The following is a 140482-nucleotide window of genomic DNA, read 5'->3' on the forward strand; positions in this document are numbered from 1 at the left end:
GGTAGGCTTCCCTGGTGGCGCAGTGGTTAAGAATCCGCCTGCCGATGCAGGGGACATGGGTTTGAGCCCTGGTCCAGGAAGATGCCACGTGCCGCGGAGCCACTAAGCCCGTGCACCACAACTACTGAGGCTGCACTCTAGAGCCTGTGAGCCACAACTACTGAGCCCATGTGCCACAACTACTGAAGCCTGGATGCCTAGAGCTGGTGCTCCACAGCAAGAGAAGCCACCGCAATGAGAAGCACACGCACCGCAACGAAGAATAGCCCCCGCTCGCCGCAACTAGAGAAAGCCTTCACGCCGCAATGAAGACCCAACACAGCCTAAAATAAATATATTTTTAAAAAGTGAATGTTTAAAAAAGGAAAAGAGAAGAAAATCTAACTGATGCACCAAGCCACAACTTCACAGCTGTCCTTGCTCAGAAGTGTTTATTTCCTCATTCTATCTAACAAACATTTACACGGAGCTTTCCATGAGCCACAGGCGCTCTTCCAGCTGCTTCACAAACACTAACTCATTTAGTCCTCACGATAACCCATGAGATAAGTACTATCGTTATCCCCATTTCACAGGTAAGGAAACAAACGCAGAGAGATCAAGGGACTTGCCCAAATCACACAGCTAGGAAGGAAGTGGTGGAGAAGCTAAGTTTAAAAAGTGGGTTGGGGCTTCCCTGGTGGCGCAGTGGTTGAGAGTCCGCCTGCCGATGCAGGGGACATGGGTTCGTGCCCCGGTCTGGGAAGATCCCACGTGCCACGGAGCGGCTGGGCCCGTGAGCCATGGCCGCTGAGCCTGCGTGTCCGGAGCCTGTGCTCCGCAACGGGAGAGGCCAGGGCAGTGAGAGGCCCACGTACAGGGTTGATATCAAATCAGTCAACTTCAAAGTTCTCACTGCAGAAATCGGGCCAGTGGCGTTCCCACAGCCAAAGTGTGGGAAGCACTGAATTCAAGGGACATAATTGGAATTTTATGTCCAATTACTTATCTGTTTAATTGTTTGTGAAGATTAATTTAAAAATAAAAGCACGTTTTTATTCGTATCTCCACCCACTTCCCGTGCTTCCCTCTGCCCAGTCCCAGCTGATGAGAAAAGACCCTGGGCAAGCGATTCATTTTTGCTGGGTCTCAAGCCGGAGTTCACTCCTACATCTGCGCCCCAGACCCGTCACAAGCTCCATCCCCATTCCTGTCCCGACTTCCTCAGGGCCCAAGGAACTGGATCCTGGCATTAGGTCATCAGCAGAAACCATAGAATTCACACCCTTAGCTCTACTTATGAATTCAAATAATTACTGAATGTCTACTACGGGTCAGGCACTATACTCAGAGCTAGAAAAAGAACACATGGGGGGCTTCTCTGGTGGCGCAGTGGTTGAGAGTCCGCCTGCCGATGCAGGGGACACAGGTTCGTGCCCCAGTCGGGAAGATCCCACATGCCGCAGAGCAGCTGGGCCCGTGAGCCATGGCCGCTGAGCCTGCGCGTCCGGAGCCTGTGCTCCGCAAGGGGAGAGGCCACAGCAGTGAGAGGCCCGCGTACCGCAAAAAAAAAAAAAAAAAAAGCCCTTCACCTACAAAATCAAGCTGAGGCTTCTCATCGAAGTAGTCAAAGCCCCTCCCAAGCTCCAAGCTCCCTCTGCAGCATTTCTTCCACCTACACCCTCCGTGGAGCTTGACAGACTGAATCCCACCTCTGCCAGCAACCTAGCTGTGTGACCTTGGGTGAGTCACGCTACCTTCTTGGGCCTCAGCTCCTCATCCCTAAACTGGGAGCTAATGATACCTCTTCTCCGGCAGAGTTAATGAGATCACCTGGGGTGAAGTACCTACTAGGTACCAGGCACTGGTAGCAGCTCGGTACAGAGCAGGAAGGGAGAAGGAGGAAGGAGAGCTCTGAGGTGGAGAGTTGAGGTGGCTGGGTTGCTGGGTGGGCCTGAAGAGGAGGGGTCTCTTGCCAGGGGCAGGGAGGGAAGGAGGCTGTCGTCACCCAGAGAAAAATGTGCTCTGCAGTGGCCTGGCCAGTCACCAGCAGGGGGCAACACTGGGACTCAGCCTCCAGAGGAAGATGGCACCCGATCCCGTCTCCCACTCACCCATGGAGGGGCAGCCCACCCAGTCTGGGGCCAGACCCAGACCCCATGCCTCCCACCAGCCCCAGCAAGCCCCAGAGCCAGGATGCAGCCCACAAGATGCTGGCCGGGGCCACCAGGCCCTGTCCCTGGAGGAGAGAGGGCAGCGACCATGCAGAACTTCCTCAGCAGGGGTCCTGAGTCCTGAGACTCCCGTGGCCCCAGCCCTGAGGGGCTAACGGCTGTGCTGGAATGGGAAGGGGTCTGCGCTCAGCCGAGGTGAGCCCATCCGCTCTTCCCTGGCCCTGTCCCCCTGGTCTAAACCAGACACACAGGCCACCCACGAGGGACCCAGGGCCTTCCTGGCTCCGAGGACCAAACCGAATTATTTCCCGAATGTGGTAAATAATAAGAGAGTGGGGAAGAGGGGGCCTGAGATCCCAGAACCTGGCACGCTTCCTGAACGAGAAGGGCTCTCCTCCTCCATTTCCTCACCTGCAGATGGGGGCACGGCCCCACTCCTGCCTGAGTCTCAGGATTGCCAGGGGCTCAAAATGAGGTCGGGGGTGTGAATGTGCAAACTGTGAAGTGATCACAAACTGAAGTAGTTCCTACTTGAGATGTGTTGCGTCAATCAATTGCAAATATAGCTGTTGGAGCTACTGCTCTACAAGCTGGTTTGGGTCCGACGAGCTTTCAACACCTAGCAAAGGGGCAGCCTATGCTCAGCCCTCCAGAACCTTGATCTTCTACTAAGAAGGGAATGGGCTGATCTACCACCAGGGTTTAATTCTAGATCCGCCTATCCTTGGTTACACACGCCTCCTCTTCCTGGAACCAGTCAGAGCGGGGCACACATTCCCTGCTTCCAGAGCTTCTCAGCTGATTGGGGAAGACCAGCCTCAGGTCTCAGGACCCGCTCCCACCATCTGGAGACAAGGCCCCGGGCATAGAGCAGGGCACAGGGAGGCAAAGCAGGTCCACGTGGGGGTTGGGACGGTCCGGGGGCCGGGGAGTGGCCTGGAATCTGCTTTCCACCCACCCACTCCCCTCTGGCGTTCTCTGAGCCTGGTTTCGAGGCTGCACCCAAGCAGGCTACCTGGGATGAGTGGGCGCCGGACACCCCCAGGGGCCCCTGTCCTCCTGAGCTCCCCAACAGGACCCCTACAGGGATGACCCAGGGGCCCTTTCCACTGGCATTCATCCCCTTGCCTCCCTGGCTGGACCCGCTGGACAGTGCCAGGGAGGAGGTGCCTGCCCCAAGACTTCCTGGGTCTGGGAGGGAGGGAGGGAGTGGGACCAGGGGAGGGAGTGGCTGTTGAGAAGGTAGGAAACCCAGGCTGGCCCCACCACCCCCTGCTGAGGACACTGCTTCCTCTCCTAGGAGGGGCAGAAAGGGGACCCTTTACAGTCCTCTGGGCTTCCAGGAGGGGGTCTCCCCAAAATATGAGTGGGAGACTGAGGCAGAAAGAGAAACGAACTAAGCAGGGCTCCAGGGGCCTGGAGAGGCCTCGATGCTCCAAATAAATGCCAGCGGCCTCAAACATCCAGAGTTTCAGGGTGAAGACTCAGCGGTCCCTGCATCCCAGCTGCCTCCAGGGAGCTGCCCAGGGCCGCCCAGCTCACGTCCGTGTGTCCCCTCCGTCCCTTCCCGCTCCGATGTCCTCCCTCTACCCTTCCCTCCTCCCGCCCTCCCTCCTTTCTTTCCTTTTTTTCCTTTCATTTATTCAAAGAATTGAGTAGATGTCTTCAGCCCAGCCCTCGGTAAGTACTGTGGATCTTGTGGTTCTGGCTGGCTGGGAACTGTGTCCTTATTTTACTGTGTGGATCCAGCTCTCTGGGTATCCAGTGTGGCGCATCACTCCCATCAAACTGAGGGGTTCCCCGGGCCACGGCTGCTCCCCCGCCTTCAGACTGGGGCTCCACAGAACCAGAGCTGCAATGTCTCCCTCAGACAGCCACCCCGGGGAGCCATCCCCCGCTGCAGCAGAGGTGTGCTAGGACACGTCCATCTGGGGAGAGCACGCCCACCCCAGCCCAAATCTCCAGTTTCTAAAGGCAAAGAAAGCCCTCCCTCACTCCTCCATGCTTCTCCCCTGCCAAGGACCTCAGACTGGGGGCCCTGCCAAGTTGGCAGCTGGGGGAGAGGCTGAGACCCAGGCAGCAGGAGGAGAAGCTTCACAGGTGAGGGGCTGAGGCCCAGAGAGGCAGGGGCCGGTGAGGCTCAGGCAGAGGCTGCCAGGGCAGAGGCTGGAGCCAGCGCCCGGGCCTGGGAGCCGCCTCCTTGACCAATGGGACCCAGACACTGACGCTGGACAATCACTGTCATCCCACTCCCACCCTGGGCCTCAGGATGGTGAGGGGAGGAAGAGGCCAGGAGGCACTTCTCCACTCCTCCTCTGACCCAGGCCTCAGGGACAGGGGCCGCCACGTCCTGCGTCCCGAACCAACCCCCCCGACCCCGGCTCTGAGGACCCCTTCCTGCCGGCAAAGGGAGAAAAAAGTGTCCCCAGGGTGCCTCTGGAATTGGGGACTGGTCCTGGCACTTGATCCCCAAAGGGGGGCTGAGCAGGGAAGGGAGAAAGAAGGGGACAGGGAGGCAAGACAGAGGAGGGAGGGAGGAGGGGATGCTGCTGACCCTAACGATGAGGAGAAAGCCTGGGTGGCATGCTGCTCACACAGCAGCACACACATGCACACACACGTGCACACGGACCCACACCTGTCTGTTCCCTCCTGCTCTTGCTCGCGTTTATATCTAAACCTGTGTACATAGATCCTCCTGCATCAGAGACCCATGTCAATTCACAGACACACACACACACACACACACACATCACACACACTCAGGACTCACACCGACACAACCCTCTCACTCATTCACATTTGAACTGACCTCACGGGATTGCAGGCACTCACGAACCACAGCCTCTCACACCCTTATCTATGGAGTCACGAACCCTCGCTCCCAGGCACACAGCGTGTGCACGCACACGCACAGTCACTCATGCTCGTGTACACACTCCCACAAACGCGCCCGGAATCACACACTCCCTCACAGCCATGCACACACACACACACACTCACACACACGGTCACGCATGCTTGGGCTGCCAGTTCAGAGGGGGTGTCCCCCCAGCCTCTCGAGCTCCTCATCACCTGAGCATGCCCCACGCATGGCATCTCCTGGGTCCTGTCCAGAAATGCCCCAAATCGGGGTCCCTGCTGAAGCCCCTGGACTCATGAGTTCGCAGCCACCCAGTGGGCGCCCATCTTTGCCTAGAACCTAGAACTGGCCAGAACTACCGAGGCCTGAGGGACGTGAGGCCCTAGCCAGGGCCATGTGTCCTGCCTGGCCCCCACTGTCTGGAGCCTGGACTCCCACAGGGCCCTGAGCCCCCAGCCCAGCCAGCTTGCCTTCCCCCTGAGGAGGGGTCCTGGATAAGGCCCGTGGCATCCCTGTGCCTCAGTGTCCTCATCTGTAGAAAGATGGGGTCACCTCATTCCACACCCCTGTCACGGGTCACGAGGCTTCCACACGACCAGGAAAGGGCACTGTCAGCTGGAAAACATGGAGTCCAACCTACGGGTTAGTCATGTCTTTCTTAGTATCACCCTTCCTCACGGCATCCTTGCGAAACAGGCTCAGGGAGGCCCCAGGGCTGGTCCAGAACTGCAGCGTCAGGGGAGGGCTCTGTCAGCCCTGGGGGTCTATCCACACCAAGACCACTCACTGCCCAAGCCTTGCCCCTCAAGGCCCGTCTCTCCAAGAGGACCTGGGTCTGTGGCACCAGGTGCCCTGGGGGTAACAGTGAGAGGAGTGTGAGCCTCTTCTCTGATGGGGATGAAGCCCTTACACCTGATGGGCAGATGCTGCTAGAGATACCTGGGCCCCGGCAGGGGTCAAGGTGCAGCCCAAGCCCCAGTGCCTTGGAGGGGAGGGGATTTGTAGGGTTCTTAGTCCCCTATTTCCCATATTAAGCCATGGAGAGGCTCCTAGCAAGCCCCGCCCTCTCCAGGGAAAGAGAATGGACATGGCACTGCCTGCCACAGGGCGGCAAAGGGGGCCCGCTGGGTGGGAGGTCAGCCTGGCCAGGAAAACCAGACGCGGGAAGGGCCTGAAAGAAGTCCAGGGAGGGGCAGGAGTCACGGGGGCTGTGCTGGCAGCTGAGGGCACCAACCAGGGAGGAGGTGGACAGCCTGGAGCTGGCCCAGCTCACGGCCCTGCGGGCTTGCACTGAGGCAGCCTCCACCAGGGAGGGGGTGGGGCCTGAGCCCCAGGTTCCGGGTAGGAGAGGCACGGATGGGGACAACCTTCAATGTGGCGAGGGGATGCAGATCACATTAGAAATAAGGGAGACCTTTCCGACGGTGACGACCTCCCCACGAGAACATGCCTCTCGCAAAGGATCCCCTTCATCCCTCTCCAGAAGAGGAGAAGAGGAAGCACAAGAAGAAGCGCCTGGTCAGAGCCCCAGTTCCTATTTCATGGATGTGAAATGCTCAGGATGCTATAACATCACCACTGTCTTTGGCCATGCACCAACAGTAGTTCTGTGTGTTGGCGGCTCTACCGTCCTCTGCCAGCCTACAGGAGGAAAAGCAAGGCTTACGGAAGGATGCTTCTCCAGACGGAAGCAGCTCTAAAAGCCCCCAGAATCAAGATGAATGCGAAACCATCCCAATAAACACATTTTGGATTTTAAAAAAAAGAAAGGAAGAAAGAAGGGAGAAAGGAAAGGAGAGAGGTGGAGACAGAGCTTGGTAGAGATGGAGGAGGTTCGGCAATAAAGACGGAGAAGTCAAGTCTCCAGTCAAAGTGAGAGCGCACAGGAGGAGGGGAGGCTGCAGGGGAGAGAGCGTGCGTCCGTGGGAACTGCAGCCTGGCGCCCAGCCTAGAGCTGGTCCCGGATCTAGACAGAGGATCAGAGACACAGAGAGCCAGAGAACCAGGAAGAGAGGGAAAGAGAGAGGTGGAGAAAGAGAGAGACAGTCGAGAGATAGAGGCAAGACAGAGAGCCCGAGCCAGATCAACAGCAGGGAAGGGAGTGAGGGTGAGAGGCAGCCTGAGTCAGGCTCTAATTATGGGCAGGCGGGCGGGCAGAAGCAGAGGGCAGCCTGTTTGAAGTCTGTGGTGAGAAGCATCAAAGGGAGAAGGGGGAGGCCAGCAGGCGAGGGGAGACACAGGAGGGGCCGCCCTCTGCCACGGCCCACCTGGACCTCCCAGCCTCCACCCTTCCCTGCCCCAGCCGCCAGCTTCCCTCCACCCAGTTGCTCGGGACTGGCCAGAGGTCTGGCCACCTGGTCACCAGCCTGGAGCTCAAGCTGCCACGAATCCCTGCTGCCTTCTCAGCATCCCCAGGGGCAGGGCAGGCTTCTGGCCTCAGGGACTGCCTGGCTTGGGGAGGGGCAGGCTTCCCTTCCGGTTCCTGCAGCTACCCGCTTCCTGTCGCCCCCAGAAATATGTCCTGGCCTCTCCCAGCCCCCACTTTTGGGATCCTGAGGGGGGCTCCGAACTGCTCCAGCTTCAGCAGCCCAGCACCAGCCCCCATGACTGGTCTTTCCTTGGATCCAGAAAGTTCCAGCTCTCAAGACTCCCAACTCCCACCCAGGCCATTTTGGCCTCTTATGGCTGCAAGAGGATGTCCCAAGATGACTTCTGGCCACCCTTGTCTCAGGTCAGCAAATCAGCTGCGCTGGAGCCACCGTAGGTCACCTTCTCCAAAGAGTGTATTTTTCTGCGCTTCCTCTTCTGCCCTTTTCAGAGTTCTACAGCCCTCCAGGCCAGAAAGTCCTGCTGGTAGTCTCACCCAAATCCTTCATGCTGCCTCTTATTTCAACTAGAGGCCAGCAGGTCTCTGTACAAGAGCCCTAGAAACACTTAAAGGTCCTTGGCTATAGCCCGTCTCCTTGGTCTCGAGCCTTCTCATTCTCTGGGGGCCTCACCTACATCCCTCAGGTGTGTCCTTCCAACGGCTGCTCCTTGAACCCCTTCTAACCAGCTGGACCAGACTGCAGGGAGGGGGTGGTGGGCTCAGACATGAGAGATGGCATGTGGCAGAGAAGTCAGGTCGACTTGAATAGGAATCCTGATTTTATGACCTCCTTGATGGGTAATACCAGGCACATTCTTTAATCATTCTGGGCCTCAGTTTCCTCATCTGTAAAATGGGTGAAATACTCCCTCCCTTGAAAGGATACTGTGAGAATTAAACATGATGATGTATGTAAAGTGCCTGGCATCCAGCAGGTTCTCAATGCGTGAGGCTCCTATAATTGTCATGGAAGCCAGGCCATCCAGAGTCCCCAAGGGAAGATTTTCCCCAAGAGAAGGGCAAAAGAGAATCCTCTTGAAGCCAAGAATAGGCCTGATACCTGGGAAGGGAGAGAGAAATGATTCCACAGCCCCCCCTCAATCCCCCCGCCAAGCACACCACCTCCTGGCATTTAACCTCCACGTGTCTTTTTTTTTTTTTTTGCGGTACACGGGCCTCTCACTGTTGTGGCCTCTCCCGTTGCGGAGCACAGGCTCCAGACGCACAGGCTCAGCGGCCATGGCTCACGGGCCTAGCCGCTCCGCGGCATGTGGGATCTTCCCGGACCGGGGCACGAACCCGTGTCCCCTGCATCGGCAGGTGGACTCTCAACCACTGCACCACCAGGGAAGCCCCCTCCATGTGTCCTGTTACAGCTTCCGTTTGCCTCCTCTCATTCGGGAAAGCAGGTCAGTGTCCACCTTCTGTTGTCAGGGCAGCAGTGCCGCTATCAAGTTCACGTCAGCATCCCACCACCTGGCAGATGCCAGGCTAATCTCTGTGGTCCTGGGCTCCTCCAGTGCTGACTAAGCATCAGAGAAACCTGAAGGAACCGCCTTAGACCCTCAGGAAGTCCAGCCACTGTCCCTGACCCTAGAGAAGGAGTGAGCCCACCAGAGAGCTACAGGAGAATCACAGCACACTGACTGCACTCTGTAACTGTCTGAGAGGAGATGCCGTTCTGCCCAGGATGGGAGGGAGAAAGATGATGGCGGGCTGAGAGGAAAGCAGGAGCTGGACTCCCAAGATGAGCCGTACCGATGCGTATGACTGACACGTTATAGGCAATGCTCAGACCCTCAGACTTCATAGGGGAGAGCCAAAATCCACCCCAGAGTGTGATAGAAATCAGGTTGCAACCAACCAGCATCTTCTAGATTTTTCCATAACATGGTTTCTCTCCATCAGTTCAGATGAATTGAAGGCTGACCAAAACCAAGATACTTGTGAAAAATTCATTCCCTGTGTATAGCCTGTCTTTCAAAGTCTCCTCCAGGCTCCCAAATCTCTACCACAAATCCACTCACACACCTATCTACCCACTTTCCCATCTCTACCCTTCCATACATCCATCTATCCATCTGTCCATCCATCCATTCACTCTTCCATCCGTTTATCCATCCTTCCATGCATCCATCCATTCACCTACTCTTCCATCCATCTATCCGTCCAACATCCTCCACACACCTAATAATCCATCCGTTCAACCATTCACTCATACATCCATTGATCTAAATACCCACCCACCCATCCATCCTAACACCACCCACTCACGCATCCACACATTCCACCTGCTCACGTAACCGTCCATCCATTCACCCGCCAGCTGACACATGCATCCCCCACCCAACCCACCTGTGCATTCACCCTCTTCTATATATTCATCCACCCACTCACCACTACATGTCCATCCTCATGTATTAATCATCTCTTATACTGAAGGCACGGAGCCAGATCCCTAACCTCCAGGCCCTTTCCCAGTCGTTGGGAAAGCCCAGCTTCCTCCTTGGCACACTTGGCAGCTTCCCTTCAATGGAAGGAATGGGGCTGGTGCCTCATTGCCTCCACTGAAGACCAAATAAAAGGAGACAGGAGGGGACTACACCTCAGAATAATATGTTGATAGAGCATCCATAAATACCTGCAAAAGCACAGGATGGATGCAAGGACTGGACACGCCATGGGGCCCTGATTGCTTCAGGATGGGGTGTGACTCAAGGCGGGGCCAGGTCATCTCACCCAGCTCCCACTGGCCTATCTCCATTCCATAGTTTCCTGAAACAGCAGACTCTTCGAGGGCGGCAGGGACAGGGCACTGAGGAGGCAGAAGCCCAGCCATGGGGATCAGGAGGGGCCCAAAGGGTCTCCCTTGACACGTACAGAGCAAGACCCTGGGCTCCGTCCTGGCTCTGTGGCTCACCAGTTGTGTGATTTCGAGTAAATCCTTTAACTTCTCAGAGCCTTGATCTAAACACCTCTGAAAGAGGAATCATAGTAATACCTGCCCCACCTGTTGAGAAAATCCACGGGAGTAAACGTGAGAGAACTTTGAAAATCACTTCTGGTTTTGCACAATACAAAGAAAAGGCTAGACTTAAAGCCCCAGCGTCAGGACTTAAAGCCTCAACGTCAGGAGGCACGACCAACAGACTAGTCACTCTCCCGATGGAGAAGCCACAGAAACACGAGACCCAATGTCATTCCCAAGTCTCCTGCATCGAGCTCCTTTGACCCCACACCGAAACAGACAGCTTCACCTCGCTAGGGTGGGCCGAGCCCTCACCAGAGGGGCAGCCACTGCCTTCCCACTCTTGCTCTCAGCGCTCACTGGCCGGATCACGCCTTCCCCCAGGAATGCAAGGGGAAGGAATGGGAGGTCGGAGCAGCAGTCAACTGTGGGGGAGGGGTGCGAGGGCCAGGAATGAGAGGTTCAAAGACAGAGGGGTGAGGGCACACATGTAGGCCTGCCCAGCACGTGCTGAGTGACAGAGAAGTAGAAACCCCGGGGAGACGTGGCCCCGCCAGCAGTGTGTGTACCTCAGGACCCACTTCACATGGGGGCACCAAGGTGTGGGGGCAGGGGACACACCCCCACACCCTCCGGGGCTGGAGAGGCTGCGGTGAGGGCACCGCCCCTGGGCTCAGGGGTGTCGGTACCAGCCGGGTGGGCTGGCGTGAGGTGGGGAGAGGGCGGCGCGGGCAGCTAATCCCCCCAGCGTCTCCCAGACGCCCACAGAGACCAGGGTGAGCTCTTTGTCTGAATGCAGAGACGACAGAGGGGCGGCGGGCAGGCGGGCAGGCTCCTCTCTCTCTCCTGCCTCACGCCCGGGGGCAGGTAGGAGCCTGCCGTCTGTGGGGATGGTCGGAGGGAGTGGGGGTGAGAGGATTAGGGGAGAGACAGGCGCTTACGACTTGCAGGGTTCCCTCCCTCAGGCCCAGAGGGCCTGTGGCTTTGGGGTAGGGGTCCCCAGAAGGGCAGTGGGGCATGACCCTCAGTGGGAGCAGGACTCATCTGCAGTGGGAAGCTGGTGGGTGACTGACTGGTAGCCCCGCTGCACATTCACATACCCAGTCACACCCAGAATAACAATACACACACACACACACACACACACACACACACAGAGCCTGAGTCCTAAACTCTGCATCCACACATGCGTTTACTCCCAGGCTCACACACGGAGACCAGCATCCAGGGGGATAAGTGCGCAGCACCACAGGGTCAGAGCCGGACAGTGTAAAACAGCCCCGGTCCCTCATCTACCGCCACGCCCCAGGCTGCCGCACAGAAACACCACGATGGGGTCACATGCTGTCCTAGCCACCTACAGCGGAGCAATGCCATAGCCACCGGTGGGCCATCTCACACCCGCGTGCCACCAGAGCCCAGCCATGCAGTCACCCACACCACACGGGTCCCAGCCCACCGGCCCCAGCACACAGTGAGTGCCCACCAGCCCGAAACCCGCGGCAACGAGGCAAACGCCTGTGTGCTTCCGCACCCCCAGCACCCAGCACCACTCGGCACCAGGACGCTGCCTCTCTGTGCGCCACTCCTTCCCTCTTGCACGGTATCCCTGCCGCCCCCCCACCTTCTCCAAACACTGACGCCCAAACATGTCAGTCTCCTTAGAGAGGATGGAAAGGCCACTGCCTTCCTGTCCCTGGAACTCTGCCCCCTGCCCACCTCCCTCATTAAGAACAAGCCCCCAGACTCCCAGGCCCAGCTAAGCCCCGTGCCACAGACACGTTAGGCCTCGGCTGGGCCTGGGCTCACCGGGGCAGGCAGCAGGTCTTCCCCCAGGCCTGCCCTCCAATGCCTGCAGGAGCCTTCAAACCTACAGACACATCCTGAGCGTGGCATTCAGAACTGAGTGGTCCTGACTGGCGTTGACACTCCCCCGACCCCAGCCCCAAAGATGGGCATGGCCACATTTGCCCCTTCTCCCCCCTGACCCCACTCCCTGCCCGAAGCCTGTCTGCCCTGCAGCTCAGGAGCCCAGCGTTGGCAAGCTGAGTCCGGCTGTGGCCAGTGCCTCCAACGATGAAAGACCTCTGGCTCCTCCAGAAACCAGGGCTAAATATACCCCTCGCCAGCTTTCTTGTGCCTAACTGGAACCAGCTGGGCAAGACCCACCCTTCCGCCTGCAGGACAGGCCATGGGCCATCAGACCAGGGACAGGCAGATTGACAGGCTGCTGCCCGGAGCCGCGCTGGATAGTGTTGGGATCCAAGGAGTGGAGCCTGGAAGTAGATGAAGAAGAAAGCCCTGTTTCTCGGCACCCCGCCCCCAAACCACCATCCAAAAAGATCAGGATGCTCCCTGAGCCTGGCACACAAAAAATGGGCTCCTTCCAAGCCTCGGTTTTTCTATTTGTCAAATAGGGATAAAACAGCACGGACCTCGTAGTGTCGCTGTACACAGTAAATGAATTAATACAGGTAAAGTGCTGGGTCGGTACCTGGCACAGTAAGCACTTAATAAATGGTTATAAACACTCTGGGCACCCCTCTGGGACGACACCGTCCTGAAGGTGCTCTGGCCGCACCTTCTTGGACACACACGGATGCAGGCCCAGGGTTAACTGCCTGAAATCAGCAGCGCTACAGGGAGGGGTCAGATGAGCCAAGGACACGCCCCCACCGGGCCCTGCCCCAGGCCTGGCCACGTCCCGTTCCCCTCCCCCTGCCAGGACTCCGCCCCAGGCTGTGGTCTGTGCTGTGGCTGCAGCTCCCACGCTGAGGCCCAGTTTAGCGGCTCCAGCCCTCGGCCCCAGGACAGCCCACTCTCCGGCCCCGTCCAGAGGCCTGAAATAGGAAGGAAGAGGGGGCTAAAAATAGCCCTAATTACAGAGGGGCCCAAGGGGGTGGGGGGCGGCGGCTCCTCTCTGGCTCCTGGGCACTGCCACAGCCGGCCCAGGATCCTGCTCCGGCCCTGGGGAAGGGACCCCACCCTGGGCCTCCTGTCCCAGCCCACAGCAGGCCTCCCAGTGGGACAGGGGGTGAGGGGTGGGGCGGGGGGATGGGCCAGTCGGGGAGTTTAGCCCAAGTTAGGGCCAGCGTGCACCCTTCCCCTGACTCCAGGGCTGTGACAGACCACCCCCCTGCTCCCCATACATGAGGATCACTCAGCAGCTGCCATGGAGGGCATTGCCCTCACTCAGCCTAACTTTCCCTAGTCCTGGCCCCTGCCTCTTCCAGGAAGCCTCCCTTGAATACCTTCACCTGGCTCTGGCTCTATACCAGTAGGGGCTCCCAGAAAGCTACACCTCTGTGTCCCCCTTTCAATAGGCTTCTGGGGCAGGGTTGCATTTCCCACTATCCTGGGGGCTCCCCAGAAGGCAGAGAGGGGCTGCCTCTTCTACATTTCAGCCTTATTAGAAAAGACAGAGCATGAATATACATAGAGAGACCAAAAGGAAAAGGAGAACCTGGTTAGTGTAAAGATGCCTCAATTCTGAGAAGACCCAGAGGCTAAGATAATAGCAGGCACTTCCCTGGGTAAGGATCATTCTGTGTCAGGTTTGAAAGAAACAAACCAAGAGACACCAGAGGGACAGTCACGGGCCTTAGCATGGGAGAAAGTGCTCAAGGGCCTCACCTGCTCTGGGGACCCTCGCACCATCCATTTCCACCCACTCCTGCCAGCCCAAGAGCCCCAAGTTTTGGGAACCTGCAAAGCTGGGGTTCAAGTTCCCTCCCACTACACATTTGATGTCCCACCCTGGGCGACTGACTGACTTCATTCCTTTGGGTTTCACTCTCTTCATGTGCCCAGTGCACACTACCCAGGACCTCACGGGTTTGAGGTAGAAATGCTGTGATGTGTGCAAACACCCTTTGTGAGGTAGGTGTTACCCTGAGGGGCATTAGAGCCTCTCCAGCTCCGGGCCCCCACCCTGGCCCTGCTCATATTTTGTTGCATCTGTTTTCCTCCACGTTTAAAGTCCCAGGAAGGCGTTGGGCAGGGTGTGGATGTTGTGAAGGGTTAAGGGTGGCTAATCACCCTGGGCTGGGGGGAGGGGGGAGCGGTACTCTCATCTAGGATGGGACACATGGTGCACTCGTGCCATCTGGTGGCTACAAATAGCAATGCTAGTTACTGGGTTGAGAGAAGAGAGGGAGGAGGGACGGGAGGGCAGAAAAGTGGGTGTAAAAGGAAAGGGGGGAGACAGAGACAGGCATCAGGGAGACAGAGGGCAGGAGGGACTGAGATGGAAGGAGGGAAGATGCGGCCAGGGGCCCACAGCAAGAGGGGGGATGCCAAGGACTGTGCCTCTCAGATGTTGCCGCGGGCTTCGGCAGCCCAGAATAGCAGCCCAAGATTTGCAGTCTCTCAGAGGCTCCCAGGGGCCATAGGGCCCCAGCTCCACCCCCAGCACCTGAGTCTGATCCATGAGACCTGAAAGTCAAGAGGCTGAGAACCAGCAGGTCAAACGAGGTGTTACTCCACAGGGACCCCCAGTTCTAAGGGCCAGCCTCATGAGCCTTCAGCTGTTGGCCCCAGACACCAGGGATGGGGTGAAAGGTCCCTTGCTCCGTGGCCAACTTGGTCCCTGGAAAAGGCTGGCCACAGCTCCCCCAAGGACGCATGTGAAAGCAAACACGCTTCTGTACATGTCACCCACATGCAAGAGCCCAGCACACATCTTACAGGCCCCGTGGACACCCATGACACGCACCTGTGTTATGCAGATGGCCTGGGCCTGGGGGAGTGCTTGTGGGCCCCCACCTCACCCTCTTCCTTGCTTCCTCTCAGGGGTGGGAGGCAGAGGGCAAACTTGTTTACCACTTCTGCTCCAGGCAGTGGTGATGAGCTCAGACTGGCCCATTGCCCTCCAAGCGCAGGGCCAGGCCTGAGTCATGGGGGCCAGATGACTGCGGAGGCTAAACGGGTCCGATCCTGCAGCCCCCAGGAGCTGCTGGAAGCCGGCGGTGGGCTGTCCTTCCAAAGCAGTCAGGCACTCCCAGGCAAACAGGATCGGGGGGTGTGGTGGATCCTGAGGTTCAGGCCCCAACCGGCCCCTCCCCTGACCAGAGGACAACAGGGCAGATGGCCCTCTCCATCTCTGCCTAGCCAGGCCCAGTCCTCTGAGCACCCATCCAGGAGCAGTGCCTGCCCTCTGGGGCATCCTGGTTCAGGCCAACTCCCTCCCAGAAGGCCAAGCGCTCCCAAACACATCTCAGAAATAAATGGAATGTTGCAAAATGGTGGCGCTGGAGGATATGGTACTTCGTCCTGGACCTCAGTCTGCTCCACTGTGGAAGGAGAGGGGGGGATCAGTGTCGCCCAGGGGCGCTTCCCAACGGACCTCAGCCTTGGCCTGCAGTACGTGTTCCTGGGCCTCCAGCTAATGACAGAGCCCTCATCTCTGTCCCCCAGCAGACCTGCAGGCCTTGGGATTATCTGCCAATAGGAGGGACCCACAGCCTGACCCCCCTGGACAGCAGAGTAACCAAGGTCAGCTCCAGGTACTTAGCACTCACCTTCATGATGTATTTTTGTCTTGTAAAATCCTTTCTAGTACTGTGGGATATTTGAGTTCCATTGAAAATAAAGTCCTAATGGTTTTAAATACCTCCCTATTTTTTGGAGTTCCACCAAAACTACAATTTCCATGGAATTCCTCCCAAAGGTCCCAGCTCAAAGGAGGTGCGCTCCACTACTGACCCAGAACATTTCCCCAGGGGCGCACATGGCCTTCCTCTGCTGCCTGGGTTTGGATGTGTTTGGCCTCATCTCCCCAAGGACCACCGGTCTCCTTGGTCAAGACTGGAGCCCTTCACTCTCGGCACCCCTCACCTTCCAGCTCCCCACCCTACACCACACAGGTGTGGCACAGACTTGGACACACAGGCAGGTTCCGTCCAGTTCATGTCTCTCGACTCACCGGGTAGTCCTAGAAAGGCCAGTGCCCCACTGTGGGCATCGCTGTCCCCGTCTGTACAAAGAACGAATTGGAAAAGACGACCCCAGAGGCCCCTCTGAACCCTGAACTCTAGGGTTTATAACTCACCAGTAAAGGCCTCTGTTTTTATTGCAAGGTGAATGAGACCTGGGGAAAGAATAAGTTTGAGGGCTCCCTCCCCCTGCCCCCCAGCCCCAAGTTGGCACTGACTCTTTCTCATTGCTCCTTTGGCACTGCCCACTTCCTCCCAGTGACCCTCTGTCTTCACTGATCTCCACACTCCACCCACCACCACCCTGCCCCTGGCGGCCTCCTGCTTCAAGCCCTGACAGTGCCCCGGCCCTCCCCCATCTGCTCCTCTGATCTCCAACCCTGGCAGCCCCTAGCCTCAGCTTGGCATGGCATCTTTCAGCCTGCTGTCTGCCAAGCCTGGGCATCGCCCGCTCTCCATGCCTGGGCACCAGGATTTGGCTTTTGCCTCCCCAAACCTTCAGGCCTCAACACTATCCTCGCCCCCCCACCCCCTGGGCACCAGAGACTTGCTGACTCCTGCCAAAGGCAGCATGGTCATCCCCCTGCCTCGGGGCCAACCTACACCTCCAGCAGCACTGCCTGGCCTGGCCACTGTCACCCCTTTGGGTCCTCAAACAAATCTCTCCCAGAGTGATGACTCCATTTACTCTTGGGTAAGAGACGAGGACAGCTTCACTGTATCGTCAGCAGCAACATCAAAGGCTCCTCGCGTGTCCCAGTGGCGGCAGGGCTGAGACCACGGTGGGAAGGTCCCCAGGTGGGCCACCGGCTGATGATGGGCTTCAGCGCCCTCTTGTCAGGACTCTTAACAGGAAAACCAAAAGCAGACCCTGAGCCTAGGGGCCCAAAACACTGGTGGGAGCTCACCTACCTCAGGCCAGTCCAGGCTCTGCCCCCAACTCTTTCACTGCAGGACTTGCTCTGCATTTCATACTGTTGACCCTTCCCTCTTTCTTATAACCCCTCTCCCCATATTTTTATATTTCTCTTCTAATCTTCCGTTTTCAAAATGTGTTAATTATATCAGGAACATAAAAACGTATACATAATACTACAGCAAACCTGCGCTCATTACCTAGTTTTTTTGTTTGTTTGGCCGCGTGGCTTGTGGGATCTTAGTTCCCCGACCAGGGATTAAACCCGGCCCTCGGCAGTGAGAGCGCAGAGTCCTAACCACTGGACTACCAGGGAATTCCCTCACTACCTAGTTTAAGAGAGGAATCATTACAGAGAAAATTGAAGCCACCTGTGTTCTCTCCCCAACCTCCTCCCCATGTATATTTTCACTACATGTGTATATATCCATTTATAATATGGATATATGTTTTTCATGTTTTTCAATTCTACATAGATGGACTCATACTCTAGGAATCCTGCTGCAACTTGCTGTTATGAGCTCAACATTCTATGAGTTTTATCCACGTTGATAGACACACTCTAATTCATTCGTTTTCACTGCTGTGTAGTATTCCACAGCCACAAGGGCCTTACCCATTTTCCTGTTAACGGACATTTATATTATTTCTCATCTTGTTTTTGAGTGTAAAGGTGTATTCTTATTGTAAAATATTCAAATCCTACAGGGTACTGAGTAGATGATGGACACCTCCCTTTACTTACTTGTCCATCTCAAAAGTTAGCACCACAACCACCTATGAGTATTCTGCCAGCCCTTTTTCTAGGTGTTAACATACACATGTTTGAGGGGAGGAGGATTTGGGAACCCTTGAAGGGAAAAAAACAGAATCCCACATAACATCTTTGTTCTAAAACCTTCAGTGGCTCGCTAGTGTCTGCCAGATAAAAGCCACACTCCCTAGCCTGGCATTCAAGGCCTCATCTCTTTGTTCTCCAGTCCCCAGCCAGCCTGTACAGAGTCTCACTGAACTCAGCAATCCTCTGAGAGCCCAGGTGTTCCAGACCACGGTCAGGGACAGCAGGACAGGAGTCAATGCTGAGTCTCGTGCCCCGCCCCCACCAGCCAAGTTACCCCACCCATGGGTACCATCTCCATCTCTGAGTGGCCGGCTCTGGCGTCCTCCCTGACTTGAGAAACAAACTATTCTTCAGACAGTGGGGTCTGGAGGCACCATTTGGTAGACAAAGGACAGTGCGTTATAACTTTATTTTCAATTAGTCGTTCACTTTTCTGCCACACTCGCTAACCAAGATCCAGGAAGAAAAGGCTGATTGGAATCATGAGCTTCACCTCTCCCACTAATGGGGTCAGTCTCTGGCGGCCTTTATTGCACAGAGGCTCTGGGAGACACAGGCACACAGGCGAGACTTCACCGCCACACATGAGGCAAGGGCCGGGCAGAACCCACATCCCCTTAACTAGGGGGGCTCCACAGGCCTCCCTCAGCACCCAGGCCTGAAGCTTATGAACCCTAACTTTAAGCATGGGCTCATTGAACCTTGTCTGAGAGACCTGGCTGCAGGGAGCTCCTAGTCTGATGGGAGAGACCCAGTTCCTGTCCTTAGGAAACTCCACCTGATAACAAAATATCAGGGAACACCAAAAATGGTTTTTCTTAATCTGGCTTTCCTATAAAATAGGGATGAGTGTTATTGTTCAATTATATTATTAATAGCAATAATAATTGCTACCATTTACTAAGACCTACAATGTGCCTGATGCCGCATGAAGTTCTTTTATGCATTATCTCATTTAAACGTCTCAACAACCTTTTTAAGAAAGTATATTATTGGGGCTTCCCTGGTGGCGCAGTGGTTGAGAGTCCGCCTGCAGATGCAGGGGACACAGGTTCGTGCCCTGGTCCGGGAAGATCCCACATGCCGCGGAGCGGCTGGGCCCGTGAGCCATGGCCACTGAGCCTGCGTGTCCGGCCTGTGCTCCGCAACGGGAGAGGCCACAACAGTGAGAGGCCCGCCATACTGGGAAAAAAAAAAAAAAAAAAGAAAGAAAGAAAGTATATTATTATCCCTATCTTATGGTGAAAATCAGAAAGGTTAGGTGCCTGAGGTCACACACTGGTAAGTGGTGGGGTCAGAATTCAAACCCAGAGTCTTATCCTTAGACACTACACTTTGTTTCTACTCTTGACTTAAATCCTTCTTATGGACAAACAACCCCCCACCATGCACGTTTGTCTTTCCTTATAGAATCTAACTGCAAAAAGGAGGTAGGTAGGTGGGGGCCAGGGCCCTGGGAAAAAAGGTGATGGAGAAGGAAGGGAGATGGCGTGAGAACCTCCTAGGGCCATAGGCCTGGGCCAAGATGCACCTTTGGTGGGGGGAGAGGGGCCTGATGAAAAGGGCAAGGACAGGGACTGTTTGGAATCATCCTCAGGACTCTGAGAATTTCTGAAACTGGGCTACCTATATCTTCAGGCCCTCCCAGAGATACCTGGGATATTATTAAGAGGCTAGAAATGCTGAAAGCAAGGCAGCCTTGAGCCAAATTGTCTGCCATACCTACACAACCTGTGGGTACAGAGGATTATGGCTCCGTTTGCTCCATCTGCAATCTGTGTGTAGAGACCCACCTTTCCAACCCAAAGTCTTCTGTCTAGGACAAGTGTCTGAAGTGTACCCACACTGTAAATGTGGGTAAAGGGGGTCCAGGATTCTTCTTCTCTCCCCAGATACCCCCACCATGGCACTTTCCACACTGTTAAAAGTGTTATAATGCTTGTCTGTTTCTTTCACCTGTGTTCTGGGGCAACTCCCATGTTGTAAGGTCTCAGCAAATCCAGAATCAATGAATGAATGCATGAATGTAACCTCAAAGATTCGCAGTAGAATTAAGCCATTGCCACCGAAAGGGTCCTAGCACAGGGTGCAAAGACTATTGCCCCAGTTACACACTCCGAGCTACTTTCACCCACCACCCTGCCCCCTCCGTTGGAAGCACCGCGCTGCCCACCCGAAGGAGACTCACCTCCTCTGGGGGCCCAGCCTCCCCTTTACCTCCCGTCCTCTATCCAAGGGGCAGCCCGTGAGACCGGACCCAGCTCTTCCCCTCCCGGGTCAGTCAACTCCGAGTTCTAGGAAGGGGCGCGCAGAGGAGGGGAGGGCGGGGTAGATCGGGCTTCAGAAGGAGCCTCCACACGGGGGCGCTGGAAGGGCGCGGGGAAGACGGACGCAGGGTCCCTGCGGCGTCACCTGGGGCGGGGAAACCCAGAAGGCCAGCGCCCCCCGGCTCCCCCTCCCGCTCCGGCCCGCCCCGCCCTTCCCCCGCTCGCGTTTGCGTTCTCAGTCGTGGGGAAAGAGGCTGATCAGGCTCCCGACTCTGCTACTTCACAGCTGGACGCCTCGTCCGAGGCACCCAGCCTCCCCGAGCGGGCCGGTAAAGTGGGGCCAGTCATCCCACCTCCTTCGGACGCAGTCGGCGCTCAGGAAACGTCAGCTTCCCGCCCTCATCCCTCCCTCGGCTTGTGTTTCCCTCTTCCCCGCTCTCCTCCCTCCTGCGCCCTTTCTCCTCTCGGCTCCGCAATCTTAGCCAAACCGCAGCCTTTAGCAATCGTGCGCGCCCACCCGGCGCCCGGGCAGCCTCGCCGCGGCCGCGACTCACCCTGCGGCCTGCCCGCCGCCCGCGCCCCAGCCCCGCGCGCCGTCCGCTCCCGCGGCCTTGTCACCGCTCGGCTGCGGTGTCCCGACCCCACGCCGGGCCTCGAGGACAGGGCGAGGCCGGACCCGCCGGCCAGGGCCGAGCCCGGGTGGCCGAGGGCACAGGGCGGGGCGGCGGGCTCGGCAGCCGGGCCCGCGAGCGCCGGCCCGACCTCAGCCCAAGGGCAAAGCTGCAAATAGCCGCGGTTTCCAGCCCGTGCCCGGCCTCCCTCCCGGCCTTCCGGGCCTTGGGGATTTTCTCTCCCTTCTTCCCGCCGCCCTCTCCTCTGCCCCGTGGCCCTGCCCCCTCCCCGCTGTGCACCCCCAACACCTTGTCCCGCGCAGCTGGGGCCAGGAGACCAGCGCTGAGGTCCAGGGTTCCAGAGGTCGAATAATCACAAAACTTAAGTTCGGATTAATTGAGCACATACTATGTGCCAGGCACTCTGCTGAGCTCTTTAAGGGTGGGCATTTATGAAACCTTTACCACCACCAGATAAGGGGTGGCTCCAACTTCCAGATGGAGAAACTGAGGCTCAGAGAGGGTCCTTGGCTCCGAAGGTCGCCTGGTTTGGATCTGCAGAATGGGAAGGCATCACCCCTATCCAGAGGGCCACGCTGGTACTCTGTCTCCACCCATGTGCTGCTTGCCCTTGTGGGAAGCAGCTGCCTGGGGACCCGGGAGGCTAGTCCGCCACAAATTCTCAGTGTAACCTAGAGCAAGCCCAACCTGCTGGCTTGTGAAACCCAGTGCCAGTTTCCACATCTGTAAAGTGAAGGGGCCGTTCATCCCTGTAAGGAAGAACTTGTTAACAACAGTGGAAAAACAAAGTGGATTGTGAGCTATTAAGTGCCCTGCCCTTGGGAAAGTTCAGCCAGGGGCTGTGTAGATTCAGACCCACAGACTAGAGTTGGCTGTGTCAAAAAGGGCTGAGCTGGGGAACCTGCATTTTAGCAAATGCAGGGATTCTGAAACCATCAGTTTGGGATTCACCAAGAGATTCCTGGAAGCGGGTGGACGTGGTGTGTATGAAGCTGTCCTCCCCCAAACCTCCACACTTGTCCTTATTCATCTCTGCCTTCACTGGCCTGGACTCAAGAGTAATTGCACGTTTCTTAAGGACGCACTGTGTGCTAAGCACACATATATCACAGCCCTGCTCTCAGAGCATTCGTGACATAATACGGCAGCCTAGCAGGGCTGTCCTCAGCCCAGCTGGCCCCTCTGGGAGAAATGGAGCCAGGCACCTTCTTGCAGGGGGTGAAGCCTCTCGCCAGGCTGTGTGGCGCAGTGAGCAGAGCGAGGGCGGGTTTCCACCTTCACTCCCCCGTCGGCAGCCTCCTCTGTGCAGGACACAACCTGCACAGCCTCTGACCACAGCCTGGGCAGAGCTGCAAGAGATATGAGTAGGAGATATTGGGAAAGCCTAGGAAAGGAGCCAACTAATTCTTGCTGGAGTCGGAAAAGAGACAAACTCTACTGGGGGTGATCCTTAAGCAGACCTTTAAGGATGAGTGGGAGTTCACCAGGTAGAAAAGGAAGTCTAGGCAGAGGCAACAGCTGAGGACAAAGCATAGAAGCAGGGAAAGTTGTCCTGTCTGGGAGCAGGTGGTGAAGCTGTCTGGGGGCAGGAAATGGGCAAACTAGGAAGGGGGGTGGGGGCGCGGCCTTCTCCTGCCCCCACCTCTGTGCCGGCACAGAGCAAACTGAACACAGTTTATCTGCCAACCAGAGGTGTCCTTTCCTAGTGACTGTGAGATGCTGTAGGACAGGGACAGGGACAGTGTCTTATTCATCTTCTGTGGCCCAGTGCCTCACCCAGTGTCAATAATAGTAACAGGAATGATAGTTACTGGGTTTTAAATATTTACCATCATGTACCGTGCTCAGCGCTCCACATGCGTTATCCCATTTCATCCTCAACTTTGGAAATAAGTGCTATTAATAATCTCATTTTACTGATGAGGATTCCAAGGTTTAGAAAGGTTAAGTAACACGCCCAAGGTCACAGAGCTATTCAGTGGGGGAGCTAGGAATGGAATTCAGGGCTCTCTGACCACAGGACACTTGTTCTACACTAACAGATGGACAGATGGATGGATGGGAGACAGGGAGGAACTAAGTGGAGAAGCGCCCTGAACGCCATGCCAGGGAGCTTGAACTTTACGCCACGGGCAGTGGGGAGACACTGGAAGGTTGTAAGCGGGGAGAGATAGGTCAGGTTAGGGCTTTGAAAAGATCCCAGCAGTGGGAAGATATTTTAGAGTTGATGACACTTGAGCAGGAGGCCATTTTTCTGGCAAATCCCAATTCCTGCCTGGGAGGAGCCTTATTTCTTTACGTGTTGCCTTACCTCTTAGGGCAGGACGTGTGCTACCGTGTTCACATGAGGACTGCTGATGGCGGGGAACGCCGAGGAAGGGGTGCAGTGACCGGAAGGGGAGACTAGTGGTGGAGTACTGAGTTCTGGGGAGAGGCCTCTCTTACAGGGTGAGGGAGAAGCCAGGCAGTTCCCCCTTCCCATTTCCAAGATGACGCTGCCCGCTCGGGGCTTCCAGTCAGGAAGCCGGAAGCACCAGGCCCCACACACTGCTCCATTGTGCACCTGCCTGCCAAGGGGAATGCAGCCAACGGTGAGGCGGTGTTGCAACAGAGATCAACTGCTGGGGGGTGGCAGTGGAGGAGACCTGGTCCCTTCTCTGGGCAGCTCGTGGTATCATTGGCTTTTCCAGCTGTGGGGGGCATGGGGCAGTCACAGGAAATGGCTCCGGGGGTCAGATAAGCTGAAGGAAGAAGCCGAGTAGGAGTTTCCCCCACCTGCCGAGAGGAGCCAGAGAGAGAGGACCGAGCCTGCTAGTGGCGGTCTGTGGACTGAGCGGGGCTCCGCGGGGGTCCCAGGAGCACACAGAGCGGTGCTCACCATGCTGCTCTGCCGCACCCTGCTTCTCCCGATGGGGCTGTCTGCTTGCACTGTGGCAGGTGACAAGGAACTGGCACTTGATGCTGAAGCTGGGTCCTGGGTGACCGTGACCCTGGAGGTGGTACCTTTGGGGAGAAGCAGGGGATGATACATGGTGGAGGAGGCAGAAGATGCCCTTTATGGCTGCCAGGAGAGCAGGTTGTACACTGCAAGGCAGGGTGTCTGCCTCCCCTCTCTGGGCAGGTTCAAGGTCATGGCCCCTGGCCTGGCAGACCTCCAAAGAGGCGCATGCATATGGAAGCAACTGTGTGTGTGTGTGCGTGTGTGTGCGTGCGCGTGTGTGCATGTGCGCATGCACTCACGCTTCATTTAACAAACACTTATTTAACATATAGTATGTTCCTGGCACTGTCCTAAATGCTTCATAAATATTAACCCATGTAATCCTCATATCAGCCGGTGGGGAAGGTACCATTACTATCCCCATTTCACAGATAAGGAAACTGAGGCACGGAAAGGTCAAGCAGTTTGTCCAAGGTTGTGCAGCTTCAAAAGCACAAATGTACAGGCACTTCCCTGGTGGCGCAGTGGTTAAGAATCTGCCTGCCAATGCAGGGGACACGGGTTCGAGCCCTGGTCCGGGAAGATCCCACATGCCGCGGAGCCACTAAGCCCATGCGCCGCAACATGCTGGGGATACAGAGGTGTGAAGACGGTCTAATGAACGTCACCCACTGTCATTCTCTCCACTAGTGAGCATCTCTCCCTCTCAGCGGAGCTAAGCAGGGCCTTCATCAGAGGCTGCAGTTAAGGCCAGAGAAGGAGAGGACTTCGGCCAAGGTCACAAAGGTTAACGGAGGAATGAGAACCTAAATCTATAGTCCTTGGTCCAGAACTTTCACCCCATCAGCTCAAGGATGAAAATGTCTTTGCCCAGGGGAGTGGCCTCCACCCCAGGCCACATGCCATTATCCTCACGGGAGGCCCAGGTTCTAGGGCAGGAGAAATCCAGGACAATGGTGGTAGTGCCGGGGGAAGAGAGGAAAACAGGAGTCAGAGAGGGGGTTGGAGGGGAAGCAGTCTCACCTCGCCAACTGGGTGCCCACCCCAGGTTCACCAGCTGCCCCCTCCTTGTCTATATTGGAGACATTTCCCAAGATGGAGCAGAACCTGTGCTCTGGAGTCAGACTTCCTGAGCGGCTCTACTGGCTCGACCACCTCCTGTGTGACCTTGAACAAGTCACTTAACCTCCGCACGTCTCAGTTTCCCTACCTGTAAAACAGGGATAAATCAGTCCCTACCTCATATGGTGTTGTGAAGAGTAAATGAGATTATGACCGAGTGTTTGAGCTTTAAGCCGGATGACGTGGGTTCGCATCCCGGCTTCATCTCACATCCTTGCCGGGAACTGCTCTGTGGTTCAGTGTTTCCATCCGTAAAATGGTGACAGTAACAGAACTCCGTGTGGTTTGGGTGAGGATCCAGTGAATTGACACATGCAAGTGCTTAGGAACAGGGTAAAACGTTAGCTATTAATTGTTATTATTATCATGATTTACAGCATTGTGTAAACTGTGCCAAAGAGCTCAGTGCCAGCACAGAGCTCGTGTTATTGAGATTGTTATTGCTCAGGCTGTCTCCTTGCCCCAACTCTAAGGAACTCTCTGCTTCCTCAGGAAGATGTTGTGCCCAGCATTCAGCTCCAGCTCTGGGAAGTGAAGAGGGGCAGAGCGAGCCAGTTCTTTGGACTGATGGGGAAGCAGGTGGGAGGTGAGTGACAGAAGTGGGCGGGTGCCCAGCGAGGAGGGCTTTTGGGTGGGTTCTGTTACACCAAGCGGAGACCCTAGCTTACAGCAGCTCTTCCTCCAGTCCAGTAGGGGTCGCTCATGGGATGGGATGGGATAGAGTGTCCATGTCAATTATCACCCAAACCAGGATACTTCAGAGACGGGGAATTATGCCCGGCAACAGGTGTACAGCAGGGCTGTCTCCAGCACCCGGGGAGTGCAGTCACCCCAAGGGTGGGGACAAATGCATTGCATCCTGCTGGTGCCCTTCCTGCAATACAATGGATGACTGTGGAGAGAGGTGGTGGTTCTCAAGAGCCTCTAGATGTGAGGAAAGGCATGGGCTAAGCTTTCTAGTTGATTCTGTTTGGCTCAAATAGAATTATTTAAATGAACCTATGTTCCCTGAGGGCACGCTTGACACGTGATTCACGTCCTGGGGGGACAAGGAGAAAACAGTCCGAACAGAGAGCCGTTCCCTTTTTCTTATTGCCAATATTGTGTTTTTGTTTGTTTTTTTTTTCCGGTACGCGGGCCTCTCACTGCTGTGGCCTCTTCCGCTGCGGAGCACAGGCTCCTGACGCGCAGGCCCAGCGGCCATGGCTCACGGGCCCAGCCGCTCTGCAGCACGTGGGATCTTCCCGGACCGGGGCACGAATCCGCATCCCCTGCATCGGCAGGCGGACTCTCAACCATTGCGCCACCAGGGAAGCCCTGTATATTTTTTAAAGTAGTGTTGGTGAGGATATGAAAGAACTGGCACTTTGGGCTTCCCTGGTGGCACAGTGGTTAAGAATCCACCTGCCAATGCAGGGGACATGGGTTCGAGCCCTGGCCCAGGAAGATCCCACATGCCACGGAGCAGCTAAGTCCGTGTGCCACAACTACTGAGCCTGTGCTCTAGAGCCCGAGTGCCACAACTACTGAAGCCTGCACGCCTAGTGCCCGTGCTCCGCAACAAGAGAAGCCACCGCAATGAGAAGCCCACACACTGCAACGAAGAGTAGCCCCTGCTCACAAGTACAGAAAGCCTGCGCACAGCAACAAAGACCCAACGCAGCCAAAAATAAATAAATAAATTTATATTTAAATATATATATATATATATATATATATTGGGCACATCCATACCCTTTATGGCCATTAAAACGGATGAGGCAGATCTGTGGAAAGATAGAGAAAGATCTCCAAGATACTGGTTAAGTGGAAAAAGCAAGTTATATAACAATGTGTAAGATAGGAGTTTACCTGTTTAAAAGAAACACTACTTACTTACACAGATCTATATGTGAAAACATAGGGAGAGTTCCAGAAGGATAAATATCAAACTGTCTACAGTGTTTACGCCTAGGATAGGAGGTGGAGGTGAGGGAGAGAGTTAGGAGGGACTTTTCCTACACTCTCCTCTACGTTACCATTTTATAGTGGGCATTTATTCAGAGACTGCTTTTTTATTCTTTTCTTTTTTTGTGGGGGGGCGTGCCGCATGGCATGGGATCGGCCAGGGATCAAACCCGTGCCCACTGCAGTGGAAGCACAAGAGTCTTAACTACTGGACCACTAGGTAAGTCCCCAGAGACTGCTTTTGTAATTTAAAAAATGCTTATAAAAATAGAGAAAACCTTTCCAGTACCTCCACAAAAAAAAAAAAAAAAAAATAGAGGAAATCAACTTGTGAGCAAATACTTTTGGCCTCAGTTTCCTCCTCTACAAAATGAGTTTTGGACTGGGCCATTTCAGAGCTCTCTACCAAATCCAGCAACCCATGAGGAAGCAGGGGAAGGGATTATAAGAGAAATATTTACTGAGGAATTCCCTGGAAGTCCAGTAGTTAGGACCCCATGCTTCCACTGCGGGGGGCAAAGATTTGATCCCTGGTCAGGGAACTAAGATCCCGCGTGCTGCGTGGCACAGCCAAAAAAAAAAAAAAAAAAAAATTTATTGAACACTGTGCTCACATGTGATTAAATCTCACAATATCCCCTTTACCACCAGCAGGGAAACTAAAGCTCAGATAGGCTAAATACTTTCCCAAGGATGCCCAGCTGGTGCCAGGCGCAATGACTCCAAAGTATGCGCACTTCCTACTACCCCACACTGCCTCCTACCCAGAGTGTACCTTGTGCGGCCCAGCCACACCAGGACAACAGGGAGCGGCTGGAGTTCCATTGAAGACCCACCAACGGTGCGGGATCGCAAAGAGCCATGAGCCCTTTCACCTCACTGGGCCCCCAGGGAAGCGGTGCAGCCCTCATTCCTTCTCTCTCTTTCCCCCAGGAATACCTCCCATCCATCCAGAGAGAAGAGGTAAGTGTTGTCCAGACCTTCCCCCAGCATGCTCCCTGGGGAGAACCGAGCTGTCCAGGGAGGCGGGAGAGGTGCTCTGGCCAGGGCGCACCAGGCTGGCCTTGTGGAGGACCGGGGCGGCATGATTTGGCCGCATGCTAGGCTCCCTGGTTGTTTCCTTAGAGAGGCGGTCTGTGCATACCTGGGGAGTAGCTGCGGGGATATGGAAAAGGCGGGATGAATCTAGTTCTGCCAAAGGTCCAAAATTACCTTGGGTCTAAAGCCTGGAGTTGGAGAAACTAATCAATCCAGAAGGACCTTAAAAGTGAAAAGCTGTCCTTTCGGTGAAAAGGGAAAAACAATATCAAAAGAAAACCAACCAACCTTTACCCACCACCCTTCAGTGCTCTCAGGAGCAAACCTAACGCCCTAAGACTCACCACATCCTCCCAGGCACCCTCACTGACAGGACTCCTAGCTCTTCTCTTTCCCTGCCTACCTGCCTGCCTGCCTGCCTTACCCAGAGCTTGTCTCCATAGCCTGGGCATGGTGCCCTCCCTCCTTGGCACACTGCCTTGTACTGTTCTGCTGGGTCACATGGCTGGTGTCCCCAGAGCAGGAACTACCCCACAGGCAGGTAGAGGTCTGCCATCTCCTCTGTCCCCACAGTTCCTATTAGAGGTGCCCACGAGGTGTTAGTGGAAGGGGAGAAGGGAGGGAGAATGGAGGAGAAAGAGGAAGGAATCAGTGAATGCATCAGTGAATGAATGAACCTCAGCTCCTAGGTTGATTGAGAGATGACTCCATTCATGAGGCCCCAGTTCTGGCCCTGTCGTCTTTCTTGGTTCCCAAGACAGCCTTCCTCTACTGCACTCTCTTTTTCTTCTCTATCTCCTCTCTTCACCACCAGGGTATCAGCGAGGACCAGTAGTCCAGGGCCACCTGGGCAGGGGAGGACCATCTACAGAAGGTAGATGAGAGCTTCTACTGGATTGCAAGGGCATAATGAGAAAGCAACCAGACACTTTGCTGCCAGTCTCCACGGTGGGGGCCAGGCAGCTGGCCAGACAGAACAGGCTCCCCACAAGCTATTAGGCAGAGGCCCCATGGAAGAGAGCAGTCGAGGTGCAGGGAGATCATGATCCCTTTGATGATCCAGGCCTGTAACAGCCGTAGCCCTGAAGCTGCACCCTCTCCACCCCCAACACACCCAGGCACACCCTACTCCCCGCTCTCAGGACCAGCTGAAGCTACAGAGTAGTGTGTGGTTTTTCAGACCCTGGAACATCCCCCTTATTCCCTTACTAATCGTTGTTAGAAAGTCTTAAGGTATTTTCTATCCTCAACAATTATAAATAAGGGCAAATGGCCCTGGGAGGGGTAACACCCTAAGTAGTTATCAGCTAACGCCTTCTGGCAGGGGCCACAACCCCAAAGGGGTTCAAGGGGACGTTCAATAAATGAACAGGCATGAAAGTAGATAAGTGAATCGAGCTGGGGAAGGATCCATAGCTCAAGCCAGTCAGCTCAAGAGGAAGGGCAGGGGGTGTCGCAGCTGATCAAAGACGCCAAGCTCAAGCCTGCTTTCCTAATCCTGACCTCTCCCCGCAGAGCCGCAGACCTGTGGACCCCTCTCTAGCTTCCCTGATATCTGCTCCTTCCAACATAGGCTCTTGCGAATAAAGATGGGAAAGTCCTCTATATTCCCCCCAAGAGTTTCTCCTAAGTGTCTGAGCCATTCCACTTGAAGGGCCATGGAAGTCAACCCAATGCCAATGTGGAAATGAATGTCCCTCCATGCAGACTGTCGGCAGGAGCCTTAGAAATCATTTTCAGGGATGGAAACAATTTGCCCAAAGTCACACACTGAACTGATAACAGAGCCAGGACTAAACACTGTGTGTCCTGCTCCCTAGGCCAGGGCACTTCCCGTGGCCCCAGGAGGGCCTTTGGAATTTTGAGTGGTGGATTACCACTCCCTTTCTTTAGAGAGGATTAGTGAGGGTTGGCTCGTCCATGCTCTGGAGGTGTTTATGGTTGAAAAACGGAAGCTGTGCCAGATGAACCTGTAATTTGCCTTAGATATCTGCAGCCAGAGAAACTCGAGTTAGGGACGAGGAGGGCCTTGGGTGGATGACTATGGAAGGGCTCCGAGGGTGGAGGAGGCAGACCAGTCTCCCCTAACCGCCGGCCACGTGCAGCACTCTTCCCAGGCGAGAGGATGAGGACCACTGGTCAGAGTGAGAGCCCCCGCCACGTGCTTCCCAGAGGACGAAACCTTTCTCCCTACCTGGACGTGACAGCCAACCAGCCAGCCTCCGTGTCTCCTGTGCTCATCGCCAGCATGTCCCCACCACCAGGCCCTCACTGAACTCACTGGGGCTCCTCCCAGGACTCTCGGTCTCAAGCAGCAGTTGTGCAAAAGTGCACTGTTGTCACCACTGTGAGCTAGTGACCCTGCCCGCACCCCCCCCCCCCCACTTGGACCTCACTGCACAGCACGATGAGTGTCCCCCGCTCCTCTAATCTCCTGTGCCCAGAACACAGCAGCGGCTCAATAAGCCAATGAACAGTGGATGGTTTCTTCTCCGGTGCAGGGCAGAGGCCCAGGGATGGCCTGGCATGTCAGCAGTTGGGAGACTTTGCAGAGTTGTAAAGGGAAATACTAAACAGTCGTGCTCCCCACCCGAGGTGGGAAAACAGGCTTGGGACACAGGTAAAGGTGATAGACACCCCCTCCCTACCCACCATCATAACCTCAAGGAGCAGAAGTGGGTCCCAGGTCCTTCATCAATTCTTGTGTATGAGGCGGCCCATCAACTGACCGCTTTGCTTTGGGGACACAGGCAGCTAGTCATGCTCCCAGCACTGGGAAGAGCTCTAGAGGAAAGAAACAGGTCCCACTTCAGGGAGCCGCCACCACCCCCCGCCCCCCCCCCCAGCCTTCTGACGGGGAGACCATTGTCCTGCCCCAGTGGCTCATAGGCAGGCGGGACACAAAGGACCCCAGGATGCTTAGAAAGAGCTAGAATGAAATCCTAGGGGCCAAACCTAGGTAATAAGCATAAAGGTGAACAAAGGACTGAGCTGGGAGTTGTGTGGGTTTGGCGGTAAAGGGAGATTAATTCTCTGGGCTGCGTAACATTCAGCTTCTCTGTGTCCCTTTCCAAAAAGAAAATGGGTTAGGGGCTTGGGGGGGGGGGCGCCTGATTCTTTGGGGGTGGGGTCGTTAGGCTGTTTAAAAGGTGGGGAAGAAGGCATTGGTGGAGAGGCCAGGCCCTTCATCTGGGTGCCAGGGAAGGTTTTAGTGACAGCAGAGACCCTGAGAGGCCAGACGGTGTCTGCACGACCAGTTAAGGTTCTTCTGTTTGACCTGTAGTGAAAGTCTCCATCTCAAGACTGACTGTTCATCATCATTCTTCCTCATTCTCACACCTTACCCGTGTCCAGGGAGAAATATGCGAGTAGGGGGCAGTGCAAGCCTTCTCCTGACTGCAGGCCTCCCAGGGTCCAGCACGCCCTCCAAAAAAGTCCAGCTCACACTCCAAAGGAAAATTAGCTCTTACTGGAAGGACTGGCACACACATGCAGAGATGGGAGAAGTTGTTGGTGGCCATCTCTGGAGGTGATCTACCGCACCTCTTTTGTGAGATAAGGGTATAGGTTCCTAAAAACTTTGGAACTGACTAAACATAAGGTGAGTGGTTTCCAGAAACAAATACCCAGTTGAGAAAGACTGAATGGACATGACTTATCAAGGATAAGGGTGTTTCCATCTCACATAGAACGTCTGGGAGGAGCAATGGAGCCAAAGTTGTGCAACAGCACAGGTTATTTTCTCCACTCTTGGGCACAAATAAACAAACTCCCAAACCCCATCTACACGTATTGCACAAGACAGAAGGGACAAACTGATATTGCAGCAACGGGCATTTTTCACCACTGGGCAGCCTTTTTTTTTTTTCTCCTTAGTGACATTCATTGGCATTCTGTTGAAGATACCACAAAGGAAGTGGGCAATTACACTGCCCCCGTCGGCAGGAGACCGTCTGGAAGAGACAGTCATGCAAGTTTACAGCAGAAAGCGCTGGAGCCAACCCAGAGGAGGTCCACTTCTACAATTCCATATCAACGAATAGCAAAAGTAGCTTCTAGAATTCCTAGCATACATGATATATATTTAGCAAAAGAGTTTTCACCTTATTCTCTGAACACGCAAAACCCTGTATAGCGCCGTGTATATGTGCGCACCTGTGAGGATCCTAACGTCGAGCCGGTGAGCCAGGCCTTCTCCCTGTCATCACCGTACCTCACTTAGCGGGACCTGTCATCTTACGCAAAGAACTAGTCGTGGGCTGTGAGTGAAGGCAGGTGGGTGGGGTTCCTGCCTTTCCACTGGAGCTTTCTCAAACCAGGGTTTCTTATTTATTAACCCCAGTTCAGAAATGGACTTCAAAGGCTCAATTTCCTAAACTGTAGACAAATGTGTGCATATTTGCATTTATGTACATTTTTAAAAAAAGACCTGATGCTTTGATTAGATTCTCAAAAGGTCAGAAGGAAAGTAAAAAGGGGAAGGACCACTGAGAGCTACACTGCTTGATTCCAGCACCTTTCATACAAACCACACTTCTTCAATGTTTGGCATATCAATTGCTCTTCAAAGGAGGAAAAGGCAGCCATGTTTATGAGTACAGTTGCTAATATACATTCAAAAAGCTGCTTTTCAGTGGCTTCATATTCCAGAAGGAATGTGTGCTGTAAGCAAGCTGTGGTATTTTTCTATACTGGCTTCACATGAACTCCATTAGAGGCCATCCCTAACCCCAGCGAGGCAACCTGCCCAGAACTACAGGGACAAACCAAAGCTGAGGACATGTCAAAAGCATCATCTTCCCTATGAAGGGCACACCATAGTCTTAGAAGTTACTTAATATGACTCACTGTTAACCCTGTGAGAAATGGGAAAGCAGGCACAGAGGCATCAGATGACTCACAATAGCGTTGTCAGAAGCAAGGGATTTGGAATCAGAGGAGCAAGGCTCTCATTCTGTTTCTATAACCCAGCAGCAAGACCTCTGAGCCTCAGATTTTCTCACGTGGAAAAGGGCTACAATACTCACCTTACAGTGGTGGCGTTGTAAGGACTGAAGGAAACCATGTAAGTAAAGGGACAGACGGTGCTTGCTAAACAGTTTATTCCTAAGTCGGAAGCAGAGCCAGAATGAAGCACATCTTTGTTCCCTGGTTTAGGTCTCTGGCCTCCAAATGCTGCCTACAGGAGCAACTGAAATCAATTCTTTCATCTTGAAGTTTCCACCAGTGTTGCCATCTTTGTGGCAGTGGAAGCCACTAGAAGCTTGGGAGTCTACAGTTGAAGCAAGGAAATCTAACTAGAAGGGAGATGGTAATTCATGAAGGAATCAAAAAAGCCAAGAAAGCAAATGATATAGGTTCTCAAGCTGGACAGAGCAAAATATGTGTCTTTGACGCTTCCTGCGTCACCGTGATCTAGGTTTCCTTCTGCAAAACCGGTGTGAATTTCCACTGCACTGAGCTAACGTGCGGGTCAAACAAGGCAGTGGGAAGGTACCCAGCACAGTGCTGGGCAGATAGGAGGCAACCAGCTCGCGCTAGGGCTCCCTCCCTCCCTCCAGAAATAGAGTAGGTGCTTCCACTTAGAGAGTTTCAGGAGCTAGAGCCAGGAATGACTCCAGACTTTTGCTCTTCTAATGAAGGAGCCTAAGCAGCTGAGCTTCTTTTGTGCAGGTAAAAAGGAGTCAGAGGGGACAGGCTGACTCAAAGTAGCCAAGGAAGTGAACGGTCTCTTCCCATACCTGTAAGGATTTAAACCAGAGAAATCTTCCTTTGATTTCTAGGTGAGGAAAAGGGGGTGCCATCAGTGGAGGCTTGGGATCCGCACTGTGCACAAAACTTCAAGTGCCTTGACCTCTCAGCATCCATTCTCATGGTCCACGTTAACTACCTACATTTTTTCAAAATGTGAGAGAGAGCAGAATTTCCCTTTGATGCAAATACCTAGAACAGGGAGATGTGGGCACACATCTTTCTAAGATGTGTAAGAAGGGTCTTTTTATAAGCTTGAGCTTCTCTCCATCCCATCTCCCACCCCCAGTCAAGTGACACACTGGACTCTAAGCTTACCAAGGAGGACCCTCCGTTTGTCTGCCAGGAGAAGCTCTCACCATGCTGGCCGCAGTGGGCAAAACCACCCTCCTCCTCTCCACCATATAGCGAAGTGCCTGGCCACCCTTTTCCTGCTCTAGGTAAATGCTACAGGAAAATGCAGCTACTTTCAGAAATCATCTCAACCCGAGAGACAATGATTAGAGGTGGCACTGCTCACTACTGGCAAATAAGCCTGGAGACAAGAAGGGACCCACCTTTTCCCACTTCCCACAGCTACCGACTGTACCCCACGTATCCTAACTTCCTGCTGGGTTTTCTGTCCTTGAACTTAATGAACTTAATGAAAGAATGGATCATACAGACTACTTATTGCTATGCATACCTATTATCTGGAACCAGAGTGTGGCAGGGAGAGTTTATCCCATCAAGTAAACAAGCTCAGAGTAAGCACTGCCTCCACAGATACCCTGCATCACAGAGGAAGAAACAACCTTCCCCAGCCACAAACCACATCCCTCAACAGTCAGTTTACTGCTAGGAAAATAAATCCCAAGTGCACTACCTATTAGCAGCAGGTCAGGGGCACCATTTTGTACTCAAAATGAGAGCTCCTAGGTGAAACAAGACTTGAGCAGAGAACATGCTTTATTGAGGAGCAGATATAGAACAGCACATTCTACCACATGTGGGGAAGGATTAGCTTCTGTAAAAGGCCTTTACCCCTTAAGAAAACCCCCAGTGAAGTTGCTTTTGGATAAATTTTAACAGTGACACTGAAACTGGCAGGGAGCTGCCACTGAACATGCTTAAAATTAGCTCCCCCCAACCCACAGTGAATATAAGTAGTGTACAAAGATGACAAGAGAAAGGCACAAATGACCAGAGTTGGGATTGTGGTGAGGGTTCCACATGAAGACAGCAGTGTTGTAGAGACCAAGTTGGAAAGGGTGACATGTCATACATCAAAAGCTGCCCCAAGATAGCAGGTTATAATGGGCTAGAGAGAAATTAGAGGGAGCATCTCTTCCTTCACTTAAACAACACCAAAAATAGGAGACCAGAGAATGGGGGGATGGTGGTAAATCCCAAAAAGGAAATGGAGGAGGAGTTCTTGGAAGGGCATAAGCACTTCAGTCTTAGAGGGAGGGGGAGGCACTGTTGAAGAGGGAAGCGAACCTTGGCAGGGGCGGCCATTCTGCCTCGCTGGGTCATGGGCTGAGACACGGAAGTCATTTTCAATCACTTCTCCAAGGATGTTCAGACAAAAGCAGTGTAACTTCAGTGTAACTTATGTGGAAGCGTAGGGATGCTATATCAGACTGGTACTGGTGAAAAGGTTTCTGCAGTATAATTAACCAGTTAACATGCAGCATGAGAGGGAGAACTGGAAATTACTTTGGCACCTGCAAACGTAAAGATGGGCAGGGAGTGAAGAGAAGAAAACATTTACTACTGGGCACTTTCTGGTGAGGCAAAAAGTAGTATTCCACTCCCTTCCACCAAGACGTTGCCCACTGCCCACAGGTGAACTCAAATCCAAATACAGAATCACCACTTCTCAATTCTTTTCTCCATCTCATTCAGATAATGTGCTGTAACCAAGACTAATCCCTGCGAGGCTTCAAAAGTATTTGGCTCTGGTCAGCCTGATACTGATCAAAAACAGGTCTTTCAGGAAAAATGGAGGAAAAAACTTAAAGTGAGATGAAATCCAAAGGGAAGGGACCCCTCCCAGCACACACACACACACACTCAGAAGTGTTACCTCTTCCCTGCCCCTCCAAGAACACAGGTAAGGAGTAACTGGGAATGTCCTGGTGGCAGTAACCGTGGTTGGTGGTCTGGTGACTGGGCGGCAAGAAGAAGCACTATTACAAAGTTTAGAGACACGACACAACCTCATGGGGCCAGAGGAGAGAACCAGTGACTGGACAGGTACAGTACCAAAACAGAACACCTTGGGTCAGTGCTACGAGGGACCCGCACTCGAGTCTAGTGCAGGATCCCATCCGGGCAACCTCACTGAGGCCGAGCATCAGTTCCTCAGAACCAGCGTCTGCAGTGTGCACGGAGGGCGGAGCCAGGACAGCCCTGAGGGGGGCGGGGCCTCCCCAGAGGATACTGCACTTGCCAATCACCAGAGCAACAGAAATGACAGACAGATCCCTAGGGTACGGATTCCTACTGCTGGGGTTCGCTGGCTCGGAGTAACCGGGCACTTTAAGTGCCCTTGGGAGGGGTCCATTTTAAACAGCTTGGATCCATGGTTTTATTGGAGTTGGATCTTTTGGCCTCTTTGGCTATCCACTCATCAATCAGGTCCTGAGGGAGAACAATGGGAAAAAGTATTATATACATTCAACTAAAACATGTTTATAAGTGGATTTCAAAAGGATTATCAGCAAAGAAGAAATGGCCCTTACATATTTAATACTATACTAAGGTGTGAGGCAGGTATATATAAAAAAATTCTCTTTTGATTTACCCAGTGCTCTCCTACCTAATCCATTTCTTCCTGCTATGCCTTCAGTAAGACCTGAAAATCATTATTCATCTTCCATCACTGAACGTTATAAGTCAATTTAAAAAAATTTTAAATTGGCATGAGTTGAGATGGCATTTGTTAAAGGAATTTAACACCACTTCCACAGGCCCTGGAGTTTATGAAGATTCTCCTCCACAGATGGGCACTCTTCATCCGATCTAAGAAAATCATCAAAGGATAGAAGCACGACCGTGCAACATAAAGCTGCTTAACTGGAGCTGCTTACACGTCTGTCATTCAAATCTGAGACAGGAGCTTAAGATAAGCCTAACAATGAGACCAAGTAAAGGATGCGTAGCGTCAGGCTCCTTTAAGAAGGGAAGGTTACCTATAAGGTGTGAAGGCCCCACTTTGCTCTGCTAGGTCTCAAGGGACATTAAGCAATGAGCAAGAGGCTGACAGTCACTTTACCTGTCTCTTCAAAACTAGGTGTTTTCCTTTCCAGTATTTGAGCATCTGAAGGGCTTGCAGGGTGCTGACAATGTCCACAGGATTCACAGCCGTCTCCTGGCTAATTTCTGAAACAGAAGAGATACTGAGAACTTGGCCAAAATGCAGACACCACCCCCGCCCCGCGCCACCAAGGCCCCCTTTCCCTTGGCGGAAATCTAGACGCAGACTCCAAATGTTTGGCATCTTCACTACTTGACCCAAGCTGTTCAGAAGAAATTTACAAAGCATTCATTTGACCAGTTAAAATAACTACAGAAGAGGGATATTACAGCAGGAAACCATTTGGCCCCTATAAAAATCAAGGTCAAAGACAGACCAAACTAAATTCTTCCATCCTCACATAAATATTCAGGGATGTTAGAATTTCCTCTGCGTGCCAAAAGACTTGAAGTTTTTCTTCTTTCTTGACTTTTGTTTAGAATTAAAGTGTCAGCAACCTGAGATTTGAGACGCAATAACGAATGTCTGAATAAAACCTATCTATAAAACACATTTTCAGGGCTTCCCTGGTGGCGCAGTGGTTGAGAGTCCGCCTGCCGATGCAGGGGACACGGGTTCGTGCTCCGATCCGGGAAGATCCCACATGCTGCGGAGCGGCTAGGCCTGTGAGCCATGGCCACTGAGCCTGCGCATCCGGAGCCTGTGCTCCGCAACGGGAGAGGCCACAACAGTGAGAGGCCTGCGTACCGCAAAAATAAATAAATAAATAAATAAATAAATAAATAAATATTAAAAAAACACATTTTCAGACTTCCCTGGTGGCGCAGTGGTTAGGAATCAGCCTGCCAAGGCAGGGGACACGGGTTCGAGCCCTGGTCTGGGAAGATCCCACATGCCGCGGAGCAACTAAGCCCGTGTGCCACAACTACTGAGCCTGCACTCTGGGGCCCGCGAGCTACAACTACTGAAGCCTGTGCTGTGCTCCGCAACGGGAGAAGCCACTGCAATTAGAGGCCGCGCACCACAATGAAGAGTAGCCCCCGCTCACCTCAACTAGAGGGAACCTGCGTGCAGCAACGAAGACCCAACGCAGCCAAAAATAAGTAAATAAATAAAGTTCAAAACTCAAAAAAAAAAAAAATTTAAAAAACAAAAAAAACACACCACATTTTCTCTGTAAGAAACCAAATCATATAACCAGTCCCAAGAAACCAAATCGTATGACCAGTCCCAAGGGCCAAACACTCTGGAATCCTTAGGCACCTTTAGTGAGTGGTCCACGTTAGTGGGCCTTCTGCTCTCATATTCAGATGAAATACAGAATGGGGCATTTTCTTTGCAGGTTACAAAGCATGAACAGGGCCAAAAAGAAAAGTCAGAATATTCAGTGGAACTAACATCTTGAGTAACAACCATTTTCTAAGAGTCAAAAACCAACCTTTGATAGAAATCTCTTTGCCTTGGAAATTATGCAGGTAACGAAGAAGCACTTCTTTCCAGTAACTGCGGTAGCTTATGAGCCCCAGATCTGAGAGTGGACGCTCTGGGGAGCCAACTTTTTCTTCCACTTTGGAAAGCAAATAACCTGCCAGGGAACAATACAGACACTGTGTCTCACCCTAGTAAGAACAATGTACCAACATGGAAAAAGATTTAAAGAGCAGAGTCTGCTTTGCAATATCAATTAGGGTTCAGTCATTTAATGCAATACTATGTTGGCTGCCTTTGTACAAACAAAAGGGGACGAATGTGTATTTACATTTACTTATAATAGACATTAAAAAAACTCTGAAAGGCTTCACTAGAAACTTATCAATGGTTATCTGTACGTATGTGTTAAGAACAGAGTAGATGAGGAATTCCCTGGCAGCCCAGTGATTAGGACTCAGCATTTTCACTGCCTGGGGCCTGGGTTCGATCCCTGGTCGGGGACTAAGATCCCACAAGCCAAGTGGTGCAGCCAAAAAAAAAAAAAAAAAAAAAAAAGCCGAGAAACAAAAACAAAGAACAGGGTAGATGGGAACAGAGATTGGGAAGTCATTTCACTATATAGCTATTAATCTTTTTCAAATTTTTGAACTTTAAGAATGGGTTATCTCAGTACTGCCTATGAAATACTAGTGGGGGGCGGGGAGGGGGGCAGGGATGGATACTATCTGAATTTCACTAAGTCACTAGTTTTAACATCTACATGTCTAACTTTCAACACCATGGGGATGTAGTCAGCAAGATTCATACCCCAGGAAACCACTGGATAATTAACCTGCTTTCTTCAACAAATAAATAGCAAAGAAAAAAAAGAGATGGAGTGGGAACTTTCATACTACAAGTGATTTATAAGCTACATCTATCAATCCCAATATCAGTTCTATCTGGATTTGAGTAAAAATAAATTTTTTTTATAAGAATAAAATCACAAAATAAGGAAAATTTGAATAGTATAATTTATGACATTAAGGAATTTTTTGGTTTTTTGGTATTTTTTAAGTATAACAGACCTTATTCTTTTAGAGATACCAAAATAGTTGAGGGTGGGACTATAGGTAAAACAAGATTGGCCATAAAATGGTAATCATTACAGGGGAGTTTATTATACTGTTATGCTACTTTTGTATATGTTTGAAAATTTCCATAAAGTTTATAAAATAGGTGTTACCTATTCAAACATATACAATCCCCTCATACCCTTACTGGATTGTGCCATTTCCTGATTCATCTCTTACCAGATGGCTTAAAAAAAAAAGGATCACAAAACTGTTTCTAAGAATTCTAATTTGACTAAAATATGTCATGTTACAGTGAATATCGAATAAAACACGGTTGAATCTCATTATTCACAGTAGTTATATTCTACAAAGTCACAGTGAACACTGAATTAGCGAATATTGAACCACTGCTCTTAGGGGAGATACAGGGTTAGGTTCCTGTGGGCTGCTGGTCATATTTTTGTCAACCAATCAATACATAGCCTCGTTTTATGTGCTTCTGTTTAAAAACACCTATTTAATACATACTGATGATTCATTAACAGTAAACTAACAGCCAACAGCACAATAATGCATGCCTGAATAAAACCTATCTATAAAACACACTTTCTCTGTAAGGCACATCACAGCCTTCCGAGACAGTACTTCAGCACTACGCTTAGGGACCATTTAAAATCAGCAGCAGTGAATTCCCTGGCGGTCCAGTAGTTGGGACTCCATGCTTTCACTGCCAAGGGCCCAGGTTCAATCCCTTGTTGGGGAACTAACATCCCACAAGCTGTGCGGCACGGCCAAAAAAAAAAAAAGAAAAGAAAATCAATAATAAAAAGCACAAAAATACGGGGATTTCCCTGGTGGTCCAGTGGTTAAGACTCCGCACTCCCAATGCAGGGGGCCCAGGTTTGATTCCTGGTTAGGGAACTAGATCCCGCATGCATGCTGCAACTAAAGGTCCCGCACACCACAACGAAGATCCCAGACAACTAAGACCTGGCGCAGCCACATAAATAAAGATTTAAAAAAAGGCACAAAAATATGAATGACATGGCACTGATAGACCGTGAAAAGGACACTGGCTTAAACACAGAGAGCTGAAACGAGGCACCTTGTTTAACCTCATCTGGGAATGCATGGTGCCTTTTTTTTTTTTTTGCTGCCATGGGCATGTTGATTGATTTGGGGCTTATGAATAAATTTTAATGAGTAGGCAAATTCCCCAATACAGAATCCATGATTAATAAGACTGCCTCTAGACAAAGGCTTACAAAACTAAAATTCTTAACACCCAAGAACAAATTTGAAGTCTTATGCATGTATGTGCTGTTGGTAAGTCTCAAACTGGGGTAATCCTAAAGAGCTTACTTTACTATCCTCTGTATCTCCCACCGTTAGGTACCAACTCAGGGTCTTGTATTCATTTGAGTGTTCAATGTGTATCAGGCCAACTGACAATGTTCAGATTTCTTCCACTTACTCATTCACTTAATACCAGTGTAATTCCACTACATGCCAGGAACTGTATAGATAGATCACAGGACAAAAAGACAAACAACAATATTCACATGGTCCCTGCTTGTGGAACTTATGACTTTCCCGTTTCACTTACTGAAATCAATGAGCATCTTGCCATAGCCCTGTCTCATGTACTGAGGCATGGTAAGGATACAGGATACATTGTAGTTGAGGAATGAATTCTTTTCCTAAAATCAAGAGCAAACAGATGAGCGGGTCATGAGAATTTGGAACTAAAGGTGTCAACAGTCCCACAGATACAAAACAAGGTTGCTTGCAAAATATATGCTACCTAGTCCCGAGGAGTGGCTGTCAGGCTCATAGCTGGTACATCCACACCCTTTATGATGATCCCAGGGTTTCCCTAGCTCTAAGATTTCCAGTCTCATCTTAAGGGGGCTGACTCTGGGTTCCTTACAGGCACAGAGCAGGGCAAGAAGGTTTAGAATGTGAGTCAGTCTAGAGCAGCCCTCTTTAAAAGCAGTATTTCAAAAGAGTGTTGCCTACTGGAGAAGGGAGGGAACCCAAACAGTAAGTCCCCATTCTGGAAGGGGGTCAAAACACGATTAAATCACATACTGCATGATTCCATTTATGTGAAATGTCCAGAACAGGCAAACTTACAGAGACAGTCGGGCTGGGAGGGAATGAGTGGAAATGAGGAGTGACTACTTATGGGTACGGGGTTTCTTACTGGGGTAACAAAAACTGATTGTGGTGACTGCCAGGTGGTGGCACAACTCTGTGAATATGCTAAAAACCACTACACCATACACTTTAAATGAGTGAATTGTATGGTAGGGGAATTATATTTCAGTAAAGTTGTTATATTAAAAAGTCATAAGCAAAATCTGGCCTTGAGTCTTTAAAGGCACAGTGGCGTTATCAACTGAAGGAGCCCAGCTAGAAAACCAGGCAAAAGGAACATATTCCTGGTTTTAAGCTAATAACACAGAGGAGAGCAAAGCCAGGAGAGTTGGTTGGCTTGACTACAAGATGTGGGCTTGTGGGTTAGTAGGCAGGGCCCTGGCCAGTAATTAATGGGCAGCTTCAATCCACAAGTCCAGAAATGAATAAATCAGAAGCTTTTAATAAAGAATTGCACATTGTCATTAGATAACCTTTGATTCGTGGATGTCCACCCCACCCCTTGCCAGCCTTTAAGAGAAGGGCTGTCCTCGCTGCCCAGGGAACTGCCCCTTTCCATCAGTGATCTGAGCCACCATATGCCAACATCAATCACCCTGCTCTGGTCATCAGCTTCTTAATCTCCAGATCCTGCTGACCTTGGAAAAATATCCAATCAGGTGACAACCAGTGTTGTCTGCTTCTGTCATAACATAGAACAGGAAGGGTTCCACATCATAATATAATGTCTTGTGGTCCAGAAAAAGCTTGGCCAACAGGCACAGGTTTTGGCAGTAGATCTGGAAGTAGAGAAACAACGTTTATGTGTGGGCCAGTGATTCTTATACTTATCAGATAAAGGCCTAAAATTTAAAGGTCATACCATTATTGTTAATGAAGCAGAAATTGTGTATTTTGGCCAATAGAAGAGTTCTATCTTCTTTACAAGGTGAGATGGAGATAAAACAAATTTCTGAAACCTGTGAATGTACAACACTTTCACCCCCTTTTCTGATGTCAGCACATAAAACAAATTTCTGAAACCTGTGAATGTACAATACTTTCACCCCCTTTTCTGATGTCAGCACTTTTTACCTTGTTTTTCTTGCCATCCACTTCAAACACAGAGATTGAACCTTTGCGATATATCTCATCTCCGGGTGGGTGTTTCCACACACACTTAGCCTGCAAGAGAATGGAATTCACATCAGAGAAACAAACCTTCCCAGTAAGACTGCTGCCCAAAAGGGAAAAGGAATCACAGGTCAAATTTGTTAGCTGAGATGGACAGCTGGACAAACCTGAGAACATAGAGCAAAACAGATTTTCTTTTTAGTGAAACAAATAAAGGCCTCTCAAGTCACTGCAATATATTTGTGGTATTTTTATAGCAGTTTGGAACAGGTTTTCTGGATTATATTCTGGCACTGTTCCAACCCAGGAGATTAAAATCATCTACCACGTAAAAGCAAGATAAATTTAAAAAAAATACCCCTAGCTTATTATAAAATGCCTTGTGCCAACAGGAAATTCTTAAGCAACTTATTTCTAGCAGCTGAGAGTTGCTAAGTAAAGGTACTCTCACCTTTACCAGAAACTTCTCATTACCACCTAAACCATTATGGTCTTTTTTTCAGATTAGAAAACAGACCCAGTGATAAAAACCATGCCCCCCTCTCCAAGTGTTCCGTTTGTTATACCATAATGAAATAGGAGCATGTCCTTCTGTGGCTTAAAAAAAAAAAAAAAAAAAAAGGCAAGGAAGCCTGGTTGAGCAGCAGGAAGCAGGGGGAGCGGAGGAGGGAGGAAGACAGGACAACGGACACTGACTTGGCCACAAGGGGGCACAAGGTTCTCCTTTCCTCACCCTCAATTGCTAATAGATTTAATGCAGCCGGGAAGCCACTGCTGTAAATGGGTGAATTTTTTAAAGGTTTTATGTAAAAATACTTTTTAAAATATCATTTAAAAGGCATATGTATATGGAATATTTTTTATTAAATTTTATTGTAACTCTTGGTGAACTCAAGAATCATGCCTCGATTTGTCACATGTAAGGCCACATATGCAGTAACTGGTCTTGTTTCAAGAAAGCTCCACCTGTAGTTTGTTCCTATCTCCACCCCTTTACTCATGTTGGCTTTTCCCAACAATAAGCAAACGAACAACAATTATCTGTTCAGAAACAGAAGCCAAACTGTTGGCCAAATGGCCAAAGAAAGCCCATTTCTGTGATTATGCCTAAAGCAATAGGAATCTTCAGAGGTGTGAATTAAAATAGGTTTTTATTTCATGAAATTCAATTTTTGTAACTCATATAATACAGTAGAGAACCTCAAATATTCAGAATGTTTACTTGATCCTCAAATTTATCTAGTCCCTTTGTTTCCTCCCCCTACTACTATTTCTTGCCTTTTTGCTACTTCATTGGTTAGTGCCACTAAATAAACAGAAACAAAAAGAAAAAGGGCATAAATAGTAAGCAGTTCATATCAATAAAAATACCAGTCTTTCACATAGCAAACCCTAAATTAGGTTATCTCCATGGACTTCAATCATGGAGTCCAGTCCTCACTCACCCACCTGCCCTCCCTCCCCCTCCCCCTCCCCCCTCCCCACATCCTTCCCCACCCAGTCTAGTGGGAGCCTAGTGGGCTGGAGTCTAGAGGGCTTAATTAGCAGTGGCAGTTCTGGGCCACTATGTACTCTAGAGTTGGGAACACAAAAAAGCAGTTATCACCAAACTGGGGAGAAGAGTGTTATGACAGAAATCATAGGAAGCCTGGGTTATAGATTCTCAGCATGTGGAAATCCTGGGAAATAAAGACGGAAGGGGAAGGGAAAAGAGACACCCTAAAAGGCCTTAGAGCCACAATTACGTTGTGACTATGGAAATAAGAAAAAAGATAGGTTTCCCCGCCTGACAGACTAATCTCCACCCCTGACCCTTCCCCATCCCTGCTCCATGGCAGAAATTCCCTTTAAGACAAAACTTTTCATTCCATACCTAGGGAAGGAAAAATGGCTTAAAACGGCAGAATACCTAGTGAGCACATCTGTCAACAATAAAATCAGATTCAAGTGTTTATTCCTATTTTCACAGGAATAAGACCGTTCAGAAACCAGAAGACACTAAGCAACTCAAGGGAGACGCTGACCTAAGGACCCATTCTGTTAATTTCGTAATTTGTCTTTCTTAAGCAAGTGTTCATTTAACACACATTTATGGGGCATTAACTGCCCATGCTAGCTGCTAGGGACACAAAAGGTGAGTCACGTCCCATCTCTGTCTAATGAAGGTCTATCTAATGAAGTCCATTTATTTTCATCTAGTTGAGACGCAGAAAAACTGTGGGCAGAGGTAATTCACATCCCAAGGGAGAAACAGACAAGAGCAGGCAGCAAGAAAAAAGACAGGGAGATGAGTATGACAGGATGTGGTTAAGGGCCACCCAGGCTTGCCACAGGCTGTATATCCCGACTCTGAAATGTGGCTTTCAATTTCCTGTGCCTTCCTCCCGTTTCTGTGGACCACTTAGAGGTGCTTAGATAGATGTCTAAATCTAGAGATCCCATAGCTTATCACCACTACGGTCATGGAGCCCCAAACAACTTACCATGTGTCGGCGGAGTATTGTTTGGCTCTTCATGTATTTTAAACAGAATTCACACATGTAAAGACGTCCCAGTCGTGCATATTCCTCAGGATAGGGAGAATGGTACCACGTATCAAGCTCATAGCGACCAAAAGCAATTGTTTTAATCATGTTGCTCCCCTCTGTGATTTGGCCTTGCAGCCTTAACTTCTCCTATTGTCGACAAGAAATTAAGTCAAAGGAGGATTAGAATTGATCATTTCTGTTGTTGTTAAGCTGTGTGCACGCCACCATGCTAGGCTATGAGAAAAAAAAAAATCAGATTTGGCTTCTATCTCATGAGAAACTTGCACTGAAGAGAACTACAGGAGCACAGATAACCAGAACCAGGAAGCTTACAGAAAATGTACTTACTATCTGCACTGCCCAGAGCACAGATCTCAATGGTGGCTTTCCCCTGCTCCCTACCACACTTTGGGCCTCATCTCCTGAACATCAGAACAAGTCCTTGGTAAAATTTTATGTTTACCAGCCAGAACCAAACTGAATCATAAAAGGCAATCTGTCACAAATACTCCCTACACCTTTACGAAACATTCTGAAACTGAACAAAAGGCTCTTTAGGATGTGCTTTACGTATCCGCAGCTTTTATAAAGCTGCGAGGATCTGCGTGACATACACCCATGGCAGCCGTGCTCTCAGCTGAGGTCCTTTAAAAAATAGTTTTGAAAGAGGGATGATGCTTTAATTCTGGAATCTAAAGCTAGAAAGTAGAAGGTATTTTTGGAGGGCTGTCCCCACTCAGCGGCTATGAGTTGGCTACAGAAATAATTTTGAATAACCAGGTAAAGAGTTGTGAAAAGCTGGCCTAGGAAATCCTCTGTTCCAGGGTAGGATAGAGAAAACCAGCAGCAGCAACCCAGCCTAGCCAAGGGCAGCCATCAAACCCTGCCTCCCACAAAACTTTCAACAAGTCTATTCGAGAATTTTTAAATAAAGTATTCAATATAATTTTTTTAAAGAGGAAGATGAAATTCACTTTACAAGCTAAATTTCCTTGAAGACATTCAATTCATTAAATCCGAGGTAAACTCAATCACAATTCTTTTTTTTGGCCGCACCGTGCATCATGCGGGATCTTAGTTCCCAGACCAGGGATCAAACCCATGCCCCCTGCAGTGGAAGCACAGAGTCTTAACCACTGGACCACCAGGGAAGACCCCTCAATCACAATTTTCTTAAAGCGAAATTGTTGAAAATTCTGCCTAGGGATTCAAAACTAAATGGTAACTATAAATAAAAATCAGAAGAGGAAACCATCTTGATACATGAAACTAGGCTGTGTCAAAGAACAATTCTAAAATATCTGACAACTGTATCCATTATTCCTCTTCACCGTTCTTTTTATTCTTTTATAGCTGTAATGAAGGGCTGAGGCAACCCTGCAAAGGGGAGTTCCTGTTTTGGTTAAGAGGACAACAGAGAGGGGTTATCTCCCAGTCTAGAGGTTCTCGGAATTGCAAATGACCCACCTGGCACAAAGGGATACCTGTTGTTTTACCCAGCTAACCACCTCCACAAAACAGGTCCTTCCAGGAGTTGAGGTGGGGAGGAAAAACTTTAAGGGACAAGGCAAGGGAGGAGGGGTATTTAATTTTAAATATGAATGGAAAGGAAGAAAGTCTCAAATTAGGATGGCTGGGGGAAGGGGAAAGAGTCAACCAGCAAGGTATATCTAATCCCCATCAAACTGACTGCTAATCATTTTTCTTGGCAGTTCCAAGTGCCCCTCACAAGTGGTCCTCAGCTTGGAGGTTTTACTACTCACCAGATCCTCTGAAGCCCGGGCTTGTGCTCTTCGGAAAAGATCCAAGTCATACTCGCTAGTCAGGTTTTCCAAAAGAGGTTCCCGAGTGTTCCCATAGGTCTGCCTGTGTTCCTAGGAAAATAACCAGAGCATGATACTCTCTGCTTCTAAGAACTTAATCTATTGCATTTCAATGGATGCCAACCAGAGGGCCAAGAACAACCATAAGCTATTTATTTAGTGCCTACTATTTGCTAGGCATTAGACTAGGCACTAGGGATTGAGTACAAAATAAACTATTTATCAGACAGGTTAATTCCAGAAGACACCCACTACCCACCCTAGTGAACCTGGAAAGGAAATGCTCTTATAATCCTCCAAAAGCGAGTTTCATTCTTTGGAACCCTATGCTTCCATTCCTTTCTCTGAAAATGTGCGTGACAATACAAAGAAACAAAATATAACAAACCCAAAGGCACTACCAATTCCTAGAATCCTGAGATCTGGAAGGAACCTTGGTGGATACTCCCCATTTAAAAACAAAACCAAATAAAAACTAGAATCTCTAAGCCTTCGAGTCTAAGCTTTTAGACTGAATAAAATCTGCAGGTAGGAAGGGGCAGTTGGACTGAGCAGTCTTCTGTAAACTCTTTCACTTGAACTGCTGCAGCGCCCACCACTACACGATCCACCGAAGGTACCGTCATGTTCCGACTTTAGAACTCCAGCCCAAGTGCGCTGGAAAAAAGGCTGGCCTCTGAGAAATGTTTTACTCAATATTAAGCAAGAACAAGGGACACAACAGACATAGAAAGTTAGAATCACAGAAATAGTCCAGTTTTAAATAAGTAACAAATCTTACCATGGCAGTCACTACACAAGTGTCCTTTCACAAGAAAGAAATTCCACAGGGGAAACTTCGCTTTTAACCCTTGATTCTAGCCCATCCCACTCCGTCCTAGACTCCACCTCCTACCCAGAGAACAGAAGATAATGGTTGTTAAGACGAGCAGATGGCTCATCCCAGGAAGCACTCAGCAGACTTGGCTCATATATTATCATATGAAGAAACCACTCACCAGCATCTTCACCCCTATTAAAATTTCTTCTGCTTAATCGGGGCCCATCTGATGGGTATCTTTTTTAATTTGGGCTGTTAACTAATACTTGGGTTTTAAGTGTAAGTTATTTCTTCTAGTTTCATAAATTTTTTTAAAAAGCTTTAAAAAATCCTACCCAGCATTTTTACCAGGAAGGTTCAGTCCAAATAACCTAGCCCAAACTAGTGGAAAGCAAATGTAAGGTAAATTTCGGGAGCTTTTACTTCAGACACTCTCTCTACCTGTATGATTCTGGGAAAATTACCTCTCTAAATCTCAGTTTCCCATCTATAAAACAGGTGAAATACCATCCATCTTTGTAACAAAGATTATGGGAGCAACATAACCACAGTGCCTACCTAGCACATAAGCACTCAATAAATGGTATTATCGTATTATTACACCTCTACCCAACTTGTAGATAAAAACACTGAACAAGACAGAGGGGAAGCATACAACTTCCCCCCCACAGCCCATTTCTAGAGTCTTCCCTCTCTACAAACCCAGCACAGTCTGGAGCAGGTGTTTAGCTACAAACTCACCCCACAGCCTCCACACATCTCAAACTGGACCATCTCCATTTACTCGTAAGGGTATCATTTTTAAGACCGTGTGGTAGTCATCACTGTCTTAAAAATGATACCCTTACGAGTAAATGGAGATGGTAGGAAATGGTAGTAAATTTGCTACCACAAAAGCAAATACATAGTTGGGCATATTTCCGTCTTAATGAAGCCATGCTAAGTATTCACAAACCATACTTTTAATAATCTATTCTAATGACTAAATAAACAAAGAGTCCAACTCCATGAAAAAATAAAAATACACATCAGAAGAAGATGCCAAAACATTAACAGTGGTTTATAGCTGGGAGGGTGATTTTTTTTTAAATTTTTCTTTTCTATAGTTGGTATTTTCAAAGTAAACGCTATGAAGAGATTTATAATAAATCTTTACTTAAAAATTAATATTTTGTGCAAAAAATTTTTGGAAGAATTTTTAATAAAATGGGGAAATCAGCTTAAGATAGGTAAATGAAAACACAGAATTAAAAGCTGTACTTATAGTAATATCCAAACTATGTAAATAAGGCATTGTAAAAAGCTAGAAAGTTTTATCCCAAAATGCTAGCTGTGGTTATTTTTAGGTAGTAGGATTAGTGTTTATTTCGAAATACTTGCCTTAATTGTTCTATATGTTTTATTACAAACGTGCACTACTTTTAAAACTAGAAAAATAAATTAAAATACTACAAAAAGACCTATTATACAATGTATCACCCAATTAATACCTTTTATCATGTAGGTATTTTATTCTTCCATTAAAGGAAATGCACTACTGCTTAGCTTGAATACTCTTCCTTACACAGACATCTCCAACATCATGATATTTGTTCGAGCGGGTAAATTTAACCCTTTAAACCTAAAGTGAGGTTTACAAACTAAAGGATTCAATTTTTTTTCATCTAAATTCTAACAGTATTTTGTTTTTCGAGGACTCCCAGTTCCACTCTTATTGGGGAATTATATATGGTGAACTCTAACTGCCAGAGAAGAGTCCTGTTACTTACAGAGCATACCAAATGGCAAATGTGAAAAGCAGAATCTTAGTAACCAAAAGGAATCAAATGTTATAGCAAGAGCTCATGGTAATTAAATATTTAACTTTTTCTCACCATGTATTTCTCTTTCTGTTCTTTGCTCAGCCCAGAATTTCTTTTCTTCCTGAGTTCAGCAACCTTTTCCTTATATCGCAACTGCCTCTCTGTTGGTGCCTAAAAAAAAGGAGGAAGTTGAGAAGAAGTTAGCTAGAAAACTCATTATGTAATTAAGTTTCTAAATGAAAGTAACATACACCAAAGAAGGGGGCGGGGGTGGGGGTGGGACGCCAGATGCATTACGGGCACCCTGTGGATACTGCGGTAACTTTAAAACTCCAAACGGGGTTCCCTCATCACCTAGAACACTACCCTGTCAGTTAATACGAGCTCAGGAAATGTATAATACTTTAAAATTAATCCAAACAGAATATCAACTAAGGATGGAAGCAACGGGAATAAAAGATTATTTCAATTCAATAGGCATTTACTGAATGCTTACAGTTTTCCAAGTACTGATACGAAAATGAATAAAAATTTAAAAACTGATTTAGAACCCAAGATAGACAATGAAGACAAGTGTAGAGTGCTTTTACCTGCCAAGCACTGGGAACAGGTACTTTACATGCATAATTTAGCTGACTACACTTCCAGGTAGGTATTATTCAAGGAAATAAAGTTTAGGGAGGTTAGCTGACCTGCCCAAGACCACACAGCTAAAGTAACAGAATCGCCGTATTCAAATCCAGATCCGTCTGTCTCCAAAGTCAAACTTCTCCCTCATCACCGTGCCTCCTCTGCTATCCACTTATAATCTAACCACAGAAACAGACATCCATATGATGAGCTATGTGTACATAATATGTGCCAAAGGCTAAACTAACAATCTGAGAACACTGCAAATAGGAATACATGAGGAAGAAATTCATTAATGGTAGAAGATTTGGGAAGAATTCCTACAACAGCTAAGAGTTGCACAAGGCCTTGAAGGAGAAACACAATCTCTTCTTGGTATAAGTATAGAGTTCTAGAGAGAAAAGTAGCAAGAGAAAGACCAAAGGCATTCATGGGGGAACAAGGAATTAAATGTAATCAATGGGCATGAACGTTCAGAGAGGCAGAAAGATTAGAGCGAAGCACCATCTTGGAATCCAACAGAAGAGAGAAGTAGAAGAAAAGTGACATAAACAACAAGCGTCAAATGCTAAGGAAGTTACTGGTGACATTGGAAACATACCACCAGAGCAGAGGGGCCTGAAAGTAAATTATAATGGGTTAGAAAGTGGATGCAAATAAGGAAATAGAGCAGCAAGTATAATCTTTCAAATAATCAAGATTACCTATTAATACTAATATTATTATTATTATTCTAGGTAGCACGATTCCTTCTTTTATGAGGTAGAAGTTTTTTTTCTTGAGAATTCACTATTTGGAAAAAGTACGATTCTAAATTTATGACCGAAGACCAGTTATCCAGACACAGCATCGAAAACGAGGCATGGATATACCTAAAGACCATTACAGGGCAGAGGAGATCCAAGACTTGGCTCTCAAACTGTTAACGGCCAGAGCTTTAACAAGGCCCGTACCTGGTGCCTGGTTGCATGCCTGTTGTTGTCATCTTGCCTGTGGGACAGCATCCTTTCTTCTATCTGCTTATCCCGGCTCTGTGCTCTCACCTGCAACCATCAACAACGTCAATCAATCCACCTGCCTCTAAGACTATGTTTACTTAAAGTGCAAGAATACAATAGTAATCCCTTGAATTTACACTGTACTTTTACTTTCAAAGGGTCTTCACATTTAGTATCACAATCTCTATAAGAAACAGATAAGGCAAGCTTCACATTCTGTTTTCTCAGCCATTATCCGAGAATCAGAGAAGTGAAATAATTAGAGCTAGGTGGTGGTAAAGCTAAGATTTTAAGTAAGTCTGATGACTCTGAGCCTCTGTACTCTCTCCCCTGTGCAACAGTATGTGTGAGGAAGTGCAAGAACAGAGTAAAGAAGTACAAAGAAAAGGTTAGACACTTGGGTTCAAGTCTATAGAGAAACTTAACTCTGTAGTTATGACCTTAGACAAATCACATTAGCTCTCCAAGTCTCAAATTCATCTTCTGGGCAGTGAGGACTCATATCCAACTCCCTATTCTGCATCAACACTAAAACTCAGCATGGTCAAAACAGAGGGACTGACACTCTCCCACAGATCTGCTCCACCCCAAATCTTCCCTGTAGCAATAAATAGCAACACTTTCTAAAGAACCGATCAGGTCAAAAACTTGAACGTCATGCTTGATTGTTCTCTGTCTCTCCCACCTCACAATGAATTCATCAGCAACTCTATCAGGCTGCCCCCCTCCAGAACATATCCTGAGTCCAACCAATTCTGACCATCTCCACTGACAATGACACTAGACCAGGCCACCATCTACTGCCTAAGCCGCAGACACAGCCTATCTACCCTGTGTCAACTCCTGCCCCCTCCAGTCCACTCTCCACATACCAGCAAGCTGTGATTTTTAAACAGTGTTTATGGTATTACACCACGTCTCTGTTAAAGCCCCCCGAACGCCTCCCACGGCCGTCAGAACAAAAGCATACTCCTTTTGCCAAGGCCTACAGGTCCTTCATGATATGGATCCTGCTTCTTCACTTCCCATCACGTTCCAGCCACACTGGCCGACTTTCCACCCTTCAAATGCAACCGTTTATCCCTGTCTCATGGCCTTTGTGTTTGCCCATCCTTCTACTCAGGACCTAGACACAACTAACTGCCTCTTTGCCGTCACCCATGACTCAGATAAAATGTCTTTCTCCACAGCCCAAGCAAAAGCAGTGCCGTACCCTGCCACCCCCAGAACAGTCACTCTCTGTTTAACCTTTTCATTTCTCACAACATTACCACTACACGAAATTCTGAATTGCTTACTAATTTTATATGTTGATTTTGCCTTCCCCCGTGAAAATGTAAACTCACTGAATTCAGTCTTCTGACTGAATAAAAATGGTAATATCACTGATTGCAATCATTTACTGGGAAACTCAGAGTAATTCTGTACATGCAAGTACTTTAAAAACTCTGGGGTTTTTAGTAAATGTGAGGAATTAGCCCAATCTTTCCATTTGGGATTCTAAATGTAATAAAAATATGTATCTTTCAGAAATTCTCCTGATCCTCACAAGCACATGGTCCAGTAGTAAAGATGGATTATGCTGAGCCTGATTCCCCTTGTGAAAAAGAGCACAGAAGAGGAAAGTTCAGGAAATGCGTTCCTTTTTTCAGAATTTTCTTCCCCACACTGAAAATTTTCTTTTTCTTTTTTAAAAAAGAAATTGCTTAAGGCAACATGTTCATACTGCTATTAGCCAACAATTTAAAAAGTTATACCTTAAGAAGACTTTTATGTAAAACCATCCATAGTATCAGATCGTTATATTTAAAGACAAGTGGTAACGGACAACTCTCAAAAACCAGAGATCACAGTTATTTTCAGAGCAAGAAGCACCTAATGCCTTGTCAGCTTCTGATGCAGATGTTGGAAGAGCTGTTCCTGTTTTGATCTGGTCTCACACTAATGGGAAGATAATGGGAAGACCTACCACTTCTACAGAGAGCAGAAGAAACTGCCTTGCTTATATTAGAGATCTGGGATGAAGGAAGATAAGAGTAAGTATCCACAGCCTCAAAATCTATGTAAGCATTGAAAGTATACTACTTTGCTGAAAGACTAAACACCACACAGAATGAAACTTTCCCTCCTGTGGTCTACTTGTAAATAAGAGAACACATTCCTGAATCAGGGAGAATTAATGTTAGCTGGGGAATCTCAGGAGGAAACTGGCCCAAACAGGAATAAACCTGTTATCCTGGCCTTCATAGCAAAATAACAACCACAAAAACGACAATTAATACTTTGGTCTAACCAAATTGGGTAACCTGTCCAAATACTACCTGAGCAATGCATTTAATTAGTAACATTTTCAACTCCTGCTTGCCCATAATTAGTTTCTTGGTTCCTCCTTGGTAGCAACAACCCAAACAGAAACATACAAAATAGGATCTGAGGCTTCACTCCTAAATCCATTATTCCAAATCCCAAAGGTTATTTAGAACCATATTTTTCAAGAATGTAAGACAAGAATTAGCCAAGAGTACGTGTGACTGAGAGTAACAAAAAGAAAAGTATTTCACAGAAACAGACAAAGAAAGAGGAAAAGAATTTTGAAAAACTTTTAAAAAACAAAATGTCCTCATAGATTTATAAGAAGAGAAACTAATGCATAAATATTGAGATCACATATTTATGCAAATTATTCCTTAGTGGAAAAGGTCCTTAGCAATCTTTGAAGATAATTTTCAACAGAAAATATCAAAGCACTTAGAGGATGATGTTCCAAATATTCCATAGATAATCTCATTGTTAATTTCTCTCAAAACACTCATTATGTAGAATAATTCATCTGTCTGTTTTTTTTTTTTAAACACAGTTGTTTTTTATAATGTTTCCTCCACTAGAATGTAAGAACGTGGACCTTGCCCATTTTGTTCACACTGTATCCCCATTGTTTAGCAAAGTGCCTGGCAAATGGTAAGCACTCAATAAGTATATGTTGAATAAATGACAATATAGTTACCTTGCATTCATCAGCTGAGAGGTTATGATAGAGAGGGCATCCTGATATAGAGAAATGTCTCTCGTGTTTTCCTGTAAGGTGTCCTGTTAAAGGAGGAAAAAACTTAATCTCAAGATGAAAGATTTAAGCTTGCAAAGTCGTATTTTTCTCTACCTTCCTCTACCTTTTTTTACAGTATCACTTTATCACGTACTTGTCTGATTACAGATTAAATCCATCAAAGGTAAGTGCTGTCAGGGTCATAACTTGTACCCACAATAAATTCTTTTCTTCCACAGGTTGGATCTAGCAATCTTTGTACACACTTGCATATATTCAGTATAAATTATAGTTCCTTCTTTTCTGATAATTATTTCTCAAATTCCAAAATGTCACTAAGCCCATAAACTTATTTAAAAGGCACAAAGTTGGGCTTCCCTGGTGGCGCAGTGGTTAAGAATCTGCCTGCCAATGCAGAGGACACGGGTTCGAGCCCTGGTCCGGGAAGATCCCACATGCCGCAGAGCAACTGAGCCCGTGTGCCACAACTGAGTGTGTGCTCTAGAGCCCGCGAGCCACAACTACTGAAGCCCGCACGCCTAGAGCCTGTGCTCCACAACAAGAGAAGCCACTGCAATGAGAAGCTCGCATACCACAACGAAGAGTAGCCCCTGCTCACCGCAACTAGAGAAAGCCTGTGCACAGCAACGAAGACCCAATGCAGCCAAAAATAAATAAATAATCAAATTTAAATAAATAAATAAAAATAAAAGGCACAAAGTTACAAGCAAGAATATTTTCTTTTGGTGGAATTTAACTTTCCTATGCTAAATTGATCAAGTCATATGTATAGTAAGTACTTTCCTTTCTGTTATGCAATGTTATCCAATCTGAATTGAACTTTTTTTTTTTTGGCTGTGTTGGGTCTTCGTTGCTGTGCGTGGGCTTTCTCTACTTGTGGTGAGCAGGAGCTACTCTTCATTGCGGTGCACGGGCTTCTCATTGCTGTGGAAAATGGGCTCTAGGCACGCAGGCTTCAGTAGTTGTGGCACGTGGGCTCAGTAGCTGTGGCTCTCAGGCTCTAGAGCGCAGGCTCAGTAGTTGTGGCACACGGGCTTAGATGCTCCGCGGCATGTGGGATACTCCTGGACCAGGGCTCGAACCTGTGTCCCCTGCATTGGCAGGTAGATTCTTAACCACTGTGCCATCAGGGAAGTCCTTTTCTTAAAAATAAATTTATTTATTTATTTATTTTTGGCTGCGTTGGGTCTTCATTGCTGCGCACGGGCTTTCTATAGTTGTGGCAAGTGCGGGCTACTCTACGTTGCGGTGCATGGGCTTCTCATCGCGGGTGGCTTCTCTTGTTGCGGAGCACAGGCTCTAGGTGCGTGGGCTTCAACAGTTGTGGCACACAGGCTCGGTAGTTGTGACTCGCGGGCTCTAGAGCGCAGGCTCAGTAGATGTGGCACACGGGCTTAGTTGCTCCGTGGCATGTGGGATCTTCCTGGACCAGGGCTCGAACCTGTGTCCCCTGCATTGGCAGGCGGATTCTTAACCACTGCGCCACCAGGAAAGCCCCTGAACTTCTTTCAAAATTCAAAAGAAACTTATGAAAAATGGAGAAGGAAGTGGCCTTTTCTATCATATAAGGAAACATACCTTGATAATTTTGGACCAGATTAAATATATTCATTCTTTTGGAGGCGTGGCTGGTTTTGTTTAAAGATTTAGCCTTCTTCTATAATCAAACTTTTATATTATTCATTCATTCATTTATTTATAAAATACATAATCGAACGTTTAAACAGGCAGTTTGCACAAGGCCCTCTTAAGAAGGGAAGATGAAGATATCAGGAAAAACAATACAGAAAGCTCATTTTATCTAAAGGGTTACCTCTTCATTTTTCTATTTCTCGTGTGGTTTGTGAAAATACACAGAGAATTGATTATTTCATTTTCATATGTCCCTTCAATCAAAAGGTTTATCAAACACCTAGGACTGAGAGGGATGGTGAGCCAAGGCTAATGAGATAAAAAGATGAATTAGCTAAATTGTAAATCTAAAGAAAACTTCATCTTTCTTGGGGTAAAGGAGACATTTAAAAGGGACTTAAAAATTATACAAGATTTACAGAGTAAGCTTTAAAGGGTGGCCCAGTGGTCAGGGGTCCGTGCTCTCACTGCCAAGGGCCTGGGTTTGATCCCTGGTCAGGGAACTAAGATCCCACAAGCCTTGCAGCGCAGCCAAAAAATAAATAAATAAAGGGTAAAAACAGTCCAAGTACTGGGGGAGAGGGGAGTTAATATATGACATGCAGGCTGCCATTTCTCCAGGACTATATTATTTAAAACGTAATCTTAGAGATCTACACATTTATCTTAGACACAAAAAACTACCCTCACTGATCAAACACTATGTACAAAATGTAAAGTATCACTGCTATAGCAAGCTTTTTAGATACTATGCATCTGTAACTTCTGAATAAATTATTCAAGTTTGTTTTATTTTATAATATATTAACTACAACCAATATGTCTATATCAAAAGTTTAAAAATGATAACTGTTCTATTGACCTAGCAATTCCACTGCTATGAATTTATCCAACAGATTTTCTAGAAAGACACCAAAATACATACATACGAGGCTATCAATTACAGTACTGTTCAAAACAGCTTTAAGAAAAAAATAGTTAAAAAATGAGAAACAATACAAATGTCAATCAATACAGGGCAATTTAAATAATTTCTGAACTTTCAATATAATGGAATTCTCTATATGCTTTAAACAGATGGACCTCTGAGTGCCAGTAAATATCTAAGATGTCAAACCATTGTATATTTTCCTTTTTCTAAATAACAAAAAAAGAAACACATGTACATATACACGTGTGCTATATATGTATAGAAACTTATCAGCATTCATAAAAAACTACCAATAGTAGTTTTATATCTAGGGCATGGTTCTGGGGATATGAGTGAAGGAGAACTTTTACTTAGCACTCAATACCTCCTGTAGGGTTTTAACTTTTCAAAAGCACATCCTACTTTCATACCAAAATTACCAAAAAAAAAAAAAATTAACGACATTGTTTTGCCTAAGATGAAGAGTGGAACAGGATCCAGAATAATTTTGGAAGCTCCGGTTCATACTTTTCAAACTTCGCCAATACATTAAAACCAAAAGTCAAGTAAACTTTCCTGTGATGCAACAGATTTGTATTTACCCTCTGGTCTACCACATTAAGGGTGCTGAGTCCAGGACATAAGTAACACAGAATCAGTCCCCGACTCTAACCTCATTCTGGAGACCGTCTCCTCCTCCCCATTCTGTTCTATCTGCTCCAAGCATATTGGCCCCTAAAGTATTCCTCAAAGGGACTTCCTTGGAGGTCCAGTGGTTAAGACTCCGTGCTCCCAGTGCAGAGGGCACGGGTTGATCCCTGGTCAGGGAACTAAGACCCTGCATGCCGCATGGCGCAGCACCCCCCACCCTCCCAGAAAAATACTCCTCAAAGTGGTTAAGCATTCTCCTGCCCCAGACCCTGTGCACTTGCTGTTCCCTCTACCCATAATGCTTATCCCCGAGATACTCAAATGGTTCACTCTCTCACTTATCTCAGGTTTCTGCTCAAATATCAGCGTATCAGAGTGGCTTTCCCAACTCACACATGCTTGTGTGTATGTGCGGTATCCTACCCTTCACAGCATACATCTCCAGTTGATGTATATTACACATCTGTTTTGCCTTCCCCAGTTAGACTATAAGCTACACGAAGGTAGGGAATTTGACATGTTCACAACTCCACCCCCAGAATTTAAAACAGTCAATAAGTATTGAATGACTGATTACACATAGTACATAAAATAAAAGTAACAACCTAAGGATGCATGGATAGCAGCGAGCAGAGCTGAGGAAAATTCCTTCTCCTGCTGTGTGGCAACGAGATCCTCTTACCGTCTGAAAGCACATTAGCTATCTCTTGTACTAGTGTTTATATACTGTCTATTCTTAGCTTTTCATTATTTATCTCAAGGAAATTGATTTAGGCCTGAAACAACTACCTTGAGTAACAACTGGTATAGTGCTCAGGGGAACTTTTGCTTTACTTATGCACTTTGATGGCTTGAAATTACCTAAGAAACTGCTGCTAAGACCAGGAAAGGATCCAAATAAATAAAATACTAGGGAAAATGTACTGGTGGTCTGGCAAGCAGCAACTTACTCTGTTCTACTTTTTTTCTGCACCTGGTGGCCACATTCAAAGGCTAAATTTTTTTTTTTAATTTATTTATTTTTGGCTGCGATGGGTCTTCACTGATTCACGCAGGCTTTCTCTAGATGCAGGGAGCGGGGGCTACTCTTCCTTGTGATGTGCGGGCTTCTCATTGCGATGGCTTCTCTTGCTGCGGAGCACGGGCTCTATGCATGCAGGCTTCGGCAGTTGCGGCTCGCGGGCTCTAGAGCGCAGGCTCAGCGGCCATGGCTCACGGGCCCAGCCGCTCCGCGGCACGTGGGATCTTCCCGGACCGGGGCTGCAACCCATGTCCCCTGCAATGGCGGGCGGATTCTTAACCACTGAGCCACTAGGGAGTCCCAGAGATGCTTTTATTCAAGCAGGCAATTCAGAGTTATTCTGAGGAGTGATCACTGAAGAGCCTAAGAAGCTAAGTTGCAATGGAACACTAAACATTTCTGGGTGATCCTAATTCCAGAGGGAGAGAGAACCACATATCACAGGGTGTCATGAGGCTTGGGCACACTTACCTAGGGAGTTACAGCCTGGTGTAGGACACTTCATATTGAAATTGTAGCTTTCATGGAAGCGGCGGCGCTTGGGGCGATGAGAGAGATCACTGCCTGAGTCCTTCAAGGACATGTCCTTGGCAATGCTCTCATCGTGAGAAACGTTGGGGCTGGAGATGTCTATATCAGACTCAGAAGAAGGGGCATTTCCAGTTGGCGTTCGAGGTGGAGACTCATCGTGATCAGCTGTATTTTTAGTTTCTAAAGTAAAAGCAATTGGTAGAACTCATGAATGGGGTTTATTTTATTTAGAGGGTTATTATATTCAGAAGAGCTTATGGGCTTTCCCAGACCCTCTTTCTACGATTTAACCAGTAACTTTTAGCCACTTATCTGCCATAAAACTAAATAGAAAATGAAGAGAAACTAATAACATCATTCCTCTTTTGCAACTTTAAATCCTGACTAAAATTCCATTTGGAGTTTACCTAATGCATTTTACTTATCTGTGTTTCTCCCAAGCCCCAAATCATGGGTAATCAAAACTGGATGGGAATAAATCTTTAAGAAACATTACCACCCCACTCTCCTTCCAGGAGATATACAGGATGGAAGATAAATGAAAATGATTCTTTCTGGATGACACTGAACAGACTTGGTGTGAGACTGTGAATGGACCTGACTAACTCTAAATCAGGGGTTGCAAACCAAATGCCTACCAGGCTGAGCAAGGCCAAATCAAGAGCTGATGGTCCTTCTCAAGGGACAACTTCTACTCAGCTCCAGCCAATTATTACTGTGGTGAATGGCCACCTAATGTTCCCAGAGCTTTCCATTTTTTAAAAGAAACTAGTAACTCAGGTTTTTACATGAAATCTTTGTTTTTTCAAATACTGGCAACAAAACTTTTTTTGAAAAGTAAATACAGTTCCATCAAACCAGCTGACCAGACTTCCCTGGTGGTCTAGTGGTTAAGACTCTGCGCTTCCACTGCAGGGGCCGCCAGTTCCATCCCTGGTTGGGGAAGTTACACATGCCGTGGGGTGTTGGCAGGCTAAAAGCCTAAAGCCTTTCATCTAAGGCCTCTGATTTGGGCTGCTGAATCACAACCTCAATACCTTACCATTGCCCATTACTGATGGGTCACCCCTCTTCAGAAATTCAGAGATAAATGGACTGACAAGCATGGCTGTAAGAAAGTGTGCTTTAAGCCTTCTTCATCTGTGGGTGAGAGGTACCCAGTCCCTTCTGCCTACTGCAGGTCCAATCAAATATACTCCAGCTACTCTGGACCTCAAGAGTACTAGAGTACCAAACTTGACCTCAGCAAGACACAAAAAAGGAATCAGACACACAGCATTCACCTAGCTGAATTTTGTATTGGGTATCTATCTATCTGCAGTGGCTCCAAGCCTCCCTTAAGAGGAAACTGACTAGAACCTCTCTGTAATTGGTCCAAATCATACCATACTCACTCACCTCTATCTGAAAAGTCAACCACTTGCTCAGTTTCTGAGCCAGATGAACGAGTCTGCCGAAGAGGGTATTTTTTCGGAGTCACTGGGGTAGGCTGCTGCTGACTACGGGTCACTCTCCTGGTAGAATAAGCAGGCTCCTCAGTGCCAAAAGACTGCAAATTTCGAACAGGACTGGAATCTGATCCCGATTTTTAAAAACAATAAAACAATTAAAGAAAAAAGAAGGAAATCTGTTTTATTTCCCAGCGGGATGACTTATTAGCACGTAGGCCCTCCTCTTCATATTTCAAAAACTCCAACAAATCCTCAAAATATCCATTTTATCGAACTAAATATAAGCAAAATAGATCAGGTATAGAGATGCAATACAGCAAGGAATTAACAGTTTAGGTTCTGGAATCAAGACTGAACGTGATTCAATTCCACTTCATCATACTAACTAGCTGTGGCATCTTGGGCAAGTTAATCTCTCCAAGCCTGATCTATAAAAAACGGGGAAAAACTAGTAGCATATTCCTCATACATTTTGTGTGAGAATAAGTGGAATAATTCATGTAAGGCACCTAACATGATCCCTAGGTAGCTAAATCTAGTGCTTTATAAATATTAGCTACGTCCTCTCTTTCTTCCCTTACTCTAACCCACCAGAAAACAGATGCTCTACTACTAAAGGTATATCAATATACGAATATCTCCTTTCCTTAAGGATCTCTTTTTTTTCTTCCCTATTACCCTATCTGATACCCTAAAGCAAAATAGTATTAGATTCGTAAAGGGCAAGGCAAGACTACAACTTTTAAAATTCTTTTGGATAGAGGAATCTATTCTGAAGCACCCAGTAGCCTTTTCTCATCTCCGCTTTGATGACACTCAAAAAAGGAATAAAAGAAATTCAGAGCTAAAATTAAAGCATATTTTAATCAACAAAAAATCCTAACATGTATATCTTACAGATTCTTCAAAGAAGAAAACTGAAATTCTCCAGCTCTTGTGTAAAAGTTAGCACACAGCTAGGTCTTCAGTTTGCATACCTCCAGGGGGCTCCATTCACAATGTATTGATAGTCTACATTTTGCTTTAGAGAGGGTCATCTTACATGGACCACACTGTGAACGGTGCCCCACGGAGTTGTACGACTCAGTGGTTATAAAGTATAACTAGAAAGAGACCCAGAGCTCATGTAATTCCTAGCTATTTTGAATATTTACAACTTTCAGGTGTCCAGGGCATGACCAATTACACTTTCTAAGAAGACTTATGCCCATTCCTTTGCATATACTGTACTCTCTGCCTATAATAACACTTTCCCATCTTTCAACTTGTAAATTCCTACTAGATCCCGTAAGATTTCCATATCTGGGCTTCCACGGTACTCTATGCAAACCTCTCTCAGAGCCCGTTCCACAATGCATTACCATACCAGTTTACATCCCGAACTAAACTGTGAGCTCCTTGAGGGCAGGAAGTATGATTTTTCTATCACGGTATTCCAGTACATAGCATAGTACCTGAATTATAGTAGCCATTTATCAATATTCCCATTATGGCAAAAGATAAAAACTAAAAAGTTGAGAAATCAAGAGACAACATCTATACTTCAGCTCAAATATTAGATTCAAAAATAAAGTAAGGAACAGTTGCTGAGAATGTTCCCACTTTCTTGCTTGAAAAAAGAGATGTTTTTCTCTCATTTTGCAACATGCTTATACAAAGCACTAACCAAATCAACACTGTTTAAGTGCTCTAAGTATATTATATTTTCCCTCTTAATTTATTATCGCCTGTTGATCATCAGCTTTCTGTATTCATTACCACTTTCTTTCTTACCCAGGGAATCCCGGAGCAGAGCCAGGAGGGTTTAGGGGTACCCTCCAAATCTAAGCCCAGATAGCTAATTGCACTAGAGAACCTTCCGACACCAAGATTCTCTGTTCTTTACTACCAAAGCAAAATTCTGGGTATTTACAATCGATAGTTAGGTCAACTATTTATATTTATTACCTGTACCTGACTATATTACAGAATTAAACGTGGTTTTAAAAGTATTGGGCCTCCTATAATAACAAGTTCAAGAGACTATTTTAAGCCCCTAGGCCTAAACCATTCTAACGAAAGTGAAAAGATAGCATTCTCATTTTACTGATAGGGAAGCTGTAATGTATAAAAAATTAAATGACTCAGGACATACATGTGTCATACACCTATTAAACCAGACATAGTTCCTTTGGGTCTACAAATTGGACAGTACCCCCAACAGAACCATTTTTAAAAACCTGATACTTTGCATTCGTTTACTCTGCATTTTACCAGATTCTGTCATCAACATCAAGACATGGGACCAGTTTCCACAGTAACTAGCACCATAATGTGATGTCCCGTCAGCTGTGAGGTGTGGTCAGGAAGAAGGAAGCCGCCCGTTACCTTGGGAACTCTGGCTCAGTCGGGCTGAGGAGCGGGTGACGCGGGCAGATGGCCGGGACGTGCCGTCACTCTCTGAACTGTCTGTGTGCTCGAGATCTGTAGAAAAATCGGAATCTTCGGTTCCATCTGAACTACTGCCTGCATTCCTCTGTAACACCACAGATCCAAACATTAGCACAGAAACATTTACTCTGTGGGTTTGACTTAACACTGGAAAAAAATGAACTGTGATACTGAAAACACCAAGTTCAAACCTAAGAAAGGATTCCACAGCCAACTTTCCTTTATTTAGAGCATTTAAATGAAACAACCTACAAATAATGCACCCTTATTAAATAAACACTGAAAGAGAATTCTTAGTGTATTGTCGTTAATTCTGAAACAAGTCCATCTGGAGGTCAGTCCCACAAACTGGAAAGTATTCTACTCAAAACAGCCTGGTTGACATAACCATGTACTTACAGAAAGTCCAGGGTAATGAAAAAATGTTAGTACTAGACCCCATTGAAATTCAGAGTAGCTTTTGTACAAAGTCTCCATGAATAGCTATTACATTTTTAAAAACTACATACTAATTCAAAATGTCATGGTCCACAACTCTGATCCCAAAAGAACTTAAGGAGAAAAAGAGTAACATTCTTCTTTCTTATCTACTTTTGAAGTTTCTCCACATGAATGGCAAAAGTGCTTTAAGAAAGGGGGGGAGGGAACAGCTTGCACATGAAGACTCATAGGTATGCAAAAACAAAAGGTTTTTAAAAATCATCTTTTAAATTAGTAATTATTTGTCAACTGTTAGCCTCCTGAGGCATGATTAACCATAAATAACTTTTATCAACTGAGCATTAACACTAGACCTTTTACTAAACCAGAAAGAGAAATGTATTTGCTAAAAAAATAAAAAACAAAAAAACACCAAAGTTTCAAATTACAAGTCCCCAATTCTTTACTCAAAACCCTTAGGAGCAGCTGTGTTTAGAATTCATAACTTTTTAGATTTTTGGAAAGGGAATAATTTGCATATATGCTGCAAATAACACCCTTTCTGCAGCAAAATATGTAAACAATCACACTAAATGAGACACACGAAAACTCAGGACAGTTTAGGACAGGTTTTGTCACCAAATAAGTTACTAAAAAATTTACATTTTCAAGAGCTCTTTGTATTTGGGAACTGAAGAAAGGAGACTGTGGGCCTATTCCAAGGCACCAGTACTATTCCTGCATTTGGTAAGCCTTAACATAAATACTACCTATCAATCAATGTACGTCATTTTAGGAGACATTAAAAAGTGTAAATATTTGAAAGCCTCTGTGAAGAGAAACATTTCTGCAGAAGTGAACAATACCACCCAACCTTCCAAATATTTCAAGTCTAATCTGCCCAGATAATGAGTGGAGTCCCCAGAGAGGGTCACAGAAAATTGATAGGATAAAAGGGGAATCTTAAAGGTCATCTAGTCCAATTACCCAGATATTTGAATCCCTGATCATCTCTGACCATCCCTTCCTGGCTTGACCGTAGAACTCAGTTCTTCTCTCTGGCTTTCACCAATCTACTTCCCATCTTATTCCAGAACAGACTTAATTGCTCTCCCACTTCCCTGACATTAAGCTTTGTATATTACTGCCAAGTAGAGAATTTACTAGATCCTTCTACAGTTATTTATATGTCTGTTTTCCCCATCAGACTCTGATTTCCTTAAGCCAGGGATCACGTCTAATTAATTTCTGAATCCCCAGCAACCAGCACGTAGCAAGTAGTCAATAAACATTTGTTGAACTGAATCGGATTTGTTCTGTAGTCCTGGCTCTGCCATTGCCTAATTGAGTAGCTTGGGGCACTCCAATAAGCCTCTGTTTAGCTGAGAAAAGAAGGGATGGGAGTGTCCTTAGGTGATCTCATAAGTCCCATCTAATTCTACAAAGTTTCTGATTTTACGAACTGCATTTTCTAGGCGCTGTCTAACTAAGGAAACAGTAATAATTACAGCTTAGGAGCAACAGGCCAGAGTGAGATCCCTTGGGAGTGGGCGCTGGTTCTCCACCACCCAGTCCTCTGCTTTGTTGTGTCCCCCGCGGGGAAAGGAAGGATGCTCCAAAACCCCGCCTCTCCTCCTATGAGCATCTCCAGACGGAAGGGAGGGGGATTCGTGCCACCCAATCGCGGCCCCGCTAAACCGCGCCCCCATAGGACAGATTGCCAAGCCCAGCCAATCAAGAGAAAAGGGATCGTCCTCTACCGCCAGTCGGAGAGCGGTGGGGCCGGGCCCAGACACCGCCCCCACACGCGGGGAGGTGACCGTTGAGCCCAAATGGGCGGTGTCGCCAGCCAATCAATATGCTTCTAGACGTTTCAGCGACCAATTAACGAGAAAAACGCCTCCGAGCCAGGCAAGCAGAGGGCGGGAATAGTTGCAAGCATAGGCCGAGGCCAGGGTCGGGCCCACATTTTTCTGTTGCGTATGGACAGAGGAGAGGGTTGCTGAGCTAGGTTCGGGGGAGCGGGAAGTTGGAACCCAACCACTGTGAGGCGTGGCCAACTGCGTCACGTTGCTCAAAAGACTGTCCTTAGAAACCCGCCATCCCTCCTGTCCCGTTCCTCTCACCTTCCTTCGCGGCATTGCCGGCGGCTGCGGCCCGACGGTTCCGATTCGGGCAGCGGCGGCAGCAGCAGTAGGAACGGTGGCTCCGGCGGGCTCCGTGGCGGCCTCTGTAGCAGTCCCAATCCTGCGTACGATCCCAAGTGCCTCCTGCTTCACAGCGTCTACAGCTTTGTGCGCAGGCGCCGCGGGCTGAGGCGCTTTTTCCTGTACTTCCGGCTGGGGTTCGCGTCACGTGACGTTATGGGTCAGAGAGGATGCTGGGAGGTTCGTTCGTCCGCTGAGGCTACTGAGCGCCATTTTGGACTTGGTCAGGAAGTGACACCGATGGTGGAAACGGGGGTGAGCCGTGTTTAGTTAGGGGAATGGCACCCTTTGTAGGCGTGGGTAGCCATTCCTGTTTGGGGCAGAAGCCTGACAGTTGAAGTTAACGGTTCTCATCTTTACCTTGGGTAACATTTCCCTTCCCGGTCGTTTTAATTTCCGAAGTCGGGGAAGGAAAGCCCCAGAATCCATCAGGTTGCTGAGGTTTAACCCCTTCGTCGCCGAATTGGCTAAAGGACGTTTCCGTTTATGACATAAACTCAAAGTTGGGAAGGGATATTTTGCAGAAGAAACTATTTTTTAACAGCCATCCTGTGTGTCAAAGTGGTGAGAATGGGGGCTTGTGAAAGGAACGAAAGGGTAGCGTCTACTATCGGGAAGTTTCTTGTCTGGTAGAGGAGACATTGTCCTTGCCCTTAGCGAACAGCAAGTAAGTTAATCCGTTCACTCGCGAAAGGAGACAGAACCATTCTCCAGAAGCTGTAGCTCCAAAGAATTACCAATTTAGTTCTGTGGTGAGCACATTCTGTATGGGTTTGAGAGCCTTGGGTGGCCCGCAGGGTGAGAGAGAGAGAGAGAGAGAGAGAGAGAGACTGTGTGTGTGTGTGTGTGCGTGCGCGCGCGCGCGCCGTATCAGAGCCGGAGAAGCATTGAACCCGTTAGCCCAAGTGACCTCTCGAAATACAGATGCTTGAGCCAGGAGTTGGGGGAAGAGGAAGGAATATTTTCGGTAAAGCTGGAGCTCAGAAAGGCGTTGATTTTTAAATAATAGTGAGAGCGCCTTGAAAGGAGAAGTTGTGGAAGATGTAAGGCTGGGAGAATCATAAGAAAAGGCTGGGAAGTGGACAGCAGGCATTGAGGATTTAGCCTCACTGGAGGAAAAGCCTTGAGAAGACCAAGGCTTGGCCCAGAGCGCATGGGTGGAATCCAGCCCAGCTCAGTCATTTAGTTAGGATCCTGGACCCCAGTTTCACCTGAGGCTAGCTAAGATGGAGATTTCCCCCTGGAGCTGAGCTAAGGAACAAAGCAGCAGAAGGTAAACATCTGATTAATGTGCTGAACAGAGGACTCTGAAGAATTGAAGTTCCAGACCCTTGGTTAGTACTCTCCTTGGAGATATCCTGGGCTGGTGTTAACACAGGCAGCTTTTAGTATTTAGTGTTTAGCTTTTAGTGTTTACTATAAATACCTCTGAATAATTTACTTAGGTTGAATTGCACATAAGAGCTAATTTGGAAAGGACTCCTGTTTCTTCTTCTTTTGTACCCCCTCAGGACTTAAGCATTTAATTTCACACTATTACTGTTATTTTGCACTTACTGGAGTGTTCCTGAGGTTACTCTTGGATGTTGTGGCTCCCCGACTGTTGGTAAGGAACTCTAATGTTAAGAGCAGATATCATTTCTTTTATACCATCCTTAGTATTACCCAGAGCTGGGCTTCCTTGGTGGCACAGTGGTTAAGAATCCACCTGCCAATGCAGGGGACACAGGTTCGAGCCCTGTTCCAGGAAGATCCCACGTGCCGCGGAGCAACTAAGCCTGTGCGCCACAACTACTGAGCCTGTGCTCTAGAGCCCGCAAGCCACAAGTACTGAGCCCACGCGCCATAACTACTGAAACCCGTGTGCCTAGAGCCTGTGCTCCACAACAAGGGAAGACACCGCAATGAGAAGCCTGTGCACCGCAGCGAAGAGTAGCCGCGGCTTCCTGCAACTAGAGAAAAGCCCGCACGCAGCAAGGAAGACCCAACGCATCCAAAAATAATAAATAAATAAGTAGTACCCAGACCATGCTCTACATACAGTAAATTCTTGCTAGTCAATCAGAATATGTTTACTGTTTCACAGTCTGAATGTATAGCACTCAAAGATGGTGAAGTATCCCTCCCTAGAAATTAGTGTTTTAGAATAAAATCCTGACTTAGCCATTCAAAATACAAACACCAGCATTACAGATGTTCAACATTAGTTAATCCCTTACACCAAATTTTCAAACACTGCAGGTAGCATTAAAAGAGTTTACAGTTTCCTTTAGACATGGTTCTTGTCCTGGGAAGGTGTACCCTCTGGCAGAAAGATGAAAAAACTAACACCAAGAAGGTAGAAATGTGATTGTAAGAAAGGTGTGTACTAAAGATGAAAGTCAAACAGCTAGGTGTATATATATATATATATATATATATATATATATATATATATATTTTGGCTGCATTGGGTCTTCGTTGCGGTGCGTGGGCTTCTCATTGTGGTGGCTTCTCTTGTTGCAGAGCACAGCCTCTAGGTGCATGGGCTTCAGTAGTTGCAGCACGTGGGCTCAGTAGTCCAGTAGTTGTGGCGCATGGGCTCAGTTGCTCCTTGGCATGTGGGATCTTCCTGGACCAGGGATCAAACCTGTGTCCCCTGCATTGGCAGGCAGATTCTTAACCACTGCGCCACCAGGGAAGTCCCTTTTTTTTTTTAGCTAGGTATATTTAGAATGGGGAAGGGGAAATCCTGAAAGCTTTTTGCTCTCTTCCTTTCTTTTTTTGAACCAAACATAATCTTTACTTTGAGTTTTATTTTCGTCATGATACAGTTATCGCTCAAAGCAGGAACTGATGTTCGTTTCAAAGCCTTTTACCAGTTGCCCCCTGCCCATACTCGTACGCCAGACTTCACATGGGTAGCTCCACTGCTTGCTCTTCCTGCTTTTATGCTTTCACACGGGCTTTTCTTCCTGCCTTGATGCATCTCGCAACCTTCTTTAATATTTACTTTCTTCAGAAGGTCTTTCCTGATTTATTCTTCCTAAGGTATTAGGGCATAATGATTTATGTTATTTTGCACTTACTGCTTTATGTGTACTTTTCCTTATACAGTTTGGTAGATGTTCTGTTTCCCTCTCTCCTTCCCTAAAAAGTAAGAGGAACATAACTCCTATTTGTTTTACTCATCAGCTCTTCTAGCGTCCAGTACAGGGTTTGATGTCAGATCTGGATTTGAATTTTAGCTCTGTCGCTTTCTGTCTGCATTGCTCTTGGACAAGTTATAAAATTTACCCGTGCCTGAGTTTTCTCATCTGTGAAGTGGAGATGCGAATAGCCACTTCACAGGGTTGTTATCAGGATTAAAGGAAATGATTGCTATAGAGAGCTTAGCACAGTTCCTGACAGAGTAAGTGCTCTTACTCTGGCAATAAATGGCTGTTGTTACTGATATTTATTATTCCAGTTACCCTAGTTATGGCAGTAACATCTTAATGTTTGTGAATATAGCTTTATATGGTCTCGATGTTTGTTTGCTTTTGTCTATTGAGCAAGATGATTACCCAGGCATTATATGTCAGGCATTGAGTCAAAGCAAGATGGATAAAAACATCGTGTTTCCCCAGGCCAGTAAGCTTGTTGTTCCAAAACACTATAAGAGTATTAATGGAAAAATAGAAAGATGAGCAAGGTTCAGAAGTGCTACAGAGGAGGAAGTGGATGGTTTTATCAGGAGGGTTTAGGAAAGGATGCATAGAGGAGGTGAAACGACTAGAACTTCATAGGACGAATAAGTTTGCCAGCGGACAAGGAGAGTAAGGGCTTTCTATGCAGAGGGAACAGCATGTGCGGAAGCACAGAGGTGTGGAGCAATACGGTGTGTGGGTGACCAAGGGCATGACTGGATTTGGAGTGGTTGACATAAGAAGAGGCATGAGTGGTTTTGGGAACCAGCTCATGCAGAGCCTTGAACGCCCTGCTGAGGAGCCTGGGCTGGAGGTGAGGGGGAATCTCTGAAGGACTTTAATCAGAAGAGTCCCACGATTAGACTTGAACTTTAGAGATCTCTTTCTGAAAGCTGTGAGGGGGACTGATCAGAGTGGCAGGGAGACCAATCAGAACGCTTCCATAATAATACCCTTACCCAGAGCTGAGGAGGAACCAAACAGGGCAGTGGTAGCAGGGGTAATCTTTTGTGTATGTTCTTGTGACGTTTCTTTCTCATGACTGTATCTTGTCTCCTCAGTTACATTTGAAGCTCCCTAAAAGATCCCTCAATTTCCTTTCAAATGCTCCCCTTGCCAGTAAATGGTGGGTACCATATTTCAAATACAAAGTGTAGTTGTCCATGGTTTGCTTCAAAGGCCTGGGAGTTCCTGGAGGTTGGGAGCCTTGCCTGGCTGGCCACATCGTCTCCAGCTTCTCCCTTGCTGGCATCTAAAAGGGCTCCGTAAATGGGGTGGCCACTGCCAGGTGTTGGCTCAGTTAGGAAAGACTTGCACAGAACCAGCCACCCTCTCACCTCTAAGCCTCTCTTTGACCAGGAGGGGTTAGGGATAGCAGTTTCCTCTGTGTGCAGATAACTGTCCTGTAAGGTGGGGAAGCGTGCCTTGACCTTTCAAAGACAATGGTAGTGTAGCCAGGCCAATCTCGCAACTTCTGAGTAAAAGTATTGGCCTGGTCTCTGTCCCTCTGCAAGCATCTCAGAATTTGCTGATGTGACCATAATTCACATTAAAATCTTTTCACTCACAGCTGCCTTAAAAATAGGCAGCAGAAATAAATAAATAAATAAACAAACAAATAAGTAATTTTTTTTAATTGAAAAAAAATAGAGTCCGTGAGGTCATTAGTGGTCCCTCTTTCTTACTCTTGCTGGAGATGGCCTGGAACTTCTCTTACCTTCTTGGTCACTTGTTAATTTGGTTCTTGGATCACCTTATCCACCAGCCACCCCAGCCCCGCCCTGGGGGAAGGTATTGGACAGATCCCAGCAGGCTCAGGCACTGTTGCCCACCTCTGTAGCTGGGGCTGTAAATAACGACCAAAACTAAACAGTCAAATAACTGCATTTTGAAAATTGCTAATAGTAAAAAAGAAGTCACTCTGATCCTGATTCAGTAGCAGTTCTTCTCCCACTCCTGCCCTTCATCTCCCCCTTTCTTCCACTTATCTACCTCCCTTTCCCCATCCAAGCTCCCTAGGGAAGCCAATCTGAGCACAAAGCCCTCATACAATGAAGACATCCTTTTCCTTATTTGACAGGGCCAAAGCCTCCAGGGCTGTAGTTATAGTTACGCAAGCAATGTTGTTATGGCAGCAGAGGCCTCAGGGCAACATATGTTCCTGGGTGGTATTTGGGTTTGCTTTAACAGACTGTCTCTCCCTGGGTTCTCCATGCCCAAATTCACTTATCAAGAAAACCAGGGAATTGCTGTTATGGATGGGCCTTCTTTTTTTATTTTTAATTCTAACAAAACCAAATTCTTTATTCCCCAGGATGGAATGTACTCAGTGATCATGGGTTGAGACTTTTTAGACTGCAGGCGTTTTCATTTATTCATTCAACTTATGTTTATTGAGCATCTGATAAGTGCTAGGCATTGGGTAGGAGCTGAGTGCACGCTGTGAATAAACACACATGGTCTTTTCCTCCTCCAGCTGATGATTTAGGACAAGTGTGTATAGGAGGGGGCTGGGGGAGTATGATGTCCACCGGCACCAACCCCCTCCACCTTTTCAAAAGTTACTAACGCAGTATAATAACACTAAATAAGTGTCTGAAAAAATAAAAGGCATCCTTAATCTCACTGGTGCCATAGAGCTATTTTTATTTTTTGCATATTGCCTTCCAATTTTTCTCCACATGTGTACCTTTTATTACATGTACACGTTTTTTTGTATAAAAGCACTCATTGTTTACATGAAATTTCATAGTTTTTACACATTCTCAATATTTCCCATGTTTCTCTGTAGTCCTCATAATTGTAATTGCCGTGTGACATTGCAATGTGGCCGTGTGACGCTGCAATGTGGCTCTGTGACAGTGTGCTCTCCCCTATTTGGGATTATTGAGCGTCTTTTAAGTCAAATAATGCTGCAGTGAGAGTCTGCATGCATCTGTAGCTCTCCTGTTTTTATTTCTGCCTCTTATACGTTGCTTTATTTCTTTCCCCAAAGACTTGCCCAAATTTAAAGTGTCACCATCATTGTGGGAGGATACCAATTTTAAGATGTTCCCAGAACTGAGTGTTACCACTTAATAAAATCTTGCAAGTTTAGTAAAAAAAATGAAAACTGCACCTCAAATGTGCTTTTCATTTTATTTCTAGTTAGGATAGACTTCAGTCTTGCATGTGTTTCTTTACTAGTCCTGTTTCCTCGTCCATGAAATCCTATGTGTTACTCATTTCTCTACTGAGGTCTTGATGATTTTCTTTTAAGTTTGTATGAAAGAGCTTTGTCTGAGCCACATTCAGCTATGGAATCAGTGTTACTGAGAAAGCAGAAGATTTGCTTCACAATGATTTCTCTAGTAGTTTCTCCTCACTTTCTCTCTGGCTTCCCTGTGACCTCTAGTGGTAAACGCTTTGTCAAGTATGCATGCTATTAAGAAGGAGAATGATATTATGAACAGAATGTGTAGGTGACATGGATGAGAGCAGTGGGGAGGCAGGTTATGTCTTTCCTCAGCAAGAACCGAGGGGCCGCTTTAAAAGCTGCAGTCACTCTTGCCCACTATAGAAACTTTGAAGATGGTCGTGTTGACACTATTTTCCTGATGACCTAGGAGAAACTGAGTACTAGGAAGAAAATTCGCAAACCAGTCAACTTCAGGAGGATGAAAAATGACCCTGCCTTCTGCCGTTTGTAAACTGAGGGTCATTTCATTTGTTGGGAGATGCTTTCCCAGGAACTGGGGCCAGGAATGGTTCTCTCTGAGTCACTTACACATGCTCAATCTCCCTTGTGACTAACTGTACCCAAATGTGAATCAACTGCCAGGGTGAGGGATGCGAGCTACAGCTAGGAAAATAATTTCTCTATTTAAGGTAAATCAGCACATAACATGGTCCAAACTCACAACCCTGCTCTTAGTCTTGCTGTAACCAACTGAGGTTACTGACCCAACCCAATCTCAGGGGTTAAGGATGATTTTCTTACTAGTCTGGAAATTACTTGAGGATGAGTGGGCATCTGGTCCTTTTTTTTACCTGCCTAGCCTTGCCAGTAGATGTCACTACACCAGACCACATTCTCCAAAGATAGGCCTGGAAGGAAAGAGAGGGCTTCAGAAAGGCCAAGTCCAGCCATCATGACCCTATTCTCCCATGGCTTCCATTAATAACTCCAAACTATCAGGGATATGTGTATACATGGTTCCAGACAGTACTAAGGCCTGAACTCAGAAGGCCAAGACCTCAGGTTCTGGGCAGAGTCAGAGTTCTTATCCAGAGGCCTTCCCCAGATTGGGTGGGGCACACAGCTGCTGTAGGAAGGGTGGCAGGGTGAGAAGACCATTTAAACGGTGGGGGGGGGGGTACACATGATAGACTTATCAAGGAACAAGAGCCATAGGCTTGGGGCTGTTCCAAATGTCACTGTGGGGCTGATACCTCAGGCAAAGCACTCCACCCACCCTCCACCCCTGCCCCTCTGTCCATACTGACGGGTGTCCATCCCTTGCCTGAGGGCTGCCAAGCTGGGGCCGGTTCATCAGCTTTGGGCCTCCCCAGGGCCAGCCAGACATAGCCACACCATGCCAGGAAACTGGGAAAGTTCCTAATAGTTCAGACTATCATTACTGTTCCCCTACAAGACAAGTATAAGCAGCATTAATAATCTGGCACAAAAAGCTCTTCTGTAAAGACTTTGGTTCCATGATCTTCTGTAGGATAAAGACTGAAATTCTTACCTGGCCTGCAGTGACCTGCATGATCTGCCCTTTGGTTAATTCTCCAGCCCATCCCACACAACCTCATTCTCTGTGCTTTAACCTCATTGACCTTCCTGCAATTCTTAGGCATCCCCTGGTTCCTTCCACCTCAGGATCTTTGCACATACTCTTTACTCTGTCTGGAATGTTCTTTCCTCATTCTCTTCTTCACCTCTTTCCACTAATCCTTCAGATCTAAGGTCAAATGTCATTTCCTCTGGAAACTATTTCCCAAAGCTTCCAGACTAGACCAAAGCCCTTATTTCTATACTGTTACAGCACCCGGCGTTTTTCTTCATGACATTTGTCTCAGTTTATAATTATATATCTATTTGTGAGACTGTTTGGATTCTTTGCTTCTGTCCTCCCAACACATACCCAGACTAGGTGTCATGAGAGCAGTGTCCATTTTACCATTGCATTCTCAGCACCCAGCACAGTACATAGTGCTTAATAGATGCTCAGTAACTATTGGATGTATGAAAGAATGGCAATAATGATAAATGAACGAAGTTAGACAACACAGCATTACTCTTGTACACACATTCATATAGCATTTGTATATGAAATATGGTGTCTAATTCTGGTCACTCAACGCCTAAGAAGACATATCAGAGTCCAAAGAAATTTATCTAAATTGGTCAAGGGGAAAATGGAGGTTACCATATGAGGCAAAATTTTAAAGATTGTGGCCTGGGACTGAGATCCATGCATATGAAAATATAAAGGGCTGGGCTTCCCTGGTGGCACAGTGGTTGAGAGTCCGCCTGCCGATGCAGGGGACACGGGTTCGTGCCCCGGTCCGGGAGGATCCCACATGCTGTGGAGCGGCTGGGCCTGTGAGCCATGGTCGCTGAGCCTGTGTGTCCGGAGCCTGTGCTCCGCAGCGGGAGAGGCCACTACAGTGAGAGGCCCGTGTACCGCAAAAAATAAAAATAAAAAAATAAAGGGGATAGATGCAGATTTATTTACCAAATCCGAAAAGTCAGTGCGAAGGAAAATCTTTCAAAAACTAGACTGTGGACTCCCCAGAGAAGAGACTGTGTGTTATTTATCTCTATATTCCCAGCACCTAGCACGATGCCTGGCACATAGTAGGAGCTCAAGAAATGTACGTTGAACTATTTTGTTGTTGAAGCTTAAAAGAGGTAGACTTGGGTCTGGGGATAAAGTAGAATATGATTTTCACTTGGGAAATCCCAGAGGCAGAAGAGTATGAATAGGGTCAAGAAGGGTTCCTTTACATGTATGGACAACAGCTATACAATAGACTATTTCAGGGACATTAGGGCTATTCAAGGCCCATCCCTTGACCTTTTGAGATCATCCTTATGGAGGGCAATTACCATATACTCTCACAAAATGCATCTTCTCTCCACCAGCAGGGACCAAACTCTAAACTATAAAAAGCATTGATCTCACCCTGCCTCACATTGTTATCTCCAGTGCCCTCCAGACTCTTGGGCACATGCCCCATTGGTTCACTGGGCATATTCTACTCAGGTTTTCACCAAAGAAGGGAAAATCCCAGAAGGTGGTGCCCTTCAATCAGAAGTAAAAATGGCTGCATCTCTCAGGGCAACCAGAGCCTGGAGCTGGTATTCCTGAGCCCACAGCAGGGAGGCCAATAGCCCTGGTTCCAAGAATCCCTGCAACCAGCCTCCCTGGCATTTAGCCTTCAATCCCTGGCACTTACCCGCCGCCCCCCCGCCCCGGCCCCTTAAGCAGGGACATTTCAAATAGTTTTTCTTAGAGCCATGGAGGGTTCATTAAAAAAATAAATCCTCCAAAAGCAACTATTGAGCTGCTCATCCTCACTTATTTCTTCCCTCTCCCAGCAGTGTGTGGCTTAAAGGTTGAGGATTTGGTTGTGTGTTCATTTCCCAGCCAGCTCTGCTGGTCTCATCCTACCTGGTACCAGAGGGGTAAGGGCTGTATCTTCTCTCAAAGATGGGCCTGAAGGCACAGGCATCAGGAAAATACTTAGACTCTTGTCAATGGTGTGCTGATGCATCATGGAAACTAGTCCCAGGGGCTTCCCCTGTCTGACATCACCCCCCCCTCCCCTTCCAGCAGCCTATAAATCACTAAGGATTAAATACTGTCTGGAGGACCCTTCTCTCCCACCCCTATTCTGGGGCTCCCTGCCAGGCAGAAGGCTGCAAACTAAGCAGGGAGAAAAAAAGAGAATGGGCAGCAGGCAGGGGTGCCCATCATTTATCAACCAAATGCAGCGGTCAGTGGCTCTTTCCAGCAGCTCTCTGGCAGGCTAGGCAGGCAGTGCAGCCAGTGTTTTGTGTCAAAATGGAGAGCACAGTCCGGCAAGAGTTCCCCTTATTTGGCTGTCCCACCCCGGACGTGGGGAGTCAAGGGGTGAGCCCCTTTCTTTTTTTTTGGTTTTGGTGGGTTCAGAATTAAACCACACTTTTGGTCCTGGATAGAGTCTGACTTCCTTCCCACCCTTTTCTGCCAAGTCTTCCCTAGGGCCTCCTCTTGTAGCTCCTCTTTTGACCCCAAGAAGAGCTTTCTCACTTTACTTGGCACCTTACAGAAGTTTCTTGAGAGTCCAAGTTCCAGAGCTCTGGCAGCCTTTCTTAAAGGGCAGCACCACCGTCCTACCTCCTTTGATCGTCTCTGGTTTCTCCTAAATGGAAATCTCCCAGCTTCCCCATCTCTCTCCTTCCCCAAGGTAGGAAGCTTGGAGAAAAGAAGTGCATTTAGTCCATGCTTTTTTCAAGGAGGAGTTCCAAAAACTGTTCAACTCCCTCACCAAGAACAGCTGGAACCTGCCAGACTAACCTCCATAATTTCTGAGCACTGCTTCTCTGCACTATAAACAAAATCAGAGTTCTAGAGAGTTTAGGGCCAGGGGAGGTGACGGGGAGGCAGGGAAGTGGGTTATAGGGTCTGGTCTGTATTCCTAACTCTGACCTTCAACTACTGGGTAAGGGTGGACCTCTAGGTCTGCATCCCTCTGACCTAGTCCAGTAGTGGTTATACACAGTCTTTGAAAGCAGATGAACCTGTCTTCTCTAGCTAGATAATCTCCAATACATTTCCTAACCTTTCTGAGCCTCAGTTTTCTCACCTGTGAATTGGGGATAGTTACACCAACTGGATAGGATATAATAACTCAGACTGAGGGTTAAATAATAATATGTGTGCAAATTACTTAGCCTATAGGACGCTCCCAGGAAGCAGGAGTATTCTTCTGTGCTGTGTCGTTGGGGCACATGGTCTATAGCATCCTAACTATATTACCTTCTTTCCGAGGCCCTGGTGTTAGTGTCTCCACAGGTGGCACAAGCTTCTTGAGCATTCTGAGGAATGCAGACCCACCACAGATTCAGAGATCCCAGGAAGAATTTTGGGGGAAGAATTCAAAATTGTGTGTATATGGCCAAAAAATTAACAGGGTTGAGATCTAGACCCTGACTTGACGTTCTGGGTAAACACCCAGTAGGTCAGAGAATTGGATGGAGCTTCTGGGTGGGACTTCCAATGAAGGTGCCAACTTGTATGATACTATCAGAGTGGCATGGAAGAAGTAAGACCAAGCTGCTTCCTACCCCAGCAGAATACACGCTACTTTGTAGATTACCAGGCCTTTGCCCAAGTTGAATAGAAGCAGGGGTCACAGAGGCCACTGGTGGAATGTACTGGAACATTCCAGGCCCTTCTGCTGCATAACAACACAACTCCTCGAGGCTTTGGGCCATCAGGGTCTTCCAGGAAGAATTGGATACAAGGTCCTCACCCTCCACCATGCATAGCAAGAAATCACCTGCTCTGAAAGGAGCATTATTCTAAGTGCCCCAAGTTACTAAGTGGGAGGAGTGTTAATCCAGCCCTTTGGGACTTTTTCACTAAATAGAGAGGCTTGGCTGCCAAGGCCATTTTGTTGAGCCAGAACCTTCTTGTGGAATAGATGTGCTGGGTACAGGGTATCCACAGGAAAAGCCAGGAATAGGCTCCTGATCATTCAAGGCTGAAGAGTTGGATGGGATGTAACCAGGCTTCATGTTTTTTCAGTCAGAAACAGATTTACAGTGAAGCTAATGAAACGTAAGAGTCAGAGCCCCTCACTTGCACAGAACCCTTCCAAGTCTTTCTCCCTAATTCTATAATTATTTTACTATTTAAGTTAAAGAGGAACCCCCAAATTATATAAGTATTAGACCTCACAGAACCTGGAGCCTTCCCTACTTTTAGTCTGCAGGGCTTTTATTCATTTTTTTTATAGTGTCGCTTTATTTATTATTTATTTATGTATTTGGCTGCGCTGGGTCTTAGTTGTGGCACGTGGGATCTTTTAGTTGTGGCATGCGGGATCTAGTTCCCTGACCAGGGATCGAACCTGGGCCCTGTGCATTGGGAGCGTGGAGTCTTAACCACTGGACCACCAGGGAAGTTCCTGCAGGGCTTTTAGCCTCAGCCTTCAGGAGTGATCAGAAACAGTAGTTGGAAAAACAACCAACATTGCCTCAACGTCGCCGGACGCAGTGGCTTGCACTGGTAGCTGACAAGGAATAACAGAGCAAATGGGTCCCTTTGCTCAGAACTGGGGAGAAAGGACAGACATATATACAATGACAGAAGAGGAGTTATGAAGCTACCCATAAGGTAGCACAAAACAATGGGCTAAAAACCAAACACTTAAGTCCTGGGGGCATCATTAGTGCCCCACAGGGTCAGTTGAGGAATGCTAGAAGGACCTGAGGTCTGATTGGAAGTTGAAGCTGGTGACGAAGATGGTGGAATTGCAGGGAGGGAGGGGGAATATCACATCCACGTTTCAGAAGATAAAACTGAGGATGCATCTGTGGTGATATTTTGCAGTTGTCTATTACAAAAGCCCTTTAGATAATATTCTTGGCTCTGAAAACAAGTTCTGAACCTATGCCCTAGGACTGAAGGAAATTAAACTACAGACCCACTTTCATATCACTTGTCCCTTCTGTTATAATATATTTGAATTGGATTTCATGGTACTTGATTCCTGATTTGGCGCATGGTGTGAGGGGAAGGGAAAAGGATTAGGTGTGGAATTAGATGAAGAATGTTTAGGGTATTGTAGCTTATTTGCTCCAGGGGTCATTGTATTTTTTTTTTTTTTGCGGTACGAGGGCCTCTCACTGTTGTGGCCTCTCCCGTTGTGGAGCACAGTCTCCGGACGCGCAGGCTCAGTGGCCACGGCTCACGGGCCCAGCCGCTCTGCGGCATGTGGGATCTTCCCGGACCGGGGCACGAACCCATGTCCCCTGCATCGGCAGGTGGACTCCCAACCACTGCGCCACCAGGGAAGCCCAATCCTTTTTTTTTTTTTTTTAACAGATTGATTGAGGCATAAATTATATACCATAAAATTCACTTATGATACATGTATAATTCTCTGGTTTTTATTAAGTTTATAGAGTTGCGCAACCATCACCACATTCCAGTTTTAGATCATTTCCATAACCCCAAAAAGTTCCATTGTGCCTGTTTGCAGGTCATCCCTGCTTCTACTCCCAGCCCTAGGCAGCCACTGATCTGCTTTCTGTCTCTATAGATTTGCCTTTTCCGGATAGTTCATATAAATGGAATCATACAATATGTAGTCTTTTGCATCTGGCTTCTTTTACTTAGCATAATGTGTTTTAAGGTCCATCCACACTGTAGCATATATCAGTAGTTTATTCCTTTTTATTGCTGAATAGTATGCCATGTAAATTCTTCTGGAAGTTATTTATTTGTGTTTTTAGGCAACATTGACCAGGATTCAGGAGCCCTGGTCTCCTGTCCTGCCTCTGATTTGCCAAGTGGCCTCTGGCAATTCATTCCCTTGTCTCGGCGCCCACTTCTCCATTTGTAAAATGAAGGGACTGGATCACATACAGTCTCTAATGTCTCCTCCAGTTCTTCCAAAAAGATCTACTTTGTAGTTTTCATGGAGTGCCACTAGGTCCTGTAGTCCAAAATTTTGATGTCTCTGATCCCACATCTACCCTTTACCTATTTTAAAACATCCAACAAATCCTTTATTGTTCAACACGAGGAAGTTCCAGTTTTAAAAGGCTGCAGTTTACGGGAAAATTTGATTCCCACCGAGAGGAAAAGAAGAGTTAAGGAGTGAACATCACCCAGTCTGAAAGAAGGAGAATGAACAAGTGAGATAACTAAGCAGAGGATAGAAAGTGGTGGGCCGCAGCAAGGGACAAAGTGTGTCAGGGTACTGAAGGTCAAAATCCAGGTCACGGTTACCTTGGGCGTAAGGGGGCAGGGATGAAGGGAGAGGGAGGCCACCGGAGTGGGAGAGAGGTTGAGGGCTGGGCCCCCCTCCCCACTCTGTTCCCATAACCTCGTTCGCTCCCTCAACACTCCTTCCCGATCCCTCTCAGGCTGCTCCGCTCCTTCAGCTCTGACCCCATTTCCTCAGGATCTCGTTCCCTGAGGGGCTGGGCCTGACATTTCAGACAGAGGCTGAGGGAAGGAGGTAGGTCAGAAAGAGACACTGTGGGTCTGTGTCATTTTATGTTTCATTTTTATCATTTTGGAACCCAGGGGCCAAAGACGTAAGTACTTAGACATTTACCAGGAAGTTCAGAGATAGTCCCCCAGGTCCCAAGGAATGTCAAGGCTTCTCTAGTCCCTGCTGAACAAGTGCTACTGAGTATCAGATTCTGAAGGGTAAAAATGGTGATTTAGAATCTCCATTCTTGTTGGTTATTATAGAATAAATGCACAGGGAGAGGGGTCTAGGTGCCCTGGAAGTAGGGCCGGACGGCGCCTTCGGAACTGGAAAGCTTCTCTTGGCTGTGACAACCCCAGCCTTCTCTTCATTCAGTAGCCAGCAGGATAAGGCCTCCCTGTGGATCCTCTGATCCTCCAGAATTCGCCACAGCCTTTCATCCTTGGTAGTCCCTCAGACTTCTGCAGCTTTGAAGGACCCCAGGCCTTATAGGGACTGTTTGGGGAGGGGCTGTATCTCTGACTCACACTTGTAGGAAAAACAACTCCAATTCCTTGGGTCCTCATTTATTTGTGACAGCTATGGACACCCCAAGATCAGTCTGGGATCAAGGGACCAAGCATTTGCTGTTGGAACCCTCGAAGGCAAGCAATTCTCCCACAGATGAAAAACAATGTATTGGTATACTTGGTGTAGGTAATCCTCCACTTCTGATGTTTTTGAGTGCCTGCCTCTGACCTCCCTGAAAGCAGGACCCAGCTCATGTCTCAATCAGAACAGCATCTAGACCACTTCTGCTTACAGGCTTCAAGACCTGCTGGGCTGTGAACTCCAGAATAGGAAGTATGTCTCCGAACATTATTGTCATTCCTTAGTGCCTCGCTCTATGTCTGGCACATTGTGGTCATTTCAATAAATTTGTGACAAGTGAATTAATTAGTGACAATTATGTTGATAAAGATGATAGAGGGACAGTGACAAAGGTTTTCTTGCAAGCTAGAAGATGCTTTGTAAGGCAAGACATCTCCCCTTAGCAGCATGCAGCTTCCTCAAAGCCATGGCTTATTTATTTATTTATTTATTATTATTTATTTATTTATTTTTTTTTTTTTGCGGTATGCGGGCCTCTCACTGTTGTGGCCTCCCCCGTTGCGGAGCACAGGCTCCGGACGCGCAGGCTCCGGACGCGCAGGCTCAGCGGCCATGGCTCACGGGCCCAGCCGCTCCGCGGCATATGGGATCCTCCCAGACCGGGGCACGAACCCGTATCCCCTGCATCGGCAGGCGGACTCTCAACCACTTGCGCCACCAGGGAGGCCCCCATGGCTTTTTTAATTGGAGGAAACCGACAGGGGTTTATCTTCAGATGAGGACTTTATCCTCCCATCATGCCCATGCCAGGAGAAGCTATCAGTGATAGAGAAGGGAATAAGAGACAGCTGGTTGGGCATGATACCTGGGTAAGGAGAGGACAGGGATCTTCTCTACGTGCCTGCCTCTGCATTCCTCCAGCTAGGTCAATTCAGTGTCTTTTGCCAGCTTATCAAGAAGGACCACGACTCTCTGGATTCAGAAGATCCAGTTCTTCAGCTCTGCCACCTCCACCAACTCTTCTTCCACTGTCCAGGCTCTCTACTCCTGGTACTTCTGCTTTAGAATAAAATTTAAACTCCATATCCTTGAGACTACCCACATTACCCTTCTCTCCAAGGGAAGAATGCCTCTGTCCAATAATATGCCATTTTATCTTTTTTTTTTTTTTTAAAAATATTTATTTATTTATATTTGGCTGCATTGGGTCTTCGTTGCTGCGTGCTGGCTTTTTCTATTTGCGGAGAGCAGGGGCTACTCTTCACTGCGGTGTGTGGGCTTTTCATTGCGGTGGCTTCTCTTGTGGAGCATGGGTTCTAGGCGCGTGGGCTTCAATAGCTGTGGCACTCAGGCTCAGTAGTTGTGGCTCGTGGGCTCTAGAGCACAGGCTCAGTAGTTGTGGTGCATGGGCTTAGTTGCTCCGTGGCATGTGCGATCTTCCTGGACCGGGGCTCGAACCCATGTCCCCTGCGTTGGCAGGTGGACTCTTTTTTTAAAAAACTTATTTATTTATTTATTTATTTATTTTTGGCTGAGTTGGGTCTTTGTTGCTGCATGTGGGCTTTCTCTAGTTGTGGCGAGTGGGGGCTACTCTTCGTTGCAGTGCACGGGCTTCTCATTGCAGTGGCTTCTCTTGTTGCGGAGCACAGGCTCTAGGCGTGCAGGCTTCAGTAGTTGTGGCTCAGGGGCTCAGTAGTTGTGGCTCGCAGGCTCTAGAGCGCAGGCTCAGTAGTCGTGGCACACAGGCTTAGTTGCTCTGCGGCATGTGGGATCTTCCTGGACCAGGGCTCGAACCCATGTCCCCTGCATTGGCAGGCGGATTCTTAACCACTGTGCCACCAGGGAAGCCCAGCAGGCGATTCTTAATCACTGTGCCACCAGGGAAGTCCCGCCATTTAATCTTTAGAACAGCTCTGTGAGGTTGATGAAGCACAGTTGATTCTGGCATAGAGAAAGGAAGCCATTTGTCCAAAGTATTTCAAGATTCCTCACCCCAGGGCTTTTACCTCTAACACACACTGTATGACCCAACCAATAAAAATCACACATCATCTTCTAAGACTGCCTGAGAATTTACATGTTGGGTCCTAAAATGCACAAAGTTGTCAGGGAAGAACAAATTTCAAGAGACTAGCTGGCTCACACTTTGGCTCTCAGGCAGGTTAGTGGTCTAGAAGTTGAGTGTTTGTTGGGAAAAACTTGAATCTGAAGTCAAAAGACCTAGGATGTTAGTCCTGGGTCCGCCATTTACTAAGTGGAAAATCTTGGGCAAGTCATCTAGCCTCTGTGACTTAGCCTTCTGTAAAATAAGGACAATAATATCTGCATTTTCTACCTATTGTACATGTAATATTCTACCTACTTTTTGAATTTTATTTACTTTTTTATACAGCAGGTTCTTATTAGTCATCAATTTAATACACATCAGTGTATACATGTCAATCCCAATTGCCCAATTCATCACAGCACCACCCCCACACCCCTGCAGCTTTTCCCCCTTGGTGTCCATACATTTGTTCTCTACATCTGTGTCTCAATTTCTGCCCTGCAAACCGGTTCATCTGTACCATTTTTCTAGGTTCCACATATATGCGTCAATATATGATATTTGTTTTTCTCTTTCTGACTTACTTCACTCTGTATGACAGTCTCTAGATCCATCCATGTCTCAACAAATGACCCAATTTCGTTTCTTTTTATGGCTGAGTAATATTCCACTGTATATATGTGCCACATCTCCTTTATCCATTCATCTGTCAATAGGCATTTAGGTTGCTTCCACGACCTACCTATTGTAAATAGTGCTGCAATGAACATTGGGGTGCATGTGTCTTTTTGAATTGTGGTTTTCTCTGGGTACATGCCCAGTAGTGGGATTGGTGGATCATATGGTAATTCTATTTTTAGTTTTTTAAGGAACCTCCATACTGTTCTCCACAGTGGCTGTATCAATTTATATTCCCACCAACAGTGCAAGAGGGTTCCCTTTCTCCACACCCTCTCCAGCATTTGTTGTTTGTAGATTTTCTGATGAAGCCCATTCTAACTGGTGTGAGGTGATACCTCATTGTAGTTTTGATTTGCATTTTTCTAATAATTAGTGATGTTGAGCAGCTTTTCATGTGCTTCTTGGCCATCTGTATTCTTCTCTGGAGAAATGTCTATTTAGGTCTTCTGCCCATTTTTGGATTGGATTGTTTATTTTTTTAATATTGAGCTGCATGAGCTGCTTATATATTTTGGAGATTAATCCTGTGTCCATTGATTCATTTGCAAATATTTTTTCCCATTCTGAGGGTTGTCTTTTCATCTTGTTTATGGTTTCCTTTGCTGTGCAAAAGCTTTTGTTTCATTAGGTCCCATTTGTTTATTTTTGTTTTTATATCCATTACTCTAGGAGGTGGATCAAAAATGATCTTGCTGTGATTTATGTCATAGAGTGTTCTTCCTATGTTTTCCTCTAAGAGTTTGATAGTGTCTGGTCTTACATTTAGGTCTCTAATCCATTTTGAGTTTATTTTTGTGTATGGTGTTAGGGAGTGTTCTAATTTCATTCTTTTACATGTAGCTGCCCAGTTTTCCCAGCACCACTAATTGAAGAGACTGTCTTTTCTCCATTGTATATCCTTGCCTCCTTTGTCATAGATTAGTTGAGCATAGGTGCGTGGGTTTACCTCTGGGCTTTCTATCCTGTTCCATTGATCTATGTTTCTGTTTTTGTGCCAGTACCATATTGTCTTGATTACTGTAGCTTTGTAGTATAGTCTGAAGTCAGGGAGTCTGATTCCTCCAACTCCATTTTTTTCCCTCAAGACTGCTTTGGCTATTCAGGGTCTTTTATGTCTCCATACAAATTTTAAGATTTTTTATTCTAGTTCCATAAAAAATGCCATTGTTAATTTGATAGGGATTGAATTGAATCTGTAGATTGCTTTGGGTAGTATAGTCATTTTCACAATATTGATTCTTCCAATCCAAGAACATGGTATATCTCTCCATCTATTGGTATCATCTTTAATTTCTTTCATCAGTGTCTTATAGTTTTCTGCATTCAGGTCTTTTGTCTCCCTAGGTAGGTTTATTCCTAGGTATTTTATTCTTTTTGTTGCAGTGGTAAATGGGAGTGTTTCCTTAATTTCTCTTTCAGAGTTTTCATCATTAGTGTATAGGAATGCAAGAGATTTCTGTGCATTAATTTTGGATCCTGCTACTTTACCAAATTCATTGATTAGCTCTAGTAGTTTTCTGGTGGCATCTTTAGGATTCTCTATGTATAGTATCATGTCATCTGCAAACAGTGACAGTTTTACTTCTTTTCCAATTTGTATTCCTTTTATTTCTTTTTCTTCTCTGATTGACATGGCTAGGACTTCCAAAACTATGTTGAATAATAGCGGTTAGAATGGACATCCTTGTCTTGTTCCTGATCTTAGAGGAAATGCTTTCAGTTTTTCACCATTGAGAATGATGTTTTCTGTGGGTTTGTCATATATGGCCTTTATGATGTTGAGGTAGTTTCCCTCTATGCCCACTTTCTGGAGAGTTTGTATCATAAATGAGTGTTGAATTTTGTCAGAACCTTTTTCTGCATCTGTTGAGACGATCATATGGTTTTTCTTCTTCAATTTGTTAATATGGTGTATCACATTGATTGATTTGCTTATATTTAAGAATCCTTGCATCCCTGGGATAAATCCCACTTGGTCATGGTGTATGATCCTTTTAATGTGTTGTTGGATTCTGTTTGCTAGTATTTTGTTGAGGATTTTTGCATCTATATTCATCAGTAATATTGGTCTGTAATTTTCTTTTTTTGTAGTATCTTTGTCTGGTAATATTCTACCTATTACATGCCTATTGTGAAAATTAAATGACATGTTGTACATGAAAGCTGTGAAGTACTAGACAAGAGTTAATTTTAACATCTCAGCCAAATTGCATCTTTGGAAACTCTTTATGTAAAATATACATAGTAATCCTTCTATGTTCATAAGAAAGTTTTAAAGGAATAGAGATTAGGATTTCAGCTCTGGAGTCAGGCTGCCTGAATAACCTGGGGCAGTAAGTAATCTTGCTTCAGTCTGAAGCCTCAATGAAGAGGAGATAATACCCATCTCATAGGTATCATGATGAGAATCAAATGAGATAATGTATGCAGGATGCTTAATATATACCTGGCATGGAGAAAAGAACTCACTGAATGTTATCAGCTACTATTACTGATTTTATTAATGAAGATGTGAGGCAGGGTGGTGCAATAAGATCTGATAGAGATCTGAGCTAGGAATCAAAAAGATTCACCTTTTGGGGCCTCAGTTTCTCTACTTGCACCATAATAAGAATCCATGGTTTTCTTTTTCCAGATTGTCATGGGGGTTTGAAAAAAAAGTATATGAAGACTTTGAACTAATTGGAATTGAGGAATGTTATAAATTGCAAGATTTTTTTAAAAAACTGAGTTAAGTTTATAAAGACTGAATTTTTATCAGTTCATCAATTTTTGTTCATTCCTATCTGCCTTTGGTAAAGTTGTCATCTTCATGGAAAAGGAGTACAGCATCTCCCTGTCACTAAAAAAGATTTCAAATGTCAGACCTCGAAGTAAATTTTTCAAATCTGCAAGGATATACTCTTTGCAAAGAAAACCTTTCTTTAGGACGTTCCATTGCCTCAATTTGTTCTCTGTACATAGGCTGATTTTAATATTCATCCAGTTCATGAATTTCCACTTTGGGTATTTTCTGCTTTCAATATTTAATCCCAAGAATGACCTCTCCTTGCCTTGCAGCACGCTCCCAGATTACCTCCTTTTCTCTGATTAGTTAGTATGGCTTCAGGGAATACCTTCATTTTAACGTTAAGCCGGGCAAAAACAGAAATAGAAAGATAAATTTGTAGCAAGATCAAAAATAGATATCATGGCTAAATATAAACCTGGAGGGAATTATCTAATTATTTGGATGGTCCCTTATCACAGACAATCCAGGGTTGATTGCCTTTCACTTTTTCCATATAAGAGAACAAAATGGTTCATGAATACCACGAGTAACAATTTTTTCTTTTGAAGAGTAATAATTTTAAATAGTAACTTAACCCCTCTTTTCTTCCCCAAATCTCGTCATGTATATTATAGTATATGATTTTCACAACTGCGTGCATTCTTTTTGGGGACCGTCCAGTCTCATTTTGACTTGTAGGTCAGAGAGCATTGAACTGGGAAGACCAGGATTTGCTTATGGAGTCACTGTGCAAATTTGGACAACTTTCTCAGTCACTTTGTTCCTTCCACTCTGCTGAGCTAGAGTTAGAATGGGCGACTCTGCGCCTTTTCAGTCTCAATTTAATTTACAGGCTAGCAGCTGCTTTTTTTTAGGTTGGACCAACACCAAGTAAGGACTTGGAAATGCGAAGAAAGACAAATGTGGTGTCACGTGAGGCACAGTAGCCATTAAGTTCACGGATATAATGCAAATCGCATGCAAATGTTATGAAAACTTTGCATTAGTTTGTAGAAACTTACTTTGGAGCTTGCAAGCAGCGTTGAGATCCTATGAGGATTCAAAACTAATGTTTTTAGGTTAAACCAAAAGTAAGGCTTTTTGAAGTTATTAGTTTCTCCATACTTGCCGGGACTCAACTGCTGAAAGTTTGACACTCCTCCCTGCCCCCCATAATGATTTCACTACTGCTTGATTCCATTTTACACCCGGTCCCGCCCCCGCTTAGCCTGACGTCACGTGATATCGTATTTGCATACTACCTGGGACTGGGTGTGACGCTCCCCTTTTCTGCATCTTCTCATTGGCGGCGCCGGAAAACCAGCCCTCTTCCGGACGGACCAATCAGCGGACCCTCGGACGTGGGACAGCAGGCAGGGGTGGGGTGGAGGTGGGGTCTTGGGTTGGATCGCTAAGGGTATCGACCAATCATCCTCTGGTATGGGAAGATCAAGCCGAGGATTGGTTGGGAGGAGGGGTCTGGGGATCCGTAGGCCAATGAGGGCTCTGGGCTGAGGGGGGCCGGTCTCCACCTCCTAGGGCAGATAAGCAGCAGCAGCGGGGGTTGGGGGGCTGTGTGGGGCTCGCTGTGGGGCCGAGGCAGGCCGGCAGTCAGGCGGGCGGGCGATGGCGGGGGCCGCAGTGGGCGGCAGAGGCGGAGGTGCCTGGGGGCCGGGGCGCGGAGGGGCAGGGGGGCTCCGGCGGGGCTGCTCTCCCCCAGCCCCCGCCGGCTCCCCCCGGGCTGGGCTGCAGCCGCTCAGGGCCACCGTCCCCTTCCAGCTGCAGCAGCCTCACCAGCGCCGGGACGGGGGTGGCCGCGCAGGTGAGTCGGGCCTGGAGTGGGTGCGGGGTGGCGAGGGGAGCCGTTGGGGGAGGGGGGGCGCGTGACTGGGGGGAGGGGTATGGGGAGAAGTGTGAGGGGGAAGTGGTTGGGGCGAAGGAAGAGCAAGGGGGTCGCGCAAAGTCTGCGAGGACGGAAGGAGCAAGAGCGAGGAGCCGTGAACGCGGAGTGCACCGCCGGGACAGAGTGTGCAAGGAGTCGGGGCCGAGAGGTGAGGGAAGGAACCTGGCAGATGGAGGCTGGCTTTGGGGGCGTAACCGAAAAGTGGGCAGAGGTGTCGTGTGGGGGTGAGTGGAAGATGCAGGGGTGGCAGCGAGGTGTGAGGAAGGAGTGAGTGGCGCGTGATGGGGGCGCCCTATGCAGGGTTTGAGCTGGAGCGAGGAGCCGGTGGGCGCTGGATGTCTGCACGGGAAGGGGGAGGGGCATGGAGGAGAGCCCCGTGGAGCTGTGTGTGAGTTTTCCAACTTGAGTTTGGCACCAGCATCCCGTTCTGCAGCTCTAGAGTTCCTTTTCCCACCACTTCACGTGGGCTTCCCTTTCTGCCACCTCCTGGAGCTGATTTCTTCTGAGCCGTTGGAATAAGTTAGTTTAACGGCTTTTACTACCGTACAAACGCTCCGCTCCTATTCCCTACATTCCTCTTGGTTGGCCCAGAAGTTGTATGTTCCCAGATCACTGACCTGCTTAATTTGGCTTGCAACCATTGTGTGTTTGTGTGTGTGGGGGGGTGTAGAATCTGAGTAGTTTGCCCCCTGCCTTTCCCTCCTCCCCCCATCAAGGCCGTTTTGTCCTGGGCATGTCAGTCAACGTGGCAGTGGGGTGAGGGCTACATTCAAGTACATTGTGGCAAATACCCCCACGTTCTGAACAGCACCAAAAAGATGTCTTAATAGTAGCTTAATAATGTGGTGGATATGGGGAAACTAGGGAAGAGCAAGCTTAATCTTGCTTTCACACTCAAAGTTGTAATGGATCCCCTGCAAATGCAGGCAGTTAGGAATGGGAAAAGGAACCTAACTGCATGAGGAGGTTGGCAAGAAGTTGAAAGTGAGACTTGCATTTGATTCACACCAAATGTGAAAAGATCACTGCACACTTCCAAAGCCTCAGGGTCTACCAAAGGTACAAAAGTCATGGTCCCTGCCCTCTGATGGTTAATGACATTCTCTAAACCAGAGTTTCTTGAGCTTTTTGTGATGACTAAACTTAGTTTCAGCACACCCTCTCCTGAAAGTATAGCTGCTACAGTGCCTTCCTAGGTAGGAATGGGATTAAGAGGGTCTCTGAAGTAGAAAATCCAAGTCTGTCTGGACTTCATTGTAAATGTTAGCATTGCATCTTGGAACGCAGAAACTTGGTCAAATCTGGTAGCAAGATGGTAACCAACTAGTAAAAGTATGCCTAGAATCTGTAGAGCAGGGCAATGCCCAGATAAACTCATGCCTATCATGAACTGCTGTAAAGCAAACCAGAAGACTACAAACCTATTGGTTTTGTTTGTGCTTCCTTGGAGTCCAGGGAAGTTAGTAGAACAGCAAGCACCTGAAGCTTAGTTGCTTTTAGTAGAAATCAACAGAAAGCCTGCCTGTGTATTAGTTGGAAATCTATTAGCAGTCATATTTTAAGAGGAGTTATTTTGTGTCTACTATAGAACTAATATTTAAAGGACAAACACTGGTGGACGCTGTGGAAAGAAGAGTGTAGCTTTGGATGACTGGGTTCTTCACATGGCCTGTTCCTTTTTTAGGGCCAGGGACCCTAAGATACTGGTAAAAACATAGGAAGCTAGAGCTCTGCACAATTTGTTGGGTGATTTAAGGCAGATTGGGTGAACTCTTGCTTATGGATTGGGCTGATGGATTGTTTCTCCACCTATTAGTATCCCAGAGGCACTAATAAGGCACTTACCTGGTCTGTAGTGGGATTATCTATAGTTTTCAGTGAGGCAGGAGAGAGGAAAGACAGGAGGAGGGAAGAGTGGCCTGAGCCTGTGGAGTTCTTTGTGGCCAGACATTAAGGAAATGTTCCTGGCCTTTGGTTTGGGAGCACATCAGGTCTTGTGAATGTTAACTTTTACCTTTATGTGTGTTCAGATCGTTTCCATTCCTCGGCCTTGAGAAGTGGCAGAAGTGGTTTCCTCTGGGCCCGTAGGATATACGTGATAGAAGTAAAAGCCTTGCAGTCATAGACCCTTACGAGAATGGCTTTGCGTGCCAGAGTTACCTGGGTGTCGAATCCAGGTTCTACCTTTTACTAGCTGTGTGGCTTAGAGGAAGTTAAGTAACTTCTGTGCCTCAATATCCTCATCTGTAAAGTGTGAATAATAATATCTTCATCATAAGAATCAAATGAGTCAGTAGCTATAAAGTGCTTAGAACAGTGCCTGGCAAGTAGAAGTTACTCTGAAGTGTTTGCTGCTGCTTATATTGTTGTTATTCTCTCCACCCAGCCAAGGTGAGAGCACTGTTGGCCAGAGCCCATTGCCTTTTCAGGCTTCAAAGAGCAAACCCATATTGGTCTGAAACCAGTACTGCAGGTTTCAGAATTTCAGGGCCTCCCCTTGCACTTTTATTCGCTCATCTTTTAAAATGAGCTTTCTAAACAGGGCTCTGAAACCCAACTGTTTAAAAAAGCATGTGAGCTGAGACGGAGTTTTAGGAACAATTAAGTGTCGTCACTGTTTCTGTTTCCCATCTCAAAGTGACGTAGTGCTCAGGGCTGTGCAGTTATCTCTCCACCACACACCCTGTTGTGTTCTTGACTAGGTATATTAGATGTTGTTTAAAAAAAAGGGGGGGGTTATGGTGTAAAGAGCAGGATTTACCTTCTGTGGCCATTCATCTGTAAGGGATGTCTTCATAAAGTGAGGAATGGCTTCATTTTTACAAGCCTGGGCGAGGGGTGTGGAAGGTAGAAGAGAGTGGAGAGAAAAATGAAGGTCAACTCTAAGAAGCTAAGAGCTACTAGTGGGTAGCAGAAACCCAGGATAAATTTCTTACTGCAGTTTCCCCTTTAATTAAATTCTCATTTATGTCTTTAGTCACTTGGAGGCTGCTGACTTTTATATTCTTCCAGGACCACTGATGATGGACAGAACGGGGCTAGGAGGTGAACTGTTCTGGGTTCCAGTCTTACCTATTCTGTTTAGTGTCTCCATATCCATGTCCAGAAGCTAATGTTCCATACAGCTTCGCAAATTCTTCTCTAGTGGACCAGCCCCACTGGCCAGCTGGGTGCTGGGGGAGTCCAGTGCCGCCTCTGAACCTCCTCCGCCCACCGGACTCTTCTTAAACGGGGTTTGGCATTATGGCCTGCAGACCAGATCCAAGCCTCTGCCTGTTTTCGTAAATAAAGGTTTATTGGAACACGTGGAGCCCTGCTCCTTCATTTAGGTACTGACTGTGGCTGCTTTTGCACACTGACAGAATTTGAGTAGTTGTGCACAATGACAGAGCTGAGTAGTTGTGATAGAGACGGAATAGCCCACAAAACCTAAAATATTTACTACATGACACTTTTCAGAAAAAAATTGGCCTACTCCTTGTCTTCAGCAATGTTCCTGACCAATATTCCTATTAAAAGATGAGTTTCAAATGTGCGTAGCATACACCTCTGCAGAAAATCCTAAGGGGGTAAAGAACACTAAGAAGCCTGTATCCCCACTCATATTTCAGGGAAAAAGAAAGGAGGATCATCAGCTTCCAGTCAGTTCTCAATCTTTATAGAAGATCAGCACATGTGGATCCACGCTGCCCACCCCCATCCTTGTCAGGTGACATGTGTTCGGTAGATCTAAACTAGTTTGGATTTACATAAAAGCTTAACTGTTAGGCACATTTGCATCTCCTCCCCTCTTACCCTCCTTCCAAATCTAACAACCCACAACTGCAGTGAACATACTTCAAAATCAGATGGAAATTACTTTAGGCTTATCTCCTGTCTTGGATTTTTCTCCTTTTTATCTTTATGAACAGATCATTGAGAGCTGGTGGTGGTCACGGCTACCCTCAAATACTGACTTCCTCACAGGGACACAGGAAGGGCTTATTTCAAATGTCCGTTAGGTTCTCCAGGATGGTTGTCGCGATGAATGTAAGGCAGCATTGTTATTAAATGCTCTTGGTAATTATTAAACTCCTTTTCTTGCAGTGCTCTTGTGAACTTAGTCCTTAGGGGATGGGTGTTTAGAGAGGTATGGAACCACAAAAAGGAGGTTGCTTATTAGAAGCTCTGAGACGAAGCCCTCATCAAACCATGGTCCTTGGTTTGCAACAGAATAGAGTGTAACTTTTCTATGCCACAGAGCCATCTTGCTATAATGAAGCTTGGGGCTGCAGTTAAAATCCTTTAAGAGCTACAATTGTGCTTTGAAAACCTGTGATTGAGGCAGCTTCTGTTTGGGAGGCATTAAACACCAGGCACTTCCCAGCCTGACACTGCTAGCTTGCTTTTGACAGCTTTGCTAGCCCTAGGCACATGGTCAGCAAAATGCACTGCTGAAATATCTGACTCTTAAATGTTATCACCAGTGATGGCATCTTGAAACTGGGGGCTAAGGTGCCTAACTACTTTATCTTTTTGGTACCCAAAGGAGAGTGCGTCCATGTGTTCTTCAGTATTTTGGACAGTAAAGGATCATACATATGGAAGCTCTCCACTTAGGTCACATAGAGCGAGGATTTTTTAAACCATTTGAGGTCAGTGGAGAAGGGCTGAGAACAACAGTGGGGGGTGGCGGTAAGAGGGACTCGTTGTCTCTGGTTCCAGATATAGATTGTCCTCTAGAAAATTTGAGGCAGGACTGCAAAACTGTCATAGTTGTGGTGGCAATATGAGCGTTGCCAAAGTGGTTGGTGGGCTTTAATAGCCAGAGAACACTTCGCCTGCGTTTTCTGCTAGTTTATAATGAATGATGTGATGGGCACCAAGGCCACACTATTCCCTGGCTCTTTTTTTAATTTATTTATTTTTATTTTATTTATTTTATTTTTGGCTGTGTTGGGTCTTCGTTGCTGCGCGCAGGCTTTTCTGTAGTTGTGGCGAGCTACTCTTCATTGCAGTGTGCGGGCTTTTCATTGCGGTGGCTTCTCGTTACGGAGCATGGGCTCTAAGCATGCGGGCTTCAGTGGTTGTGGCACACGGGCTCAGTAGTTGTGGCACACAGACTTAGCTGCTCCGTGGCATGTGGATCTTCCCGGACCAGGGCTCGAACCCACGTCCCCTGCATTGGCAGGTGGATTCTTAACCACTGCGCCACCAGGGAATCCCTATTCCTTGGATCCTAATGGAGCATCATCCTCTGGATTCTTACAGCTCTCACATAGAGCCTTGGTGCCAAAGGATTCAGACTTTAGGGTGTGACATATTCTGGGGGCAGGTCTGGTTTTTGAGTTCTTATTGACACTATCATATATATCAAATGCTATATGACACTAGCTCAAATGCTTTACTAGACCTACCTGGGCTTACTGTTATTCCACAGGCAGCTTGGAGCCCTTTGAAAGGGCTGGAAGGGAAAACCTTGTGTTTGCTTCCCATTTCAGAGTGAAGGTGGGTGACCACCAGCAAGTTAGTTTAGTGAGACTGGACTGTCTCTTCGTGAGTCAGTAAGTTTTATCCCTCTCTGAGATGGATAGAAGAGGGAGCAGGGAAGAGTGGAAGCAAAGCAAAGTTGGGTGGGGAATCTGGTCAACTTTCCACCTCTGCCTGAGTTGAGTCTTCACAGAGGCCTCCATTATTTGATTTGCTGGTTTATGAATTAACCAAACATTAGCCAAATCTCGTCACATTGTTGGGTCCAAAACAAATCCTGATCTCAGAGAGAAAAGAGTTTTGGATTATATTTGAAGCCGTAAATTATCTGTTTTCCAGTTGTGTGGAGCTTGTGAAGGGGCTCTTGTTCTTGGGAACAGCTGTCTGGTGGGAAGCTCTGCACAGCTGGCTGCTCTCACCCAGGCTTCAGGCTCATGGTCCTCAGTGAAGCTCCTGGTTTTGAAAACTCTTCCTGGCACTTTGTTTTCTCCTCCACACTTTTCCTCAGGGTCACTACAAAGCTGAATGCCCAGCTTGGAGTCATTTAAATGTTTATTCTTAGGCCCTGAGTATGCCTCAATCGACTTTTACTGTGTGGGAGCACCACAGCCAATCAAGGGTGGCTTCAACGAACCTAAAAGAATGCTATCAAAGTATTTCATAATAGAAAAACTTACAACTCCAGCCCCTGGGGAACCTGGAACTGAAGCCTGGACTGTGTGCAGACACTTAACCTGCCCTGCTCTTGAGCCCCAGACAGCTGATACCAGGGGTGGCGAGTGCCTTGGGCTCAGCTCTGCCTGCACATTCTAAAAGGGGGGAGGTTGGGGGAGGCCTGGGAAGACTCCTCCTGGGGCTTTGGTCGATCTGAAGCGGCAGGCTTCAGGGGTGGGGGAGTTTTCTCTCAGAGCCTGCCTGAATGTGGCTTCTTAGAGTTGGGCAGTATTTGGCAGGCAGGGTGATAAGTTTGGGGTGCCTCTTCTCTGGCCCTGTACTCTCTATCTTGCAAATGGTGGGTGGCTTTTCCGGGGGGAGCTTTGTTAATGAGCGTAGGTCTAGATTACCACCTGCTCTGCCGCTTGCGTCCCTCATCATCTGATCCTAAATGAAAACATGCCGGAGAGCGTGGAGGTCTAACCTCCTCAAGAGGCAAAGGTAGGATTAAACATACAACTCTAAAAGCAAATTACTAACATGTGCACCAGCGAATAAAAGATAAATTCAAGCTGGAGGAGGTATAGCATGAAGGAATATTCAGTGTTAGTTAGGGTTAATTAGAGAATTACTGAGATGTCTCTAGTAGGCTTTTTTTTTTTTTAATTGGCCAGTACATTATTCTCCCTACCATTAAATTAAATTTTTACTCTCTCCCTTCCCTTTTGAAAGTGGCACTGGTGTGTCCTTGTTTGGTCAGCTGTGTTCTTTAACTTTCTCAAATCTCTTTAGTCCTTTCTGCCCCATGCTGGAAATTGTGTGCCTGCCTTTTTAAAAGGTAGGCACCTCATGTTTCAAGTTCAAGTGCAATGGAACTCACCCTGCAGCTTGAACAGATTTGAGTGTTTTTGCAGAGGGAGGGCCAGGGCAGATGGGGATTGTTGTGCTCAATAAATGCTTGTTGGATGGAGTTGCTGGAAAGGCAGCAAGGGTGGGGAGAGTGAACCACACTTCCCCAGGCTCATTTGAAATGGTTTTTTCCACTTCTGGCCCCCACACTCTGTGCCCCCTTTATAATACCTCTCTTTAGCTACTTACAAGGCGCCCCCCCCCCCCCCCCCGCCCGAAGTGTTAGTGTTCTCTCTTCAAATCACTGGTCTCCCATTCATCCTGGTCATTGGGCTCGAAGCCCAGCTGGTGGCGAAGACGTGGCATTTCCATGGATGTCTTCGCTAGGCCTGTAGGTTCTGTTCCCCACACACTTAAAGCCAGAGGGTAAGCTTGGGCCGTTAGTTACCAGGTTGATCCATGGAAACAGCCAATGTTTAGGATTTTGTTGTGATTTTGTAAAAGAGCCAGAAGACCTGGCTTTAGGCTTATATGTGGATATGGGTGAGAGGCCAAGGAGACAGATGAATGCAGGATGTTCTTTCACTCCAGGTAGATTTGCACCAAATTCCTAGTAGTGCTATAATGTATAGCAAAGGAAAGCAGGAAAACAAAATCTGAATTAGCAGCTTTTCTAGGCTAGGGAGCAGAATTGCCTATTGGCTTTAGGGTGGTTTTAGAGGTATGATCAGGCAGGAAGCCCCCCTTCCCAAGCCAGGGAATCAGCACTGCTGATTCTCCTTCTCTTTTCCCCACCAAATGGGGGAAATGCTGGAAAGAGATGCTCACTGTCATTCCCCAAGCCCTGATACCTACAATGTCATCCATGGAGCCTGTGTTCCCCTGCCAACCACGGGCCTGGTGGCTTAGTCAAAATGGTTTTATAAACCTGCTCAGCTGTGGGTAACTTTGAACAGAATGAAAATGTGATTGCAAGGAAGGAGAGGAAGCTTCTCTTCCCTCCTCCCCTCTTCTCTCCCCAACCTGCCACACTGCCTTCCCTTTAAGAGTTTTCTGTGCTCTATGTATGTTTGATCACCCACACGGCTTTGAGAGAACCACGGCTGATAACACATGCGCTCCCTGCCCTACACCTGCAAGCTGGCTGAGAACCTGACGCCCAGCCCCTATTTGGGGATTGTCTTTGTAACCCATGCCCATCAGATATGACACACAAATTGGAGTTGAGGGTGGAGTGGATAGCATTTGGCATGACAGAGGGGTTGCAACCAGAGAGCTTTCACAATATCATGTCGTCTGGATTTCGAAGTTGGGGAGAGGAGGCCCATGTGAGGCCATCCATGTGGTATGTGCACATCTTAATGCTGAAGGCAGCACCTGGACTCTTTCTCATTAGAACCGTAATCCTGGGGAGTTTTGTGTTCACAGGAGAAGGCTACAGCTGCTGCTTCTGTGGAAAGAAAGAGTCTGTGGATCCCAACCCTGGAAGGCCCCAAAATTCATCTGCATTTTTCAGGGAAGCTGAGAGTATGGATAGTGTTAGTTTTGACAACGCGTTCTGCATGTTTAGCTCTTTGTGGCTCGCAGTCGGTACCCTGGAACGTTTCTCACTCAACCTTGCCACAGTCCTGCAGGTGCAGGTGGCATTTGCTTGTTTTTGCAGATAAGGAAACTGAGGCCCCGAGAGGAAGTGACTTGCCCAAGACCATGTGACTAATAAAGCCCTTTTGCTCCTGATCCAGGGCTCTTCCCACATATGTGTGGAGAGTCAGTGGGGAATTTCCCCTCAGGCTGGCATCCTCTGCTGCCTGCCCAGCACACACCCGACCTATTTCCCTTCTGCTTATATACCTGTATTCCAGGAGCAAAACTTCGTTTGTTTAACTGACCAGAAGAGAATTGGAGAGGAAAATGGGCTGCAGAGAAGTCTGTTTGTTCCTTCAGCACCCCATAAGTAACTATCCACTTGGTGCAGCTGACTGGAGGGTGATGGTTATTACATTATGTGTGTGATGTGGTGGCAGCTTTTGAGTGTTTCCAACTGGTTGTAGATATGCAATTTCCACGTGGAATGAGAAGCTAACCAGGGACAGCTAGGGCCCAGGAGGCAGGGTTTTCCTGCCTCGGTGGGGTCATGGTCATGGTTACTGAGCTTGGGGCCATGTCAGGGAGATACTCTTAAGATGGAGCTTACAGGAAAGGATGTTTTTCTTCTGTGTGACTATGTGGAACCCCCCGAAAGCAGTCAGAAGTAAATGTGGGTGGTGCATTTCTGTGGTGGGGGGGCTAGGTGCAGGTGGCATTGTGTCATAGGTGACAGACACTTCAGTCCTCCATGTAGGGGACGGCTGGTCCAGACCTCCCCCACCCCTGCCATACTCTGCCTGGGCGTGTCTCCCTCTCCTAGCTTTAGGTTAACTGGGAGTGGAGTCGTTGTGATACGTGATAGTGCCTTTATGAGACAAGTGTGTGCCCACTAAGGGGACCAGAAGGGACTTGAACTCAGGAGAAAGCTCCAACTAGGGATGTGGTGTCATGGAGAACTGCCTGACCTGCTTCATAGAGAAGGTTATGGGCCGCTTTTACCTCCTTATTTCTCTTACAAAACCAGATTTTGTATAGAGTTCTTGTATGTTCTAATAACCATATGCTTATGTGGAACCTTCCTTTCCCAGTTATTTCCCAACTGCATAAGGTAAAGCCCCATTATAACAAATATTATAAAAATTATTCTACATAATAAAGCTATTTCCATGCTTCATATAAATGCTTTTGTTGTTGGTTTTTCTCGTTCAGAGGAGAAAAGTGACCAACTACCTTATGTAACAAGTACTTTTCCTGGTCCCTGTCCGTGTACTCGTTCATCTCTAAACCAGAACACTCGAGGGCTTGCTGTTTGCATCGGAGGCAGGGAGTGGGGAGCAGGGCAGTGGACCCATCACCGAGTAGCACGGCCCCCTTGCTTGCTTTCTTTCTTTTTTTTTTTTGCCGTACGCGGGCCTCTCACTGCTGTGGTCTCTCCCGTTGCGGAGCACAGGCTCCAGATGCGCAGGCTCAGCGGCCATGGCTCACGGGCCCAGCCGCTCCGCGGCACGTGGGATCTTCCCGGACCGGGGCACGAACCCGTGTCCCCTGCATCGGCAGGTGGACTCTCAACCACCGCGCCACCAGGGAAGGCCCCCCCCCCTTGCTTTCTTTTCGCCTCGAACCTCCCACCCTCCTGTCCCTCCTGGTTGTTTACAGACAGACCACCACACAAAACCCAACAAAGGACAGTATGTGTGTGTATCTGGATGTGAGCATCTGTGTGTGTGTCTTGAGTGTGAATGTGTGGGTGCTGGGTGTGAATGTAGGGGAGAGCATGTGTATGAGTGTGTATGTGAGGAAAAGTGCATGTGAAAGAAAGCAAATGATAAAGCAAACGGGGCCAATGTTTAACAATAGGCAAATCTGGGTAGAGGGCATATGGATGTTCTGGGTACTGGTCTTATTCTTACACCTATATGTTTGAAATTATTTCCAAATAAAAAGTTTTTAAAAATGAATGTATGCTAGACTAATTTGACTGTACCAGGAGCTCTTTAAAGTCTTCTTCTCTCATCCTTATAACAGCTCTTAGTCTCCCCATTTAACAGAAAGAACAACCGAAGCCCAGAGAAGTTAAGTGACTCGTCTTGAGTTCACGTAGCACACTGAGGCGGAGGCAGGATTTGGGCCCAGGTATTGACTGGTATGGTAGGACACTGCAGCTTGTCCCTGCTGCTCGAGCTGGACAAGGTTGGCATCAGATTCTGAGACCCATTGGGCACCTGCGGCCGTATGTCTGAGCCCAGTCCGTGCCCCACACGGACCCGGCAGTGGGGTCAGCAGGGTTGCAGCAGGCTGCTGATCCACACTGAGCATATTCAGGATGTCCAGGTACCTTCTAGGGAAAACTGCTTCCTCATTCTGAGAAAAACCCTCACTCTGCTCTTCACTCAACTCTTCATTTTCTTAAAATACATGAGATCGGAAGGCTCTCACGTGCCAGAGCCATAGAGTAATGCTACTTCGCATTTTTATGGTAGAGATCCAAGGGGAAAAGGAGCTGAGTTTTGTCTAGAAAGCAGTGTCAGGTTATGGGCCAGGCCAGACAGCTTTTTTGGCTGTGTACCAGTCGGTCTGTTGTGCCCACCGCCTTGTTAATGTACAGGAGTTCATGGCCTAGTGAGGCATATCTTACCAAGTGGACAGGAGTTACAACATCATACACAAAGGGCGGGCTTCACTCTTTGTCCGTGAAAACTTTCCACTAACCACAGGGCCCCAGAAGGGGTGGATCTGGTCATCACCGCTAAGCAGAGTTAGGGGTTCAGACACGACTGTTTGTTCCCGGCCCCTATTCTCTCCCTCCAAACCGCATGCTCTGCATCTGTCTGTGCTCCTTGAAGGCACTTGAATTACTCCTGACATTTTTGCTTACTGACATTTCCCGCCAGCTTCCAGAATTGGGGTAAGTGAATGAGTCTGACTCTACTTCTTAACATAGAAAAAACAGTTTTTGGAGAATCTTCACTACGTGTCCTTTATCTGAAATGCCTCCCTGCAGCCGCCCTAGAGTGTGAGACTGTGGTTAAGTTAGCTTCAAAGGATTTTTTCATGGATTCCAGCCAGTTCTGTGAAATAGACCCCTGAGCATTTACTGTATTGTTACACCCGTTTCTACAGTTAGATTGTTTGTCCTGAGGCAGTTACCAAGCCGGATAGGCTGTGTCTCCAGTATTCTCTTGGCTCCGTCCTACCCCAAAATCAGCAGCCGGTGGATGGCCTCCGGAATCCGGACAAGTTGCAGGAGGGTGAGAGAAGGCTGCCCCCAGGTCTTACTGGGTTGTCTGCGGTGTAGAGGCCTGTGTTAGCGCTGCCGTGCAGATGGCCAGAGCTGTCTGTCTGGAGGGGACTGGGACCACTGCGCTTTCCCTTCCAGTTCTTAGAGGCATGGATGGGGTCTTGGTAATTAACACCCCAGACTGTTTCCCTGGATCATATTCTCCTCTTGCTTCAGGAGGATAAGCCTTTTCTTTACCTGACTTGTAAAAGAAGGCGTCATTACTGTTAAGCAGCTTTTGCTGTAAGAGCAGATACGAAGCCCGTTGTATGCGGGGGAGATGGTGTGACTCACCATCCAGGGGTACTGTTGCCATGTCCTCCTTTGTGCCCGGAAGCACATGTGGAGAGGTGACCTGACAAGCATCCTTCTGCTGTGAAGTTACCATTGGTCTCAGGCAGACAGTGAGGGTAGGAAAAATCTTCCCAAGGTCACACCTTTCAAGGCTCTTTCTAGAGGGACCATCTAATTTGTGTTTCAGACAAGGTTTACCCGGGAGGCACTATATAACCTTTGAGCCTCCCTTAGGAGATCTGAGCAACCAGCAAGACCAGGACTTTAAAGCAGGGGCTGCCCTGGAATGTTGCCCAGCACACACTGGGGTTTTTCCACCAGGCCCAGCCTGGGAATTTGCCTGGGATTTGGGGTCAGGGTGGATCAGTTCCAGAATGCCAGAGGCCAGGTAGGGAATCACCAGGTAGGATGTAGTGGTCTCTCAGGTATTTCCTTTAGGGACGCAGTAGAACTTAAGTAAAGAGATGGACATAACCAGAGAAGATTTTGCAAGTGGGACAAAATGATCCACGCAGGTTTTCAAAGCTTTGAAGGTTGTGCAGAGTTAACCCTCATAAGATTTTAGACCCTGAAGGCGAGGCACGTTCTGTGACTGTACCTTCATGGCCCTGAGGGACATAACTGTGTAACTGCTCCTTTAAGCCCCCCTCCCCGCCCCCCAGCCCAGAGCAAAATGAGCCAGAGCAGAGGTCCTGACAGACCTACTGAGGTGTAGCAAGTGAGCAAACCTGCCCTCTGAGCTCTGATGTCTACTTGGCAGTTACCACGTGACCAGCCCTTCTGCCTGTGGCGAGCCACAGGTAAATTGAGTGCTATTTATACTCTCCTGCTTGGGGGAGGAAGTGGGAGAGGTGGTCTGGGAGCCCACAACACAGCTGTCTGATCAGCTAGGAAAGGCATATCTCCTTTTGACTTTGTGCCTTTCTTTCCCCCTTAACTAATTTTGCCCCGGATAACAGCATGGGCTCTGGGGCTTTCAATTTAGCTGAATCGGTCAGTAGCCATCTCTTATTTACCCTTTAATAGTTGGAGAATTCTAGAACTAGAGGAGGCTCAAACTCTCTAGGTACAACCTCCTGCCTTCTGAGGGGTGAATATTGAGACCTCTGGGGGCATGTAATGCTCTCTCCCTGGAGCTGTTCAGGGGCAGACTCTACAATCTCCCTCATTCATTCTGGTGAGCAGGAAGTTCTTCCTTTTATCTAGCTGGAATCTCTCCTATTCTGACTAAAGTCTCTTCTGCCCTTCCTCTTTACACTCATGCAGAAGAAGACATAAATTCTAATTCACTTCGTCTTCCTCTTGGGATCTAGCTACCTTCACTTTAGCTATTTTTACCCATCTTCCCTGGGATCTCACTGGTTTCTACGCTCCTGTAATGAATGAGCGAATGGATGCCCAGGGTAACTTGGTGGGGCATATCTGAGGTTATTTCCAACTCCAACTGTGTTTCTGGATCATAGGAACTCTTTAATTCTGCGCACAATCTGGGTCTTTCTCCTGGGATGACATACCTCTTCTTTTTTTTTAAAAATATTTTTGGCTGCATTGGGTCTTAGTTGCCGCGCGCATCCTTTCTCTAGTTGTGCCGAGTGGGGGCTACTCTTCGTTGCAGTGCGCGGGCATCTCATTGCAGTGACTTCTGTTGCTGCAGAGCACAGGCTCTAGGCATGCAGGCTTCAGTAGTTGTGGCACACGGGCTCAGTAGTTGTGGCTCACGGGCTCTAGAGCACAGGCTCAGTAGTTGTGGTGCACGGGCTTGGTTGCTCCGCGGCTTGTGGGATCTTCCTGGACCAAGACTCAAACCTGTGTCCCCTGCATTGGCAGGCAGATTCTTAACCACTGTGCCACCACGGAAGCCCGACATGCCACTTCTTTTTTTTTTTTTTTTTTTTTTTTTGCCACTTCTTAATTTAAAGTCTCCTTCCTTTAGTATCTTTATTCTACCTTGTACTGATTTACATCCTTCAATTCCTTGCCTCCTAGTAAGCCTCATTGACTGTTTCATTTCTTCTTGCCCACCTTCTCTTTCCCCAAATTAGAAGACCAGAACAGTGAACCAATTGAATTTGACTACAACCTGCCAAGATTGAGCTGCTAAACAGTTTAGATCCTTGCTAAGGAGTGAAGTTAATTCTGTCTTCCCAAATTCCAAATTAAGCCAGTTCTTTTTTTTTTTTTTTTTTTCCCTCACAGCTTTATCTTGGAAAATTTTAAACCTGCAGAAAAGTTGTAAGCCCTGTACACATCCATTTATCTTTCACTTTAGACTCACTGATAACTTTTGGCCACAATTGTCTAATTTCTCTTCCCTCCTTGTGTGTATTATGTATATGTGTGTCTAGACATACACATATGTGCATCCATAGGCACTTTTTCTGGTGAACTGTTTGAACACAAGTTGTGAATATCTTGACACTTCGCCTGTTACTTCAAGGGCATCTCCTGAGAATAAGACCACTCTTCTACATAATGATAATATCATTATTACACATAAGGAAACTATAATTCCATATTACCTAATATCCAGTTCATTTTCAGATTTCCTCTTTGTGGCTCTTTTGTTCTTATTTTTGATCCAGGGTCCAGTCAAGGTTCTCGTTTGGTTATGTCTTTAAAAAAAATGTGTTTAAAATTCCCCTCCCATCCCTGTCTTTTTGTTTTTAGGTTTTTTGATTACTGACTTATTGAAAGTGTGGACAGCCTTCTAGCTGTCCCACATTCTGGAGTTTTCTGACTGATTCCTTTCAATGGCACTTGACTTGTTCCTCCATCTCCTGTATTTCCTGCAAGTGGGAGGTTAGGTCTGGGGCCCAGTTGGATTCAGGTGAAACACCTTGGGCATGAACATTTCGTGGGTGAAGCTGGGTACTTCATAATACATCGCTTCCGGAGGTACACAGTGTCAGAATGTCTGTCGCTAGTAATGCTAAGTTGGATCACTTGAGGTGGTGACAACCAGATTTCCCTTTGTAAAAGTACATTATTCTCTTATATGTGGTACATTACGTAAGTGTTCTGTTCTCCACAGTGTTTCTCCCAGTTGTTTTGGCATCCATTGCTGACTCTTCCTGACTGAGCTGTTACTTTGGGAGCTGCATAAAACCAGTTCTAAACTAACACTGAAGGACATGAGTATTGATGTGAGTTGTTCTAAAGAGGAGTACAAAAATTTTCTTTGGGCTTTTAGAATCATTGGCGGGAAGGCAACAAAATGAGGCCATCAAATTCTGTCAAACTCTAGGTATTTTGTGTGACTTGGGCTGATAGTAAATTGAGTATCAGCTGTTCACACATATGTTGCTGTCTGGCAGTTTGCGTGAGGTCAGGGAGAAGGCAGGCTGGATGAAGCTAAAAATGAGTCATGGTTTGTTCACAAAGCAGAAATTATTTTGACTATTTGAACATTATCTATAATTCTATTCTTATTTCCTTTTTCTTCTTTCACTCGATTTCCACTGTCCTCACTAGAAAAGGGATCCCTCCTTTTTAATTGTCTTCCTCCATTTGCCCTACATGCCCACTGGGTAAAACAGTGTCCCCGAGACCCAAGTCTGATTGTGCTGGTTCCTAGTAGGGAAAATAATAGAACTCTTCCAGTCCATGGGGAAGTTCCTGAACCAAGGCAGCCAGACAGTCATGACAGTTGAGTCTGACAATGAAACACAAGGGGGGAAATGCACTTTGAAAGTCTTCTGTGGGGGAAGAAAGGCCTGTGTCTCAAGTTGCTCTGTGGTGTTGGAGAAATCAGTTCACCTGTCTCCACGAGGGTGTTCCTGGGGCCCCACCCAGAGAATCCCTGAGAGTGTGTGGGGCGCACACATTCAGAACAAAAATCAGAGTAGGGTTCCAATCACAGTTGTCCTCTCACAGGATTTACTGTAGATGAACCTCCCCAATCTCTGGTTCTTCCTTCGCCTCTTTTATCTTTAAAGAGCTGGAGTGGACATCATGATTTCTCCTCTACTGGATAAGAATCAGATTGTCGTCTGAAGTGAAGATGCTGAGGGGTTTATGCCTGTCCTCTGAGTTTATAGCCACCCAGAAATTCATCACTCCCAAATAGCCAGGCGGTGAGGATTGCTTTTAGGGGGAGAAGGCTAGGCTATGGCTACTTATGCTGTTCTTTAACAAAAGCCAAATAGATCCCAGAGGAACGCATGCTCCAATCAGTAACTGCTAGTATTTGGTCCTGTTTTAAGAATGTTGAAATCCTTCAGAACTCCTCTTCATAGAATTCAGATAAAAGGTGAAAAGTTCACACCACTTCCTTTTTTTCTAACTGCAGCTTCTTGAGAATTGAACAAATGTCTAAGTAACTGCTGTCTACTCTTCATACGCGCGCGTGTGCGCGCACACGCACACACACACACACACACGCACACTTTGGGATCACCCTTTCCCTCCTTGCTGATAAGAAGAGTTAGGGTATTCCTTATTTTTTCCCCATAGTGACACTTCCAAATGGGTTTCTCCTGACCCTTCTCTCCAGCTGCCCATGGATGTGGTCTGCATCCTGGGGAGTCAGACACACAGCAAGAAAAGGTTTCACCTGAGCTACACACTTAAATATGGAGACAGTATTAAATACAGAGTTAATATTAAATATGGAGTTAGTATTGAGGTCCTGGCTGAGAAGTTCTTCATGTGTCTACAGATATCACTCTTTCTTTTTTTCTCTTTAGGTAAGCCTTCTTGGCAAGGGAAATGTGCTGTTACTCTTTTTTTCTTCCTTCTTTTTAATCTCACTTCTTTAGTTTCTTCTCCCTGTTATGATTGAAAGGAGCTATTGCTTGGGTTTGAAAGAAGTGTTTAAAGCCCCAGGTTTAATTTTCCCAGCTGGGATGGATGGGGTCTCCTTGGGCTTTCCAAGGAGGGCTTCTAACTCTTGTACAGTCACACTGAGGATTTCGGTTTGACCACAGCTTCCCTCCAAAACCCACATGTCCCTGAGTTAAGCAGTTAAGCGGCGCAGGACCTCAAGCCGCTCAGAAGACTGCTTGCACTGTTTAATCCCAACACACATCCTGAAGTGGAAAAGTAACCCCTGTGAAGCTGTGCGGAGGACCTTCCCCTCCTTACTGCACATCTGGTATTGGGGCCTATCTAGAAATTCTGCGTCCCTGTTTTACTTTGCTCCCCTCCAGGTTATCACTCCCCCCGCCTCCCCCACCCCCAACAGAAGTGCTGCATCGCAGCTCGGAGGCGGGACAGGGCCGGGCCTGCTCCCTCCAACCATCTGCACTGCCTCAGCCTCCTGGGCGGCCCTTTCCCTGGCTGCTTCTCCCGAAGTGAAGATCAGGGGCTGAGAAAAGCCGATTGTTAGAAAAACGTGTAATAAGACCTCATTTTATTAAAACTACACATGCACACAGAGGTGCGCAGGGAGAGATCAGGAAGGATGTGCAGGTGGTGACCTCTGAGAGGCGGCAAGCATCGTTTTTATTTTTCAGTTTTTGCTAATCTGCATTTTTAAAATTTCCTTTGATTTCCTCCTGTATATGTACAGCTTCTGTTACAATGAGAGTTATTTTAAAGAGGGAAGGCAAGAAGATGAGTGCTAATAATGGCTCAAACCCCAGTGACAGGAGGAAGTGACGAATAACTTGTTTGTTGAACCTGCCAGTTGCTGAGTTTTTGCCACCTGTGAAATCTCATTGGCTGTCTCTCTTCTTCCTTCTGTAGTCCTCTTGGGTATTTTGGGGTCACTCAGCCTCAGGCTAATGGAGGATGGGTGGAGAGTAGCCTTGTCTTGTTTCCCAGACTTCTCTCTCCTGCATTGCCCCAAAGATAGTAAAATAAGTGAAGTAGCCCCCCTAGATTCCCAGCCAGGACCCTCTGGTCAGGGGCTGGTCTCTCCTTGTGAGCTGCTAAGCCTCCGCCCCACAGCCTGTCTCCGGCCAGGTTGGGACGGGCAGCCCCAGATGCCTCACTTCCTGCGTCCTCTGCCGCCTTCCTCCTTTCCCTGCCGCCGCCGTCTAAGAGCTGTCGCCCTCCTCCTTCGGGTTCCCGCGGTGGGGGTTTGCTGGTGTGGTCAGGCCTGAGCTGGTTTCCAGCCAGGAATATGAGGGAACAGCAGAGACCAAATGGTGGTCCTTCTGAAGGGTCAGTGGCTGGAGGAACCCCCAGAGGTTGAGCTGGCAGCCTGGCCCTTAGGTACCGCATCGGCCTACCCCGCTTCAGCTTGGTCAGCAGCTTCTTGTCCTGCTCCTCCCATGTCACCAGTGCCTGTCTCAGGGCTGGTTTGTGGTGGGCACCCGGAATCTGCTACTGAAGGAATCAGTCAGTCCACTGTGGTGTGCCAGGCCCCTCGTCAGCTGTTTGTGTGTTTCTGCCCTATTCACTGTCCCCCAAGGCACAGCAGACACTTGACTGCTGGTCCTCTCCACTCAGAGCCCGCTCTCCCCAAAGCCAATACAAATGTAGCAGTTGGGGGACAGGGCCAAGTGGCTCCGGAAGATAGCACCTAAGGCTTCTTATCTCTGGTGTGTGCTGTTTTGTTTTGTTGTTTCCATTTGCCGTTGCCCAAGAACCAAAGCATCCGCCGCTGCTCAGCTGCATGGTGAAATGGCCTGGCCCTGTGCCAGGGAGCTTCGCCAGGTGGTTGGGCTGTGGAGCCTGCTGCATGCGATGGGCCGATAATACCCCACAGCGCTGTAAACAGGACACCCCACCCTCCCGCAGCCACCCGGCCAGGGCCCCGCAACTTGCTGCTTTGTCTTGGCCTGTCATGATCGGGGCGTCCCTTCTCAGACAGGGCAGCCCATTGTCCTGTTTCCCAAATCTGAGAGGGGTCCTTTCCAGAAATGAAACCAGTTCATCTTCCGACCACAGGCAACCGTTGTGACTTCTCCTCACTTCTCCTTTAAGCATAATCACACAACTGCAGGGCAGAGCCCCATCCCCACATCTTTCCGGTGGGTGCACCCGTAAGGGAGGGATAAGCCCAGGAGCCCCTATTTCAGCTGCACTCACTTGTGAGATTTCTTAGAGGATGTTCCCGGCTGAGGGAGGTGCTCGGTGCTCACGGCGCTGCTGATGCCCACGCCTCCCAGCGGCTCTCTTTCGCCTGCGTCATTCGCTCCGGGTGCTGTCCTGGCTGGGTTAGACCAACACTAGGACAGGAAAGGGTTCTGACACTGAAGCTGTGGGCCTTCCCAGGGGACAGTGGTGGCTGGAACTCACCCTGCATGTCGCCTCTTCCTTCCCCACCCACACCTTCAGTCCTAAAAGATTGTGGTGTGGGGAGGGGCTGACTGACAGTAATTGGTTTGACGTGATCTATCTAATGAAGACTTTAAAGCCTTTTTGCATCTCATCTTCTGTTCTTTACAGCGTCCCTGAGAGGTGACTGAGGCTGGGACTGTGCTCCTGCCTGCGGGATGGGAGAGCAGGCCCGGTGAGGGGGGAGGGCATGAGGTGTGGGCCGCAGTCACGCCACAGCGAGGGCAGAGCTGCAGTCAGAGCCAGACCCCTCACACCTGAGCCCCTCCCAGGTATTCAGGGGCCACACCGCTCCAGCCTGTGGCCCCTTCGAGGATGGCACAGAGCATGTCAGTGTCTGGCTTTGGCTTCGGTTTGTGTTGCGTCTGGGGGGAACCTGACACCTTGGTTTCACCCTTAATCAGTTCTGGTGCCCAAATTAGCAGGTCATCACCAAACCATTTAGGGTGGGGTTTTTAAAATAAGTGGTAGATTTGTTTTCCTGTCAAAATCTCATCTTTTTAAAGTGCCCCCCTCCCTTATTTTCTGGGCGTGAAGGAAACATGGCACTTTCGTCACCTGAAAGGGTCTAAGAACCTGGGGGTTTGGGAGGGGAGCTGCAGCTTTGCTGAGCGCTTTGAGACAGAAGGGAATTCCGTCACCTTGCGGCTGATCAGGAGCTGGGCCGGCACCCTGTGCTAGGATGTGGTCATTGTAGAAATAAGTCTGAGGCCCAGCGGTCTCATTTAAGGAAAAGAAACTGAGGCGAGTCCTCCAGTTAGTCTTAGATGCAGCGACATCCTTGCAGGCCTAGCAGAGAGGAGGGGGCTGGGTCAGAGGCAGCCGGCTCTGGATTGGGGTACTTGGTTTCTCCCCATCCACCCTTCCTTCCCCCTTTTTTTTTTTTTTTTTTTAATTCGTGTTTTTGTTTTGTTTTGTTTTTGTATACGGAGGAGCAAGTCAGAACCGATGAAGCACTCAGAGTCTTTATGAATAACTTTGGTCAGAATTGGATGTAGAGTTGATCAAAATGGGTGGTTGGATTCTTATACCAAATTCCAGGATCCTGGGTCCTCCCCAACCCTGGGGGTGCTGGGGAGTAAAATGTCACCTCTGATTACTGCCCTTGAAATTGGACTCCCCCTGTAACTCGCGAATGAGGTGGGCTGTGAAGGGCATCAATGGGAAGATGTAAAATGGGCATGGTTCACTAGAATCCTTCCCACTAGGTTTCAAAGGCTTCTCCAAAACACCAACCAACCAACACCCCAAACAAAACATTGCTATGTGGTCTCCTTCCTTACTCCCCTCCCTGAAGGAGCTGCCAGGCATTTCTTCCTTCAGGTATGTAGGCAGGTGTCCTGCACCCTTGGAGGTGTTCCTGATGCAAAAGGGCCAAGAGCCCTGTGGACTGATGTAGGAAGAAGGAGGTTTGGATTTGGATGTAGGACTGCTCCTGACTTTCTGGGCAACCAAGTCCAATCTGAGACTGGACTTCTCTGTGCCTTGGTCTCCTTATCAGTCTTTCTGGAGCCCCTTTAGGAGAACAAAAGACTGTACACACACAGGTACTTTGTGAGGAGGGGGCAAAACTTGAAAGTATTATACAAACTTGAAAGTATTATACATACTTAGGGTACAAGGCACACAAACTTAGAAGAGCATACTTAGGGTCTCAGGATGGAAAAAATTCTAAAGGAGGTTTTTGCAGCAATTTCTTCTGAGGGGCTGGGAGAGGTGGCCCCAAGAAATCTTTCTCCCCAGTGCTTTTTCCTCAGCCCTGGAGTCCCAGACCTCTTCCTTCCGACAACGGTGAAGGAGCTGTTAAAATCACGGTGTTCTGGCCTCTCTGCCAGTCCCTGGCTCACCTGCTTCCCACCTGCCTCATTGCTTCTCTGTCATGTAACCTTGTAAACTTGCCTTCAAGGAAGGGCCCCCGCCTCATCAGTGGGCTCTTAGAGACAGTTTGGAAGAACCACAGGACAGCATTTTGGTGTCTGGCCAGGCTGCAGGCATGGGTCAGGATCTCCCAGAAGTATCCAGATTGCCACCTTTTGATCTTAAGCCCAGGATAGAAAAATGAGTGGTTGAGATGCCAGTGTAGGGGATGCAGTTGGGGCTTGAACCCAGCGTGCCTGTCACTAACTTTCTGGGTGACAGGTGCAGGGAGGGGAAGAAAGAGGTTGGGCCTCCCTGAGCCTCAGAGACAGGAAAGGGGACAAGCAGCTCAAGGGGATTTACTCACAGGGAGCAGGGTGAGCATGGATGTGCAAGGCACACAAACTTAGAATCCAGGTGTAATTAGGGCAGGCTCTCCCTTATAGTAACAGGTTTTTGATTTTATACAAATACTTAGGTGTCTGCCGATCTCCAACCCTATGCTTTAGATGCTGTGTGGGGTTCAAAGATAAATTAGACAGCCCTTGGCCACAGGTTGTTTATTAGCTGGGAGTTACAAATACTTGTAATCCAATAGAGGCTGGGAAGTACTAGAAGAGTACAAAGTGCTGGGAAAAATCAGAAAATCCTGAGACATTCCTTCCAGGGGACTCAGGAAGCTCCGTGGAGGTGGAGATGTTTAGGCTGGCCCTGATGGATGGATCACATTTCAGCCCTGAGCACATGTGCAAAACCTCAGAGGAGGGCAGGCCCAAGACATGGGTGAGAAATGGTGCATAGTGTAATCTGTCCAGGACATAGAGATCTTGAAGAGGAGTGACGTGTAAAGGAAAGGTAAGTGGGACCAGAGCATGAGGCCTATGAGTACTGTCTTTGAAAGAAAGCCTTTGAAGAGTTTAAAGAGTGTTAAGGTCATTTAAAAGGGTGTGTTGTAGGTCAGTATATATTGATTTGGAAAGGTGTTTATGATATAAGGTGAAAACTCATTGCAAAATAATATGTACAGTATAATCCCGTTTTTCATTTTAAAGCATACGCACACACGCACACACATAGAAGGCAGGGCCCCCAAGGATATATATCTCATAGTATTATCCGTGATTATCTCTGGGTATGGAGATTTGCAGTTTTTTCTGTTTGTTTGCATATTTCTTGAATTTTCCACAATTCACACTCCTTTTTTTTTTTTTGGCCGCAACACATGGCTTGCAGGATCTTAGTTCCCTGACCAGGGATCAAAACTGGGCCCACGATAGTGAAAGCGTGGAGTCCTAACCACTGGACTGCCAGGGAATTCCCCACACTACTTTTTTTTTTTTTTTTTTTTTTGCGGTACGCGGTCCTCTCACTGCTGTGGCCTCTCCCGTTGTGGAGCACAGGCTCCGGATGCGCAGGCTCAGCGGCGATGGCTCACGGGCCCAGCCGCTCTGCGGCATGTGGGATCCTCCCGGACCGGGGCATGAACCCGCGTCCCCTGCATCGGCAGGCGGACTCTCAACCACTGCGCCACCAGGGAAGCCCCCCCCCCCCCACACTACTTTTATAAGTCATTTTTAATTTGTTTTTTAAAATTAATTAATTTATTTTTTAAAATAAATTTATTTATTTATTTATTGGCTGTGTTGGGTCTTCGTTGTTGTGCGTGGGCTTTGTTGCGGCGAGCAGGGGCCACTCTTCGTTGCAGGGCACAGGCTTCTCATTGCCGTGGCTTCTCGTTGCAGAGCACGGGCTCTAGGCGCGTGGGCTTCAGTTGTTGTGGTGCACGGGCTTAGTTGCTCTGTGGCATGTGGGATCTTCCCGGACCAGGGACCGAACCCGTGTCCCCTGCGTTGGCAGGAGGATTCTTAACCACTGCACCACCAGGGAAGTCCCTTTAGTTTGTTTTAAAGGAGCACATACTATATGATGGCTGAGGAAAATGACCTAGAAATATGTAAGGAATTAGATAAAACCTGAGACTAAAAGTTACCCATGCAATAACATTTATGATATCCAAATTGGGGTGGGAGGAACCTCTCAAACGTCCAATAATATGGGAGTGGCTAAGCAAACTACTGTATATCAACCTGGTGGAATATTATGTAGTCTTTAAAAATGACAGATATGTAGATTGTTGATACTTGGAAATGGGTATATGAAATGGATAGAACAAAGCAGAATATCATGTAATACATTTCATATTGATTATACTATGTCAAAATGTGTGTAAATATTTAAATGGATTTGGAGAATGTAGATAGTATTATTAGTGTTTCTCTCCTTTTTTTTATTGTGGTAAAACACACATAACATAAAATTTACCATTTAACCATTATAAGTTTATGATTCTGTGACATTAAGTACACTTACAATGTTGTGTAACCATCACCACTGTCCATTTCCAGAATATTTTCATCACCCCAAGCAGAAACTCTGTGCCCATTAAATAATAATGCCCCATTCCCTTCTCCCCCTAAGCCCCTGGTAACCTCTGTTCTACTTTCTGTCCCTATGAATTTGCCTATTCTAGGTACCTCATATAAGTGGAATCATACAATATTTGTCCTTTTGTGTCGGTTTTATTTCATGTGGCATAATGTTTTGAAGTTTCATCCATGGTATAACATGTATCAGAACTTCATCCCTTTTTGAGACTCCGTTGTATGTATAGAACACATTTTGTTGATCCATTTATCTGTCAGTGAACACTTGGGTTGTTTCTACCCCTTGGCTATTGTGAGTAGTGCTGCTATGAACATGGGTATACAAATATCTCTGAGACCCTCCTTTCAATTCTTTTGTATATATACCTAGAAGCTGAATTGCTGGATGGTATGGTAATTCTATATTTAAGTTTTTGAGGAACCTGCCAACCTGTTAGTGTCTTTTTATATAAAGCTCTTCAAGTTTATTTATATCTACAGTCCCCAGTTCTTTTGCTGTGCTTAATGCACACATGAATTATCAAGAGATTAGTACAAATGTGAAAGCATTTTGCTCTGCTGAAAGGAAAGAGCCTTACAGACCTTAAGATAGTAGTGTGTTTTGAATGTGGCTGCAGAAAACACGGTCAACCCAGATGACTGAAACTTACAGATGATTCCAGAATGCTTAGATTTTAGCAAAAGTTTCAACTTTTACCTTCCCCCAGAAAGCTTTTATCAAGGTAAAAATAAAATAAGTGGATTTGGGGCTTCCCTGGTGGCGCAGTGGTTGAGAGTCCGCCTGCAGATGCAGGGGACACGGGTTCGTGCCCCGGTCCGGGAAGATCCCACATGCCGCGGAGTGGCTGGGCCCGTGAGCCGTGGCCGCTGAGCCTGCGCGTCCGGAGCCTGTGCGCCGCAACGGGAGAGGCCACAACAGTGAGAGGCCCGCGTACCGCCAAAAAAAAAAAAAAAAAAAAGTGGATTTGTAACTGCTTTATTTTTGTTCTATTTAGCCAGAAGTCAGAGACAGAGGAGAGAACCAAAAGATTTGGATATTCTCCTGGATCCTGGATAGTTGAAAGTAGTTACGTCATTCTCTTTGTCTCAGTCACCTAGGTTCCCTGGAGCTAATGGTCTTGAAGGAAATAGGAGGAGTCCTTCAGTTAACTGGGTTGAATTTGTACATAGGAGCCTTGCAATCAGTGCTGGAAGAAGGCAGGAGATAAAAGGAAATAAAAGGCAGGATAAAAGATGGAGGACAACTTGGTTTTTGTCCACTTCCAGTTTCTTCTTTAATGATGGGAAACAGTCCTGCTCTCAGGAAACTCAGTGCGGAGACCTGGGAGTTCACAGTCTGTAGTCCATTAGGAACAGGAGAAAGAAGACGTGTGTAAAGTAACCCCTCGTCCAGCGTGAAATGGTGTAAATTGTTTCCAGTGACAAAGACCAGCTGGATAAGTCAGGAGAGCTTTCATCATGCTGTATGTGCTTTTATGGGCTGCTTCCAAGTCTGTCGGAGGGAGGTGAGTGTGAGTGAAGGTGCAGCAGTCTGCTGAGGCCTCCTAGAAGAGGGAAGGTTGGTCACTGTGTCTGCCTCCATGCTGACGTCCAGGTGTGCGGGCTGTGCTCTCTTCCAGCCAGCGTCCCGTGTTCCGTGGCCCCAGAAAAACCAGTGTGTAGGCCTCAGCCACCCCAGGTCCGGCGTACATTCTCCCTGGACACCATCCTCAGCTCCTACCTTTTGGGCCAGTGGCCACGAGATGCTGATGGGGCCTTCACCTGCTGTACCAATGACAAGGCCACCCAGGTAATGAAGCTCTCTGCTAATGGGATAAGGGATAAAGGTGGGGCGGTGGGCTGGCCGAGGAGGCCTTGGGTCGACTTACCAATACTCAGTCATTGATGTGACTTGTCCTGGGTTTTGGCTGTACATATGCACCATGTAGCTTTTCATCATCTCATGTTAACCAACTTGGTTCTCTTCGTAAATTTACCTGAAAATGAGTTTGCATTCCACCTGACTGGTGGGAGAGAGAAGGCGATCTGGGTTTATCAGTTTGGCTTTGAGTATTCACGTGTGGGTATACAAGAGTTGATTTTGGAATTTATCCTAGGTTTTAATAAATGAGATTTACGTTGCTAAAACAGACCAACGTTCAACTGAGTATGCATTCCCCAGACACCTGGAAGAGGTGGCCCGAGAGTGTGTTGAGCCAGGATAGATCCCACTAGAGCAACAGGAGCGGAAAGTTCTCAGATAATGGCGAGTTGATCCCTGATCAGCAGCCCTGCTGGGATCTCGGGGGACCCATCTGAGTCCGATGGAGCCCAGGTCCCCTCTTCATTAAGGATCCTAAACTTAGAAGGGATCTCTGTAATCATCCAGTCCATTGGTCAGTTTTTGAGTAAGGTAGTGTTAGCCTGAGCAAGAAGTCATCTCATATGTGAAACTTTACAAAGATATCTCTTCATCTGAGTCAGGACTTCAACATTTTCAGCAGTTAGGTTTGTAAGAGTCAGATCTGCTCCCTTTTGATGCAGTTTAAGCCCATTCCTGTTCAACTTCAGAACAAATGAGTTGTTCTCAGGGAAGAGGAAACAGGGTGGGGAGAACACAGGCCCAGAGGAGAGGCAGCCCATGTCCTGGGGGATGCTGGGCCAGCCACTCTTCCTTTGCACGTCGCTGGAGTGTGCCCGCCCCGCCTGACTGGAGGTGGGGTGCCGGCCAAATGGGAAAGGGTTCTGTGCGCTCGCTTCCCCTGTCCTCCTCTGCGGAGCACATCTCCCAGTCCCTTTTATTTATTTTTAAAATGAGATCCATTTTCAAATGTTATTAGTGAATGTTTGAATGCCCAGTACTGTTCTTGGCATGTCAGAGTGGAGAACAAGGAAATGAGAACAAGATTTGACCTTGGTGCATCTGGATGTCGGTTCCATGAAGGCCAGTGAACAGGGAGCCAAAGGATGAGATGGGGCCACGTGTCTGGCACAGTTTACAGCAGGGGAATTCTCATAGGAATATGCCACCTTGGACCAACAGGAGTTGCTGCAGTTAAAACTGATGGCACTCTTTTTTTTTTTTTTAATTAATTAATTAATTAATTAGTTTTTGGCTGCGTTGGGTCTTCTTTGCTCCGTGTGTGCTTTCTCCAGTTGCGGCGAGCGGGGGCTACTCTTCATTGCAGTGCGTGGGCTTCTCATTGCAGTGGCTTCTCTTGTTGTGGGGCACAGGCTGTAGGTGTGCGGTTTCAGTAGTTGTGGCATGTGGGCTCAGTAGTTGTGGCTCACAGGCTCTAGAGCGCAGGCTCAGTAGTTGTGGTGCACGGGTTTAGCTGCACCGCGGCATGTGGGATCTTCCCTGACCAGGGCTCGAACCCGTGTCCCCTGCGTTGGCAGGTGGATTCTTAACCACTGCGCCACCAGGGAAGTCCAATGGCATTCTTTAGATCTAGGAACAGACTGTGAAGGGAGAGCACGCTCCAGGTAGCACGCCGACTTCCCGGAAGCCCCAGACACTGTTGTTCCCTGTGTCCCCTGAAAAGGGCAAGTAGGATAGGTTATACTTCCCCTTCACGTGCCTGGAGCACACACCCCTTTCTCTGTTGAGAGAGTGTTTAGTCCAAATAATGCGTCTAGTCACGGAGGGCTTCCTGGAGGAGCAGGACTTGAGGTTGCTTTGGTTGTGTAAGCTCATGATTACATCTCCCTTCGTCAGATGGCAGGCTTCCATGCAGCCCACCTGCCTATCCCCGTATCCCCGTCACTGTCATTTCCTGCTACCAGCCTTCTAGGAAGCCTCCATCCCACTCCTCAGATGGCGTTCTCTTTGTCAACTCCAGGCAGGGTTGGCCTCAGATGTTCCCTGGCCGGGTTTAGAGGCATGGGCTCTAGGCTGTATGTTTTGCTCAGGCTCCAGCTGCAGGCCAGATCTTTTATATAACAAGTCCGGGCTTCTTGCCACAGCAAGACAGAGGCCAGCGATGCGCCTCCGCGGGTCTGGCAAGGCCGAGCTGTGCAGCTTTCCTCTTTCCCTGGGCTGGGCTCCAGCCCTCGAGGAACCCTTAGCAACCTGTCAATATTGTGGCTGCAGTCAGGAGGTGGGAGAATTCTGATCAACGTGGGCATCCAAACCCCAGTATGTGCTCTGCCCATCTTTCATTCCTGGCCTTCTGGGAATTTTCTGCTTCTAGGTTTTGGGCTCCATTCAAATTCTTGCTTGAGCACCCTGGTCTGGCACAAGCTGCCTTCTTCAACATCTCCCAAAGAAATTGGTGCTCCTTCCCTACTGAGCATGGCTGCATCACCCAGAAGGGACTGGAGATGAGGGAGAGGTTTTATGGGGGAGACACAAGGGGGTGCAGAGAAGCGTGGAGGGAAGGTAGGGAGGCAGGATCTACCAAAGTCCTTGAAAGCTTTTAAGTCACTAAAAATAGATGATGCCAGCACATTTCCTTAATTCCTTTGAGCTCGAGGCGGGCTGTTCCCACCCCTACCCCCACCTTCTGCGCTTTCTCTTCTAGCCACACCAGTGAAGTACCTCCACCGCACCTGGCAGGCCCTCACTTCTGCTCTCTTATCTGTGCCCCTGACCCAGCCCCACACACACCCCAGCCAACCGCCAGAGTGTGTGTTTGGAGACCTCATCAGCCTGGCACTCCCAGGGTCAGGACTTGCAGTAAGGACAGCAGCCATAGTCATGGTGTAGGCCGAGCAGCTCGGCTCCCCGCTCTGAACCCCCTGGAGCAGGCAAGAGCCCTGCAAGTTTCATATCAGAACACCTGACATTTAGATAGCCCAGCACACTGCGTCCTCAAGGCTTCTCCCAAGGCAGAAGATGGGTTAAAAGCTCTCAGTTCTCGAATTGCAGCAGGTTGCCAACAGTCCCAGTATTCCCTTCCTGGACTTAGCTGTGTCTTAAGCCCTTAGGCAGGCGCAAAGGATAGCACGGGTGGTTCCCAAGCAACTTGCAGTCTGACATGGAGAGTGGGCTCACCCAAATATTTGGGGCAAGTGAGGAAGAGAGGTGGATGGATCTTATTCGGGAAATTGGTTCTCCTAAGGAGGTGTGAATGTGGTCATCGGGGAAGGAGGGCTTTGGAGCTGCTACATGTTCTGAGCCAGGATGGGCGATGGGAGCGGGATGACCAGGTCTCCCAGAGGTCAGCTTGGTGGGTGTAAGGAACAGCTTGGGTGCAGTGGGTGCTGGGTGCAGAGGGGCCAGTCAACGAGGACTAGGAAGGCTCTTGTGTGGTGTCACCGTCATCTGGAGGTTTCTTTGTGTCTCGGAGGACTTTGTCAGGATTGTCCAGGTAAATCTGAATCTGTTTTCCCCTCTCCTGACTGCCCTCCCCCAGGTCAGCTGGTCACTCAGAGCTGGCCATCAAGTGCTGTGGGCCGGCCGCTCCTGGCACTGGGCCCGGGGCCGGGCCGGGAGATGGCAGCACATGCTGGGGGTTGCAGTTACCCCCTGCCTTCTTGCTGGGAGTCTTCTCGCGCTCTTCTGGAGGGAGGGGGTGGTCTTACCACAGCTGGAATGACTGTTGGGGCCAAGTTCCCCCGCTGGTGTTCTCCTCCTGGAGACAGACGGGACCCTGGGTGCCTGCTCTGCCTGGCCCCCCGTTCTGCTCATCCCCAGCCCCATTTCCTCTGCAGGCTCCAGGTGAGGTAGGGATGCCCTTACGAGAGACTTTTTTTCTTTAGGCCTGAGTTACGCTTTGGGAAGAAAAATTAGCTTAAGTCCTTGACAACCTTCGTGGAGTGTCCGGAAGGGCAGAGGCGGAGGTGGCTTCGTTTGGGAAGACTCTTCCCTGTCTGTGACTTTCCCTACCTGTGTGCTCTCCTCCTCTTTTTCCCAGTCCAGTGCCTCACATTTGGTGATGACACACGATTCAGTCTGCTTATGATGGGCCTTTCTTTGCGGGTGTGAGGGCCTGGGCACAGTGCCTATTTCCCAAACCGGTGAGCAGGACCAGTTGTTCAGTATATGGTTTGACATCAGCATAGAATATTTGAAAATGGGTCCACGATGGAAAATCTGAGGGTTGCACAGTCACCGTAGGGCCACAGATGGTGGCCTTGGCCACCTGCTGCTAGAGTCCTCGGTGCTGGCCGGCAGACCACCCTCAGAGCCTTTCCTGCCTCTTTTTCTGGCCAGAGTCCCAAGAGGCTGATTCCCTGCTGAATTTCAGTTCAGCAAGTAGTTACTGAGCATATATGCTAGGCCAGGCACCACGCTGCTCTAGACATCCGCATAGGTACACTGGGTTATGTTCCCAGGGCCCAGCCAAGGTCACTGGAGACAGCAAGGACCAGGACTCTTCCTGTCTCAGAATCTGGGCAGAGGCTTAGTTGAGTGGGGGGCAGAGAAAGAGGTTCCAGTTTGGAGGGTTTGGGCTCCATCTCACCCCTGCCTTCTTGTTATAAAGCTGTCCTCGCCCTCACCCAGTTATCCCACATGTTGCTCTGGGACTTCAGAATCCCAGGCAAAGCTTCCATGCTCTAACCCACATCCAGTTTTGCATAATCTGAGCATCGTCTGCATAGCTGGCTGACGCCACTCATGGCCAGTAAGTAGCCCTGCTTCTCCCTTAGCTGCTCCTCCTGGGCCAGGGTGTTAAAGTAAATCTGTTGCGGTGTGTGAGTCCCCTTGCCCAACATGGCTGGCCTGCTGAGCTCCAGCTGGGTCCTGCTTCCGGGGGCCGCCTGGGACAACCACTTACAGTGCTGTCTCACAGCCCGGCTTGACCCCCATTGTGCCATGAAGGGTCACTCTTTGAAGGGTAACCTTCCTTAGCTGTGACTCTTCTGTGCTCCAAGGAGACCCTGGCCCAGACGTCTGTGGTGAGACCCAGGAGGGAAGGGCCTGTCCACCCAGGGGCACTGGAAGTAAGGGGCGGGCATGGTCCCTTTCTTGATGCTCCTGGGTCACCTTGGAGGGGCCAAAGCCCATACCTGTGCATGTGCCTGCCTGAAAAATACTCAAGGCCAGCACGTAAACAGCTTCAAACACAGGATAACCTGCTGTATTAGGTCCTGAGGCTGATGTAACAAATTACCTCAAACTTAGTGGCTTAAAACAATGGAAAGTTATTCTCTCATAATTCTGGAGGCCAGAAGTCTGAATTCATTCCGCTAGGCCAAGATCAAGGTGTTGGCAGGGCTATACTCTTTCTGGAGGCTCTCTGAGAGACCCATTCCTTGCATCTTCCAGCTTCTGGTGGTTGCCAGCATTCCTTGGCTTGTGGCCACGTCACCTCAGTCTCTGCCCCCATGGTCACATTGCCTTACCTTCTTCTGTGAGTGTCTAATCTCCCTCTGTCTCTCTCTCATAAGGACACTTTTAATGGCATTAGGGCCCACCAGGATAATCTTTGCATCTCAAGATCCTTAGCTTCATCACATCTGCAAAAACTTTACCATGTCAGGTAACATTTATAGGTTCCAGGGACTAGGACCTGATTTCTCTGGGGGCCGTTTTCAACCTGTCACACCTGCAGACCGCGTCTCCTACTACTCCGCCCCAGCCACACTGGCCTCCTTGTCATTCTCAAACCCACCAGACTGGCTCCTGCTTGGGGGCCTTGGCCCTTGCTGTCTCCTCCATCTGGGTCACTCTCACCTCTGATATCCACATGTCTCACTCCTCATCTCCTTCATGTTTTCAGCAGATGTTCCCTTTTCACTGAGGACTTCCCTGACATTTAAAATCATGTTCCCCAGCCCAGCATTCCTATTCCCTTTCTTTGCTATATTTCTCTCTTAGTACTTATCACTGTTTAAACTGTGCCTCCAGCTAGAATGTAAACTCAAAGGGGATGAGGATTTTTGTCCTTTGGTGCCTTGTTATGCCCCCGGCACCTGAAACAGCGCCTGACACACAGTTTGCATCCAGTGACTCTTTGCTGAGTCCATGAGTGATGTGTACCCTGAACCCATCTGATGAGAGAAGCTGCAGGGTGCGGCACCAGGCCGCAGGAGGTGGACAGCGGGGAAGGGCTCCCTGATGGGGACGCTGGGAAGGGCTGGGACGGCGGGCCGTCTGAGGCGGGGAGACCCGGCTCAGAGGTCAAGGGCTAAGGAGAGAAAAAGGAGATGGAGCCACCTTTGCCTGCGGGACAGAGAGCCCACGGATGGAGGGTAAGATGGTGATGCCTATGGCCAGGGGTGGATGTGGAGGCAAAGCGATGGCCTTAGTAGCACAGTTGACAAGAGTAGGCAATAGTTGCTGGGAGATGCTGCCGAGCAGACTGAGGTGAGATGGACTGAGAGAGGAGATGGTCCCGGCTGCCATGCGTTTTCACATGCATCCCAGCCTCCAGCGCTAGCCTACACTTCTCCTTCCAGCCCCTCACGTATCTCAGAAGAAAGAGGCAGCTGAAGAGTTTGCAAGAGGCGTTAGTAGAACCGGTGGCAACCTGAATGTGGCTGCTTTTACCTCCTTCTCACCACCCACCTGTGAGTGCAGCATCTTCCCGGAGGAAGAGAAACAGGCATCAACCCCTTAGCCTTTGTCACCCTTCCTCTGTAGTCTCTGCCACCTTTCCAGGGACAATAAGCTTGTGTGGAACTCAGCTTTGATGAGCAGACCTAGTTACCTACAGGTTTGGCTTGGAGCCCTGGGAGGGGAGGAGTGTTCGTGCATCTGCTCCGCCCAGGGGACTGTGGGCTTCTCTCTTTTCTGTATCTGCAGCAGCCTTTTCTGAGGCTCTGTCTGCCAACACCCTGATAGGCATTTGGAAGTAGACCAGCTGCTTGGTTTCTACTGTCAGAGCCAGCTCCACCTCGAGGCTTTGGGGTATAGGCCTGAGGATATGCTCTCTGCCCTTTTGCTAAAGAAGGAATAGTGGGGCCGCATCTCTGGAGGGTCTCCCTTGCGGTGCTGGCCTCAGGGAAGGGAGTCCAGCAGTTGTCTCACCCTGGCTGTGTCGCACGGCCGGGTAAAGGCCCTGATGGGTGGGCAGCTGGGAGAAGGAAGAGGCAGGAAGGCTCGGCACCCCCGTGGACCCTCTCCTCTGCAGCTGTTGTGCAGGGCAGCCTACTCCCACAGCCCCGCTCAGACTGCCATCACCGAGCTCTTCTTAACAGCTGTTGGGTGGTGAGTTGTTGGGCTTTTTCCCTCTTATCCTCCCCCTTTTCTGTTTGTAACAACCTCTCGGGGGAGGTCAGCGGATCTGTTGGAGGAGACAGTTCCCAGGCCCTCATGGTTTTGGCAGCTTGTGCAAAGAAGTTAGAGACGAACTGGTTCCACCAGAGCCTTCCCCCTTGGGCCCCTCCCTTGGAATGGAAGTAGGGATGCTGGTGGCGGGGGGAGGGACTGTGTCCTCCTCTGCCTCGTGCTTAGAGCCAACCGCTTCCTCCCTCTGATAGGGGCTCAGGAAGTGGGTCTACAACTCCCCCTGCCTCCATCCTGGGTCCTCTGTCTTCTGTGCAGTGGGGGAGGGAGGATGGTGGACTGAGAGTCAAGTTCTCACAGGGGCAGGGCAGAGCCCAGGAGAAGGAGCTGTGATAAAGCCAAGAGGGGTCAGGAGTCGGGGCTGCGTTCAGAATTCTGGCTGCCTCCTTTGCGAAAATCTCCCCTCCCTATGTATTCAGGAGGGCTTTGGGGACCCTAACCCTCTGTGGACCGGGAAGAATCACGGAACAAGCTTGAGGTACTGCACCGCACAGACGTCTTCTGCTTCGGTTCAGGATGGAGCATGGGGCACCTCTGTTGGGCTTCTTCCTGTCTGACCAACTAACGATTCCTCAGTGGAGTCCCGTCTGGTCACTTGTTTCCATTAGGCTCCCAGGAACCTGGGCACATAGATGGGGAGGGAATCGAGGAGGCCAGTGTTTCCCGAGCCTCCAGAAAGTGCTCTCTGGGACCTGGTTGGGATATAGGGAGGGACAATTCTGGTCCTCAGTGCTGGGGAGAAGCACTTGGAACAGTTGGGGCTATAATCCATGTGTAAAAGTTATGAGAGAGTAAAGAGCAGGTTGGCCTTATTGGCTCATCAGGGAAGGCTTCCTGGAGGATGTGGACTGGGAAAGAGGCAGTGCAGCTGGAGAAGCCTGAAAGAGTACAAGGGGCTGGCGGTGTCCAGGAGCTTGATGCGCGGAGGAGAGAAGACCCCAGGGAGCCAGCACCTCTGTCTGGGAAACGGTGCGCCTGCGAGGCTGCTCTCTGTCTCACTGGGCTGCTCTCCCCGCAGACCCCCCTGTCCTGGCAAGAGCTTGAAGGTGAGCGGGCCAGCTCGTGTACACACAAGCGCTCAGCGTCCTGGGGCAGCACAGACCACCGAAAAGAGGTAACTGCCCCCTTTGGCTCCCTGGCCCGGGAAGCTGCCTCTCGCCTACCCCCAGCGCCACGGACACATCCGCTCCAAAGTGGACCCACATTTCCAGTCTCACCTGCCTCGACCTCGCCTCTTCCCATTGAGGTGGCGCCTTCATAGCTGCCTCCCAGCCTCCTGGAGGCCTGGCTTCATGAGCCCAGACCCTCCTGCAGGCAGGGGCTTGGCCTCCAGCGGCCTAGCTCGGGGTGCGGGGGCGGGTGACCATTGTTCTCACTTCACTTTGAGGGTGGATCCAGATAAGCGTGTCAGAGACTGGAGAAAGAGAGCGAGTTTCTGGGAGTTGGAAGCCCCCAACCTCACTGACTACTTAACTACTCATCCAGCCTTATTTTTAAAAGAAGAGATAAATAATGATGTGTCCTCAAACACTTCTTCCTGGCCCTCCCTCCCTCTCATGAGGGCCACAGGGGTTGAGGGTGACAAGAGAAAGCCATAGACTGGATTCCAGGGCTCCCAACCCAGCTCCGCCTGGCATGCTGTGGGGAGCCCCCAGGAGGGCCAACTCACCAGGGGTCACCCTTTACAGGGCAGTAGCTTCTGCCCTCTTGGTTGTAAGGACAGAGAGAGAATATGAAGTATGTAAGGCTAGCGGGAAATACAAAGTATTTACAATTTGTAATTATCAGAGTATTTACACTAAGGACCAGTAGGTCCAGAATTACACATGCGACTGGGACAATGTTTAAAATTGTTGATGACACTCCATAATTGTTACAGGATGTGAAGTTGGGACAGAAGCTGATATTCCTTCTGGAGAGGCTGCTCCTTGCTCAGCGCAGTCTGCTTTGAAATGGGGGGAAATCCTTCCATCCGTCTTGGTCCCAGGGCCTTTGAGATAGCTGTGAATGTATTTTGAGGAGTGAATTCAAAAACATCATTTTCCATTTCTATTAATAGAGTAGTATTCCATGCCTTTGGAATCTGTAAAAGACAAAAACGGTTTCAGTGTTGTATATTTTTAATTTTTCGGAACCTGAGCCATCTGTGGAATACACGGTAATTCAAAAAATCCAATAATCTGGTTACTGTGGTGTCCAGCTTGCCCGATGCGCCTGGCATCACAGTTTTGAACGCCACTGAGGTGTTTTGAGATGGAAGATTAGCTTCCATCTTCCTTTTACGTATTTTCCTGGGCTCCTGGCAAGAGCCACGCCTGGGAGGCAGGACCCAGCGCGCTCTTGCTTTGCGTCACCTGCCTGTCGTCTCCCCCCTCCCTGCCGCCAGATCACCAAGTTGAAGCAACAGCTGCAGAGGACAAAGCTTAGCCGCAGCGGGAAAGAGAAGGAGCGGGGCTCCCCGCTCCAGGGGGACCATGCTGTGCGGGGAGCACTGAGGGTACGTCTCCTCCCCAGCCCTCAGCCCTCTGTCACCCTCTGGGGCGGGCCCCGTGGGGTGGGCGGGTCCTCTGAGCCCTCCTGCGCTGCAGGCCCTGTGGCCACGTGGGTGCCGGGTGAAGTTTTGGTGCAACTTTGGAAAAGGGTTTCTTGCTGTGCTGCATGTTGCTGTCCTCCACCCCCACCCCCTGCACAACTGAGGCCATGATGCAGACTCTAAAAGCACACTCTGGACCCCTCAAAGCTCTGCCTTCTGGAGAAAACCCCACTGAATGGACCTATCGCAGTTGGTAACTGTCCCCGGATTCTCCTCTCCTCACTTGGTTCTGCTGTGTAGATGTGACTGTCACCCCCTGGTCAGAGCTGATAACCGCACGGGGCTTGGTGGGGTTCCGTGATGGCCTCATTGACCTCCTCCTCAGGCCCCGCCCAGCTTCCCCTCGGGGTCCCCTGTCCTGCGCCTGAGCCCCTGCCTGCACCGGAGCCTGGAAGGGCTCAACCAAGAGCTGGAGGAGGTGTTTGTGAAAGAGCAGGGTGAGGAGGAGCTGCTGCGGGTGAGTGGGGGCCACACCGGGATGCACGGATAGGCAGCGTCTTGCTGAGTCTGGACACGGGGAGGTGGGACTCGTGCTGTCTGGGGGCTCAGAGGCTGTGCACATGTCATCAGGGGAACGTGCCCCAACCACCCCATGGGGGGAACACAAATTGAGTTCATTAGACTCAGGTGGACTTGACCACAGGAACAGCAGAGCTGGGTGGGTGAAGCTGGGGAAGACGTTGGGGCGTTGAGTGGAAAGAGGAGGAGCCGGGGGTCGGCAGGGAGGCAGGCACCCACCTGGCTGGGAGGAGGGGACTAGGCACCCCTTCAGCCAAAGCAGCAGCTCAGTGTTCCTGGCATGCTTATCACTGTCGGCGTCACCCAGCTGTGCCTCAGTCCAAGTGGCCCCAGTACTAGTTATGCGTCCCTTCCCTCCGTCTCCACCTGGTGACATGCGGTCATCCTTCATGCCCCGTTGCCTCTGTGCAGCCTTCCCCCCCGCTCCACTCCCAGGCAGAATTATTTGCTCCCTTTTCTGCAGTCTCAGGCACATTGTTATACTGACACAGGACAGTTGGGGAATGCCAGTTAGGCAATATTAATATAATTCTAATGGGCACACTCCTCAGTTTATGATTTACTTGCTGGTTGATTTTTAATGTGCGTATATGTAGGATTTTACACGTGCACACAGACTGGTGAGCTGTGGACACAGGTACCGTTGAATGTTAAAAAAAAATGGGGGGGGGGTGTCTTTAATACATGGTAACAATCTGCACATTTGTCCTGCAACGGCCTGTGGCTGTTACAGTGTCCTGGTGGTTTGCCCCCTCTTGTGCCCCCACGTGTTATTCACCTTTGTGTTCCCAGAGCCTGACACACAGGAGGCCCCTGCCCTCCTGAGGCTTACAGCCTTGTGGGGGCAACACCCTGATGAAACCATAAAATAAGTATGTAGTCATAAAGTTCTATCTAGAGGGGAAGAGTGAAGCACTCTGGGAGAAGCAGGAGGCGGGGTCTCTTGACGGGGGTTGGTGGGGAAGCCAGTGACGCGAGGGGATGCTGTCCTGCTGTCACCGTGTGTTGTGAGGAGAGGACAAGGACAGTGGCAAGGGGGTGACCCCGAGGTCACCGCAGCCCTGCCAGCCTGACGCCCACTCTTCCTCGGCAGATCCTTGAAATCCCTGACGGGCACCGTGCCCCAGCTCCCCCCCAGAGCAGCAGCTGTGATCACCCCCTCCTCCTCCTGGAGCCTGGAAACCTGGCCGGCTCTCCCTCCACGCCCCTGGCATCCCCCCAGCCTTCTGGCCAGACTAGCCGTGAGGAGCACCAAGGTGCAGCCGAGGAGCCGACGTCCATCCCCAGTGACAAGGGTGAGCTGGGGCGGCCCAGGCTGCGGGGCCCACATGGGGTATGGGGTCGTCTCCGTGCCCTTTTCCAACTCTCATCAATTTCTGGCCAGGCATCTTTTACTTACTAACCAACTAGAATATCTTTGGGAGTCATCTATATTCCATCCGTCGTAGTGGCCCTTGACATGGATTCTAATGTATAATGTATATGAAGTTTCTGCACTTACAATTTTATTTAATCCTCACTGTAATCCAAAGAAGCAATCCCTCCCACCCCCATTTTTTGGCTGAGGCTCAGCATGCCGTCGTGGAGAGCCCACGAGCCCGTTCAGGTGTCCACCGGACCCATTACCAATACATCTCAAGGCGGGTGTGAATGCTGTAAATAAAAGAATGTGGTCTTTTGCCCAGGGTCACACAGTTTGACCCAAATCGAAACCCAAGCTTTCTGACTCCAAATCTCCACTTTCTATTCTGCCGTGGCTGCGTCACTGAGAGGACAAGATAGGAGTCCCTCCTCCCCGTCCTAATGATCCTGACATTCTAAAGCACTGTTGCCTGCATCACCTAACTTGATCCTCACAGCAACCCCATGAGGTAGGCTGGTCAAAGGCATGATCTAACAATACCGAGGTAAACAGAGCATAGAAAATAAAGAATAAATGTGAGATAAATACAGATAAAGTCAATATTTGCAACCTAGGCAAAGTACATTTGCTGTGTGGAAAGTGAGAGGCATCTTATCCCACAAGTTGGGTTGAGTAAAGATTGTTTGTCTGAGTCAGTACAAGAGCTCTTCCTGGAAGAAGGGATAGATATTCAAGACCATGGAAAGGAAGAAGCTGTGGTATGTTGGCAGGCAGGGCGGTGCAGTCTTGGAAGAAGGCAGAGATAGGGATGTTTCAAGTCTGAGACTTGGAGTTCCAGTCGCAGTCTACCTCCGGGGAATACGGAATTGGTATTAGACCCAACTTTTCTGTCAGTTCAACTGTGATTTTTTATCCTGTATAACAAATTCTGTATTGTTTTTCCCTTACAATTCTGGTTTTATTTTCTCTTTTTAAAATTTTATTTTATTTATCATCATTATTTTATTGGGCCTCTTTTTATGGTATTTAATTTTCTTTTATTGGAGTATAATTGCTTTACAATGGTGTGTTAGTTTCTGCTGTACAGCAAAGTGAATCAGCCACACATATACAAGGTTTGTAGTCTTGTAAGGCTGCCTCAAAGATGTTTTAAGGTAGAGTGTAGACAAACAACCTGGATTAACATAACCACTGCCGCCCGCCGTACCGTATCTCCCAGTCCTGCCCCTTTACACCAAGGCCTGAGTCCGGGAAAGCGGAGCCCTTCCTTGAGCACCGTGGGGCTCAGCCTAACTCTGTCTGCAGCTTCCCCTCCAGGCCGCCCAGCCTTCCTGGAAGAGGGCAGCCCGTCTCCAGTGCTTGCCTTTGCCGCCTCCCCTCGGCCCAATCACAGCTACGTCTTCAAACGGGAACCCCCGGAAGGCTGTGAGAGAGTGCGGGTGTTTGAAGAGGCCACGTGAGTACCTCAGCCGGTCGGTGGGGGTCAGGATGTGCGAGGGAGGGACGGGCATGCAGGCTGAGCCCTGTGGCATCCCACCTGATAGGCCTCTCTTTAGTCTGACTCCCTCTTGTCCTGGAGACATTGTCAGCTGCAGATGACCAGCATTGCAGTCTTTCCATGACCAAACTTGTTGACATTACCTCCTCTGAGCACCTAAGTCTTTGCTTATCATGATCTCCATAGAAACCTGCTCTCTGCCCACATGCCAGCCACAAGCGCAGCAGGAGCTGGAAAGGAAAGGGATCTGAAACCTAAATCCTTTGTTTCTTCTATTTTTTTCCATCCCCGGGGAAGGTGTGAGAATTTGCTAGACCATAATCAGAGAGAGAACATACGAGTAATTCTCTTCAGGCAGAGCTTAGAAGCGCCTCATGCCCACCGGTGTGGCAGGGGGAGCCTAAAAAGCTTTCTGCTTGCTTCTGAGTCAAATCTTCACCCTGCAGCTGCGGTGGTTCAAGTGTCATGAACTCCCAGGCAGAAATTTCCAGTCCTTGCAAGTAAGGACTATGGAATATTCCCAAACCAGACTGGACAATTCAGAAGTCATTCTTAAGTAGATTTCTTTAGTACAGTTCCCTCCCATTAGCAGGGAGAATCAAGAGCCAAAACTTTCCAAATGCCCCGCAGTCCCCTTAGCAGGAGCTAAGGAGAGGGTTCATCATATTCCCACTGCCACTGGAATGTTCATCGGGGCCGATTCACGTTGGAAGCTGTGGATTCGACGGCGGTGAGGAAGTTTAGTTATGGTGTGTGAGTGGAGATTTAGCTATAGGGCAGGGTGTGGGGGCTTGATGGCTCCATCTGTACCTCAGACAAGGGAGCGGACAACCCATGGTAGTAGCAGGAGGTACATATATATATAACCCGGAGTGGGAATTATGGAGAAAACCAGGGGCACTGAGGGTTTGCTCCCATCATCACTGTTGCCTGGCATCTCTCCAAGAACCCTGGATCCTCTGGGGTCGTGTGGGGGGAAGAGGCCAGATCTCGTAGCTTAAGCAGACTCTGGGCTCTTGTACCCTTCCCCGGTCCACAGTATAGTTGAGTAGTTACCACCTGGAATTGCTTGTGGCAGTTAGGCTGTTGCTTGTCTTTATTCTTTTGTAGGCTCGTAAGGCCAGAAGAGGTTTAAAGTCATCTCATCCAGCTTCCTGCCCCTGTGTTAACCCTTTGAGAGAGGTGGTGGTCCATCAGTTACTTTCTTAGATATCCTGGGATAGAAATGCTCAGCTCATTGGTGTCTCTTCATTGTATGAACTTTCCTACTGGGAAGTTCTTGTGTTTAGTGGTTCCTCGGCCACATCTTCCTCTTCCTGGCTGCCCATCGTGTGAGATTCCCAGGGAGGGAGTCAAGCCGTTCAGGGTCACGCTGGTTGCCCTCACGTAACTTCGAGTGTTACTTGGTCTCCCCTGGGCCACCCTCCTCGTGCATGCACGCGCACACTGAGAGCATTCCCTCTCCTGCCCATCCGTCACCTCTTCCTAAAGTGGGATTCTTTTAAGCCCTGCTCAGTCAGGGGGCACCTTGCCGCTGCGGAGTCCTCTGGGACCCCAGGCTTCCAAACACACCCTGCACACGGGCCTTCGCTTCCCTCTACCTCTCCTCCCGTCTCTCACGCTGGGCCGACATCTGCCCTCCTCTGCGTGCCTCGCTCTTCTTCCTCGGTTTGCAATGATTAGAATTCTACAGTTAAAATAGTAATCGATTTGTCACGCTGTACACTGAGTGCATTCTTCTGTATGTATACATTACACTTCAAGAAAAAGTTAGGCGATGGGAAGCATTGGTGCAGAGCTGGACTATCTTCCCACACTTCTGTCTTCTCGCCCGGAACCCTCATAACCAGCAGCTTCTCAGGGCTCCTCACCCGTGAAGCATGGCCAGACATTCTTCTTCCTTTTTCATCGTAAGGATTCCTTTTACTCTAGAACTCTCTGACCCGACCTCTTCTAATCCGTTCATTTCCCCCGACATGATCAGAAGGGTAGGGATTCTTTCCACGTTAGAGGTGAGGCAGGTTAGGCCAAGAGCACCTGGTGGATTAGAACCTAGATTTCCTGATAAGGTCTAGCTGCTGTCCTTTCCTCCCAGCAAGGGTTTTGAAAATCACACCTTTCAAATCTGCTCAAGAATTAGATTCTTGAGGTCAGTAGATTTCAATGGGGGATACTTTTCCCCCCAGGGGACATCTGGCAATGGTTGTCACAATTTGGGGTGGGGTGCTACTGGTGTATGGTGGGTAGGGCCCAGGGATGCTGTTAAATATCCTATGATGCACACGATAGCCCCCACAACCAAGCATTATCCAGCCCCAAATGCCAATAGTGCTGAGGATGAGAAACCCTGCTTTAGGCTATAAAAAGTCTAAGTCACTCTGCTTGGATCTCTGCTCTCAGGCAAGTGTCTGCCGCTAAAACACTGTTCAGTGATGAAACCTCTCAAAAGATCTCTCGGTCTCCTCTTCTAGAATCACACTGTCAGGAAGTTCTCCTTCCTGTCTAGCTTTAAGCCCTCCTGTTTTTAGCTAAAATAGATTTCCTGTTGTTTAGCCATATTTCTAAAACATGGAGAGCTGAGGGGCCTACTGAGCACTGGTTGTTGCTCAGTAGCCTGTCGTTTTTTTGGTCAAGTTACCAACATGTTGGAACAGAGACCTAGCTCCCTTGCTCCCCCGGCACTGTGACACCTCTCGCCCCTTCTCACTGGCTGTGTGTGTGCACGCACACATGGATGTCTGTGTCTCTCTCTCCGTCCTCCAGGTCCCCGGGTCCCGACCTGGCCTTCCTGACTTCCTGTCCCGACAAGAACAAAGTCCACTTCAACCCGACCGGCTCGGCCTTCTGCCCGGTCAGCTTGATGAAGCCCCTCTTCCCCGGAATGGGCTTCATCTTCCGTACCTGCCCCTCAAGCCCGGGATCCCCGCTTCCTCCGGCCAGCCCCAGGCCACCGCCTCGGAAGGATCCAGAGGCCCCCAAGGCCTCCTCGCTGCCATTTGAGCCTTGGCAGCGCCCCCCACCGTCAGAAGAGCCCGTGCTTTTCCAGAGCTCCCTGGTGGTCTGAGGGCCCCACCCCCACTTCACCATGGAGACCAGTGCCTTGGTGGCAGGCCCCTCCCGAGCTCCCCCGAGATGGGGGATGAAGGAGCCCTTCCCTCCTGGCCTTTGAGCACTTTCATTTATTGTGTCAAAGCCCTGGGTCCTCTTTCCGATGGACCCCTGCCCCTTCGAATGTGAGGGGACCTGCCTTCTCCACTAGCAGCCGGGCAGCTCACAAGTCACACATCCATGTTGTCACCTCTCTCACTTGGTGGAAAACTCACCCAGAAGGTCTTGGGTCCCCCACCCCTGGGTGTGAGTCCGAAGGGCTGTGTATGGGGCCCTTGTCTTTATCACGGAGCAAGCTGGCCATGATTAAAGGAGAGGGGACACCACAGATTTCCTTACCTCTCCTCCCCAGACACAGATGAGGAGACCCGAATAGATTCCCCCATCCCCCTACCTCCCTCTCATTGGAGGAGCTGACCAAAGCAGCCCGAAAGGGCCATAACACTTGACCAATCCAGCTGCCGGCAGAGGGGGGACCAAGCGTTTTCCTAAGTGGCATTTTCATCTCGCTTTCACTCTAAGATTGTCTTAAGCAGCAGCCCAGCCTGCCCAGCCCCAGGTGGGCAGTAGGGGAGAGGGAGAGCTGGCATTCCTCCGGGTGGCAAGTGGTGACTCTCCACCCTCCACCTGCCCCAGGACTGGGTTGGATTAGAAAAATGCCTATTTTTCTTGTATCGATGTAGAAACTCTATTTTCTCCCAAAGACACTATTTTTGCAGCTGTTTGAAGTTTGTATATTTTCCATACTGCAGAGCTTACACAAAATTGAAGAAGAATGTTAATGTTCAAGTTTTATTATCCTGTGTTTAGAAGTTGTGTTTTTTGTTTGTTTGTTTTTTGTTTTTTGCAGATCTTGGTGTTAACAGACCAAATAAATAAGTATTCCCAGCAGCTTGAGGTTCTGTTAAATATTTTTGGGGGGAGGGAGCGGGATGGAGATTGAGGGTATCGTATTAATCACTTCATCCTTGTCTTTAAGAGGAGCCTTTACTTAACACATAATGTTGGGTGGATGGATCCGGAGTCTGTGTCCTCAGGACAGCAGGCTTGCATTCTCTACTTGGACATAGAAACAGTGGGGCCAGGGAGGGTCTGTCTAGAATGAAGAGTGTGGTGGAGGTGGGGTGAAGGAGTCACTGGGGAAGTCATCCTTTCTTGGGTGAGTCTGGAAAAACACCCTAAGGGAGAGTGGATTTTAGCAGGGACATAAGGGTGACCAAGGGGAGACAGTTTGACATTGTGGGTGCTCCTTGCACCAGTAAGGAGAACAAGATGAGGGAATGGCATTCAGATCGAACCTCTGGGCACAGTTTTAGGGAAGCTTTAGGTCCTTGTGAGTATTCTTTTCACATCAGTGAGTACCCACAACACAGAGGGTCGAAGAAACTGTTCCTCAGCTTTATAGTGCCCCCCCCCCCTCCCGTAAGAGCTCTTAGGCTTTTGGGGAAAAGGAGAATAACCATCCGAACATTCTGATAGTGCTTTGCAATTTACAAAGCATTTTCACAAAAGACCCATTATCCCCACTGTATGGGTAAAAAGTTCACTACCCCAAGGGCAGTCATAATAACTACAATTATATCTATCTATCTCATAAAACCTCAAAACAAACTCTTAAGCCAGGCTATCCCAACTACCATGTATTGGCTAGGTAAGCATCAGATACACTGTAAAACGCTTTACATAAAATGTCATTGAAATATCACAAACCATCTGATGTGATAAATCCCACCTTACTAATGAGGGAAGGACAAAAAAAAATTGATAAACTCTGCCCCCAAAACACAGGTACAAAGCGGGGAAGCCAGGACTGGGAACCAGATCTTTTGAATCCAATGCCTGTGCTTCTAAGCACAGTACTCTACCGCTTGTTATTCTATTTCCATTAATTTCTGATGAGGAAACTTGACTCAGAGGTCAAGTGAATTGTTTGAAGTCCCAGCTGGTCAAGACGCAGAGCTGGGACTGGAACCCCAGCTCCGTGCCCTGGAATCGTCGGCTAATACAGTAAAGTAAGCCACTGGGCAAGAGGGCAAATGGGGGGGGGTCCCCCTCCCCAACTTACATAAAGGACACAGGGGCTTGCGGACAGACCCTGTCCTCTACTTCTTACCCCTCCCCTGAAGGGTGTCTGGCCTACCCCCAGAGTCCTCGTGAGTCAGGCCCGGGGGGGTGGGTGTGGTGCTGCCCCGAGTTTCCTTCCTCTGCGTCAGGCTGTGCCAAAGGAGCAGGCTGCTAGGAGGGGAGAAGGGGCCTCGACCCAAAGAGCAACCCGGAGTCCCGCGATTACCGTGGGGCTTGAGGCCGGTAGTGGCAAGCCTTGGGGTCAGTCCGGCCCTAAGCTCGTGGTGTCAGCAGGTGGAGGTCCAACACTGGGATGAGGGAGGGGCTCCAACAAGGAGCTCGTCAACGCAGGAGGGTTTGCTCCCTTGTTGGTGAGTTGTAAGACCCCGAAGAAAACCCACTTCGGCAAGCTGCCATTTCCGCCCTGAGGATGTGAGGAAATAAGATTAGAGTTGAGAAAGAGTAATGACTAATAAATACCTTAAACTTGCACAGAACACTTTACAGTGTATAAAACCGTTTCACCAACCTCAGCTCATTTGATCCTCCGAACAGTCAAGAGGCGACAAGGTGGCTATTATTAGTAATGATATAGACTAGGAAAACTGTAGCGCGGGATTTAGGTGGCATGCGTAGGTTACCCTGCCTTTAAGTGACAGAGCTGAAACAAAAGCTCTGCCGCCCTTGGGAGCCCAGTGATGGGCCCTAGGAGGAGGACGGCTCCCCAAAAAGGCAGGCCTTGAGCAACGCTCTTCTTGTAGAAGGGTTAGAGGCGGGGACGCTGGGCAGCAGCTAGGGGGCGCTAAGGCTGCATTGCGATTTCCGGGCGTCAGGACCCAGCAGAAGCCTGACAGCCGACCGGGAAGGAGACTCTCGGATTTGCCGGGCCGGCGCACTCCTCCTTCCCGCCCACCTGTCTGCCTTTGCACAGCGCAGCCAATTGGTCACCTCCACATCCTTATACGTCATCATTCCACGTCCACCTATCTCCTAGGCCATCGCGTCGAGCTCCGGGTCTCAGTTGTCCTCGGAGTTGCCTGGTCGGAAAGTCTCGAGGGTAAGGCGCTACCCTCGGGACAGCGGGCTCCTCTGGCCACCAGGGACGAGGCCAAGGCCCCAGGGTGGGTGTCCTTTCCTTGGAAGCGGGTTCAGGGTTCTGAAGAGTTTCCCCTTGGCGGTCCTGAGCTGGCAGTTCTGGCGGTGGCTGCAGAGGCCCTGCTTAGCGGCGGTCGCATGCAGCTCCTATGAGGCCCCTGTCGCCGGTCGGCGATGTCCGGGTGGACTTGTCGCCGCCGCCGCTGCCGGCTGTGAGCGGGGCTCCGGTCGGGTCGTCCGGGCGTCTCATGGCCGCTAGCAGCTCCCTGGTGCCCGACCGGCTGCGCCTGCCGCTCTGCTTCCTCGGCGTCTTTGTCTGCTATTTCTACTACGGGATCCTGCAGGAAAAGATGTGAGCGGATCCCCGGGGTCGGAACGCAGACCTCCGCCCCCCTGCCCAGTCCGCCTTGTCTCCCCAGCCTGTGGTCAGGTTCGCGGTCCTCCCGCCCCTGGCCCCAGTGTTCCCTTTTGCACCCCCGCGCCGCCCCGCCCTCCCGGCGTCCTGACCGCCTTTGCCGCTGAACCTCCCTAGGTTTCCAAAACGCGAAAGTTGGTCTCTGGATTCTCGGGAGCTGGTTATTTTTCTTCCCTTGGTTGCTGTTTTTTCCTGTTGGTTCTAAGGAGCTAGGTTGTACAGGCTTAGGTTTCCATGACCTGTGCCGGCCCCTTTTTGGAACTTCCAGAGGCTTGCAGGTAGCGGATTCCTTTGCCCTCGGCCCTGCTGCTATAGCCCAACTCCCTTCTTCTGCCCGGGATACCTCGTTTCACCAACTAATTTTTCACGTTTCCTCTAGCTCCATCCTGTACGGATTTCCACCCCACCCCCCTTCGTCTACGGGATCAGCAGCCTGGAATGTCTAGTTTTTAGATCCAATAAAATCAGCTCCTGATGTCAATGAGCCCGGTGATCCTTACCAAACTTTCCCTACGTCTAGAGAGGCAAGAAAATTTCAAAGCGTTCAGTGGCTCTGGATTAGTAGATGGCACTGAGGGAAGTATACTAATTCCTCCCCTCTTTCTCATGCATTTCATTCTTAGAACAAGAGGAAAGTATGGGGAGGGAGCCAAGCAGGAGACGTTCACTTTTGCCTTAACTTTGGTCTTCATCCAATGCGTGATCAATGCTGTGTTTGCCAAGATCTGTGAGTACTTAGATAGTAATCTGTTGTGTGTCCCCTCCCCTTTGCATCCTAGGCATTAGTTCTAACTCTCAGCACCCTCGGCCCCTTTAGTGCTTGCAACAGCCTCTCTGTTCGATTGAGGAAACTAGTGGCTTTGGAAAAGGGTGAAACTCCATTTCCTTAGATTAAATCAACTTCTCAGTCAGAAATGTGCAGGGAATGGGTCTTCTGTGTTCCAGATCGCCATGAGAATACGTAAAGCTTTTTCCTTTGTCCTTTTGATTTTCCTTTATGTGTCAGCTTCAAGCATGTTTTGAGCATCCTCTCTTTGTTCCCTGGGGGCTAGCAGCAGGGCTAACTAGTCCCTTGAACTGAATGGACACCCCACCCCCACCCCTGCCCTCCATGAGGTCTTGTGTTAGGGTTAGGCGGGATTGGAGAGTTGGAGAATCTTCAGAGATTTCCCAGTCTAAGAGGACAGAAAGAGTTTGTGCTTCTCATCTTATTTGACAGGCACATTCCTTTCATGTGGCTTCGACTTTTGCTCAGTGGTCCATGCTAGGCCCACCAGCGTTCTCTTGTATGTTTCTTTTGTCTTCTGCCAGTGATCCAGTTTTTTGACACTGCCAGGGTGGATCGTACTCGGAGCTGGCTCTATGCTGCCTGTTCCGTCTCCTATCTGGGTGCCATGGTCTCCAGCAACTCAGCACTACAGTTTGTCAACTACCCAACTCAGGTGAAACCTTAGGGTGGAATGAGGGTTGGCTCAGAAGTTGCTTGAAAAGGTTGAAGGATTCTTCCCTCTGGCCTGTGACTTAAATAAAAAGAAGAGTGTGTTTGGGAGGTTAAGAGAGTGAAGAACCGTAGATCTGAGGTTGAGTGGTGGTGGGCTGGCCGTGGTCGGGCCGCTTTCTGAGGCTTCAGTCTCTGGTGCAGGCCCCACCCTTAACTCATCTTATCGAGGCACCTAGTACAGTGCCTGGCGCATCAACGACGCTCAGACATTGTTTTTGCTGAATTTAATTTCAGGTCCTTGGTAAATCGTGCAAGCCCATCCCAGGTAAGCAGAAGAAGGGGGTCGCCATCTTCCTTCCTCCCTCCTCCTGCAGTGAGCTTGATCCTCCCCCGCTAGAGCTCGGTTCCTCTGGGCTTTGCCGTCTCACCATAGCCGTCTCTCGGGTTCCCTCCATCCCTTCCCCCTGCCCATCCTTTATCACTTCCTGTGGTGTTGGGTCTTCATTAGCTGGTAATCCTCACTGTGAGCCAGAGGCCGACCCAACCTGCCTCACATAGTCAATCATTTTGGTGTCCCCTGTGTCTGCGTTGTCATTAGACACCCTAAACCCCATGTGACCATCAGCTCCCTTTTCCTCAGCCTCTGTCACTCTTCCCTCCAGCCCCTCCCCTGCCCTCTTCCTTCCTGGAACTTTCACCTTTGTTCTCTACCTCTCCCCTTCCTCATACTCTTTGCTCAGCCTTGTTGCTCAGTCGTCTCTGTCTAGATGCCAGCGTTGCAGCCTCCTTTTGTCCTCTGTCGGCTTTCCTTCTCAGACATTCTTTTTTTCCCGTGAGTCTTTGGCTCCTAGGAGGAGAGTGTTGGGCTCATCAATGCCTATGGGTGCCTGAATTTTCCACTCTGTTTCTTCCCTGTAGTCATGCTCCTTGGAGTGACCCTTTTGAAGAAGAAGTATCCAATGGCCAAGTACCTGTGTGTGTTGCTAATTGTGGCTGGAGTGGCCCTTTTCATGTACAAACCCAAGAAAGTAGTCGGGATAGAAGAACACACAGTTGGCTATGGAGAGCTGCTCCTGGTATGCAATCCTGTTGGGAAAGGAAGCCTTTTCCAGTAATCTTAACAAAGGAGTATCCCCACCTATGCAGGCAGAAGGCCAGTTATATGTTTTGAGGGAGGTTGTGATGTTTCTTGCCCCACATTTCTGGTCTTTGTCTCTGGCTGCAAAGCCCTTGGCTCTGCTAAGGCCATAGTGGGGAGCCTGAAATATTTCACTATGGGTCAGCTCTCCTTCTGGGGAACGATGACTCTGAGGCCTGTGTCTAAATGCTGGTGTGAGGTTCCAGAGACCTGAGAGCAAAGAGGAAAGGAGTAGTATGTCTCTCACTGTGGCTTTTTCCAAGGAACGTGGAAGCCAGGGTTAAAAATAATACTATAGGGCTTCCCTGGTGGCGCACTGGTTAAGAATCCGCCTGCCAATGCAGGGGACACGTGTTCGAGCCCTGGTCTGGGAGGATCCCACATACTGCGGAGCAACTAAGCCCGTGCGTGCACCACAGCTGCTGAGGCTGCGCTCTAGAGCCCACGAGCCACAACTACTGAAGCCCGCGCGCCTAGAGCCCGTGCTCCACAACAAGAGAAGCCACCGCAATGAGAAGCCCGCACACCGCCATGAAGAGTAGCCCCTGCTCACCACAACTAGAGAGAGCCCGCGCGCAGCAACGAAGACCCAATGCAGCCATAAATTAATTAATTAATTAATTTAAAAAAATACTATAGGGCCTCCCTGGTGGTGCAGTGGTTGAGAGTCCGCCTGCCGATGCAGGGGACATGAGTTCGTGCCCCGGTCCGGGAAGATCCCACATGTCGAGGAGCTGCTGGGCCCGTGAGCCATGGCCGCTGAGCCTGCGCGTCCGGAGCCTGCGCTCCGCAACGGGAGAGGCCACAGCAGTGAGAGGCCCGTGTACCGCAAAAAGAAAAAAAAAAAAATTACTATAGTAGCTATTACTTACTAGGTGTTAGGCACTGTTCCAAGTGTTCTACGTGTAAACTAGTTAATTTTTACAACAATAACCTCATAACTTAGATAGCGTTATCTCCATTTTACAGGTGAAGAAACTGAGGCAAAGAAAAGTTAAATCACTTGCCCATGGTCACATGGCTGTTAATTGGCAGAGTTGGTGGCTTACATTGCCCCGGATTCTAACCCAGGCACTGTGACCACAGAATCCAGTCTCTGGAGCACTATACTCCAAGCCAGGAGGCTAACGTGGTGGGACTAGGTTTCCTCTCTCCAGCTTTAGTGGAAGAATGAGTGTGGCTCACCATGAGCCGTTCTAGGCCCCTGCACGCCAGACTTCATGGCATCGTGTTGGGAAGCGGTAGGCTTCCTGCCCTGCGCTGATCACCTTACATCTCTGTGGCTCAGATCGCCTGTCGTTCTGAGTGCCTGTGGGGAGGAGGGAGCTCAGGTGGTCTCTCCCATCCTCCGCCTGTGGACAGATGGCAGCATTTTGTTCTGAGGACTCTGTCTGAAGGCGACGGCTTTTCTGAGGGGTCTCAGAAGGGTGAGAGTTCTGTGTCCTGCGTTAGGGAGGGTCCCGGTGGCCTCACTGCAGGCTGTACTCTTTCTTTCCCAGCTCTTGTCTCTCACCCTGGATGGACTGACCGGCGTTTCCCAGGACCACATGCGGGCTCACTACCAAACAGGCTCCAACCACATGATGCTGAACATCAACCTCTGGTCGACACTGCTGCTGGGAGCTGGTAAGGAGCAGTTCTGCTGTTCTTCCTACGTATCAGCAGAGGGCAGAGTGCCCTCATCCACATAGTCTCTAGCTCTGGTGCCAGTTGCTAACTTTGCCTGTCGCTTCTCAGATGCCTTTATGTCCAAGCCCCTGAGAAGCCTTCTTGGAGAAACCTTCACCTGTTGGCTCCGCTTGCTACTTGTTACTGGCACAGTCAGGGGTAGACCTGTGCCAGGTATCGTGGGAGGACACACAGTAGTAAAGTGCTGGGGCGCCCTGGGAGCTCGCCCTCTTCTGAGGGAGATGAGACATTGGTATGTGGTGAATACTGAACATTGTTCAAACACGGATGTATTTGCTTTTAAATCAGTGCTTCCTAACTTTTTTCACATCTGGGCGCACACGGAGTATTTTTCATACAACACACTAGGGTTAGCAGAGGAGGCTGCTGAGGGCTGGAATCGACCTGTGCTTGGGGCTGCCTTGAGCCAGGGGTGTGTGGATCAGTATCTGCACAGCATCTGAGGTTTGCTGCTTTCTATCACTTTGGCAGAAGTAACTCATTAACTTCCAAGTATTTCCCAGAAGAGTCTTTAGTTAGTTTCTCTTATCAGAAAAATAGGAGATGCCTGATGGGACAATACAAGCTCACTCCATACGTTTTTCCATGCCCTCCTTCAGAGTGCTTTAGCAGGCCTCTGCAGGTGTGTGAATATGGGCACACAAGGTGCACCGTTCATCTTTTGACGTTTCTTCCTAGGAATCCTGTTCACTGGGGAGCTCTGGGAGTTCTTGAGCTTTGCCGAAAGATACCCTACCATCATCTATAACATCCTGCTCTTTGGCCTGACTAGTGCCCTGGGCCAGGTGAGTGCCTTGATGGAGGATGGCTTGGCTTCCCCAAAAGAGACTGGCCTGGGCCTCCCTGGTGGCGCAAGTGGTTGAGAGTCCGCCTGCCGATGCAGGGGATACGGGTTCGTGCCCCGGTCTGGGAGGATCCCATATGCCGCGGAGCGGCTGGGCCCGTGGGCCGTGGCCGCTGGGCCTGCGCGTCCGGAGCCTGCGCGTCCGGAGCCTGTGCTCCGCAACGGGGGAGGCCACAACAGTGAGAGGCCCGCATACCGCAAAAAAAAAAAAAAAAAAAAAAAGAGACTGGCCTGGCTGCGAGAAGAGGGGTGGCAAGATTAGCCGTGATGTCCTGTTACAGACTTTAGACCTCTTGGCAGATAGATAGCCAAGAACCAGCCTGACCTGGTCTTTCCCTGTCTTTCTCTAGAGCTTCATCTTCATGACAGTGGTGTATTTTGGCCCCCTGACCTGCTCCATCATCACCACAACTCGAAAGTTCTTCACCATTTTGGCCTCTGTGATCCTCTTTGCCAACCCCATCAGCCCCATGCAGTGGGTGGGCACTGTGCTTGTGTTCTTGGGTAAGTTCCATCCAGAGCGGGCAGCTCTGGACCACACAAAGGGACAGTGACAGAGCTTTATTCTTTTTCCTTAATATTTACTTGTATACTTGTGAAATTTATTAGGTTATTTTAGAGAAAATTTTTTAAAAGAGAAAAGGAAGCATTACCTCTACTCTAGCTTTCCTAAGGAACATTTCATTTGAGTGATTTCTTTCCAGTGATTCTGCTTTCCCCAGATACTGAGCAGGGTAAAATTATTATACTTATTCCCTACTCATTTATGCTGCTGTGGGTAAGCTGAGAGACCTAGCTTAGAAGTTTGATTCTTAAATTTCTTTCAGTCTTGCTGTATTTTTTTTTTTTTTTTTTTTGGCCGCACCACATGCAGCATGCGAGATCTTAGTTCCCCAAGCAGGGATCAAACCTGTGCCCCCTGCAGTGGAAGCGCAGAGTCTTAACCTCTGGACTGCCAGGGAAGTCCCTGCTGTATTTCATATATACATGTAATTACCAGTATCTTGGTGATTTTTTTTTTTTCATTTGATACCAATCTCTTTTCTCGGAGGAGCTTTTATAAAACCAGTGTTTGAAAACTAGTTTTATTTAAAGCTCCAATTTTGGAGAACCAAGGCTCACCCCCACCCCCCACCCCCAAATCATTTGTAGGCTTCATTTCTCCCCATAAAGTTAAGCCCGTGTTCTCTCTCTCTATAGGTCTTGGTCTCGATGCCAAGTTTGGGAAAGGAGCCAAGAAGACATCACACTAGGAAGAGAGAGACTACCTCCACTCCAAGAATATTTTAAGTTATTTTCTCGAACAGTGACATCTTTTGGGAAAATGGACACAATAGAGATAAAGGACTAGGTTTCAGTCTGGCTATTTTTTGTTGCTGTTGTTTTCTTTTTTTAAGGAAGCAAAATCACATACTCTAAAAAAAGCATTTGGATTTTAACAAGACAGAGTGGCTGTTTCTGTTTTTGACGGCCAAGGAGCACAGCCTCGCACAAGTAAAGAAAGAAAGAGAGAGGGAAGAGGCAGAGGTTGGTGCTCGTGGCCCAGGCTGCTCCCTCGTGGGTGTGGTTAGCCTGGCTGGGTGGCCAGTTCCCCCAAGAGCTGTTGTGCTTGTGGCTTCTGTTCCCACAGGCCAAGGTCTAAATATGCCAGGACAGGTAACTGTCTGTCAGAGCCAGAGAATGTAAAAATCACTTTCTCTCTTAATGCTCTGGTGGGCAAATATCTCTTAAAAAACTACAGATGTATTCTCTCCTTGAGAAGCTTCTCTCAAGGTTGAGATGGAATGAGCCCAGAGCCTCAAAGCCTGCTGCGCGTTCACGTTTCCCCAGTGCCTCCCCTTCAGCCAAAGCTCAGCCAAGTCCAGAGCGGAGAGCCCGTGTGTATGT

The 140482-nt window shown here is 48.4% G+C and overlaps 5 protein-coding genes, 1 long non-coding RNA gene, 1 other non-coding gene and 1 pseudogene across 13 annotated transcripts; 5 read left to right on the top strand and 3 right to left on the bottom strand.

The window, feature by feature from the left end:
* Nucleotides 1-6447: 6447 nt before the first annotated feature.
* Nucleotides 6448-6716, top strand: LOC132478463 (small ribosomal subunit protein eS27-like; annotated as a pseudogene).
* A 9364-nt stretch (nt 6717-16080) lies between these two features.
* LOC132478464 (uncharacterized) lies at nt 16081-21099 on the top strand. The gene is made up of 3 exons (XM_060081624.1): nt 16081-16216; nt 20549-20638; nt 20792-21099. Exons 1-3 carry the CDS (start codon nt 16081-16083, stop codon nt 21097-21099), a joined length of 534 nt encoding a protein of 177 aa, XP_059937607.1.
* A 2721-nt stretch (nt 21100-23820) lies between these two features.
* TAC4 (tachykinin precursor 4) lies at nt 23821-25598 on the top strand. The gene is made up of 2 exons (XM_060082903.1): nt 23821-23919; nt 25497-25598. The coding sequence occupies exons 1-2, from the start codon at nt 23821-23823 to the stop codon at nt 25596-25598; spliced, it is 201 nt and encodes a 66-aa protein (XP_059938886.1).
* Nucleotides 25599-34675: 9077 nt separating this feature from the next.
* Nucleotides 34676-65738, bottom strand: KAT7 (lysine acetyltransferase 7). 3 transcript variants are annotated; one of them, XM_060082849.1, is made up of 15 exons: nt 65578-65738; nt 62969-63064; nt 60549-60725; nt 59091-59330; nt 54346-54428; nt 51297-51386; nt 49786-49884; nt 47032-47142; nt 45224-45415; nt 42702-42791; nt 42266-42406; nt 41074-41167; nt 38420-38566; nt 37000-37106; nt 34676-36365 (listed from the first exon to the last, which is right to left on the bottom strand). In XM_060082849.1, exons 4-15 carry the CDS (start codon nt 59200-59202, stop codon nt 36264-36266), a joined length of 1368 nt encoding a protein of 455 aa, XP_059938832.1. In that variant the 5' UTR covers nt 59203-59330; nt 60549-60725; nt 62969-63064; nt 65578-65738; the 3' UTR covers nt 34676-36263. The 3 variants fall into 3 exon arrangements, with proteins under 3 accessions (XP_059938832.1, XP_059938830.1, XP_059938831.1); XM_060082847.1 differs by having other exon boundaries at nt 62969-63116; nt 65578-65693; XM_060082848.1 differs by lacking the exon at nt 51297-51386 and having other exon boundaries at nt 62969-63116; nt 65578-65693.
* Nucleotides 65739-77912: 12174 nt separating this feature from the next.
* TRNAW-CCA (transfer RNA tryptophan (anticodon CCA)) lies at nt 77913-77985 on the bottom strand. Its single transcript has one exon. It is a non-coding gene; the product is annotated as a tRNA-Trp (tRNA).
* A 9757-nt stretch (nt 77986-87742) lies between these two features.
* On the top strand, nt 87743-130794 carry FAM117A (family with sequence similarity 117 member A). Its single transcript, XM_060082851.1, has 8 exons — nt 87743-87938; nt 113294-113463; nt 121847-121942; nt 123215-123325; nt 123747-123878; nt 125034-125235; nt 126609-126759; nt 129565-130794. The coding sequence occupies exons 1-8, from the start codon at nt 87743-87745 to the stop codon at nt 129863-129865; spliced, it is 1359 nt and encodes a 452-aa protein (XP_059938834.1). The 3' UTR covers nt 129866-130794.
* Nucleotides 122620-132750, bottom strand: LOC132479288 (uncharacterized). The gene is made up of 3 exons (XR_009530463.1): nt 132503-132750; nt 132200-132397; nt 122620-122911 (listed from the first exon to the last, which is right to left on the bottom strand). It is a non-coding gene; the product is annotated as an uncharacterized LOC132479288 (long non-coding RNA).
* A 188-nt stretch (nt 132751-132938) lies between these two features.
* Nucleotides 132939-139961, top strand: SLC35B1 (solute carrier family 35 member B1). 5 transcript variants are annotated; one of them, XM_060082856.1, is made up of 10 exons: nt 133333-133420; nt 133863-134007; nt 134107-134210; nt 134820-134925; nt 135219-135249; nt 135843-136000; nt 137562-137688; nt 138430-138536; nt 138946-139099; nt 139796-139961. In XM_060082856.1, the coding sequence occupies exons 3-10, from the start codon at nt 134179-134181 to the stop codon at nt 139846-139848; spliced, it is 768 nt and encodes a 255-aa protein (XP_059938839.1). In that variant the 5' UTR covers nt 133333-133420; nt 133863-134007; nt 134107-134178; the 3' UTR covers nt 139849-139961. The 5 variants fall into 5 exon arrangements, with proteins under 5 accessions (XP_059938838.1, XP_059938836.1, XP_059938835.1 ...); XM_060082855.1 differs by lacking the exons at nt 133333-133420; nt 133863-134007 and adding an exon at nt 132939-133030; XM_060082853.1 differs by lacking the exons at nt 133333-133420; nt 133863-134007 and adding an exon at nt 133000-133094.
* Nucleotides 139962-140482: the final 521 nt, after the last annotated feature.

This window comes from Mesoplodon densirostris, chromosome 18, assembly GCF_025265405.1.
Source record: "Mesoplodon densirostris isolate mMesDen1 chromosome 18, mMesDen1 primary haplotype, whole genome shotgun sequence".
Classification (NCBI taxonomy): domain Eukaryota; kingdom Metazoa; phylum Chordata; class Mammalia; order Artiodactyla; family Ziphiidae; genus Mesoplodon; species Mesoplodon densirostris.

Coding starts and splice junctions, on each gene's coding strand:
- LOC132478464 (XM_060081624.1), top strand. CDS start 16,081: ATGGCCTTCCTCTGCTGCCTGGGTTTGGATGTGTTTGGCCTCATCTCC. Junction 16,217..20,548: donor CCCCACCCTACACCACACAG/GTGTGGCACAGA, acceptor TTGCGTTCTCAG/TCGTGGGGAAAGAGGCTGAT. Junction 20,639..20,791: donor CAGCCTCCCCGAGCGGGCCG/GTAAAGTGGGGC, acceptor CCGCAATCTTAG/CCAAACCGCAGCCTTTAGCA.
- TAC4 (XM_060082903.1), top strand. CDS start 23,821: ATGCTGCTCTGCCGCACCCTGCTTCTCCCGATGGGGCTGTCTGCTTGC. Junction 23,920..25,496: donor ATGCTGAAGCTGGGTCCTGG/GTGACCGTGACC, acceptor CTGCTTCCTCAG/GAAGATGTTGTGCCCAGCAT.
- KAT7 (XM_060082847.1), bottom strand. Junction 59,331..60,548: donor GGTTGACTTTTCAGATAGAG/GTGAGTGAGTAT, acceptor CTTTTACTTTAG/AAACTAAAAATACAGCTGAT. Junction 47,143..49,785: donor AACAGAAAGAGAAATACATG/GTGAGAAAAAGT, acceptor TTATTTTCCTAG/GAACACAGGCAGACCTATGG.
- FAM117A (XM_060082851.1), top strand. CDS start 87,743: ATGGCGGGGGCCGCAGTGGGCGGCAGAGGCGGAGGTGCCTGGGGGCCG. Junction 121,943..123,214: donor GCACAGACCACCGAAAAGAG/GTAACTGCCCCC, acceptor CCCTGCCGCCAG/ATCACCAAGTTGAAGCAACA. Junction 126,760..129,564: donor CGGGTGTTTGAAGAGGCCAC/GTGAGTACCTCA, acceptor TCCGTCCTCCAG/GTCCCCGGGTCCCGACCTGG.
- SLC35B1 (XM_060082852.1), top strand. CDS start 133,218: ATGAGGCCCCTGTCGCCGGTCGGCGATGTCCGGGTGGACTTGTCGCCG. Junction 133,421..134,106: donor GGGATCCTGCAGGAAAAGAT/GTGAGCGGATCC, acceptor TTTCATTCTTAG/AACAAGAGGAAAGTATGGGG. Junction 139,100..139,795: donor CACTGTGCTTGTGTTCTTGG/GTAAGTTCCATC, acceptor CTCTCTCTATAG/GTCTTGGTCTCGATGCCAAG.